Source organism: Mustela nivalis (genome assembly GCF_964662115.1).
Source record: "Mustela nivalis genome assembly, chromosome: 2".
Classification (NCBI taxonomy): domain Eukaryota; kingdom Metazoa; phylum Chordata; class Mammalia; order Carnivora; family Mustelidae; genus Mustela; species Mustela nivalis.
This window is the reverse complement of record NC_139021.1, coordinates 140,247,529-140,391,707: the sequence shown is the minus strand read 5'-3', so window position 1 is coordinate 140,391,707 and position 144,179 is coordinate 140,247,529. Positions and strand designations below refer to the sequence as shown.

The following is a 144,179-nucleotide window of genomic DNA, read 5'->3' as shown; positions in this document are numbered from 1 at the left end:
TCTGAACGTTGCTACAGCAACCGGCATGGGCCTGATAGTCAACATCTTTCCCTCCTCCCTGCGGCCCTCCCTTCCTCCCTCCCGCCTCGGGGGGCCCAGGCTAAGCTGCCCGGACAGCATCAGCACTGGGTCCAGTCCTGCAGCTTCTGTCCAAGGCTTTGGAGGATGGAACTGCCCAGGGGCCAGAGCCAGGCAATCAGGGCACTGCCAAGTGACCCCCAAGCCCGACTTGGCCCCACACAAAGGGAAGTGGAGCAAGGAACCACTTGCTATTAGATCCTCTTGAAAATGCAGGGAGAAAAAAGGAAAGGGACCTAGGACATTTTCTAGAAAAAGTTTTACAACCTGGATGTTCGCCGCTTCCTTCTGGGGTGCTGGGAGAGCCCCCAGCAGCTCTGGCAGAGAAGTCAAAGATCTTTGATCGGGGTGGTCCCTGCTCAAGCTTCTCAGGGACAGAGGGGGGGTCCCCACCTCCGCCCCATCCCCCCAGGGACGTGGCTTCCTGCTCATCCCAGTGCTATCTTTTTCCTTCACTGTTAAGGATTTCAGAAAGAATCAGGTCAAAATATGCATGCTAAGTTATGAGGCATAGATAGGAACATAAAGACCCGGGGGGAGGAAAACATTAAGCTCAGTTCAGGTCCGCTCTGGGGACTGCAGGGACCCAGCGCCTCATGCACCCTGCAGGAATGAGGACAGTGCACACAGACTCCAGCACACCCAGGTACAAGCCCCAGAGCTCACCAAGGCACAGTCAAAACCCACTGGGGTATGAGCACGAGGTGGTTAAACCACAAACCCCGGGCTGCGGCCGGAGTTCATGGTTGATGGTGCAACAAAGGGCATAACTTTATGGGAAATGACTTGCAGGTAATAGGTAGCAAGTTCAGTGCTGTTCTATTACCACCCGGAGCAGCGCAGTCCATAAAACTCTTCACAGGCCAGCGGTGCAGGGAGGAGGCCATGTTTGTTACCGGCGGCTGCTGGGGCCCATCCCCGCAGAGTGCGTTCTGATGGAAAGGCCCGTGCAGTGGCCCGGATCTTGGGGGCACAAAGTAGCCACAGAAGTAGCTGTGCCTATAGAAACACAATTCATGGGAAGGCAGAGCGGTGGGATCCCAGAGGCAGCCTGGTGCTGGCCCACAACCAAGCTCTAACCAACCCTCGGCTTCCCTCCTCGGATCCCTCTTGTCTCAGGGTAAATGAGTCTTCCTGAATGTTTGGTCCAAGACGTTCTCCTTCTCTGCTTCCGGTCTCCCCTCCCCTTAGAGGCTAAGACCTTGGGAAATAAAACCATAAGGACCTCTTTCTGTTCCTGCTTCCAGTCCCCTCTTACCCTTAGAGATGAGAGACCAAGCATCAGCTTGGAGGGCGAACAAGGGAGAAAAGAAACTGGATTACAGTGTCAAAGAATTATACCCATAGAAGACTTGCACAAGTCAAGAGGACTAGATCCTCCCCCCATCCTAGTCACTCATTCTTGGGGCCTGGGTCAACCCTCTCCCTCTCTGGTCCCAGCTTCACCAGCCCATACCCAGGGGTAGAGGACAGACAGAGTTCACAGATCCTTCCCAAATCTGTATGTGTCGTTAAGGCCAGAAACTATGGAGTTTGGGATATGATGCAAACCGTGGCATTTAGGATCGAAGTATTATAAATAATCACAAGTGTCTCAAATGCATTGCATGCATTACTTGGTTAATCCTCACAGCATCTAGTGAGGGGGGCACTATGACTGTTCTCATTTCAGACAGGAGGAAGCTGAGACAGAGGGCAAGTAAATTGCCCAAAGGCTCACAGCTTGGAATTGGTGGAATCATCACGCACTCAGAGAGCAGGATCCCTGGCCCTTCACCACCGGGTTTCACCTCCAGGCTGCTCTGCTCTCCAAGATACACTCCAGAAGCCATGGGAATAAGATAATAAGGCAGAGGTCTGGCAGTGCCTGCCTTCCCAGACTCACCCAGCTGACTGGCGTGTCTTCATCACCTTCAGTGGGACGAGGAGAATCAGAGGGCTACAGGGCTATAGGGCTGGAGAATAGGAGGGCTAGGGCTAGGGTCCAGCAAGGTCACACACACACATACAGGCTGGTTCCTTAAATTTTTGGAACACTTCCAAGCTGACCAAAAGTCAGAGCCCAGCTGCCTCCCTGAGAAGTGTTTCTCCCTCCCAAACCCAGGATCCTGCAATTAAGGGGTAACTCCTGGACCAGTGTGCGGTCTCCAGAAGGTGCTTACTGATCTGGCTGGTGGGGCCCCGATGGGGTGCTACAGTTTATCCCACCAGCCCTGCTGCTCTTCCCAAGTCAGGTGGCAGGAGTAACAAAGGAAGCTATAGAGGCCTCAGTGACCAGAGAGAATAGCTTTGAACCTCTTCCCTGTCCCAGCTATGTAAGGCCTGGCTCCCGGACAGCTCTTGTCTCTGGTTCCTGGTTTCCCAGGCCAGGTTGGTTGGTCACGCTCCTGAGTGGCATGTCTCCTGGAGCAGGACTCTGTTCCTGGTGTGGACCCAGACGAGTGACCCAGGTTGCCATTGGCAACCCAGTTATAGGCTGCACTCAGCCCTCCCCCCACCCATCAACTCTTCAGAGTTACTGAATCTTGAGTCTTGGTGTCCTGAATAGCAGGTCCCTCTTGGAAGAGGACTGGGCACCCCTGTAGGCCATCAGCCATTAGTACGGGCTATCCCACTCCCCCATTTCCTGCCAGAAGCACTTTTCCCCCTACTTAGATCCAATTCTGCATTATTGGGAACCTACCTCATGCCAAGAGTTAGCGCAACATGACCTAGTTGAGAAAATTGTCCTGCGTGCAGCTGATGGTTAATAACAGCTGCTGAGATAGGCTGCCTCAGAGCCTGTCCCTAAGCGCTTTACGTTTATTAATCCTAAGAATAAACTCATTAAATAGGAATTGCTACCACCTCCATTTTGTAGAAGAGGACTCTGAGGCACAGAAAGGTTAAGAATTTCACCCAGGTCACACAACAAGTTTGGGATGTCACTGGATTCCATCCAGCATCTGTACTGACAACCCAAAGCGAGGACGGCCAGCACTAGAAAGCCCTAAGTTCTTCCCAGACTTTAGACATATGAATTCAGTCCAGATGGGCATATTCAGGAAACTGCTTATAATTGATCGGTTTAGCCCAAGACTTCCCACACCTCGAGGACAGCTTTGGAGAAAATGGAATTGGACAGCTGCTGGGAGAAGGGCCAAGGTTTTCAGGGAAAACGTTGCTTTATTGGTTACTGGGGGAGTCTTTTACTTGGTTCCACAGATAGCTCCAGGCTCAGGGTGGGGAGAAAGCCGAGCCCTCTGGTTGGCCCTGGAGGCTGGCCTGCAGGACCTCCCCTGCCAGCAAGCCCAGACTCCACACAGAAGCGTTCCCTCTTCCAGAGAACCCTTGTGTACAGGTCTGACGTTCAGGTGAGGACAAAGAGCCTCGTTCTCACTCCTCAGGAGAGAAGGTTCCAGGCCACACCCTCACGAGGCAGCGGCAATTCCTTCCAACCTGCAGTTTGGGAAGACCTCGGGCAGACATTTTCCCAGCCAGGGCCGGCGCTGCTCCGATAATCTGCTGGATGGTGCCACCTGCTGGAGAAACGGAAAGCCTTCTCTCTGGCCGCAGCATCAGAGAGCCCTGCTTTCTGGGGCCACCTCCGCCTGGTGCCTGCATCTCCTCCACCCTGACACCCTGACCCTGACCCTGGCCCGAGAGAAACCTTCAACAGAAAGCTGGTGCAGTGGGTATCTGGGTCTTCCGTGGGTTCAATCAGCAGGATTGTTTATTTATTTATCTGCACTGTTTTCTTGTTTTTGCTTCTCAGGGCTGAAAGACCGACCTCATCGTCTCCCCTTGGTTAAGGACACTAAATCCTTAAACTTTTTGAGCTTCGGTTCCCCTAACTATTAAAATGCTGGGCTGTTGTGAACAGGATAATGCACCTGTTTCAGGAACTTAGCGAGGTGGGAAAAGAGACTAGTGATCATTGCACACACACCCCAGGGGCCGTGTGCTTGGGAAGGGTATGTCTGTAGGTTCTCAGATATTACTAGAAGATACTGTATCCTCGGTAAAATGTGTATAGAAGAACAAATCCCTTTTGAGATAAGGGTTCATTAACCTAATCACAGATGGGACTTGGAGGGCACAAGACGCAAAGCAAAGCCCTAGTAAAACAATAAATTACTATGTAACATTGACTCTCAGAGTTTTATTGGAACCATGAGGTTATACCTGAGATGCCAAGCTCTTCTCTATTTCACTTAATAAACATTATTTTTCTTCCTTTTCTCTTTTGCTCTGTGCTCCCTAATGAGCCCATTCTTTCCCATCTGTTATGGGTTGAATTGTTTCTCCCCTCCCAAAATTCACATGTCAAAGCCCTAACTCCCAGTATCTCAGAAGATGACTGTATCTGGAAAGAGGGCCTGTACAGAGTTCATTAAGTTAAAATGAGGCCATTAGTATGGAATCTAATCCACCCTGACTCCTGTCCTGTGGGAAATTTTCAAAGCGCAAAGGTAAACCACAAGCTGAAAAGAAATTTTTCAGAACAAAGAGTTTGCAATCAGAATATATAAAGAACTCTCACAACTCAATAAAAAAAGGCCAAAAATTCTAATAAAAAATGGATGAAAGATTAGAATAGACATTACCCAAAAGAAATATACAAGTAGCTATGGGGCATCTGGGAAGCTTAGTCATTAAGCGTCTTCCTTTGGCTCAGGTAATGATTCCAGGGTCCTGGGATTGGGAAACCTGTTTCTCCCTCTCCTACTCCCCCTGCTTGTGTCCCCTCTCTCACTGTCTCTCTCTCTCTCTCTGTCAAATAAATAAATAAAATCTTTTTTAAAAAAAAAAAAGGAAGAAAGAAATACACAAGTGGCTAACTAGCACATGTTCAATATCGCTGGTCCTCAGAGAAATGATAATTAAAACCACAATGAGATAACTACTACACATGCGTTAGAATGACTAACGTTAACTAGATTGTCAATACCAAGTGTTGGTAAGGCTGGTGAGGACTCGGAGCCACTGGACCCCTCTCCTACATTGTTGCCATTGTTAAAGCCATTTTGCAAAACAATATGACATTACCTTGTGATATGAAACATTCATTTACCATACTATCAGGCAATTCCATTCCTAGGTATGTACCCTAGAGAAATAAAGTGTATGTCCCCATGAAACACGGATGCAAATCTTTATTTACTTTTTAAAGCAACTTTATTTTTTTAAGATTTTATTTATGTATTTATTTACTTGAGAAAGAGTGAGCGAGAGAGAGAGAGCATAAGCTGAGGGAATGGGCAGTGGGAGAAGGAGAAGCAGACTGTCTCCTAAGCAAGGAACCCGATGCGGGGCTCGATCTCAGGACCCCTGGGATCATGACCTGAGCTGAAGGCAGATGTCCAACCAACAGAGCCACCCAGGCATCCAAGATGCAAATTATTTATAATAGCATGATTCATAAGGGACAAAAACTGGAAGCAGATATATACATACCGTGGGATACTATGGAGCGATAAAAGGAACAAAATGCTAATAGGTAGAACATGAATGAATCTCAGACACATTGTGCAAAATCAAAGAAGTCAGAAAGAAAAGGCTGTGTACAGAATGATTCTGTTTCCATGAAATTCTAGAAAAGGCAGCCCAGTAATGACAGAAAGCAGATCAAATGTGGGCCTGGTGCTGACAGCAGAGAAATGCGATCCATGGGAAGGAAGAGGCACGAGGAATCTTGTTACTGTAAAGGGGCTGCTCTTCATATGGGGTGGGATGGCGGTGACGTGATTGCATATACTTAGTAAAACTCATGAAATTGTGCTTTGAAAATGGATGAATATTATTATATATAACTATCGCCATAATAAATAAAAAGAAGGCCAAAAAAAGAGAAAAAAAGGAAATTTGACCCACAGAAAGAGACAGCAGGGCTGCATGCAGAGGAAAGATGCAGCCACCGCACAGCCCAGAAGAGAGGCCTCAGGAGAAACCAGACTTGTGGACACCTTGATCTTGAACTAAAACCTCCAGAACTGTGATCCAATCAATTTCTGTTGACAAAGCTCCCCAGGCTGTGCTATTTTGTTATGGCAGCACTAAGGGACTAATACACCATCTTAGTACAACAAAGACAGCTGCTACTCAATGAGACAGGACTTCTGTCCACACGGAGGTCAGACAGGAAGCATGACTCGCTCCGGGCATGGACCCGCACTGCCAGCAGGCCGAAAGGGGCCCACGCATCTGCCTTCCTGCCTCGGATCCAGGCCCAGTGTGGGGCACTGCACTGAGCGGGTGCGCTGGGCTCTGGTCCCTGCAGGATCTGCCGGAGGCCCTGGCAGACGGCTGCCTGAATTTCTGCTTCTCTGCATCTCCACTAGAGAGCCACCAGCCACTAGCGAGCAGAGACGCCTCCCATAAACCACAGGGCCCAGATGCAAGGGTCACGCAAGGACAGGGTTGCCCCTTCACGGGGCTCTGAAAAGAGGCTGAAGTTTATGGCTGTGTGAGATGTTTACAACAGAAACATTTGTTTCTCCAATGGCTCTGGGGTTGCTGAAGTGAATTTCCTCTAAAGCTGAGAAGTACCCATCCATCTGCTTGACGGTCCCTTCCTCAGAGGCACGGGAAGCTGAGGTGGGACACGCTGGCAGGAGGCCAGGGTGGGAAGGAGGTGACAAATCAAGCCACAACTGGAATGGGTGCTTGCTGTGGATGGCCCTCTCCAGGCAAAGGAGCTGTATTTTTGAACCAAATATAGAAAAATAATAATAATAATAATTGACTCTGATTGGTGAATGTATGCAAAAAGTTTTACAAAGATTTACAAAACCAATCATAGTTTCTTACACATTCCGAACATTTGATATTGAAAATAGTAAAATTTTATTCCGACATACCAAAATCATTCCAAAACCTATAGGGTTGACATCAAGAGTGCCCGGTCACAACTGGAACCTCGCTGGATCCAGGTGTGCTCCAGAGAGCCTGGGAAGCAGGGAAGGGACTCGGACAGGAGGGGCTTGATCTAGGGACAGAGGTAGTCATCCAGGGACCTGGAAGCAGTGATCACAACGCAGACAGGCAGACGGCAGAATATGTCTTCAGGCCAGTCCCGGAAACCTGCCAATTCCTGAAGAGAACAAAAAATCAATTCAGATAACAGCCTTTCCCTCAAAACGTTGCTGCTGAAGACCCAGGCGTGGGCAGCACCTACTTGGGTCCTGAGGCAGGTTAGACCAAAGCATTAATGGATTTGTTTTCTGTGCACTTCCCGCTCTTCCTCTGGTTACCCTGGGGGCACCCCCGCTGAAAAAAAAGACTCCAGGAGACAGACTGGAGCTGATCTCGGGGAAAGAGAGCAACTCTCCACCGGGCTTTCATCAAAGCAGGAGATTTTATTTTGCTCCGTGAATGTATTTGAGACTGAGGCTGGAGGCAAGGAAGAGAGTGGCTGAAAGGGACGGTGGAGAGACAGGAGAAGGAAGCAAAGTCCCTGCAGAGCGAAGGAGAAGACCCAGCATGTCCAAGGGTCGGGAGCCGATGGAAAGGACCCAGGCTCGAGCCGTCTTCTAAAGAAGCTCCTCACCCACCCGTCCTGCAGACAGCAATCCGGGACCCGTGCAAATCCCTGTGAACTGAAGGCAGGGCACTTGGCCACTATTGGTGGGGCTGGGAGTGAACAGACAGAACCCTGTCCCTGACTACCATGCAACAGCCCCACCATCCAGGGTCCCAGTGGTCTGGCCCCAGTGTTACAGTATCATGTACTGCCTGGTAGCCAGAAGGAGAAGGAGATGCCCATCCTGTCTTGGCACAAGTACTCCATCGCTGGCTCCCACCCTGAGGCCTTCAGAACACTAAGCATGGTAATCAGCAGAAGGCTATGGCTCCCACCAGGAGATGCTGGTTCATGGGGAGGCCTGGAGGGAGCAGAGGAGCAGTTAAGTCCTGGCAAAGCAGCTCCACAGCAGAAAATGGCCAGGAGCAGAGCCATTGGTGCACATCCTGGAGCTCTAGGAGGGCCTGGAAAAGCCAGGAAGCTCCACACCCTGGGTGAGCAGGTGTGTCAGGGACCCCAGAATGCAGAGAGCTCCTGCTAGCATGACCCCCTGTGTGACCCCAACCACACCAGGGAAGTACCAGGCTCCCCGGGAACGGGGCTGATCCAAGCCATGGGTGAAAACTCACTTGTCCGTTTGGGAAAAGCCATCTATAAGGTTATAGCCTACACTGTGGGAGTGAAAGTAATGACAGGCACATGCCAAACCAGACGAATGAAAAACTAAAGTGTAGTTTTTAATTCTAGGCAAATGATAAGTTGTGCAAAAAAGAAATTGTAATCATAGGACCAACCTGACCTACAGTGAACAATATTTCTCACCAAATTCAGAGGATTTGGGTGGCTGAGGAAACAAAACGTGTAGGGGAGGGTGTGGACAGGCAACATGAGAGCTGACTCCAGTCTATAGAGAATTGTCTAAAACTGGGAAATCAAGAAACAGTAGATTAACCTCATAATTCAAGAAAGTAAAGCCAATCCTGGAAAGAACAGCTAAGAATTGAGAAACTTCTCAATTGAGAAAGATTGTGTCTAGGGAGTGACACTGGGTGGGAAGGGGAAAGGAGCAGGGAGCCTGCTGGGTCCTGTATTCTCTGTGTCATTCTGGGACCCGTGAACTGCCTACTCCAGCTCTCGGCTTCCCCATCTGCACCATGATCGTGCCATCTAAGTGATCTTTAGTGGCTGTCCAGTTCTCTGGGATGGGGTTCTGGGCTTGTGGGTTTCTGTGGATGGATCATATTTAGTGTGATCATGGAAGCCTGAGTGTCCCACACAACCGGGCACGTCTGCCCGCACACCCACCTCAGAATGTGCTCAAACTCCAACAGGCACGTGGTCTATCCGGGGCAGCCTTGGCCTTTCCCAAACTCAGCCAAAGGACACCCTGCCCACCTGCTCCCAGGCCGAGGGCCTGCCCGCAGGAAGGCACCTCTGAACAGATATCATGGCTGCTATTGGAGGCATCCCACCGTACGCAGCAAGGGTGGCCCTTTATTAAAGATGCTGCAGGACCCATGCTCATGTCTGCAACCTCCTCCCTGCATTCTGAGCTCCCTCTTCGACCTCCTCCATCCTGCATCCCACACTCCACCCCTATAAACAGACCACATTAGCCCCTTCTTATGTGAATGGAAGGTACATATCTATGTTGAATGAATGAACACATGAATGAATGAATGAATGAAATCATATACCAATTTGTTCTTTAGGCAATGAATGCCTTTCCTGAGCCCCAGGGTCCGAGGAATTATGGCAATGAAGAGATACAAAGCAGGTGAAAACCGACATTCACACCAACTCAGAAAGAACAAGGAAGTAACACTGAGAAAACACAGACTCCTTTGCATGGGCTTCCTCTGGGGACAAAACATTTGTGGGAAAATAAGAGAAGTAGTCCCTAAAGAAAGGTAACTTTCTACAAACCTTCCAGGACATCTTCCATGCCTGGCACCAAGCACAACCGCATGTAGCCATGTGGCCAAAGAGTCCTTTCTTTCACTCACAAAGCCAGTTGGGTCAGGTCCAATGCCGGCATGTTTCGGCACTCCTGAAGATCCTGATTATCCTTGACAGTGAAGCTCTGAGGACAGGGAAAGAGTCTGTGTTTAGCAGCTAGTATATGTCACCTTTTCATATATTTTCTCATTTAATCCTGAGAATGACCTTGTGATGTAGGGATCATTATCCTAACTTGGATATGGGACCACTAGAAACCCTCCACTGATCTGTCTTCCCTTGGCTCCCATTGCCAGTGAGTGTCAAAGCCGGAGTCATCCCAAAAGCCAGGTCATAGAGAAATGCATTCTTCCTCCTCATCTACCAGTTTGCACAAGACTTGCTTCACACAGTTCTTGGCCTAGCTGAGGAAGGACACGGGGGCCAGACCCCAGAAGGGCATGTGTTTTGTGCCTTGTCTGTTCCCCTGTCCATTTCCTAAGCTGGGGAGTGGATGGAAGACCCCAGTACTTTGTTGGTCAAAGGGGGCCCTGGTTGAGAGGGGAGACTGAGAGGGGGCTCCGCCCAATGACATTCCTTCCAAACAGGAAACTTGATCACCCTGCATTAACTTTGTATCCTTACAAATAGGTCTCCATTTCTTCCTGTTTCTGAATATTTAAAGTGCTCTTAAATGAAGGGATTATTTAACGATTTCTGTGGGTTTTCTGGTATTTGTTTTGAGGGGTTGTGTTTTTTTCTTTTTAATTTTGTTTTTGTTTGACAGTGTTGAATCATCAAAATATTGTAAAGCACTTTTCCGGCTCACTAATTGATACACTCCTGCCTAATTGCCTGCTGTTTCATTTCTTCTTTGTTAAAATGACACAAGGTTTTCAATTTTGTTGCTTCCCCAAAAACAAAGGGTGTTGCTTCACTACCCCTCCATCTGCGCCTCCACCAGGATGACAGCGTGCACACACACATCACTGGTCCTAGGCAGGAGCTGGGGGGGCAGAAGCCTGGAAGGAGGGGGGCAGGGGACAGTGGTTGCCAACAGAGCTCCCTCCCCAGCACCCTTGCCTGACATCACCTAGCAGATCTCCCGACATCTGAAATCTTCGGCGGGTCTTAATTGTCTATGCCCTGAATTGCCAAGGGATTTTTAAAGCTCCCAGGGAGATTTTTAAAGCTCCCAGGAGGCTCCAACCAGAATCTTCCAGAAACCAACTATCCTCAAGCATTCCACAGTACTGTGTTGCACAGGCACCCAGCCCAGATGAGTGCCCCTCCTGATGCTGGCCGACATGTGGGCCCTTCCCAGCAACCTATCTTTCTGATGTCTGGCTTTGATCTCCCCTCTAGTTCCATGAACTCACCCTGAATCACAGGACTGATTGTTCTTCTAGCCCTCCCCCCTATGGTAGAGTGTACATGCTGGCCATAAACTTTGCCCAGGGGTGCCCCTGGCTCTGACCATGGGCTTCTCCATGAGGCCCTGCCTCTTCTAGCTTTACCCAGGTCCCAGAATTAAAAAGCAAACCCCAGTAGTCCTTGGCAACATTAGAACTTCAAAGGGGTATGGTTTTCTGAGCAGACCTCTGCCTTTTCCATGAAACCTTGCCAAAACCAGAGGTTGACTAGGAGACAGTATTATGATCCTGTCCTCCTGTATCTCAGTATTTTCTGAGTCCCAATGAGAGGAAAGTAAAATCCAAGGCCACCATGTGAGTCAGTGACAGACCTGGGACCAGACCAGGGGCCCGACTTCTAACCTGATGCTATGCTAATTCCAGACTCGACTTCTCTCCACCTCTCCCAGAACATCCATACTATTCTCTTTCTGTGGACCACATTATTGCATTCTCCAGAGTCAGAGTGATGACTTTAGAATTTACTCTGTGGTTTTCACAAGTTTCCTTGAGCTTAAGAATTATCTGGAGTGCTTACCAAAGAAATGGATTGCTGGAGCCTAACCTAGACAGACTGGTTTAGAAGTTCTGGGAGAAAGTCCTGATGGTCCAGTCATTCTTGTCATCAAGAAAGTTTAAAAAAAAAAAAAAAAACTGTAGAGGTAATTGGGAGTCATCAAAGGTTTTAGAGTAGGGTCATAACATAAACAGTCATGCTACTGAAAGATTAATTAGGTGGCCCTGTGGAAGCCAGATCGTCAGCATCGAGCTATAAAGAGCTCAGATAAGGGCTACCTGGGAAAGAATTTCCAAGATCAGAGTGGAGGGATGAGAAGTGCAGGCCCTACAGTCATGTGTTCCTGTCATACGCCAACTTCCTGAGCCCATGGAGAGGAACAGCACACACACATGATACAGGCGGGATGGTGGGGTTATCCCTCACAGGGATTCAGAACTGGTGTCTGCCCCACCTTCCCAGTCTAGCCCATATCAGAGCCCACCCCTACACTGCTGTCCTGAGGCAGATGGCATCTCAGCTCCCTTCAAGGACTCATGCCACCTGTCCTTGGCCTCTCTTCCCACCTTAGTTACTTCCTTCCATTCTAAACCAGGCAGCTACTTCATCATTAGATGAGAAATTGAGATTCCAGCTCACTTTCCTTTATTTCTATCCAAGATTCCTTGGACGTAGATGACAACATACACACCCGAGCTTCCAGAAGTGTTTGTCTGACTACAGCTCCACTTGTTCAATGAAATCTCAGAGTCCTCTAAACTTCCTTCCAGCCAATTCTCTAACTGACCAAGAGGTTTCCTATATGAGCTTTGCGAAGAGACCTCTTAGCTACCATGAGACATATGCAATTTACTTCTTGTCCTCTGAGATCTGTTACAATATCTCTTTCCTTTACCTGTTCCAAGAGTGGGGCCGTGGCCCAGGGCCCAGCATGGCCCAGCTGCTGCTTGTTAGGCATGGAGGCTCAATGCCAAGAGCACGAGAAGTCAATGTTGCTGCCATCCCCAATTTCAAATCTCTCTATGCCTTAACTTTTCTATGTCCTACAGAGACACAGTCAACACAGTTATTCATTCAATATAGATTGCTATGGGTCTGCTTGGTACCAGAGCCATTAAAATACAATCCATTCACACTCACTTCCTTTAAGACTCCAACATCTGTTGAAAGAGTCTGGAGTGAAGAACTGTCTTCCTTGGAACCTCACCTCACCCCTCAAAAGGACCCCCTTGGCCTGAAGCCATGCATGTGCACCTTGAGGCTGTCTTCCCCTCTCAAAAGCTTATGTCAAGAGAGACCCAGTGCCTTCCTCTGAATCAATACTAGGGTCAAATCTCACCTCCATTCACTCCTCCAGGCCAGGCTAACTCCTAGAGTAGACATAGCTTAAGCCCACACTAACAAATACCTCTTGAATATTGAATGAATGTCTTTCCCACGCAAATCCTAGACAGACCAAGACATTCCATCCAATCTCCTTCTTGACCCTTCATATACATCCTCCTATAGCACAGCAACTAAGAAGTCTTTGTGGCTCCTACAGGACTTTGAACAATACAGTTGAGGGCCTCATGAGGAAGAAGTAATGAGAGAGCACAATTATATGAATCCTCTTTTACAGATAAGGCAAGAGAGGCTCAGAGAAGTGAAGAGCTTCTCAGAGCTGAGGGGACCAGATGCGGTATTTGAATCCAGGTCCTCCGTTCCTGGTTTCTGTCCAATCCAGCCTCTCTTAGAGGGAGGGCAAGGCGTCTGACCAAGTGCATGCTCTGTTCTAGTGGCCTTACATGCTTCATCTTGTCTAATCCTTGCAGTGGCCCTGTGATGCAGAAGTCATCACCCCCATTTTGTAACTGACGGGACTGAGATATAAGGAGGTCAAATCACTTGCCAAGATGACCCTACAAACAGGTAATGAGGGCAGGATTCCGATTTTGGTCACCGGGATCTGAACCCCATGACTTTGGCCTTCACTGCATTGCCCTGTCATGTAGAAAACTCGATGTCTTAGGACTGTCTCATTAGAAAACCAGTCCTCACGCTACTGCAATCCTCATAAATAAATTACCTCCCCAATCAATTAGATAATGAGCAGCGAAGGGTGCTTTAACTCCCAGACTTCCAGCCCGCTGAGGAGAGCACTCAGTGTAGCTGATCTGTGCCATCCCTGTGTAAGGTCCCACAAATTCCCAGCTGAATAACCACAAAATTTCTAAAAGCTAACAAGTGCCTTAGCCCAATCAGAGACATCTTGAGATAGGACTAATGTCCTTCCACATCAGAGACATACCTGAAATCACCAAACTTGTAGGGGCTTGATTGGAAATTGAAAGGGTCATTGTGAAATCATATTGGGAGAAACTTTATTAAGACACAAATTATGTCCACTACAAAAATTACGTCTGCTACAAATTCAGATTTTTTAGCTCATTTTGCAGACGGGCAGTGGCACGGACTTTCTTCGATCTTCCCTCCTACAGTCTTACTTTCCACTGACAAGAGAAACCGAAGGGAAGTGGCACGCAAGGGCAACTTGAGAGCGGGTTGGGTGCAGAGAATCTGGGCCACAGGCCAGAATGCACCAGGACCGCATCCCAGGGGTCCCTAACAGACACTGCCTTGCCTTTCTCCTCCTGTTTCCACCTCTCACTCTTCACACCCCTGCCTTTGTCCTGTGGGGCAAACTGGGTGCTGAGAGGCCATTGAGGACACAAGCCCACCCAGCTGCTGGAAGGAGAAATGAGCCCTCCTACCCCCCAGGGCCGGCCTCCTCCAGAAGGAAGAGCTCAGGCCAGTGTACTCCCACCATTTCCCAGACCCCTCATGCATGGGTCTGTCTACGCTTCTTCCTTCATCTCTTCCGACTTGCTCTCCATAATTCAGACATTCTTCAGGTTTTGTCTCCTGCAGGTTGACTTACTTTGCCTGCAAAGATTTGGGCACAGACTCACAGCTCCCTGAGTCTGCCTTCTCATCTCCTATGCCATTTCTCCAGCTCTCTCCTGGTGTGCCAAGTACTTTCCCTCAAACACTGCACCCTTGAAACTGGGCTGCTGTTACATGCTAACAACAGAGGCAGGTAAAATGACAGCTGGCTTCAAGAAGCACCCGATAAAAATCAGGACAGGACTTGAGTGGCCATGCTGAAAAGGCACCATCATCTTATCATGCCCCAAATTGAGCTCATTGTCTTCCTCTGTCACCTTCTCCTCGCAGGTGCTCTGTCCCTGTTAATGGACCCAGCAGTCAGTCGCTCACTCAGTCCAGAACTCTTAATTCCAATCAGCAGCCAAGGGCTGTCAATTTTGTCCCCTTGCTACACCTCAAACGTGCCCCCTTCTCTCTATCCCTAGATGACATTACCTGGCTCCAGCCCTTCTCACCCCCCACGTACATGATGGCCTTGGTTTCCTCACTGGGCTGCCCCCTGAAAAGTCTCATCCTCCCCCAACTCTGCTGCCTCAGGTGTCCCCAAGAAATGCAAACTCTAACCTCAGTAGCTTTCTGTCCATACAGCCCCAGAGTGGCACGGACTCGAAGCATTTTCCCGTCCATACTCGACAGGAAAGAGCCACTACCAGACATGCAGGCAGCATGCTAGTTCACACCCATATTCCTCAGTGGGGTCTGTTCTCTTCATCTAAATCTCCCTGTTCGGGTCTTTCTAAAACATTGCCAGTCACCTGCAGAGAAATCCTTACTCCTCTTCAAAGTCCACTTCAGGTAGAGTCTGATGCAAGAACACTTACCTGTGTCCCTCCGATCTTCCCTGAGCACTAATTAGTCCTTCCTCTATAGGCCTTACATCCTTAAGCACATGTATTTACCTCCTGTCTGTCTCCCTGAACCACTCAAGAGCAGAGGTCATGCTTTCTTTGTCACACATCCGGAGGGCCTGTCCCACTGAATGACGGGAACTCTATTCAATCCGCCAACTCACGGCAGAAAACTTGAAGGTCATCACTTCATGTAAAGGGTCCAAGTATGTGCTTCTCTATCATCCCCCGAAATTATATTTAAAAGTAATAGATGGTGACATATTTTAAGTTAAGGTAAAATAACTCACTGACAAATGGTACAAGGTACCCCGAGACGAACGGGGGAAAGCTATAGAGCGGATCAGTGATCATGGAAACAGGACACCCGGTGCCAAAATATAACAATTTTTATGGGAATCACTTTGGAATATTATTCTTTGGAGCAGGATATGATTCCCCAACATGGGGAGAAAAGAGGACAATGACCAAAAAAGACTGCATCAGGTGGCTATTCTAGGATAAGCACTTTGTTAAACATTTTATAAACATTCATTCCCTCCACAGTCATGCAAGATGTATGCTATTAACTATTTGCAAATAAAGAAACCAGGTTACATAGAGAAAATAATCCTAGCTTTAGACTAATATACTACAAAACAGGAATCTAAATTCACATCTGATTAGTTCAAAGACCAGCTTCCCAGATCAAATGTCAAATCAAAATAAAGAACATAGAAGTCATGATATGAAATGATGGGCAATAGAAAATGAACTCTCCAAAGTCCTAACTATAGCAGTTGGGATTAAACTTAGCTTCAGTTAATAGTGACCCAGAGTGACAGTGACTTACTGCAGGTAGATGTTTATGTGTGTCTTGTTTCCAAGTCTGAAAAGAGGCAGGCCAGGGCTGGGTTAGTGTCTGCAGAACCACTGGTCACTCCATTCCTAGGGGACAGCCCCCCTGCTCATGTCCCACCATGAAGCTCCAGCCATCCCATGCATATCCCAAGAAACAGAGAAGGAAGGAGAGAAAGAAGAGGCAAAGCCTTCCAAGCACTCCTATAAAAACAATGCCCTTTAACCCTATTTCCTGGAATCTAATTATGTGACTCACCTAACCACAAAGGAAGAGGGGAAATGGAGCCTTCACTCAAGCAGCTGTGAGTTCCAGTAAAAATCAAGGGTTCTGTGGAATGTGAAATGGGCATTAAGGTAAACATATGGTGCCTCCGCCACAAGCACTTAATATTAAACGTATTAGAAATACTGCTATTGTAGGAATACAAGACTGCTCCCGAAAAAAAAAAAATCTACATTTATATATTAATGTGTGCTCATTCGGAAAGACTCTAACCTTTTTTAACAAGCCTGGCAAGTTAAAAAGTATGAAAGTGAATGACAGTTAAGCTCCTCATGCCTTGGGGTCAAGTCAGGAGGGGGGAAGTGATTTTTACCATTAACTATTATGATGGAGAAAATGTGGTTATTCACAACACACATCACATTTAAAGCGAATTGCTGAAGGTGTTGGTTCTACAGTTGGAAACAAGGCAAGGTCACCCATTTTTATGACTCTTAATACTATGAGACATGATAGTCAATCAATTAGACAGGAAGCGGAAATCACAGTAAAAGTAAAATAGAATGTACAGTTTTCACATCAACAGAGAAAAACTCAACCTACCCAGTGAAAAACATAAAAGCGGAAAAACACACAAAACAAATGGAAAATAGGACATAAGATGGCAGAGATAAGTTCTAATCAAAGAATAACAAAAAAAAAAAAAAAAAAACACAAAAACAAAAAAACAAACCCAAATGGGTTAAACTTACCAGGGGCGCCCAGGTGGTTCAGTGGGTTAAGCCTCTGCCTTTGGCTCAGGTCATGATCTCAGGGTCCTGGAGTTGAGCCCTGCATCTTGCTCTCTGCTCAGTGGGGAGCCTGCTTCCTCCTCTCTCTGCCTGCCTCTCTGCCTACTTGTGATCTCTGTCTGTCAAATGAGTGAATAAAAATCTTAAAAATAGATAAATAAATAAAATACAATGAGACTCCCACATTGTATTAAAGAAAACAAGATCCACCAACATGTTGTCTTAGACACATTTTAAGCCAAGAAATAGAGAAAAGCTAAAAAAAAAAAAATTTAGGGGGAGAGATACACCAGGAATATACAAAGCCAAAGAGAGCTGGGAGAGCAGTCCCAATAGCTCACAAAATAGAATTCAAAGCCCAAAGAATAATGTTACCTATTGATCCAAAGAAATAGTAGAAAAAAATACATAATTATTAATATGTATGTACCTTACGATACAATTGTAATAATAATTTAAAATATATAAAGCAATAACTGATGTGGGAAGAAATAGATAAATCAACAACTACAGTCGAAAATTTAATATCCCTTTCTCAGACGTAATAAATAAAGCCATAAAAATTGAGCAAAAATAGAGACTATCTGAATAATGCAATTATTGAAGACAGAAGACTTCACACCAGATAAATACGGAGTAAGCATTCTTTCTAATTACATATTTAACCTACACCAAGAAATGACCATCTATAAAACAATGGACTGTCAATAAATTCCAAAAGGTATGTTCTACTCTCACAGAGCTATATATGTTCTCTACTCGTACTCTAGTAACATTAGAAATTACCAACAAAAAATTAAATTCAAAATTCTATGTACCAAGAAATAGGATTACACATGACTAATAACTTTTGAGCTAACAAATCATAACTGAAATTAATAAATGCTCTAAAACTCAGCAGCAGTTAAGACACTCTAGTTCAAAATTTGTGGGAATTGCTGAAGCAGAACTTTTCGGATCCTCATAAATTCATCAAAAAAATAAAAACAGAAATTGAAAACATTCAATTCAAGAAATTGCAAAAAATATAACAGAGCAAATAAAATAACTAAAAAGCAACAAATAAATAAATAAATAAATAGAACCCATAAAGGCAAAAATGAGTTAAATTGATAATTAAAAAATAGACATTTTATAAAACAAAAAGGCAGTTCTTTAAGGAATTGACGACATAGAACTCTGGTGACACGGCTAGGAACAAAAAGAGAAAAGTTAAAATAAACCGAAGCCAATGAAATAGAAAACACCTACAGGCACAATATAAATAAGTGATAATAAACAAAATACCTACACATCAATAAACCTCAAAAACTGAAATGAAAGGAACTGATATCTTGACAATGCTTCTGGCAGGAGCAGAACGTGGGTCTGACCCGGTGAGCCGCAGAGCCCACCTCCCCAGACCCCTGCCCCAGAGACTAAGGGTCTGAGCCCAGGTGCCAGAAGTCCACCTGCCATCCTTCATATCCCAAAGCTCATCTCTGAAAGGACACCCACCTTCCACCACCCTAGTCCCAGAATTTTCCAAAGCTCAAATCTGACCAGATAGCACCCTTATTTAAAACCCTTTGGTGGCTCTGAGAAACACACAGCCAGGGAGAGTCTAAGGAGACATGACAACTAAGTGTAACATGATATCTCTGATTAAATAAATCCAGATGCAGAAAAGGGACCTTGTGTAAAAACTCAGGAAGTATGAATAAAGTATGGGTTTTAGTTATTAATACTATATCAATATCGGTTGATAACTCATTGTGATCAATATGCCAATTTAATATAAGATGTTTATGATAGGGGAAACTGAGTATGGGGTCTAGGGGAATACTGTGTGTTATCTTGGCAGTTTTTCTGTAAATCTAAAAACTACTGTGAAACAAAAAGTTATTAAATTAAAAAGAATCTAGTGCAGGGCAGGAGACCCTTCAGTGATTCCCCAACACTTCTAAATTCAAGTCCCTTATCTTGGGAAACGCAGCCCTTCTTTGTACACTGGCATTCCTAGGGAGTGGAGACCAGGGGCCAGGGCACCAAGAATAGAGAGAGATGGGAAGCCTGCTTCTCGTCATTTATTCAGGTTACAGAACAGAATGTGGGTGGGAACAATTTAAGACAGGGCTCGGGAAAGAAATAAAAAAGGAATGGCTTTGGCTTGGGAAGGACCCTCATTTTGATCAACAAAACATTCCCTAAAAGGAGCCTTGGCGTTCCTTGGGAACATGCAGTCACAGCTGTAGGGACATCTGCTGCTCAGCACCCTAAGCTTGAGGCCTACAGACATGCAGCAGCCCAAGCTGGAACCCCAACATTGGCCCAACAGGAGGTCCCTCCACCATCCAAAGCATCAAGATACGGTCAATCATGGTTTAGCCATCTCCAAAGACTGCCTGGATCAGATGCTGCTCTCTGTGGCTGCAGCCCCAGATCACTTTCAGATCACCCTCGAACCTCAGACCGGCCATCCCAAACATAGACAATAGCCATGGGTCTTCGTCCAAGCCTGCCCCTTTCAGGTCATGTTCCCAGGGCTCTGTCCAAACTAACTCAACAATTGCCACAACTGTAAGAGAGAGCACTAGAATAGAATAGATGCTTCTACCAACCCTTACAGCTCTAAAAAATTCTCTGAATTTGGGGGCACCTGGGTCATTCAGTCGGTTAAGTGTCTGCCTTCAGCTCAGGTCATGATCCCAGGATCCTGGCATGGAGCCCCATGTCCGACTCCCTGCTCAGCAGGGAGCCTGCTTCTCCCTTTCCCTCTGCCTATTGCTCCACCTACTTGAGCTCTCACACTCTCTGTCTCTCTCTTTGTCAAATACTAAATAAAATCTTTATTTTTTAATTGTCTAAAATTTCCCCACCAACTCTACAAAGCTGGACTCAGATCTCCTTCTCCCTGTTTCAGACTCATTTTCAAATTCTCTGCAGTTCTGCTGGAAATGAATTAAACCCCCTAAGAGCCTCCAGCTTTCTTTCTATCCAGACCCCACGAAAAGAGAATTCTATGCTGGCAAACCCAGTGTGGGCTACAGGAGAAATGCCAGGCAGCCACACATAGAAGCTACTTTGCAAGTTACATTTCATCCGCATTCCCCTCATTCATCTTTTGGCAAAGAGCAGAGAGAGGATTAAGAATGAGGAGGATTCCATCAAGTCAGGCAAAATTAATTAGCTGCAATTTCACTGCTGAGCTGCCAGGTAAATTTCACAGTGTAATCACTCCAAGCTCCCGCATTAACACGACAATAACACCTTATAAGCATTCAATATCCCATTTCCCTCCATGCATGGTCAAGCCTAAGAATTAAGTACTAGCCCAGCTGCCATGCTTGGTTTGGATCTGGGAAGAGTCAAATTTTGTAGAATGTTTCTCATAAAGAAACACAATAGCTGCTATCTCCACTTTTCCTCCTCCTCACTCACCTATCCGTTCTGGAAGGAGGCTGGACTCCTGTCTCCGGGTCAGTGGGCAAGTCTGGCTCGCAGCGTGATAGAACAGAAAGCAGGTGGGATGGGCCATGAACCCACTAGGTACCTTGGGGCACTTCGCTCTGACTCTCCACGTCTTTGTTTCCTCACCTGTAAAAGGGGAACAATAGGACAGTCTTGGGTGCCTCCAAGCTTGATAAGAGAATCACTTGGGATTGTGGAACATTGTTTACACTCTGCTAACTGAACAGGGCTCCAGTCACAAAGCATCGTAGCAAGAATCATCATGAGTTGGAAGACAGATATTTGAACATGAGCACTCACACACCCACCACTGCACACCCTCCTCCCAGCCTGAGATCTGGCTGAGTGTCAGGCTCAGCATGAATACTGGGTGCTGTAGATGTGGGCAAGGTGTCTCTCCCCCAGTGCCCAGAGTTGATGTTCAAGGAAAACGGGTGTTTGTCCTCAGCTAATGTTCCTTAGCTGTTGTTCTTCAGAAAGAGCTGACATCTCTACTACTATTGGACCTTCACCAAAACATCGATAGCTAACTGTTTTTCTCTAATGGCATAAGGGAAGAAACACAGCAATCCCATAATGAACCAATGGGGTTGACCAGACAGCTTGCATGGGAGTCTGGACAACCACAAAGAATGCAACCCCAGTATCAGGGTACCTATATACAGTGACAAGAATAAGCTTTGGGAGCTTTGGGGCCAGGCCAGCTGGAATTTTAATAGGGCTCTGTGACCTCATCTTTCTGCAGTCTCCTCACCCTTATATGGGAATGATAATACCCACATTATTGAATTATTGAGATGCACCTAACAGCACACACATAATCAGTGCTCAGTGTAGCCTCACACAGCAACAACCACATGGCATCTACCCAGCACCAGCTTATTGATGGGCTGATTTCCATTTAAGTAAACTGAAGATTTAGGAAGAAAAACTCAAGGGAACTGGGGGCATGTAGTATTTGGATTACACTTAATGACCCAGAAAGCATAGAGGGAAATAACGCTTGGGCCCCAGTAGTAGCCTTGCCCATCTGAAAAGAAGCAAAATGAAGTGGAAGGCGGACATCCATCCACCTTGACCGTGGCTCATCAGCCTGAACAGGGGGCTGACTCAGAGAACACTAGAACACTAGCTCCTGGGAAGTCTTCCCTGTAGCCAAGGGAATCTTCTCAGTAGACCAGTATAGACTCTGGGTCTGCCCTCTGTTGCTACACAGCAGCTCTACCTCTGCTTCCAAATGGTGTCTCTACAGAAAGCACCTCTTGCCTCTGCTAAGGATGCCCCATTCCTTCCTCAGTTCCCAGGGACCAGACAAAAACTGTGTGGCCCAGTACTTAATTACATGGTCTCTGAAGTCAGATGGATGTGGACTGAATTCACTTTGACCCTGGTCCAGCTAGTTTACTTTCCTAAGACTTAGTTCCCCTGCTGTAATATGGAGAATTTAATATAGAAGACTCCCCACTGAACAGGGAGCCCATTGTGAGGCTTGATCCTAAGACTCTGGGATCATGACTTGAGTCAAAGGCAGATGCTTAACTGACTGAGCCACCCAGAGGCCCTGACCATGCACTTTCTAACTTCATGGGCAAACTCTTGTGGCTTCTAAATAGCATCTCTAACCTAATGTATCCAAAACAGGAATCATGATCTGTTCATCCAAAATATTAACTAATGATATTTTTAAGAAATCACCAAAACAGGGCTCCTAGTACCTTGGTCATCTCCATCAAACCAACAGAAGGAAATGGGACATGGAAAATAGATATGAGGGTTTTTTACAGGCCAGGACTGGAAGGGGCATCTATCGCCCACACTGCCATGGGCTGAAACTTAATCAGACGGTCACGCGCAACAACAAAGGTGGCTAGGAAATATACAAGACTTGGGTGCCCCGAAGAAGAAAAAGCTCAGTTAGCCCTCCCTGTCATAGTCCCCACCAATTTGGGACTGGCACTCAGTTCCCTATTTCTGTTCTTCAAACATACCGGGTTTATTCTTGCCTCAGGCTGCCCACTGCTCTTTGTTCTCTTTGCCTGGCTCTCTGCATGGCTGGCTCCTTCTGTCATCCAGACCTCAGCACAGATGTCACCTCCTCAAAGAGGGCTTTTCTGGCCACTTAATCCAATGTGGCCTCCATTCACCAGCTACTTTCTGACACAGCCCACAGTTTCAACAATGTCATGCACTTATATCGGCATCTGAATCTGCCTTGTTCTTTTTGCATTAGATTAAAAAATCCATGAGAGCCTGGCACTGGCAGGTACTCAAGAATATTTCTGAATAAGTGAATGAATGAATGAATGAATGAATGCTTTTCTTCCACTCTTCTTCTCTCCAATGAATATCGTTACAATCATTACTTTGAAGTCTTTATCAAGCATGTTGCTTATCTCTGTTTCATTTGCTTCTTTTTCTGAGGGTTTTAACTTGTTCCTTTTATCCGGAGCATATACCTCTGCCTCTTCATTTTGCTTGACTTTCTGGATTTGTTTCTATGAGTTAGGAAGAAGAGCGACTTCTCCTAGACTTTAAAGAGTGGTCTTGTGTGTGGTCATCCCTTGTGTACACTGTGGGTGCCTGGTGACTTGGGCTGGCTGGCTGCGCCTGTGGCTGGCAGGAGCTGGGGATCCCATGTGCTTTATGCTGGGGTTGCCCAGGCGGGATGGTATGGGGGTAAAGTGGGAGTGGGCTGGGGTGTCCCAGGAATCTCTACATAGAGGGCACCCTGCCAGGTAGCTGGATCCCACATGTGCCATGGGCTAGGGGGCTCCAAAAATGTACTGTGCAGGGAGCATCCTGGTCTAGTGGCCAGAACATAAGTAGGTGTGAGAAAGGAAGTTCCACACTGCTCTGTGCTGGGGGTACCCTGGCAAGCTGTTGAGTTGAAGTGGTATGGGCCTGAAGTATTCTGGGTCACCTTGGCATGACAGCCTGAGCTGTAATGAGTGCTGATCAGGGATATGTCCTACTGTGCACTGCACTGAGGTCACTCTGATGGGATGGCTGGAGCTGGTGAGCCTAGGGGCCCGGAGCCTACTGAGGCAGCCCGCAGGCCCCAGAGAGAGTTCCAGCAGTTTCTCCATCACCTGGCAGGGTTCTGGAACTGGATCTTTAATACACTAGTTCCTCTTCTAAACCATAGCTTTCTTCCTACATCTCAGAGCAGACGAATGTGCTCCCTCCCTCAGTGCTATCCTTCTCCACTGCAGTTCCCAATGTCCGAGGTGGGCTGTCCCTTCTCTCTTGCCCTTCTACCGTTTGTTGTGCAGAAGCTGTTCAGTCAGCCCTCAGAACTCCTTCAGGAAGAATTGTTTTTTGGTTTTTGTTTTTTTTTAAGATTTTATTGATTTGGGAAGGAGAGCATGAGCAGAGGGACAGAGGGAGAGGAAGAAGCAGGCTCCCCACTGAGCAGGGAGCTAGATGTGGGTCTTGATCCCAGGACCCCAGGATCATGACCTGAGCTAAAGGCAGATGCTTAAATGACAAAGCCACCCAGGGGTCCTGAAGAATCACTTTATAAAGAGTTTTAGATTTGGTGTGTCCATAGAGGAGATGAGTTCAAGATCTTCCTGTCTCGCCATCTTGGACTAGAATCTGAATAAATGCTTTGAGTGACCAAACAGCACAGGACGAGATCTCCATAGAGCAAAAACACCCATCTTTTCTCCGGTTCTGCTGTATTTCTCCTTGCAGAGCCCATCATCTGATGAGCACGGAAATTAAAATGCTTCAGCCTTTTTTGGGTAGAACCTAAACTCTGCCTCTTCTGACAGACTTGTACCCTGACTAGCTGATGTTGAGGATCGAATAGTGAACTTGAGAGTGACTCATGCTAAAACTCATTTTATTTTATCTATACGACACAATTGGTCTCCGAGCGTCTGTTCAACGATCCGTTGTTTTGATTCTCCCATCCAAACCGGGTCAGGACACGAACTGATGATCCTCACAGAGAGACAAAGCAAACCAGTGCTTTCAGTCCACCAATCAGCCTTGCCCCACATGGCACGCAAACCCTGTCCTTGTACAATTAATTTCGGAAAAAATTGAATACGCCCTTGAGCCCACCTGCCTTTGGTGTTCACTGTGAGTCTCAGATTCTCAGGGATCTGTTCCCCTTGACTCTGTCTGGCAAGGCCAGGCTCTGCCTCTGTGCCCCTCCCCCCACCTTTCTTGCAGGTGCCTCGTGGAGCCTCAGGAACTTCTGCAGAGGCCTCTGGTGTCCACAACTAGGCTTGGCATCAAACAGGCCAAGATTTTAAATATGGCTCCTTCACCTACTTGTTTTGTGGCCTTGCGCTTCTGTGTCCTCTTCTGTAAGATGGAGATGATCATGTTCATTTTCAGGGCTGTTTTAAGGATCAAAGAAGACAAATGTGCAAAGGACAGAGCCTGGCACAGAGAAGGACCCCAACCAGAAACTTCATATTCTCCAAATACTACATGCTTCATGGGTTCACTGAGGCCTTCACTGAGCTAGCATCCAGGACGGTCTGGGTTGAGGGAGGACTGCTGACTGCCCCTCCATAGAGAAGCTCGGTGTTGCCAGACCTCACCGTCATCTCATGCATTCCCTACCTCAGACAGGGCAAAGCACTGACTCCTCCCCAGGGATGGGCTTTTAGTTCATGACAAGGTCTAAAAACAGGGTTCAGTGAGCTCAGTCCCTGCTGAGGCAAGGGTCAGGGTCAGAGATGAGAGCTGATCAGAGTGTAGAACACACCTGCTGACCCAGGGGTTCTTACTGAATAGTTCACCCCTCTGTCCCTAGACCTGACCACCATCAGGTTCTGAAAGCTTCTAGAGGGCAAGCAAGAGATCCTGCCAGTCACCCAAGACGTGCTCCTGCAGACAGGCCTGGGTCCCGTGTCCCTAGCAGAAGGCAGACTGTGCGCAGGACATGGGCTGCTTTGTCCTCACTGAGACACAGGTGAGAAGTCTGCAGGGCTGCACGCTGCTTAGACACGGCTGGAACGAAGCCCCTTGAGCACAGGAGTTAGCAAGAGCCACCTCACCCCTGCCCATCTCCACCCCCCTCCACCAGCCCAGAGGGGTCTCTGCCTTGCGGGATCCCCTCTGCGCAGGTTAAAGAGAGAAGGCCTTCACAATGATGGACTGAAAGGCAGCTCAAAGATTTTTCCTCCAGGAATAAAGGTAGCTGGGAATGAATGAAAGGGAGAAATCTTAGTCTTTTCACTGTAGCATCTTTTTCCTTCTCTGGTAAATCGTATCTAAAAGGTCACTCTTTGAGACTGATGGCTCTCTTAGGAGAGTGCTCTCTGTCCCCTCCTCAGTTGTGGGGCCTGCATATCCCAAGACTCAGTGGATCCTCTTATAAAAACTTAGACCACAACAACATAAATAGCTAGAATAAAACTTTCCAGAACTCGGAGGCTCTGGCCTTTTGAAGAATTGAATTTATAGGTTGCTCTGCTTTCAGATGTCTCTCCCATTCTGACTTTTGGAAAGAACCATAAACCCTGAGGGCAGGCCTGGACCTCCAGAGCTTCTCAGGAGACAGTGATTCTGGTTCTTCAGGCCATAATTCACCACATCCCCACCCACCCAGCTGTCCACCCATTGAGGCCCACCTCTGTTCTTGTCTTTTTTCTTTTTAAGATTTTATTTATTTATTTGACAGACAGAGATCACAAGTAGGCAGAGAGGCAGACAGAGAGAGGGGTGGAAGCAATCTCCCTGCCGAGCAGAGAGCCCGATGTGGGACTCTATCCCAGGACCCTGAGATCATGACCTCAGCCGAAGGCAGTCACCCAACCTACTGAGCCACCAAGGTGCCCTGGCATGCCTCTGTTCTTGCAACAAGCAGCTGAGTGCCTGGTTCTGTCCTATAAAGGAGGGACAAAGCCGCAAACTCCCAGACCTGGTCACCAGTCTCAGGGGAGTGCTGCTGGAGGCAAATACAGACAAGTAAACCGACACAGCAGAAGGCTTTGTCAGCCATATACTACAACCTGGCCTAGAAATAACTTAGTCTTATTCCCCCGAAGAGATAACCAGGGCTTTATGTCTGAAGGCTTGGGCTTCCTTTACCCACCAGATGAGTGCATGAGTAAGCTTTTGTATCCAAAAATCTGGGCAGGTGATCTCACACTGGTCCCTGAGGGCCATCCGGTAGCCGTTGTCTCCAGCCTGCACAAAACTTTAAAAGACACCGGGTCTGGGCAGGTGGGAGACTCGGTGACCTGTGCTAACGTTAACCACTACCTCTCTGCCGCTGGGTTTGTGAACCTTCTCTATGCTCAATGAACTGTGCTGGCAGCAGCTCTCAACCTTGACTACAGGTTAGAATCACCCGGACTATGTCACTATGCCCGGACTACATCTAAGCCAATTAAATCAAGACATCTGGAGGTAAGAGCTGGTCATCAATCGTGTTTCAGGTTCCGCAGGTGAATCCAGATGAGAACAGCTAGTATAAGGTGAGCTACTGGCTCCGTTGAACATTAAGGATTCAAGATTAGATGCCTTAAGGGGAAAGGTTTGGGTCGCTTCTCCTGCTGGGAACTAGAACATCATCACAGCAGACTTCCCAGGGAAGCAGCAATGTCATTAGCAGAGGAAGCAAAGAAGCAGGGGCTCCTGGGTGGCACACTCAGTTAAGCGTCTGCCTTGGCCTCAGGTCGTGATCCTGGGGCACTGCGATCGAGCCCCACATCGGGCTCCTTGCTCAGTGGGGAGCCTGCTTCTCCCTCTCCTCTCTGCTTGTTCTCTCTCTCACTATTTCTCTCTCTCTCTCTCTCAAGTAAGATCTTTAAAAAAGGAAGGAAAACTGGCAACCACCATGGATACGAAAGCTTCAAGGTACTGTCTATGGAAAGCCCAGAAATGACTGGACCTGTTTCTTCATGAGCTGAATCTCAGAACTGGATTTTGTATTAGTTGGAAAAATAAGGAATTGTGTCACTTCAACATGTGTCACCTCAACATCATCTAAGGAATTCATCTCTTTTACGTACTCAATGGTCATACACGGAAGCAAGGGCTAACCAGGAGGGAGACCCCTGCCACAGTAACAGAGGATGGTCACCAAACTGGCTAGTACTCCCCTCCCTTTACTGGCACCCTTCAGCCATCCATAGGTGTCCTGCCCAGCTTCCAGTCATGCCCCACCAGGTCACATCCGCTTGGCAAGTGTTACCAGTGGTACAGAGGGTCATCAGGGCCCCCAGGGAAAGGGACAATTCACCCTGAAGTAGTGGGGAGTGGAAGGGAAGAACCTGGGCCCCAGGCAGCCTCGTCCCCCTCAGCTTATCAGAGCTCTTCCCAAGACCCCAGATCCCAAGGTAGAGTCACTCGCTCAGCTCCCTTGCCTCCTGCCCTCTTGCCCACTGCCCTTCCCACCCCATGCCCCAGCCTCCCTCCCAGAACAAGGAACTTTAAAACACCTGAAATGACCGCTCAGCCCCTTTTCCTTCTGCAAAGAGACTTCCATCCCATTCTTCTGAATTTCTCCTCTTGGCAGCTAAGCTCAGACCCCAATCTCCTCCTGAAGCATATGGCTTTAAGAACCTTCCCTTGTTTACTGTTGGGACTATTGACCGTATTTTATAGAAATAAAAAGCTCTAAGCTTGTTCTCTCTGTTGGCACAGCCAACAAGGAACAGCTGGCAGCTTTGTAAACGACTCCATTAAATCCCAGCTCCGTCGAGGGGCAAAGACTCCCACAGCCCAGCGCACCTCAGCCTCAGCTGCAAATGGAATCACCTGGATGGGTTTTTAAAAATAAGATGCCTGGGTCCCCACCCCCCAGAGATTTTGTTGTAATTAGTCTGCAAGAGGTTAGACGTGCCGTGCGTGGGGATTGCCTTTGAGGACCCCCTCCATGGAATCCCGATCGGGATTGCCTTTGAGGACCCCCTCCATGGAATCCCGATCCGTGATCAGTGGTAGAAACCACTGCTGTGGAGCAGATCAACATCTTCTCTGCCAGGAGTCTTGCCTCTTCGCGGAGGAGCCATCTCTGAAGTGCCATTCCTGGGGGGAGACAGGATAAAATAAAGCCATGTGACTCGTTATCCTGTTATCCTCCAGGGTATCTGCAGGTCCCCACCTGGTGTTTTCATTGTCACCACACCCCCTTGCTCTGGTTACAGCTACATCCATCGCCATGCAAATGCATCTTCCAGGATAAATTGCCTTTGCCTGCTGTGCTTCTCAGCCAGCAAACCTTTTCTAAACATGCACTCGAGGAGGGATGCCTCAAACCCAGCTCCCAGTTGGAGAGGAGCAGGTGGCCAAGGGCTGACCTATATGTCAATGCCCACGAACTTCAGTGGGAACACAACGGGCTTTCAGGGAAGGGGCCGACGATGGAGGCAGCTTTCTGGAGGAGGCGGGCCAAAGGTGGGAAGGGAGGGAATGCAGAGAAGGGTAAAGCCAAAGAAAAGGCTTCTGAGAAGATGTAAAACAGTAAGCAAAGGCTGAGGACAAGAACAGGCATAACCTTCAAGGTGAGGAGATGATGGGCAAAAAGGGAAGACCAAACAGTCCCGTGGATCATCCCTTCCCACTAACCCTGTGGCGACCGCTTGCCGGGGCCATCATGCTCCCCTCTCGGGATCTGTGTGCACCTCTGCCCTCCGTGTAGACCCTCTACTGATGGGGGGATGCGGAGAATAGGAGGTGACCGTTTGCTGACCCACCATTTACACTATCAGCACATCTAGCCTGGTCAACAAAACTTCCTTAGCATCAGCTGGTCTCTGGACCACGTCCAAATGTCCCCTCCATGTGTTTTACAAATACCCTTTTCATAGACAATTTGTTCAGCTCAAGATCAGAACGGTGTCCATGCATTGCATTCGGTTGCTTGGTTTCTTAAGTTTCTACTCCTCTAAAACTTACTTCCCCATCCCAATTTTTTTATGCCATTTCTTTTATGAAGAAGTCAGGTCATTTGTCCTATAACGTTTCCCTCATTCTGAATTCAGTTTATGACGTCTTTATAGGAGTTTTAATTTTTAAAAAGGCAGGGGTCAAAAATCACCAGCAATCATGAGAAGCAGGAAGACCTAACTAAGAACTACTCTCCAGAGGAACAGAATAACCAAAACATTGGCTTCCTTTTATACCAATCCTTCAAGCTGTGGTTTGAAGAGAGAAGGTAAGTGGGATGCAACTATTTCCTCCCAAGCCCACCCACAGTTCTAGACTCTGGGCATGTGGTGAGGAAAAGAGCTAGTGGGAAGAAAGGACACATCTGGTAGAAGGGCGATGACACTGAGGTCTGAACCTGCTTGAAGGAGGTGAATGATGAGAGCCGCACAAAGAAGATTTTCCAGTGGCTCCATCCTCCACTGAAACCTTCCCTGGGGAAGATCAAAGCCTTGCTCAGCCACAGCCAGTGACCCTCACTGCTCCCTCAGTGGACTTTCTTCAGCAGTAATGATGGAATCTCAGCCTGGATTTCACCCAGAGCCTTGGAGAAAGCAAGAGAGCAGGAATGGCTTCCAGAATAGTCTACATGCTGACTCTGGTGACGTCCCTTCATGAAGGTGGAGGACCACCTGTTCCATCACCCTGTGAATATATCCTATGGCACGTGGCTGTGGAATCAATGAAGAACGGAGGAGAAACTGGTCTGAAGGTGCTGAGCTGGAAGCCAACCTGTGAGAAAGTCCTCAAGCCATCACATGTATACCAGTGACACTGGAAGAAGCCAGAATGCTCATGACTATGACATTTCATCAGAATGGAAGTTCTTTCCTTTCAAAAATATACTCAAGAGGGCAAGGTATGGGAGCGCCTGGATGGCTCAGTGAGTTAAAGCCTCTGCCTTTGGCTCAGGTCATGATCTCAGGGTCCTGGGATCAAACCTCCCCATTGGGCTCTCTGCTCAGCAGGGAGCCTGCTTCCCTCTCTCTCTGCCTGCCTCTCTGCCTATTTGTGATCTCTGTCAAATGATTAAATAAAATCTTTTTTTAAAAAAGTGCAGGGTATGGAGTTATACATGCACCATGTATTTTCTCTGTGTTGATGGGAATCGGGTGAAATATCTTTGGATTTCCTGTTTGAAAAGCACAACCCGGTAGCAAATTATGAACAATGAGTATGTGTGCATCTGAGGTCACGTGGTTGACATAAAACACATCTCGAAAATACACCTTAAATTTTGATCAACTCTATTGGCAGAAACTATAGATCATCCTTTTAATTCTTTGTATGAGAAATGACAATTCTATGGAGAGAGGATCAAAGAATATGAAGCCCAAAAAAGTAGGAACATGTGAAATAATGTAAAGGTGTTTATTTGGTAAACATGATGCCATCCTTCTAGATTTGAGGGTGTTTGTGGTATTTGGCCACTTATTCAAATTTGTGTTTTGTAGTAATTTCTTTTCATATTTTTAAATACTTTTGTACCCAGAAAAAAACTTAGGCAAAAAAAAAAAAAAAGTGAAAACTATAAAATAGATGAATTAAGGAGTGATAATTAGCTTTGCACAGTTTCATCTAAAAAAAAAAAAAAAAAAAAAATTCCTTGAAATAGAATGTGTTCTCCTGGAGTTTTTTAATTATGGCTTCATAGAACGTTACAGCTTCCAAAGACCTTGGAGGTAGGTCCTCAGAGAGCTGGGGAACTAAGGTGGGGAAAGGAACCGGGAACCAAAATCACACTTCGAGTTTGTGGCAGAGGTCGAATTAGAACCCAGGCCCCGTGGCCGCGACCACAAGCTCCTGCCTCCTGACGCATGCGTGCTTACAGCCTGCCAAAAAGGTCTGGGCTCCTCCAGGCTTTAATCCCATCGTTTACTCGGAACTACGCACGTACAAAAGCCCCCTCCACCTCTGCGCCACAGAGCTACAGAAGCCAGGACCTCCAGGCTGAGAAAGCAGGGGAGCAAGTCTTTCCACCTCGGCCTGATCTACTCCACAGAAGACCCTCCATGTTGCCAGGATCTGAGCTTCCCCTGTCTTCCCTGCCCCTAGAGAAGCTGGCAGAGGCGGCAGGCGCCCCCTGCTGGCCAAACGGAATAAAACAGGCCAGGCGGCCCTCCCCCTCAATGATTTGACCCCCAGGGCCCTTGGTTTAAAACCTATACATAGCAACATGGACGGGACTGGAAGAGATGATGCTGAGTGAAATAAGTCAAGCAGAGAGAGTCAATTATCATATGGTTTCACTTATTTGTGGAGCATAACAAATAACATGGAGGGCAAGGGGAGATGGAGAGGAGAAGGGAGTTGAAGGAAATTGGAAGGGGAGGTGAACCATGAGAGACTATGGACTCTGAAAAACAACCTGAGGGTCTTGAAGGTGCAGAGGGTGGGAGGTTGGGGTACCAGGTGGTGGGTATTAAGGAGGGCACGTATTGCATGGAGCACTGGGTGTGGTACAAAAACAACAAATACTGTTAAGCTGAAAAGAAATTTATTAATAAATAAATAAATTGTTTTAAAAAGAAAAAAAAAAAACCTATCCATAAGGAATGCCTGGGTGACTCAGTCTGTTAGGCTCCTGTCTTCCACTCAGGACATGATCCCAGGGTCCTGGGATGGAGCCCTGCATTGGACTCGTTGCTCAGTGGGGAGCCTGCTTCTCCTGCCTGTCACTCCCTCTGCTTGTGCGCTCTCTCTCTCTCTCTCTCTGACAAATAAGTAAAAGTTTAAAAAAAAAAAAAAAGTAGTGTAGCCCAGAACAGTGCCTTGAAATTGAACGTAAACAGACCTGTTCACCTGCGGGTCTTCTTGAAATGCAAATTCTGATTAGCTGGGTCTAGTGGTGGAGCCTGGGACCCTGCATTACTAACAAGCCCCCCAGGTGGTACTGTTGCTGGCTCAAGGACCACCCTTGAAATAGCAAGATTGTGGATAGAAGTGCATGAACTTTGGAGTCAGATGCAATGGTCTGAACCTCAATTTTCCCACTTACCAGTTACATGACCTCAGACAAAGGACTTAACGACCTTGAACCTAGAAAATTCCGTATTTGTAAAATGGTCATGTCCCCACCTACCTCAGTGCATTTTGTATGGATTAAATGGACACCATATATGTGAATACCTAGGATCGTATCTGGCATGGAATGGGCAAGCGTTTAGTAGATGATGACGATTACCAGTACTAGCATGTGACTTTTCTCCCAGCAGGTTCATGTCCTCAGCAGCTCACTGCTCATGGACACTAGTCAAAGGCCTCGATTCACACAAACGTGGAAATCATAGCATCTCACTCTTATGGATGATGTCATTGTCATTTATTAGCCTCCTCGCAGCCAAGATTAGATCTATATGTAACCGCAAGCCTTGAGGCTTTGGGCCATTTAGAGCTGGATCCTTAATGGTGTTCTCAGGCGTCCCTGCTGAATGTACACCTTCTCTCACACCCAACCTGGAAAGACACAGAAGAAATAAGATTGATGCCTCATCAGCACACTGGAGGCGAGCCATATTTCACATGTGATCCAGGCAGACACTGGAACGTGACCTGCAGATAAAATCCTCAGTGAGCCCACGGGGAAAGTCTCAGTGCTGTGGAGCTAGAAGGTCTGGGTCCACTTTCTGTCATTGGGCCACTGCAGAAACACCTTTAAGTCCTCTGAGCCCCATTTCCTCATCTGTAAAATGAGATGATGGACACAATGCATCCACATTAGACATAAAATGGGAACTACTTTGAAAATTACTGTCCCCAACTTGATCTTTTAGAAAAGAAAGAAAAAGAGGAAAGAGGAGGAGGAAGAGGAAGAGAAAGGAGGGGAGGAAAGGAAAAAGGAAAGCAAGGGAAAGGAAAGGGAAAAAAGAAAAAAAAAAGGATGAACCCTAAATTAGCAAGACAGGAAACAACATGTGTTGGAGGGGATGTGGAGAAAGGGGAACCTTCTTCCACTGTTGGTGGGAATGCAAGTTGGTGCAGCCACTTTGGAGAACAGTGTGGCGATTCCTCAAGAAATTAAAAATAGAGCTTCCCTATGACCCTGCAATTGCACTCCTGGGTATTTACCCCAAAGATAGAGATGTAGTGAAAAGAAGGGCCCTCTGTACCCCAATGTTTATAGCAGCAATGGCCACGGTTGCCAAACGGTGGAAAGAACTAAGATGCCCTTCAAGGGACGAATGGATAAGGAAGATGTGGTCCATATACTCTATGGAGTATTATGCCTCCATCAGAAAGGATGAATACCCAACTTTTGTAGCAACATGGATGGGACTGGAAGACATTATGCTGAGTGAAAGAAGTCAAGCAGAGAGAGTCAATTATCATATGGTTTCACTTATTTGTGGAGCATAAGAAACAACATGGAGGGCGTGGGGAGATGGAGAGGAGAAAGGAGTTGAGGGAATTGGAAGGGGAGGTGAACCATGAGAGACTATAGACTCTGAAAAACAACCTGAGGGTTTTGAAGGGGCGGGGGTGGGAAGTTGGGGGACCCAGGTGGTGGGTATTAAGGAGGGCACGTACTGCATGGAGCACTGGTTGTGGTGCAAAAAAACAATGAATACCGTTATGCTGAAAAGAAATTAAAAAAAGAAAAGAAAAGGATGAACCACGTTGTGTCACCTTGGCCCCTCTCGTGTCAGAGGGGTTGGAATTCAAGGTAAATCAGGGCCTTTTCTCCACAGTTAGTCCAGGACCTAAGGATCCAGGAAGTTAGGGGTAGCAGGTGCAACAGAATGTTTGTTTGAAAATAAAATATACTATCATTTATTTTATGGCGAAAGAGTTTTGGTCACTGAGCATTGAAGGCCCATCTCCCCATCTGGGTTACATTTAGAAGAAAAAAACAACAGAAACATAAGGCCCATCTCCATGGCAGAGCCCATGAGCTCCTTCTGCACTGGCCTCTACATCCCTGACTCTATTCCCCATAAACATCAAACTTTGGGGGCACCTGGGTGGCTCAGTGGGTTAAGGCCTCTGCCTTCAGCTCTGGTCGTGATTCCAGGGTTCTGGGATCGAGCCCCGCATCGGGCTCTCTGCTTAGCAGGGAGCCTGCTTCCTCCTCTCTCTCTCTGCCTGCCTCTCTGCCTACTTGTAATCTCTGTCTGTCAGGTAAATAAATAAAACCTTAAAAAAAAATCAAACTTTGTAGCTCCCAGTGCCCTTTCTACCTCCAGGGCTCTTTACATGTCCCCTTTGTCATTGTCCTCCATCCTCCTCAAACTTTTGACCCAAGGACCAGTCAGGGCTCTTGCTGCAACCGAATCTGCCTCCAGGTGACTTAAGCAGTAAACAGCCTATCAGAGGAGGTCAGGGAGCTCCTGGTATCACCAAGAAACCTGGGCAGGGGCTTGGGAACAAAGGAAATCACAGTCAGAACCACGGCCAAGATCACGGTGCCAAACAGCACCGGGGTGACCACTCAGGTGCCAACCCCAGCCCCCAGAAGCCATCGGGGTGTGCCCCGCCAATGCCACCACCACCCCCCCACAGGCCTACTCTGCCCCCACACTGTCACCATTACCAGTCCAAGCCATGTGACTCCTTGGCTGCAGTGCCAAGTTTTAGACTAATCTGTCCAACTAGGCACGTCTGAGGGAGTTAAACTGGACTTTTCAACGTCCGTGGTGGGACATGCAGCCTGAATCAGAGATAGACCCACACAGGTAAAGGCTCAGATGCCAGGCAGTCAGAAGACAAAAGACACCACACCTCTTCCTGAACACCATGGCGGCCCCAAAGCTTCCCTGACGTGCTTTTCTCCTTGGATGGGTCCTACACACACTTTCACACACAGTCCGTCATCTGTGCTCCCAGCACCCCTTAAACTTAATCATTTGGTTTTGTCTTTTTCGGACAAATTTTCCATGACTACCTTAAGACAAGCTCCACAGAAGTAGCCCTAAAGAAGAGGAGTGGGCTACCGGCGGTTTACGAAGGAGATTCTCCTGGGAAGATCAGTGTGCAGAGAAGGGAGGAGCAGAACAGGAAGAGGAGGAAGCAAGGAGGAGGATCTCAAGCAAAGGGGAAGCAGAGGGTGGCTTCAAGCTGACCCTCAGGGGAACCCAGGACAGTGTCCTAAGCCACAGAATTGTCCCAACCCAAGACAAGGGGCTGGGCTCCCACATGCCATGCCCCACAGACATTGACTAGTGGCAGCCAAGGTGGGAGAAGGGAAGTGAGAACATAAACTCCAAGGTGCATCCTTGCAAAGTGACTCCCATTACCCAGTGGAGTCCTTCAAGAAGAGCAGCAGGGGGCATGCTGGTGGCTCTGTCTGTTAAGTGTCTGACTTTGGCCCAGGTCATGATCTCAGGGTCCTGGAACCGAGCGCCGCCCCCCCTCACCCAGTCCAGCTCTGCTCTCAGTAAGGAAACAGATTCTCTCTTCCTCTCTGCCCCTCCTCCCAGCTCGTGCACTCTCGCTCACTCTCTCAAATAAATAAAACCTTAAAAAAAATAATAAAAGGCAGCAGGTGTAAGCTTTAAAAGAATGCCATTGAGAGCAGTGATGGTAAAGTGAGGTCCAAGGAGGTAGAAGAGAGTTCTGACGCGGTCTGCTCCAATGACCCCACTAGACTGGGAGTGCCCCTTGAAAGGGCTGCCGGTGGTTGATTTGTCCCTCGGTTCCCAGGACTCCACATAGGGCAGAAAATTAGCAGGCATCCAGGAAATGTCCCAAAAGTGGATAAGGGCTGGCTAGGATGGGCGTGTATGCTTCTGGGGGGCAAAATGAAGCAGCAGAGATGGGCATAGACCCAGACAGGGGGTAAACAAGCACAGGCCAGTGATTCCAATCCGAACCGTCATTTCCTTTATTATCTTGCAGGTCCTGGCCACACTGTCTCTGTCCAAGGAAAGAATTCTTGGAATTTCCAAGGTCAAAGTACTCCTGTCATTAGAAAGGATCCAGTGTGGAATGAACACACTGGAAGGTGTATTCCCTCTAGAAGGTGAACAAGCATATGGAGTTCCCAGACACAGCTAGCCTACAACTACCCGCCCTCTTAGGAGGAGGAAAGAAGCTGGAGCTAATGCAGAGGGCTTCCAGAAGTCCCATAAAATACCCAAAGGACACAGCCAATTTGCTACAGCAGCTCACTTCTCTTTACCTACTAGCAAGTGGAATATAGGACTGGACAGGCTCATAAGCCCCTGACAGATGTGCTTTCATGGGAGAGCCCTGGGAGGAATTCATCCAGGCTGACTCGGGAAAGAGGGCTATTTTTAATCCTATGCCTTTGAATTGGCAACCTCAGAAAAAGAGCAGAGCCCCTGGGGCAATCTCTCTCACCCATTTTAGGATAAAGAACCAGGGTGGGGTGATTTAGCAAAGGCACGATTCCAGATGCTAGAGAGATCTGGGACCTTCCAGGCTGAGGCATGGATGTGGCAGACCACCATGAAAGGGAACCACCAAGTAAGGTACTCGGTAGGGTCACTGTGGCCCAAGTCGTGTCATCAGCAAGTCAATGCTTTTACCACTGCCATTGGTTTCTGGAGTTCATGGCCACAGCAATGGTTATTTTTATATGTCAACTGATGGTGCCACAGTGACAGATATATGGTCAACCACTATTCTGTATCTTTCTGTGAGGGTATTTTTGATGAGACTAACCTTTAAATCAGTGGACTTTGAATGAAGCAGATTCCTTTTCATAATGAGAGTGGGCCTCATCCAATCAGTTGAAGGCCTGGATAGCACAAAAGACTGACCTCTCCTGAGCAAGAGGGAATTCTGCAAGCAGGTAGTCTTTCAACTGAACTGAAGCTTCAGATTCCTTCCAGGTCCTCCAGCCCAATGACAAATCCTGCAAATTTATATATAGAGAGAGAGGCCACATGAATGTACCTAGAAGGATGGACCCAGGAGGTTGCACAGAGTCTCCATACATCTGGATATAGAAAGCTCAGAAAGCAGATAGATTTTTTTTTTCCTTGGGTGACTTTGAGAGAAGGTGGACCTGCTGGGGCTCTGAAGCCAGAACCAGACTATCAGTAGAGGCAGTGTGAATTTCACGTCTGGAAACAAGATGGGAACATCCACCGGGGTCTGGCAGGAAAGCAGGACAGACCCCATCATCGGATAGGGCTACATCTGGTGGATGTTGACTGGGAAGGAACATCTCCAGCCAGCCCCAGCCCACACCAGGAGGAGTCACCAATCCCTGATGCTGTTAATCCATCCAACGAAGAAGATGGGATTGTGAATTGACTGATTTTTAACCTGAGATAACCAAGTTTACTTCTGCAGATTGGGAACTTGACATAACCTAGTTTTAAATACATAAAATTAAGGTTTCATTGCTTGCTCGGAAACCTGAAGTCGTGAAGACTGTAAATGGCATCATCCCCAACAATACAGCATGTCCACACTATCCTGTGCCCCAGAGAGGGGACACTTAACCTCTAACACATAGAGTTCGTTCCCATTTCCTTAATATATATTGATACGGAGGCCCCAGGCCAGACCAACAGTATCAACATCTCTAGAGCAGGAACACTGCCTGTCTGTCTGTCTGTTTGGTTGCTTTTAAGATCCCTGGAATATTGTCATGTGAGTACATCTCAGACTCTGGATACTGGTCTCCAGACACTGGAGACCATCTCAGACCTTCTTCTTCGTCCTGCCATGGAATCCTGCATAGAGACAATTCGCTGGCTGGACAGACATAAGCAGACCACTGAGGCTCTTTCCCCTCGTTCCTTGTATGTTTTCTGTCCTCCTGTGCTGTCTGAATTTCACACACAGCGGTATCAGGCTCAGCCAGAAGTCCAAACTATAGTTAAATTTCACTTCTTTCTAATTTTCCAGAAATCACGCTAATGATTCAGCCCATGCTCAGACGCACCAATGAAGAAATGACAACCACCATTTTGCATGGTCATCCCCTGGTCTTGCCTAAACTGGAAAGCAACTGCACGGAGAAGGTAGGCAGAGCTGCCCAGGAGGTGGGCCCCAGTCTTCCCGTTCCTCCAACAGCAGGGTCTGGAGGGACCTGCGCGGGAACCTTTGGCCACACGCTCAGCTGAAAAGCCTCTAGAGATGCTCAGAGTGTACTGTCCACATGTGTACTTCTGATGAGCCTTCCAAATCTCCTATTGCTACTCTATCTTTGGAGACCCCGAGAGGGGTCAAATGGCCACAGCCAGGACAGAAACATACTAAGAACGGGTTCATTACTAAACAGGAAATTCACCACAAATTCCATCAAAATGGGCATGTCAGAGTCTAGAGGATGAAGTAGCCTGCCATCCCGGAGCCCAGGGACACCTGCCCCGCTGCCTGTCTCCTCAGGTATGGAGGGAAAGGTGAGGGTCACCTGCACGGAAACACCACAGCCAAGTTTAAAAGCTGGAAGTTAAATAATGAGATGATGGTGTCAGCCTTCAAAGCAAGATGAAGAGGCCCATTAACAGACTCGGTATGAGGTGCTGCAAAGTTGACAGAGGCAGATGGAACAGGAGAGCAGGCAGAGATATGATCTCTGAGTACATGAGCAGACCGAGGTTGGTAAGGGAAGCTGAGACAATGTTGGACTAACATTGCCGCCCAGGTGGACCTTTGGTCTCCTCTACCTTGGGAGGCCCGCCTGGGTAGACTTCACCAAGAACTTCAGACCCTCTGGCATTAGGCCAGTTCAGTCACTGGTCATGCTGCAGAAATTAGAGGGAGGAAGGAGGGTGAAGTCAGGGTATTTATTTATGGCCCTGGCAGCCTATCCTCAAGGTCACCGAGGCTGGCTCTGTCCCTGGACACAGTCCTGACTCTCAAAATGGCCAGCTGCATGTGTATCTCTCCCTCCTCATACATAGTGCAACTGCTTCCTCCCCATCCTGGGGGACGAGGGGTGGAGGGGCGCGACAGCTACTAAGCCACACATCACTGTTTCCAGTACAGCTCCTCTGCACCCTCACCTTTGCAAATGAACCTCATCAAATGACCCTGTGTTGGGGCTCCTCCCTATTAGGACTCTGACTAACAGAGACACCAACGTCCGCTAGATCTTTTCCCGGCCACTCTCAGGGTCTCTGGACAAAGACAGATGACATACCCAATAGCATCGAAAAATGATTCCATGAAGAAGTAAAAAACAAGAGACAAGAGAAAACGCCCATGAAATGTGTCTCTAACTTTTTCTCCTTTCTTGGGTCCCCACCGTACTTCTGAGTACAATTGGCTAAAAAATTAGTGTTCGGGGCTTTTTTAAATTGCTGGGACAAATGGTCCCTCCCTCAAGCCAATAATTGAATTGCTTAATTGAGAACATAAATCTCTATTGTGAATAGTGACATTCCTCTTTAAGGGCTCTGTGTGCTACATCTTCCTGCCTGGACTCCATTGCTTCAGAGACGTGTCAGGTAAGTGCTTTTAACGCAAAGTATTCCTCCCCTGGTATGCACTAAGTAATAAAAGTTAAGTTGTTCCTAAAATGATTTTGCGTTTCTGTTTCAGCTATGAGTTAGTGTCTGCTTTTTAAGGTTAAGAATGTGTCTAATGCAGAGTGTCATTAATTAGTTTCCCGATGGCCCATTTGTTCAGGGATTCCATGCCTCTTGAACAAATTGCTACACTGTTAATGGAAAACGGTATTTTGTTAGGCAGACTTGGGGAGGTGTTGGATTTGTTCCTAAAATAGTATGCTAGAGTCAGACTCTGGGCGACTAGCTCACAGATGGGTTTTGGGGTGGTGTGCTTTTATTTATTTATTTTTTTTTACTTATTTATTAGAATACTAATTTTTGTAATGTTTTGACCATTCTGTTTGTTGTGCTGGCTTAGCAATATGTCCTACTTTTCATAAATCCTTAGAAACTGGAAATGAGGGGAGAGGCTTGATGACCCCAGAGAACTTTCTGTAGTTGTGTTCAACAACCCACAACCAGTAGAAATATGAGGCTGTGATGAATACCCACACCACATATAAGGGGGTGGGTCCCTCCTCTCATCAAATTGACCAGCAGCTTCCCTGGGAGAAAAAGAACCATCACGGAGGACAGTCATCTCAGCCAATCAGAAGAAGTCCAATGGAAAAACCCACCGAAACTCCAGGAAGACATGAGAATAAATGAGAAATTACCCAGAGACATGCTCAGAGGACATGAAAGGTAGTCAACAATATAAAATTTGATGAAAAGATTCAGAAAGAAAGATATAAGGAGGGTGTATGCTAAATTTTTGGTCAACACCCAAGTTATAGGCATGAACTGCTGTTGCCCCATAGGCTTGCAGAAGTGTCCAAGGCGCTTGGCTAGTGGCTGAGAATCTGAGCAGAATGTGTCTCTTGTGATGAATTTGGTTGTGCAAATGTTTAGTTTGTATGATAAAGGTGGGGTGCAGGATAGTATGCTGAAGGGCACCTATCAGGACTTCATACACACACACACACACACACACACACAGTACATGTCTGGGTGTGAACGACCCCTGTGGATCATATTTAAGGCTTTTAGCCTCACATGCATATGCACAGACACTTACACACCTTCATGGCTCTCTTCCTTTGCTGATACCCCTTGTTTCCTGTTTGTGGCAGCCTCTTCTGTCCTTCTTCTGTCACTGGTAACCCCAAAGAATTACTTTTCCCAGTCTGCTGCGGTCTCCTCCTGCCAGCAGGGCAGGGGAGGGGGGGCAGGTGGTAGAGGTGTCCAGGGAGGAAAAAAGACCCTTAGCAAATGGGCCAAGGGTCCACCAGAGATGAGCTCTGCTGGTCTCCCTGTTCTCTAGGGCATGGGGGCTCCTCAGGGCTCCTCTCCTCCAGCTTCCCTGGAGGGGCTCCCTTTCATTGCTGGGTCTCTGGTATTGGGTGCCCCTGGGGCAAGAAATTTCACTTCAGAAGAGCGCCTGGCACACCATTTCTGAGTCGGCTTGTGACCCTGCAAGCTCACCATGTCCCGCTTTACACAGCCTCCAAGGGGGCGAGCTCAGAGCTCTGCCAGGCGTGAGCTGATTCTCTGAGATGAGGCCGTAAATGCACATACTATTATTCACGGGAGGGCCTTACGCTGCAGCTCTCAGCGCCGTCAAGGGGGAGAAGGCATTCAGCGTTTATCAAGTGCTTATCACAGATCCCATGCTTTCCAGAGATCATCCTTTTAAAGCCCACCCACTAAAGGCCACCCGAACACACCCACAACCAAAGTTAGGTTTATTACCTTGTTGCAGAAGGAGAGCCCGTACCAGAGGAATCATGGAACATCTCCTAAGGTGGGAATTAGGCAAATTACTTATTGAGATAGGGAATGGCTTTGGTGGTCTGAATCTGTAAACTTGGGACTTGTAGAGCACATGGACCCTACGATACAGACTCATGTTCATAGCGGGATTATACCCAAGAGTCAAAAGGCAGAAGCAACGCCAGTGCCCACTGATGGACCCATGGATAAAGAAAATGTGGTGTATTCCCACAAGGGGCTATTTATTCGGCCTTAAAAAGAAAGACAATTCTTACACATGCTACAACTTTGGTGAACCTTGAAGAAACACGCTAAGTGACAAAAAGCTGAATAGGGAAATTATTTCACTGAAATAAGCAACGTGGAGTTATCAAATTAATACAGACAGAAAGCTGAATGCAGATTTCTGGGAGCCAGAGGGATGGGAGAATGGGGAGCTATTGTTTAACGGGTATGGAGGGTCAGTTCTGCAAGTGTTCCATGGATGAGTGGTGGTGATGATTGCATTAAAATGGTCCATTTTATATTATATAGATTCTCCCACAATAAATACCAGTCCTTCAGAGTTACTGCCACAATAGCTCATCCGATGTCCTCCGAGAACCCATGGGTCTGTGCAAACTGGCCAGGAGAGTTCAAGCTCAGTGTCTGTTGCCTGCTATGGCTTCGCTATCTGTTTTGCGAGTCATAGAACAGCTTTGCCAAGACGTGATTTCTGTTTCAATTCTCAGCACGCCCATCTCAGGCTTGCTGGGAGCCGAGTTACCTCGGGCGTCTTCAGTCTCCTTGGCTTGTTTGTTTTTCTGTTCTGCTTGAGGACGGAAAGGGGTGGATTCGAGATTTCAACCCAAAGCAGCCATAATGCTCAGCCTGGGCTTTTCAGCTACAGGGCTCCTGTAAAGGGTAAATCACGTCTTTGAAACCTGCAAAGTCCATTTGTCTCTAATCCTTAACAAACACAACTCGAAACATCCACTGCTCCATGCGTAATAAAACACACCAGTAAACCGGGCATCGTCAGACCTCCGGGACCTTGTAGATTGAAATGGCAAAACAGATACATACACAGTTAAGTGCAGGATGCATGGTAAATTCTAGAAAGCAAATGACTCTATGCCCATATAAAGTATCTGTATAACTGTGATAGGACCAGCTTGCATTGGGTTAAAATCCTCTGACCAAAAAAAAAAAAAGGAGCCTCCTATTTGGTTACTTGAGAGGGGATGAGATGTATCATATTTAAAATGGGAACACTACCGGAACTGTAACACATTCACTTCGGCTTCTCTGAAGTATAAATATGGTGTTAGAATCTCTCCTAAGAGTAGATTTAGATCAAGCAGAGCAAGACGGCAAAATAATTCCTAACATATGCACATAATTTAAAACCAGGGTCAGCAAGCTTTTTCTGTAAAGGGCCAGATAGTAAATATTTTAGGCTTTTGCAGGCCCTACACAGCCAACGACTTGGTGTCAACAAATGAGTGTGGCTATATTCCAATAAAACTTTCTTTATGAGTGCTGAAATTTGAATGTAATATAATTTTCACAGGTCATAAAATATTATTCTTTTTAATTCTTTCCAGCCAGCTGAAAATGGAAAAACCACTCTTGGCCCTCAGACTGTAGAAGACAGGGCAGCCAGCCGAATTTGGCCGGTGGCTGGAGTTTGCCTCACCCAGCTTTTGAAGCTTGCTTTTCAGAGGGTGGCAGACAGGCCAGCAGCATCAGCAGCACCTGGGAGCTTGTTAGAAACCCAGCACCTCTGGGGCGCCTGGGTGGCTCAGATGGTTAAGCCTCTACCTTGGGTTCAAGTCATGATCCCAGGGTCCTGAGATTGAACCCCACCTTGGGATCCCACCTCAGTAGGAAGCCTGCTCTTCCCTCTTCCTCTGCTGCTCCCCTGTTTGTGCTCTCTTTCTCTGTCAAATAAACAAACAAAATCTAAAATAAAAAAGAAAGAAAAGAAAAGAAATACAGAACCGTCAGCTCCACCCCAGAGCCACTAAAGGAGAATCTGCATTTTAAGTTCTAAACTTCCTTATGCCTCAGTTTCCCCATGCACAAGATGGAGAGGATAGTCTGTCTCCCTTGGCATGACTGTAAGAATGACTATCCACACCCACATACACACCCACATACACACAGCTTAAATAGTATTCGACACTACTATTACAAAATCTTACATTATGTGACAGTTGACCCTTGAAAAACGTGGGTTTGAACTGTGCAGGTCCACTTAGATGTGGACTTTTTCCCAATAAATACGGTACAGTACTGTAGATGCATTTTCTCTTCAGTATGATTTTCTTAATAACATTTTCTCTTCTCTAAATTACCTTATTGTAAGAATACAGTGTGTAGTATATATGACATACAAAGTAGGTATTAATTGACTGTTCATGTTATGAGTAAGGCTCTGTCAACAGTAGGCTATCAGCAGTTAAGTTTTGGGGGGAGTCAAAAGTTTTATGTGGATTTTCTAGTGCACCCCCACATGGTTCCATTTTTTCAGCCACCGTCTGAGACAGGCATGGTTTACGGCATTTCACAGAAGAAAGTGTGGCCCAGAGAACTGAAAACACTTGCCTAGGGTCACAGAACAAAGTTCCTTCTGGCTTCAAATTGAGTCCTGAGGTTAATGAAGGGTTCAAGGGTACGGAAGGGGCCTGCACTCCCCAGGAACCGGGGTCTTCCTGTCCAGGGCTCCATTCTAACCCTGAGGAGCCGCTTTGCGACCCATGCCCCTGAGACTCTCGCACCGCAGGTGTCCAGCTCTCCAGCTCTGCCACTCCCTACCCGGGACCCCAAGTTACCCTTCCATTCAGTGACATTTATCTTCCATTAACTTGCATAGTATTTTTTACAACTTCTCTTTCTAGTTCTAGACTGTAAATTTTCTCTCTGCTGAGTCTTGTAGCTGACTGACTATTTTTCATTATATTTGTAGGGCTCAGGGAAAAAAAAAAAAGGCAATCCCTTTATTTGAGAATCCTGACATTTATTAGCATAATAAAACTCTCAAGATGAAATTGCAGTTTTCCAGACAGTAATTTCATTTGCAGGACAACTTACAAGGAATTTATTTTAAGGCCAGGTAAAACCTAAAATATATGAGACACTCAGAAAAGTGCAGGCCCCAAATAAAATGAAATAAATGTGTTAGGCATAGAAAACTCAGCTGTTGTCTCTCACATATTAATTAGGGGTGACAGGAACAACAGCTCAGGGGTTCAGTTTCTCGGCCGGGGTTGCTCGGCTCTGTGAGCGGCTGCTAGTGCTTGGAATAAGAAGTTTCTTCCAACACCTTGAAAATCATCACACCATATTCCCCTGCCACGTCACTGCTAAGCCCAAAATAATTGTTGCTGTTTCTGTGGTTCTTATCAGCCATCCCTCCCATTTAGACGGAGCTTTCATTACTGCTCATTTCACTGACCCACAAAAAAAAAAAAAAAAAAAACTAGTGGCAGCCACACAGAAAATCCTATTCTCCGGGAGACCGAGCCTTCATGAAGCTGAATGTCTTGCACAGTCACATAGCTTGTAAGCAGCAAGACTAAAACTAAAACTCGTTTCCTTGGGAGATACTAGAATAGAAGTATCTATTAGAAGAAAATCTAACCATAATCGGTTATGGTTTTAAAGTACTTTGGCATTCAAGAAGGAGACTCCCCCCTTCACTTTGTTTTATTCATTCGGGGGCCCTGGGAGAGAGCAAGAGAGAAGTCAGGCTGGGAGACTGACATTATTGGACACATTTGGATGATGGGTCCTTACCTTGGCTTCCCTCAAAGGCAGAGCCTGCAGCAAATGCCTATATTCAATTCAGGGGTGGCCAGCCCAGAGGAGGAGGAGAGGGAAGCAGAGGAGGAGGAGGGGCAGATGGGAAGGGGGTGGACCTCATCTGGTCACTCTTCGATTTCATCATCATGAGTTGCTCTGTCTTGCAAGTCGATCTTCCCAGAGGTCATCAGAAGAACTGCTTGTCCAAACAGCCCCCCAGCCGGAAGAAAGGGAAAGAAGAAGCCTACCGTCTGCTGTCCCCCATTGATCCAAGGTTCACCATATGCAGAGTTCATGGCCCTGCTCTTGAAGGTTGCACGATGTCTTCAGCATCTGCAGCAATAGGAGATGAGGGGCCCAAAACACCCCGTGGGCAAGGTGGCTTTGGCTCAGCTCACATGAAGCTGATGTACCCCATAAGGGAGAACAACATCTATGCAGAACGACTTGCAGTGGTAGTGACCAGGGTGAAGCAAGTGGCCAAGAACGTGAAGAGTAGGGAAGGCAGCAGGTGAAGGAGAGCATACGAGATGTGGTACACGACTATCGTGTAAGGTACACCTGTCCACTGACAAAGCACAGAGCTCATCCACCCTTTCACTCCCACCAAATATGGTGCTGCCAACATTAAAATACTAGTAAGTTCAGGGTGGGGAGTTGAACACAAATCTGCTTGATTCCACTATAATATTCCACCCATAACATGCTGTCTCTGTGTCTATAAACATGAAAACCTGAATATGCATGAAGACGCTTCCCTGAAAGTTACAGAAGAGTCACTGGGAGAATCTCATTGAAATGAAAACCATACTCAGATTAAGTGAACGCAGGATCAGACTCAAAAGGACCATGAAGGCAGAAGTAATCATACGGGTAACCTGTATCAAGAGGGCCAAATCCTAGAGAGAAAGGCTTTCTTGGATTTATAATTCATCCTAGGTTTGGGGCACATCTATGGGAATACACAAAACCACTGCCTCAATATCACAAAATCTGGGTCAAAATATGCTTCCAAGACGAAGGATGGGTGGCCGAAGAAGAGGCAAATAAAGAAGGCAGGGCAGTATCAGCTACCTATTCTGGAAGCTGCGTCTCAGAAGCCTTAGGTGATAAAAATCAATGAGGACAATAATGTACATCATAAAAGACGCAGCATCTATATTTTCCATATAAATCCTTTGCAATATTTCGTCTATACTCTCCATGACTTTATAGACAGAACAGGTAGGAAATAACTTACTAGAAAAAACTGGTTAGTGTTGGAAGACTTTCAGAAGAGCTGTATTCATTCCACAAACATTTATTGAATGTCTACCACAGGTTACATTCAGAGTTCGGCACTGGAATTATTTGGGATTATTAAAACATGACCCATGTGCTCTGGGGGCTCAGCTTAGGGTGGCCATGGCAAATAGGCTTCATTCTCTGAAGTCATAACTAAACTCTTCTTGAAAGAGCTGCATCAGCTAAGAGCAATTTCTGTCCTCGGCACAGGGATGGGGACCAATAGCACGTATATTTCATATCCTTTGAGACATACTAATCTACTTAATCCTCTGGCTGGTGGTGGTGGATCTTCCGGAAGGCCATAAGGATTTGAGCCAGGAAGTTCTTAAGTTGAGTTCAAAAAATGGATACCCAAAGAAATCCAATTGGTAAGGGGGGGAAAAAATCACTCAAACAACAGATGGTAGTCTGGTGGGCTGTCCCTCTGTCCACAGGGTTCCTGCAGCAGCTCTCCCCCTGAAACAGTGATAATTTCCTCCTAAAAGGAAAAACAAAAGGGAAGAATTACTTGTAATCAAGCAAGGGAAATAAACATCCACCAGAGAGAGGCCAGTTCAAGATAGAAAGTCTATGAATATGTATCTGCCTCCTCCTCACTCAAATTTATAAAAATGACAGAAAAAAAATCTGCTTTTTAAAAAAGAAATAGAGCCATATTGGGAAAATGGAAATAAATCCAATATGGGAAAATAAGAAGGAAGGACATCAACAAAGATAGGTGTTGAAGAGTACTTGAAACCCAGAAGACCTACAGGATGAGATTATCAGAGGAGGGAAGGTGAGGCAGGGGTTGGAGCAAGTTATCAGAGGGACAGGCTGAGGAGCCCCAGGCTGCAGATGTCTTTGCCTCCACAGACCGGAAGTGAGGAGGGGCAGACCGGAAGTGAGGAGAGGCACTGCCCTCCATTGGAAGGCCAAAGAGTCCACAAAAGCTCAGACTTTCCATGTCGGAAAGATAAGTTACTCGCTGTCAGCAGCAGCCCTTACAGCATAGAGAGAATGGATTCGGGAAACAGGGACTATATCCATTGATGGATAAGCAGGAAATTCAAAGTTCAGACACCAACTCATAACTCAAAATGTGTACATACTTATGGAACATTATACCCATACAAGAAAGATGCCAAACTCAACAACAGAACTGACCTCCCAAGAAAACATCAAGTTTATAAAAACAAACGGTAAGAGCCTTTGAGGGATGGGTATTCATCTCCTCAGTGGAATAAGAAGATAAATCATCTGTGAAATAAGAATGGGCCATTATTTATGGGGCACCAGGGCGGGACAGCCCATTAAGCGTGAGACTCTTGGTTTCGGCTCAGGTCATTATCTCAGGGTCATGAGATCGAGCCCTGTGTCAGACTTCACACTCCATGCCCCCTTCCCCTCTGCCCCAACATGTGCTCACTCTCTCCCTCTCTGTGTCCCTCAAAATAAATGAATAAATCTTTAAAAAAAAATGGGCTATTATTTTTTTAAAGAACCTATAAATGAAAAGAGTACCCACTTAAATAAAAATAAAAATCTCAGTAGAAAACCTGAGGAGCAGAAAAGACATAACTGAAGCTCAATTTAGTTGCCGGAAGAATTGACACGTCGGTAAGAAAGGAGACATCTAAGCAGAAAATGGACAATGGACAGGAACGGACAATCCACAGAAGAAATTCAAAGGACCATTAAACATATGAAAAGATCCTCTGTGTCAGGAGTAATTGGAGAAATGCAAGCTAAACAACGGTGAGATAGAGCATCTGCCGATCTGATGGGAAAAAATTAAAATGACTGATAATCCCCAGGGCTGGCAGCCGTGTGGGGAAACAGCCTCATCTAGTTTTGGCAGAAGCATAAGTTGGCACTCCATTTTTGGAGGGCTATCTGGCAGATCTTTTCAAATGAAAACGTGCATCATCCTCCATCCAGCAATTCCAATATGACAGATCCATCCTAGAGAAATACTTGCGCCTGTGCCCAAAGGGACAGGGACAAGCAAAGCTCTGCAGCCCTGTTTGTGATGATGGAAACCTGGAAGCTATGTAAGTGGCCATCATGGAAAACCACAGGGCACGTGTGTGGATGTGGTTGGTACGTGTACTCAGCACACGCAATTCCATAACAGCCAACATCCTGATGACTCACAAATGTCAGCTGTAGTGCCGTAGCACTTTACACAGTGATATCTCAATGAAACCTCCCAGGGACCCTAAGGAGGTGCGTGCTGTTTGGAAACCCATCTTACCGGGGAGAAATCTAAAGCACAAAAACTTTAGTAGTTGCCCAAAGTCACACATAGCAATGAAGTTGGGATGTAAAATTTAGCAGCCTACTTCCAGTGACCATGCTTTGAAAAAACACACATAGGATATATTGACCCTGCTAAAAAATCAAATTGCTGAGCAATTGGTAACGAATTATCCAGTTTAATCTCACCCCACTATCCTTATTTTTTAGAATTCTCCTGTCTAAACAAGTACATTTCTGTTTTGTCTGGAAAATCCTGTCATTTTTTTTAAAAATCTCCATCCTATTTGGTGTATTTTTGGGGTGGAGAATTGCATTAAATGTATAGTTTAATTAGAAAAAAAAAGAATTGCCAGTTTATGTAGAAAATAACAAAACTGTTTTCCTTATGTAAATTTGTGTTAATGCCCAGGAAATACTTGAATAGTGACATGGCAAACTAATACTTCAAGGTGGAGAATGGAAATGGAGATTTGAAATGGACAAGGCATTCACCTTGTATTGTCCTTGATTATTCTTAGAATGTAATCATGAATTAATTGTGTAATTAAATCTTTAACATATACACACTGACCAACAGATCTCCACATGGGCATAGATGAATCCCCTCTATAGTGTAAGAAACTACATCAGAAGTCTCCAACCCTATATTTGAAAGAGGATAAAGACCTTCAAAGTCTTCTGTTCTAACCTTCGGAGAGATGGACTTTTCCCTGTGCCTGAATACTTCCAAGGACAAGAAGCTCATCACTGCTCGCAGCAGCTTATAGTGGGCAGGGAAACCAAACATCATGGTACAGAGGAAAAGGCACAATCTTTAGAGGCAGATGGCCTGAGGATTAACTCTTGGGCCATGTGGTGTCAGCCATGAACACTTAGGGAAGCTACTCAAGCTCCTCGGCTTTGGTTTCCTGATCTATGAAATGGGACTAGTCTGCCTCCCTCATAAGTTTGTCATGAAGAGGAAGCAAGAACATGGATGGACAGCACCGGACATGATGCCTGACACAGAGAAAGTGTCAATATCCACACACACCTGTAGAGACAGGGAGGGTGTGTATGGATAATAACTCCCTAGAGTTGTTAGAAAAACTCTTCCCAACATGGGTAGAAATCTGCCCTAACCCTGATTAGTCAGTTTTCCAGGAGTCCTGTCCACCCAACATCTAGACATTTGTAAATGGGTCATTTTCTCTGTGCTTTACTTAGAAGGTCAAGTCAAGAGCTGTCCATAGATCCCTGGGGACATCCATGTAGAAAAAGCAAAACCAATCCAAGAGTCCCTATCACAGCAGAAACCCAGTGAGACGGTTCAGGAATTCTGTGACCCTTGCTACAGATGCAAATCTCAGGAAGATGGAGAGCGACCAAGGCTCTGTTTCTAGGCATCTCTCTCTCTCACCCTTGTGACTCACTGAGTTCCACCTTTGGCTTTCTCCCAGTTACTACCATGCTGACAGTCACAAAAGAAGTAACAAAACTAAAGAAACACAAAACAGCAACAAAAGTTGCTTCTGTCTACGTACATAGTTTGGAAGGCACCATCTTTCCTCATGAGATGTCTACAGTAGGGGGACAAATGACAAAGAGAGTTCTGGAAAACAAGAACTTCCACACCACTTCACAGTTACAGAGTGCTGTTACCGACATTGCCTCATTTATCAGTCATGTGATTTGACTATTATTTACATCCATTTGCCGGGTTAGGATGGTAAAGTTCAGTGAGACTAAGGAACCTGCCCAAAGTCACACACGTACCACACATTTACATATCCTTGTAGTTGGAACAAGAGACGTGGTAACTCTATTAGAAAAGCTTCTCGAGCCACAGGGTGGACGGCTAAGTTTCAGCTAATTCTACAAAGCTGCCAGAGGCCTGTCTAGAATGTCCTCAAGCAGGACATCCTGGGGATGAGTTGCAGGTGGGCTGTGGGCTTGGGCAGAAGATGGGTCAGCTAGTCCCTAAATGTTAGCAGTAGGGAGCACTCAGAGACTTGAGGTGAGGAGAAGCTTAGGGACCAGGGCTGGAGGTGCTTGCCTTAGTCAGAGGGCAAGCCAGAGAAAAGAACAGCAGGCCCCAGAGCCTATCTGGACAATCTCTGCCCTCTTCCACCCTTCCACACATCCCTGTGATCCTGTGGACCTGCTGGGCTGCCTGCTCCCTCTCCACCCCATCTCTTGGAACACCTGCAGCCTGGCGCTCCTTAACCTCACATTTCTACCAGTTCTAGCTCCTGACCAGCACCCCTCTGAAGGATACCTTGTGGAAATCAATGAGATCCGTGAGCGTTGCATGGCGATTGGGGTCCACTCCCAGGAAGCTGTAAAAGTCCGCAGAGGCATCCACAAGAAAGTGCTTGAACCCTTTCTGCAGGCGATAGGAGAGGGTGTAACCCCAGATTTTCTCACTGACCCGGACCAAAAATGCTCCCTCTGTCATGTTCTCAAGGAGATCTTCTGCATCTTCTCGACTAATAATTCCTGATTTAAAAAAGAAAAAAGAAAAAGTCAGTAGGTTCAGCAAACTTTTCCTCTGCCACTCTCCCAGACTCATCCCTACCCCTCATCCTGTTTCCCTGATATCAGGAAAGAGAGGGCTTCGGGAGCTGTCCAGCACTCGTCTCATTCCACCCAGGACTCATCTTGGCCTAGAGCAACCAGCTGTGAGCCTGCAGGCAGAGTTTCTTTTAGGACCTGAGTTTAGCACGCTTTCCTCCAAATTAAGCCTCACTGATTTGGATTAATTGGGTAAGCAAAGAATTAGTAATGAGCAGGAATTAGAGCATCTATCGATTACAAATACAAGTCAGCAAGCACTGCCCTGTGGAGAGCATTGAGCCCTGCTTTAATGACAACAGCAGAGTGACTTACAGTTATGACCCGGGTTATCTTGCCAGGACCCATAAGTGAGCACCTGGAAACAGTAGGTCCTCTTAAGTAAAAAGACCTCCTCCGCCCACCTGTGGGCATTAGGAAAACAGCTCAAAATTTTCTCGGGTTCTGCATTCTTTCATGATGATGATGTGGGTACAGACCTGGAGTTGATTATTTATCAGTGGCAATCCCCAAAAAGGATTTTCGGGAGATGCTGTTATCTGGGTAGAGCATAGGAAGCCATATGTGGAGGGAAGAGCCTGAGCCTCACAGGGCAGGGCAGCGGGAAGAGGGCAGAAGCCAGAAAGCCTAGGTGACCTGCTCAACCTGCGTTCATCTGGGCGACCCGAGGCTCAGCCAACACTTTGACTTCTCCAATGCCCTCTGACGTTTAAGTGATTCATCATCTTACTCATCTACATCAAGGACACCTTATGACTTTCAAGTCGGATAAAGAATTCGAACACATTAACTGAGAGACACTGTGGAAGTGTTGGCTACTGTTAATCATATTTGAGGGAGAGGAGAAACGCACGGTCCTTTTTATACACCCGCTTGGTTACCCTCTGCATACATGCAATGGGGTCATTTACCGACAGTCACGTAGCAAAGGGCTAGAAGGTAGCTGAGTTATTGGTCCCTGTGACCGTGAGAGGGACTACACACTTGTGACTTCTCTCCCCCACACCCTCGTGCCACTCTCAAGCTTTCCTGTGGGTACTCCCTGCTCCCCCCACACCCCTTCCATTGCTCTCCTATTTATGGGAGGTGTGGCAGAACTTTCCCTGTGCCCAAAGCAGAGGACATAGAGGCCACCACGCTGTCACATATCCCCCTTTTAAAGACAACCAACACATTTGGGGCTCACCTCCATCCTCCTTACCTAGAACTTATCAAGAGGCAATCGAGTGAGCCACCCTTTCCCCAGCCAGGCACTATTAGTAGGAAACTAGGGAGAAGGGAGTGGGAAGGAAGTGGGGAGCTCTTCTACCACAGGACACCTGAAGAATCACGTGCAATTTCCCCATAGGCAGGAGGATGCACGCTGGGGTTGCTCGGGGGAGGATGTCCGTGCCTTCTGCCAGGGAAGCAGTGACAGCCAAAAGAGGACCAAGATGGTCACCTGGAATCTGTCGGAAGACTCAGCACCATCCCTCACCCAACTCCCTGCCCCAATGCCAGAAAACCTAGACCGTAAAGGAGACCGCTGTCAGGAGAAAAGCAAGAGGAGACAGAATAGAGCCATGGGCCGGGAGGAAGAAGGACCAGAAAATGTCACCCCCTTCTCCACTCCACCTACCTCCAGCTGAAGCCCAGACCAGACTGAAAACTGGGGAGGAGAGAATTGTTCCACTGGGCAGGAGACTGAATAGTCACAGCTGAATAGTACCTGACATTTTAATATCTGAAAGCTAACAGTAACACCAAAAGGACAATATCACGTGTCTGTGATCTAAAACCTGTGAATGGCCTCCCTGGTCTCTGGCAGAGTCCAGACTTGGGAATGAGAGACACTGGGCTCTGGGACCACCCACCACCACCCACCTCTCCAGGCTCCTTGCCTCACTCACCCCATGCACCATTGCTCACTGCTTACCACAAGACCCCCAAGTGCAGAAGCTTCCTGCCGGTCCCCAGCCCCCTTTGTCCCAGCGGACCCTGACTCCTCTTCTTCTCTCCTGGGAAGCCCAGGCTGCTAGTCACCTACTCTCTACCTTTGTGCAAGTGAGAAGTGGAGGTCCCTCTGAGTGGTAGAATTTGAAAAGAATGCCTCTCTAGGCCAAAATGGCCAAGCTCACATTTCCGCATTTTGACTCCTCCTCCCTGCAACCAACCCCCTTGGCAGGGACCCTTTATTCAGTGCGCAACCTGCCCCACCCTGCCATGAAGCCATCCCTATCCCCGGAGGCCGCACCGCACCGAGAGAGCCACCTTTGAGCTTTAATCACACCTGCCTAGAGGCTCCAGTGTATTAGTAAACAGGCTGTGAAGGACTCAAGGATAAAGCCTGTGGCAACTGTGGGAGCCGCTGCTCAGTCTTCCCTCAAGAGAGACTCTGCTGCCAGAAGTGTCCAGAGCCAAGAGCCCCCAGCGGCTGCTCAGGATCCACCACCGAAGCCTGCTCTGCCCCGGGGGGCACGAGGGGGTACAGAACCCAGTGCCCTTGACTCAGAGCACTCCTTTGTATCCTTCATGGTGCTTTTTTCAGGAAATGGCTTGCACTTCTGCTTCCTAGAAGACCCAGACTGACACTGAATGCTGACTTTTGTGCCTCAAGCACCTGGAATGCTGGGGAAGGAGAGGCTTGTTTGGAGCAGTAATCAAGAGCATGGACTAAAATCACAGCTTACTCGGGGTGCCTGGGTGGCTCAGTTAATTAAGTGCCTGCCTTCAGCTCAGGTCATGATCTCAGGGTCCTAGGATCGAGTCCTGTTTCAAGCTTCCTGCTCAGTGGGGAGCCTGCTTCTCCCTCTGCCTCTGCAGCTCCCCCCTGCTCATGCTCTTTCTTGCATACTCTCTCTGTAATAAACAAAATCTTTTTAAAAATAAAAATAAAATCACAGCTCAGGGACCTGTTCAACAGGTGGTCTTGGGCAGGTTATTCTGCTAACTGGTACCATTAATTCTTCTACGGTGTAAGGTTGTTTGAGCCGATGTTAAATTAATGTGTGAGCAAGCTCCCCACAGTGCCGGAGAGCATAACTAGTTTGCCTCGGCTACCCCAAGAGTACCACTCCTGTGCCACACTGGGATGTCACTTCGTCCTGGAAGCAGCCATGGTCAGGGCACTGCCAGGCTGTGCTGCCCACACCTGTGAACCCAGTCCCTCCAGAGGCTGTAGAGGGTGACTTCTGATGGGGACTGCTTGAGTCCCTGGGCCCCAGCTACACCATCCCTAGCAGACTCTCCAGCTGTCTGGGATAATAAACATCTGTGAACTCTGCCCCCCACACTTTGTAATTCGGCCCAAGACCAAAAGAAGTGAATCCTCATAGTTCAGGATGGCATAGACCCTTCCACAGAAAACGTGAGCCCCAGGAGAATCAGTCAATGGTGGGAAGGCCTGTAGGTCACTTACAAGGAGAAGCTGTTACACTTTCCTGCCCATCCACGCTCTGCCCTCCTCATCTCTCTCTCTCCCTGGATCGCCTCTAAGCCAAGTGCCCTGGGAACTAAGCAATAATCACACCCCACCCCATCCCACCTCTGTCCCTTCTAAACACTCTATGGCCTCTTGGCTAAGGAAAGGAGGAAGGGCTTCCCCCAACCTCTTCTGACTGGGGAGCAAGCACACTGCTCCCTAGGGATCATGGGAACTTTCTGCCTCTGCCAATGACCAGGCCTGGCAGCCTTCGTACACAATGTTCCATGGTAGCTGTTCTGGAATGATGACTAGAGAATGCAACTATTGGTCCCTTCTGAGCCAGTTCCTACCTGTCAACAATGGGAAATGTGGTTTTTCCTATAATTTCTCTACTTCCGCCCTTCAACAGCTGTGTAGGAGCCAAGCCCCATGCTGGGTGCCTGGGAATCAGCACTGAATGAAAAACAGTTCCTGCCTTCCAGAAGCCTTGACTCTGGACAGAAATAAAGATCAACTGATTTTTTTTTTTTTTTTTTAAGAAAAGACTCACTGTAACCAGTGGTGCTCACGGCCCTAGGAGCTGAGGGAGTCCCTGGGGGACCACCCTACACAGCTCTGGTGCCAAGCGTGGGAGGGACAGCTGTACTGAGACCAGAAAGGTGAAAACAGAGGTGCAAGGCAAGGATTCGTTGGCAGAGGGGATTAGCGACTGGTTCCCTGTGTCTGGAGGGAGGGCCAAAGTAGGAGCCACGTGGCACCAATGGTGAGATACGTAGAGGTTGGCAGGGGCCAAGCCCCCAAGAGCTCTCCATACCGTTAGAAGGATTCTGGCCTTAATTTCGAGGGCAATGAGAAATGACTCATGATTCCAAACAGAGAATGTGAGTGTGTTCGAGGATGGATAGATGGCCCCTGGGGGTACGAACTGGAGGCACACAAGCCAGGGACCTCAGTCCCTTCATGCGGGGATGGCTTCATAGCCACAGTTCCACAGTCATAGGGCTGGACTCCAGCTCCCGGACTGTGAGTCTGACAGAGACGGCTTCTATGCTGAGGCAGGGGGGCAAAAGGACACATCGGGGGTTACATAAGAAGCCCCCATCACAGCCAGTCCTGGGCACCATCCGGGGACTCATCCGCCTCCATCCTCTTAACATCCCGATCACCGTGAGTTCATAACTGAGGACACCGAGGGTCAGCGAGAAAAGTGACTTACCCAGGTCCCAGAGCTAGTAAGTGGTAGAGCCAGAATTTGAACTCAGGTCCTCGGACTCCAAGTCCGGGGCTCTTTGCTCTACAGCATGTTACCTCATCACAGGACAGTAAGTGCTGCTGTGAAAGACAGAGCAGGAGGAGATTAATGCGACCTGGAGAAGTCAGGACAGGCCTGAGAGCGGCAGTGAAGGGGGAGGTGAAGTGGGCTTCTGGGGCTGGGTAGATTCTGGGAGCAAGCAGTGAGCACAGCTGATGGCGTGGGAGGGGAGAGGGAGGGACGTGATGAGTGAAGAGAAGGACACCCCCATGGCACATTTATATAAATGGAACCTACGAGAAGCTTCACTGAAGTCGCAGGACAGGAAAAGAAAGGGGAATGGGCTGAAAGCTGTAGCACGTGTACAATCCAGACCCCAGAGAATACGGGCGAGAAGGAGAGGAGGCCATAGTTAAAGACTGAATGATTGGGGATTCATCAAAGTCGCGTCGCGGTGAACCCACACAAAGCCACTTAGTGTCTCATTCTGTCAGCCAGAGAGAAAAGGCAGATTATCTCCAAAGAATGAACCATTAGACTGATGGTTAACTTCTCATTGCTCTCATAGAAGCCAGAGGACAACGGGATAATATTTTCCGGGTGCTGAGAAAAAAAATAACAGTGTTTCATGAAACCATCTTTCAAGGAAAAGGATAAAATAAAGACATCTTCAGGAAAAAAAAAATTGAGAAAATGGACCATCAAAGATAATCTAAAGGACATACTTCAGGTGGAAGAAATTTGATCCTTGACAGAGAGTCTGAGGGGCTAGAAGGAATGGTGAGCATAGATCCTGCAGGTGAATCTAAAAAGAGATGCTGATTTACAAAACAATACTAATAATGGATAATTTGAGGATTTAAAAGAAAGAACTGTCATACAGACAACATCTGATCCATTGAGAGTGGAATCATTGGACTTTAAAAGTACTGCATGTGGAGGGGGAGGCTGGCTGGCTCCATTGTAAGACCATACACTTCTTGCTCTCGGGGTTGTGAGTAGGAGCCCCACCCCACGTTGGCTGTAGAGGTTATTTAAATATATAAAACTTTTGAAAAATTAAAAAAATATATATTCTGTGTGTTTCAGAAGAGGATAAAGATATGTATCAACTTGAGAATATATGAAATATGCATGTTACACCCTCTCCATTAACCACAGAGAGATAGGCCTTGAGAGTGGTCTAAGCTCCAAACAGCAGAGGTAAAAAAAAAAAAAAAAAAAAAAAAAGCCACGAGGAAAGGTTTTTTTTTTTTTTTTTCAATGAAGCATGAAACAAGCTAATAACTAAAAAATAACTACACTGTATTCCCTTGGTATGAAAGTGGAAAGCTCACAAAGCTAAAGGCAACAGTGTTTGGAGATTTATATATAAACAATAATGAAGTGAAGATCTGATAGAGCATATGGCCGGAAGGGGGATCCTGTCTGGTGGAAGGACCAGCGCGACCCAAGGTCAGGAGCACACGGGTGCTTCCAGGATGGGTCACGCCTCCACTTCTGAAGCTCCCTTCACGCCCTTCACATCTGTATGTGCACACATTGTATATATTCAATGTTTAATATTTTAAGGATTTAAATATCATGGCTCTTCACCTCCCCACACATCATGCCATGACATTCATTCCAAGTCAGTCAATGTCCTTTGAGGGTTGGGGAGGTTATCAACCAGGAAAAAAAAAAAAAAAAAAAAGAAAGGATCATTAATGAGCTTTAAATGTCAGTGTTGGCTGTTTGGAGTCCCTAGAGCATGGTTCTCAGGCCCGGCCCACTCTGACAGAGTCTTCTTTAATTCATTTTGGGTACCACAAGCATCACTAATGTTTACAATCTTCTCAGGTAATTCCAATATGCAGCCAGGTTTGAGACTGACTGAGCTAGAATGTAATCTCTCTTGCAAGCCAGGGCTGGCAAAGAGGTAAAAAGTGGATTTTTACATTCTACAAAGTCCCTCTATATTTCGAAGAGTACTTGGAGGTCTGAACAGTTTTATAGACCTACTCTAGAAGGCACATAGGGAGGTCCTGTGAGAAATCCCTGCCCAACGGGAAAGAGTTTTCCTCAGTTAGGGTGGGACAGAGGGGAAGAGGGACTGAAGGGAGGGCCCCCACTCATGTTCCTGCACCCCACAGAGGAACTAGAACTGTCCTATGTCCTAGTTTTGTGGAGAATTTAGCAGGTGCCATGCACTCGCATAAGGCAGCCACAATTAGGCAGAATGATGTATGTCAAGATGGAACAACCTGAAGATGATGGCTGCCAGCCTCCCTGAGCTCCTGTGAGCCCTGGAAGGGAGCCGGGACTTCCACCATGTTCTGGTGTGGGATTTGGAACATGGAAGGAGCGTGACCATCATGGAAAGCTGCTGGGAATCAGGACTGGATCAGCCTTCCAGAGAGCCACGGGCACCCCTAATCGGATTAACTGCACATTTACCCTCTAATCCAACAATTCCATTCCTGAGATATATTATAAAGAAATCCTCACACAGGTCCATAAGGGTCCCTGGCAAGAAATGTAAATGACCCTTGGGTTAATTGTGGTGCTGATCAGTTGAGGGCAAGGTGGATGTCCAGGACTTGAGGAGAGGATGAGCCAAATTTGGTAGATGCACCCGGTGGAACACTGTGCAGCAATTAGAAATAACAGGCCAGAGGTAGAAACAGCATGGCTCTTGTAACCTAGGCTCCATGAGATAAAGTGATAAATACAAATGATATTTAAAGCACCTTACTTTTCATGTCAATATACCTAAGTGCAGAGTAGGAGAAGAAGTGGCAGCAGCAGCATTTTCCAATCTCTCCAAATCCCCAAAGAAAAACAAGCAGAACAAGTCAAGAACAAAACCCAAAGTCGGTGGACTACATTTCCCACAAAACTAGGGGGCAAGGTAGTCCCATGAACCCCAGATACAAATGGAGTGGGAACGATCAACCCAAGACCTTCGTGATACAGTGTTTTGCAGGAAGAAGAGGAAAGAAACCAGGGTGACTGATGGACCTGAGAGCAGTCAACAGGAATTCACTGGAAAGAAGGAGGCCAACTTAAGAACAGCAGCTGAAACTTGGGGAAGATGTGCCTTCCCCAATCCTGGGGAAGGGCAAGAGGCCCCTGGAGACAGCTTGGGGACCACCTTTGATCACTGGGAGTAGCATCAAAATGGAGCAAGTTAAGAGAAAAGAAAGGGAAGAAGGAGAATGTCCAGACCCATGTGGGAGAGGGGAACAGAGCCTGGTTACCCCAGGAAGCAAGCTGCCCTTGTAAGGGCCGGGTTGGCCAGAGGGAGCCATTTTGTTGTGGGCTTGGGTTGACCCTTCCCCTCCTGGAGGAACTTGCTTGCAGGTCCAGGATATGGGGGCGGGGCCAGGCCAGATGGAGACATCCAATCAGTGGGGCGCACATATATTTGCTATGGTGAGTTGGAATTCAACTGGCCACCTGTATTGCTGACCAAGCATGACTGTGCAGTTTTCCCTGTGTGTTGCAATCTCATTGGCCACCTGTGTGTGGGCCGGGCTCAACCACCTCTATAAAGGTTAGTCTGTGAGGCAGGGGAATAGTAGGGGTAGTTGGTGGGAGCAGGGAGCAGCGAGCAGCATCGTGGGGAGCATCGTGGTTGTCAGGAGTGTCGCTGGGGAGCGGCATCGCCGGTTAAGGGAAGTCATCAGGTAAGGGAAGTCATCGGGGTTGGCGTCCTGGTCGGCATTGCCTCTTTGTTAAGAGACAGCCCTGACTGGTCGGTTTGATTTTCAATGCTTGGTGCAAAATAAAGCTTTGCTTGACTTTTGCTTTGTGTCGGTCTTGTTCCTTTGATCACGGACCCTAACACCCTCTTTGTAGACACATCACAAAAACAGCAGAAGTGGGCACCTGGGTGGCTCAGTTGGTCAATCCTCTGCCTCCGGCTCAGGTCATGATCTCAGGGTCCTGGGATGGAGTCCCACAATGGGCTCCCTGCTCAGTGGGGAGTCTGCTTCTCCCTCTACCTTTGCCCCTCCCCACTCATTCTCTCTCTCTCAAATAAATAATTTTTTTTAAAAAGATAGCCATAAGGGACACCCGGGTAGCTCAGTGGGTTAAGCATCTGTCTTGGTTCGGCTCAGGTCATGATTTCAGGGTCCTGGAATGGAGTCCCTCATCAGGCTCCCTGCTAAACAGGGAGTCTGCTTCTTCCTCTGTTTCTGCCCCTAGATTTGGCTCTCTCGTGCACTCACTCTTTCTCTCAAAATAAATAAAATCATAATATAAATAGCCACAGAAAAGCATCAAGGTCAAATCACATGTAACATTACCATGAGAAAAAAAGAAAATAAGGAGCAGAATAACTTCCCTTGGGTGATACATACATAATATATATACAAGAACCCTTTGAACAGACACTCATTATTATCAGGACGGCTCCTTATTGAGGAGGAAGGGGATGTCAGCGGAGCATAAAGGAGAGTAAGAAAATAAACAAATTAGGAACAATCCTGGCTTCCTTCCATTATTATAATACAATAGGAGGACCAGGGAGGGAAGAGATGGCCATTGAACTGAACCTTTCGGACCTGGGGTTTATTTAGAAAATAAACATCATTAAAAGCATAGCCCAGAAAAGAGGCAAGGTGACTCCAGAACCTAGGCCTTGAGGTGGATGGTCTTCTCTAACAGTTAATTGATGGAAGCTGTTGAAATTCAGGAGGCCAAGCAAGAGCCAGGATAGGGCCAAGTCAAGTTTGAGGAACAATCAGTGTGGAGAAGGGGAGCCCCCAGACCCCAGCTATATTCAGTGTCCAACACTCACAAATGATTCCAGAAGCAGCAGACCATTGGATTCGTAAAAACAGAGAAGAAAGCCTAGCGATGAGGGATCAACCAGGACCTATCTTTGGCTTCTTCCCAAGCTATGAGCTCCCCCTACACCCAAATGCCATTGGGGAAGGGGAGTGGTGTTGGAAAAATTGGATGTTTGCTAGAATATAACTGAGTTAAACTGAAAGAGACTCTTAAAACCAAAGGAATTGAAAATTTTGAGGGTTCTTTTTAAGGCATTAGCAGGAGGACACAAAAGTCCATACAAGGTAAGATCACCTATAAAAACAGGTAAGCAAAAAATTATACTTGTATAACTATCTTTCTAGCAACAATTCAAAAGTTTGATGGAGATGTAAAGACAACCAAATATGCCTCCAGACACTGTGAACTGCCCCACGGAGCACAATCATCCCTGGCAAGTTGAGAACCGCTGACATGCAGACAGACCTGAAAAATCTCTAACTCAGTAAGAAAGACAAAAGTTGTAACAAAATAGTCCAAGGTTCCTCTGAGTGCTGAACCACAGAGGCAAGGCAACTTACTACAGTGCCCTCTGCTGGGCCTCTGCATAAAAATTTGTGCACAAAATTGGGGGACAGAAGCCTTCCGGTGCATCTGCCCCCCTTCCCCCTATCCCATCCCAATTGCACAGCAGGAGGGTAAGAAGCAGGGAGTCAGAAGCAGAGATGGCCAGCATAGCCAAGAAGTCCAGGCTTGCTCTCCCTGGTCCAATACCCGCACATTAATATCGCAAGCAACCAGCACCCTCGCGAGGTGAGGCTAGCAACTCCTGACTCCCTTCTTCTCGTGCCACCTTCACTAAGCCTCACCTAATCATCTCCCTGCATCCCATGTAGATGCTCTCAAACACCAACAATTTCAAGTTGCTACCAAAATATTGATTCCACCGGTGCTAACTGGTGGCAGCCCCAGGACAGGAAAGGCACTTTCTAGCACACCTCCAAAAGATGCTCAGCTGTATGGGACCGATAAATCCCTACGTTAACAAATCCTGGATTCGGTTCCCAGCCTCTCTTCCACCACCAGACCAATCCCTTAAATCAATGGCTCGGAAATTAACCTGAGTAACCAAACGAGCTCCTTTTATTTCTCTGTTAGGGTTTCTCTCTGAAAAGAACGAAACGCAGGAGGGCCAGACACGACGTTTTACTTTTTATGAGTCTCAATTCATCTGATGGGCATATTTCCTGCAGCTCTCACGGTAGCTACGCCTCACCGGCCAACAACTCCCCCATCAACCGGTTAGCTATTTCTCATTCATTTTTGTGACTTTCCTTTCTTACTGCCATACTTTCCAGACGATATCATTAAAGAGGCTGGAATTATTAAGCTCTTCATTCTCAACGGTTTCTTAAAGCAACCTAAAGCCACAGAGATTGTGATGAATAAGTCCACATGCCTTCATTTTTTATAACTCCAAATGAAATTTAACCATGGCTAACTGCTGAGACAAGGGCTTCACTGGACAAGATTCTAGATTCCAGATCTAGCCATGCACCAGGGGCAATATCCCATGCCCACGACCGCCTGCTCCAAGCTGACATGCCTGGTTCAAATCACTAGCACCACAGTTGGTACAGAAGATTGCAACCATGTAGCAGAACGACTTCTGAAACTGGCTACCCAAGGATCCTGCATAGCCCTAGTTTCAACTTAAAGTATAAGCTGATTGTTCGTTTCAGGCCTACCTTGCTGACTGGACTGACAGTTTCACTAGGACAAAGGACGGGTCTTGTCCTCTCTGTGGTAGACATCCCTTGGTCTTGCCCTCTCCAGACCAGTTGCCCTCCTCCTGCCAAGGGAATGCCGACTTTCTTTTGGAAAGCCACACCTTTCACGTCTATGCTGATACAATGGGACGGATTCTGTTCTGCCCCATGGATGGTCATGTGACTCACGCCTGGCCAATCAGAGAGGTCTTATGGTTCTGGCCAGAGTGACTGGTTCAGAAGTGAGCACATGACCCAAACAGACCCAGCAAACAACTAGTAGGGACTAGTAGGATTGGGAGTGTTGAGAAAAAAGCATGTCCTCTGTCTGCTGGACTTCAACCTAAGCAAAAAGGGACATGGCAACCACAAGCTGATACATCGCTTAGGCATGAAATCAACATGTAGAGCAACAGAGCTGAGAGACGGAGAAAACCCAGATGCTAAAACCTTAAGTTCCCTGGATCAAGCAAAGCCTGAAGGCAGCCCGACCTTTGGATTTTTCAGTCATATGAAAAAATAAATTCTCTTCTTGATTATAGCAGGGGTTTTTTTTTTTCTGTTATTTGTAAATGAATATGAGTTCCATGAGGGCAGGGAAGCTGTCATTTGAACTCACCACCAAATGTCCTGTACTTAGCCCAGTGTCTAACACAACAGAAGCTTAAAATTAATCATCAATAAGTTAATTACAGAAATGCCTTACATGGGGAGCCTGCCTCCTCATGCCCCTGCCCAAGTAATTCGACAATTCCCAACACTGACAATTCCCAGTTTTACGCCCCTGAGTCCCAGATGCCCCTGAGAGCAGTTACATAACATAGACCCTCACCTGTGAGATGGCGACAAAGCTATTCTGCATTACAGATGGGAGTGTGGACTCTAGAGTCCACTGGACTGCCAGAGTTTAAGCCCCACAGCCCCCAATTATTAACAGTGAGCCTCAGGAAAGTGGCCTCAATTCTCTGTACCTCAGCTTACTTGTCTGTGAAATGGGGCTAATGGTAACAGGAAGCACACAGCAATGATGTAAGGATTAAATAAGTCACTAAATGTGAGCAAGTGTCTGGCCTACTATAAACACTGTGTCCCACCCTAACTACCCGTATTTCTACCTCTTCCAGACAGTAGGAGGAGGAGTCATGGAAATGTTTCCTTGGCATAGCCAGCACCAAGTAAAAATTTCATAAATTATCTGTTAAAACAAAAGTCAGCATGACCCCACAGGGGAGGTCGACCAGCCACATCCCATGGAGAGCAAACACTGCACCCCTGAGGGCCAGTACAAGGTTAAGTGCCCCCTTTCCAGGGATGTCAGTGATCCAGGCGGTGCTTCCGTGAACCTCCAGATGGACGCAGCCCCATACACGGTACAGGGCTTGGCAGCAGAGACCCAGGGATAGCCTCTCTTTTCCCTCAGCCACCTAATCTCATGCAAGACAAAGGCTGAACATCTGCATGGCAGCCCTGTCCCCAACAGCCTCCTCACCCTGGAGAGAAGCCCCAAATTCTTCAATGCCCTCTTGGAGAGAAGCAGAAAGGGGAGAAAATCCTAAAGACCCAGTTTCCCGAAAAAGACGACTCCACTGAATAGGACGAAGTTAAAGAAAATGGTCTAGAGTTTATTTTTTCCCCTACTACCAGAAAGGAAAAAGGGGAGTGGAGGTGGTAACTTCGTGACAGGGAGAAATATAGAAAAGTAAAGGAATTCCACTTTCTTTGTAGGCAGAAGCTTGCAACTTGACTGCACCAGTGTTGGTAACGCCCCACTGCCTGCAGGGGGCGGTGTATTGGGGCCAATTACAGGAGGACACTACATTAATTACATATGAAAGCCATGTTGTTCCCCTCTGGGAAGCATTTCTAGACTGTCCCATGGGGAGCCGACACCCACCTGCCCTGTGCACCTCTGAGGGCTGGTGAGACGCAGCGTGAATCACAACACCCAACAGTGGCATCACTGTTTGAAATGAAACCTGTAAGCAAATGCTCTGGCAAGTAAATCTATAAAGAACTTAATTACGGAGCAGAAGGTAATTTGAGTCTGATAAACTGTTAATAATTACGCATAAATATTAATGAGTCTTCATTTCCAGAAAGGCTTCTCAACTACTATAGTGACTAGACTTTATTCTCTAGCAAATGTCGAAGCCACCATATTGGTTTCTCAGATAAGCCGAGAGAGAACAGCCCACGTGGGGAAGGTGAGGGGAGAAGAGTCACACAGTCTGACCTAATCGCCATCAAATGGGACCATGCGCGCTCTCACTGTTTTGACTGAAGGGCTGTCTGGCTTCTGTTTACAAACCCCAGCAGTAGCTCAGGACTCCTGGAGGTAACTTATTCCATCTCAGGACAAATGACCGCGGAAAAGTTCATCAGACTGTGCCAAAGACAGCCCTTATGATTTTTACCTTGTGCTCCATGTCCTGACCTTGAGGCCTCTCACAGGTTGGGGGATGTTAGTAGTCTGAGCACAGCAGCTGTGCCCCGCCCGACCCCCCACCATATGTTCCCGCTCAGCCCTGTGCCTGCCCTCAGGAAACTGGAAGGCCAATGGCTCTGGCAGGAGCTGGGGCACTTGGGTACCAGGGCTGGGATGGGCTTGGGGCTGGGAACAGGTGGGAAACTAGACTACAGAGCCTGGAGCAAAGAAAACCCCAAAATAGCTTGCTGGATTTGAAGAAGGCTCGAACCTATGATAGAAACCTCCCAGAGTTAGGAAGATAGGAAGGATATCTTGTCACCACCAGAAATACAATGGGGATGTCAGAAGAGTATTAAATCAATTACATCAGTAGACATCACGGTTTGCGGTTACTCTGTTTTTCTTTTTAATCCAACAGGAAAGGAAATTTCACTTCTCTCAAATTCAGCTAGAAGGCCCAAGCCCTTCTCATGCCTCCATGTGTGTGGATCAGAAGACAAAGATCTCAGCAAACAACTGAAACAAAAGTGCTAGGTGGATAAGGCACAACAGACTGAAATCAGAAGCATAGAGCTACAGACAGCCGAAAGGAAAGAGTTAAGATCTTGAAAACACCATTACGATCTATGCTTTCCTGAAGCAAAAAATAATGTTGCTGTTCTTTTGTAATCCTTTTTTGAGACTTTAGAGCCAGTGCACAACTTTTTTTTTTAAGGAGAGAAAAGATTCCTTTATTTCTTAGCTGGAACAGCTTAAGCAAGAACTTAAGAGGAAAGTAGGTCAACTGACCTACTTTTTCTTCTCTTTAGAAATTTTTGCATTTGGGATCTGAGTTGGTGGAAAATTTCCACTCCACACTGTGCTCGGGAGAGGGAACTCGGCAATCTGACGTGTCATGATGGGTCTGAAACATGCCAGTCATCCTTCCCAATGACCCTGTATCACCCTCAAAGCTTTCAAAACACATTTCAAGATGGGGATCGTAGGCATGATGTAAGAAAATTCAGACTTGTGCTTTTTAAATAAGGTTAAATAAGTATCATCTTTCTTTTATGCAATCATTTGATGTCACCTTTTCCTTTACTTCCAAGTGACAGCAGTGGCCTAGCCTCCGGGTGGGAGGCCACCATGTACATATTCAAATCCTGACATGCATCTCCAAAGGCTACCATGTTTATTTATTCCATATGACAAATGGAAGCATTTATTGTATGTCTGGAATGCTCTGACCACTTTATAGATATTATGCACTTAATCCTCACAACCCAACTGCAAAGTGGGTATGACTACTTTCTCCGCAGCTCTTCCTTGCTTAGCATGGATTTAGTGCCTGGGTCCTTGTTGCACGGGGTCCTCCATGCTGGCTGCCACCTTGCAACAGTTTCCAAAGCCTGACCATGGTTCCCTGTCCTCCTGCTGATCTTGGACACCAAGGATGGGGCCCAAGCTGGCTCACTCTCTCCATCTAGGTCCCAGAAATGCTAGCTTCTGAGAGTAATCCCAAAGGCCAAACTGGGTATTCCCAGATTTCCCCTCTAGCTGGGCCATGAGACCAGTGGCAGCTCCACTCCACAAGGTCACAGAATGAGCAAGGGTGAGATTTAAAATGAAGAATTCCGACTGCATCTAAAAGAGGTTCAACTGAGGGGCACCTGGGTGGCTCAGTCGGTTAAGCATCCGACTCCTGGTTTGATCTCACAGTTGTGGGGGTCAAGCTCTGCTTCAGGCTGTGCTCAGTGCAGAGTCTGCTTTAGATTCTCTCTCTCCCTCTCCCTCTCATTCGCTCCATCTCTCAAATAAATAATATCTTTTTTTTTTAAGATTTTATTTATTTATTTGACAGAGAGAGATCACAAGTAGGCAGAGAGGCAGGCAGAGAGAGGGGGAAGCAGGCTCCCTGCTGAGCAGAGAACCCAATGCAGGGCTTGATCTCAGGACCCCGAGACCATGACCTGAGCTGAAGGCAGAGGCTTAACCCACTGAGCCACCGAGGTGCCCTTCAAATAAATAATATCTTTAAAAAAAAAAAAAAGAAGAAGAAGAAGAACAGTTTCAAATGAATATACAGTAAGGGACAGTGAATCCAGAGGGAAGACGTCTGTCCCCCATTCTCCCTCCCTGGGTAGGAGTATATTCAAGGAACCACCAAATGAAGTAGGAAAGGCCAGGATCCAGAAGTCCTGCATCTCGTTCCTGCTGCTATGCTTACGGCTGGGTGACAGGGTTTGGTTTCTCAAGCCCTCTGGGCCTCAGGATGGTCGCCTGTAAAAAGCGAACCATGACTGGGTCAGGAGCAGTTGAGACTTCCCGTGAGGGGATGCCCATCAAGCCAGCCTGTACATCTACACCACCACACAAACACACAAGACTACACAGCAATGTCATGCCAGGACGACTGCCTACGATCAGCACCAGTCAGCCAATCCAAGCCCCTTGCTCTGTGCAGCTCAGAGAAGGGGCCCTCCCAGAGCACTCAGCTGGAGGAGCTGAGTCTAGACTCCAGTCCCACCCAGCCTCTACTTCTGGACACCATCCTTCCCACTCCACAAGGAGCTGCCTCCCTGCAGGACAGCCCGGTGAGTCTGCCTTTCACCTGCAGGACTCCCAGAAGGGCCATCCACAGGGGGTCCCCACTGCCGGTACCTCAGCTTCTACAGCAGAAACACCACCAACAACAGAGAAATGAGCAAGGTGAAGAAGACCACAGTCATCAGGAAAGAACACCTTTCCTTCTCAGCCCGTAGACTCCCAGGCACCCCCTCATGGCCAGCCCCGTGCCCTGGACATAGTTTTCAATGCACTAGAGCACCAGAGAAGACTCTAGAGGTTCTGCAGGAGCAGAGACCGTGGTCCTGGAGTGATGTCAGCAGAATATACACTCAGAATCACACTGTATCCTGGGCGCCAAGAAAAGAAAGCTTAAAGGTCCCCATTCCCCCCCAATACAGTGAGCCCTCTAGACATCCACACTGCCCAATAATTAGCTGTAGCCACCAAAAAGCTTTCTTCTCTTGAAGTGAAATGTCTCTCTTTGTAAGTCCTAGCCCCCAGCTCTGGTTCTGTCCTCTCCAGTAATCTCCTCTTCTCAAGACAGAACCTCAGAGATGGAGAAGTGGTGGCTCTGCTTTCCTATCCATCCCACACCAAGACTTTTCCAAGACAAACATTCCCCGGGTAGTCACTAAAAATGACCACAATGACCCCTGCTTCCTTCCCTTCCCTCAAACATGTTGAGATGTGCTGTGATCAAGAGCAAGGTGAACAAGAAGGCTGAAGGTTGGGGCCCATTCTTGAACCTCGAAGCACTAGGACCTTCAACATTCCTGTCTTCTAACTATGCTCTGAAGTCACAGTGTGGAAAGGTAAGAAGCAGTGACCATTACGACTGGGAGCTCAAGCTTTGCATGGAAAGCTTTGCATGCACCCCCTACTGTTGAGCTCCCTGCAGACTACGCTGTCTAGATTGGTGGGGAGTACCTCCTCCCCAGGGATGCCCCCACTTTGTCCTTATACGATAAAACCCCACCTGAATGCAGGTGAGGCCATCTTCAAGATCCACTCCCAGGACCTGAACAGGGACCTGTGGGAAGAGCTTATCAACACCAGCTTCATCAGCCACTGCCTAGCACCATTCCCCACCAAGCCTCAAGGGCAAGCTGTGAGTCAGCCAGTGGGTCATTGCCAAAACAATAAACCATGGATCACATTGTGACTGTTTTTCTACAAGCAAAGCACAGGAAGAGAAATGGGGTCTGACTGAGCCAATGTTCAGACAGAGGATGCTCTTAATAATTTTAGATACATGTTGAAGTCCAAAAATAGATTTTTCCCCCCAAAGCCAAGCTCCTATGTACTAGCTTTTCTCAGGAGTATTTTTGCAGCACAAGAAGGCTCTCTTATAACCCCTAGAACATGACAATGAACAAAGACAAAAGGAGGAATAACTTTACCACTTCCTCTTTTTAACAGAGGAGACTAGAGAACTCCTTGGTCCCAGCAGGAAACAAGTTCTCCTTCCCCTCCTCTCCATCCTGGCACTCTGCTTCCCAGAGTGGGCAGGGTCTCTGGTGGCCCACCTCAGACTCCAAGAGACATCAGCCCTCACACCAACATGGCTCATTAGGGTGGACAAAGCACACTTGCTGGCTTGATCTTCCTAAGTCCTATGAAATTGATGTTAAAATCCCAATTTCATAGATGTGGATTTAAAGGACACACCAAGGTCACAGAGCTGCTAGGTTCTAGAGTGGGTCCCATATCTTCAGATCCCTCATCCACATTACCCTTTGGAGCATACAACGCATCCAAATGTGTTTGAGGGAAGAGAAGGAACTAGGTAGGAGTCACAGTGGTCATTTTTTTAAAGATGTATTTATTTATTTATTTGGCAGAGAGAGGGAGAGAGAGCAAGAAAGAGAGAGAGAGCTAACAAGCAGGCCAGTAAAGGGAGAGGGAGAAGCAGTCTCCCCACTGAGTAGGAAACCCCATGCTGGTATCGATCTCAGGACCCTAGGATCACGACCTGACGAAGGCAGATGCTTAATGACTGAGCCACCCAGGTGCCCCCACAGTGGTCACTTTTAACCTCCACCTAAAACCCAGCTATAATGGGGTGCTTGGGTGACTCAGCTGGTTAATCACACAACTCTTGATGTCGGCTCAGGTCATGATCTCAGCTTCATGAGATCGAGCCCCACATCGGGCTCCATTCTCTGTGTGGGGTCTGCTTGAGATTCTCTCCCTCTCCCCTTGCCCCTCCCCTCCCCTCTCTCGTGTGTGCTGTCTCTCTCTCTCTCTCTCTCAAATAAATAAATAAAATATATTTTTTAAATGTTTAAAATCCAGCCAAAATAATAAGGAATGTTTTACCCAGGAAAGAAAAGATGTATATTGAGGTTGTAATCGATTACATTATCAGCTCAAATTCTCCTTCCCTCCTTGTCTTCACACCCTTCAACATACAGCTTCACAGTTCCTCACAGAAAAGGAGCAGAATATTCTTTCCCACCCTCAAACTCTGTGACTTATTGTGGCCAATATTCTGAGGTGAAAGTTGACAGTGTCCTGCTTCAAAGACTATATTCAAAAGCCTAGGATGTCATTGGCTCTCTGATCCCTGGGAAGAGCATGCCTGGGCTAGCCTGCTGGTCCTGGGGGCCGGCGGGGGTGGGTGGTGGTGGCAAGGGAGATTTGGGGAACACAGCCACCCCTGCTGACAGGTCCAACCAAGAGCTGTTGAGAACAGAGCCCCCAGCCAACCTTGGCAAAGACACCCTCACAGTTAAAAGGGTGCAGGCTGCCTGTGGGCAGTATGGGCAGTAGCTCTGTCTCTGGAAAGACTTGGCGGGGTGGGGTTGGAGGGGCATTCAAGGATGCCATCAGGGAATGCCCCCACAGGGGGAGAGGCTGCACTGTACCAGTACTTCCAGAATTTGGGGTTTTCGGTATGAAGCAAAGTTACTCTCAAGAGTTTAGAAACCAACACGGGGCTGCTAGCTTTTTGCTTTTCCGAGCCAAGGCAATACATAAAAATAACTACCGCTTACTATCACCACCAATTCATAAAAGATAGAACATTTTCACACTACAGTTGAGGAAAGGATATCATCTTAGAATACAACAGTCCTTTCCAAGCGAAGAAGGTTGTCCACCCACCGTCCATGAGCCTTTTTGCTTTCATTCTGTCACAGATCAATAAAAACTTTGTAACTAAATAGCTCCAGTCTGTGTATTAGCAGCTTTCCCGCATGTTTTATGATAGAACTGTCAAGAGAACATGAAATCAGTTACATAAATTATGAGACTTAAATCATGGTTCTGTTTGTTCTGTGACAATATAAAAATTACATTTTTTTTTTTCATCAGGATAGAAAAGAAAGCTAGAGATGAATTTGAGCAGCTCTGTCGTGCCTTCGCCGCTGGTGCCGCAAGCACCTCGGAGCCCCCGGGGCTTCCACCCCACAGAGCTTCAGAGCCTCAGTGCGCAGGCGCCTGAGACGCCACTAATGTTTTTCCCTGCTTCTAATGGATGAATGAAAAGGAAAGCAGCAATTCAAAGGAAGCCATGTAACTGGGACAGAAGTGAGAAGCAAGGAATCCCCCAGGGTCGGTTTTGTGGTTGTGTGGCTCAGTAACCCATGAACGTTGACTCTTTTCTTTCTGGCCTTAAGGAACCTCTCCATCCTGTAGGATATGTGGAGGCCTGGAGAAGGTGGGGCAAGGGAGGAGGAAGGTAATAAGCGGACAGCTCCCCCTTAACCTCATTCATCAGCCCCTCAGGAGACCCACACACCTACCAGACCTACCAGGGTCCAGTGTGGAGAAGCGATGGCTATTCTTTGGGACTGGGAAGACTGGATCTAACCCAGTACTTCCTTCCCACCGTCATCCATTCTTTAGGCATTCAGAGAAAATGAACAATGTCCTTAGTTTCACAGGCTTACATTCAGGTAGGAGAACAAACAAAAGCAAATAACAAGATAAATATCAACTGGGTGAACACTTTTAAAGAGATGAACATAGTGAGTTGAGAGAAACTGGCAAAGAAAGGCTGCTTCAGGTAAGGATTCAGGAAAGGGCTCTCTGGGAAGGGATATTTGAGGAGAAATAAGAATGCATCGTCCATGCAAAAAGCTAGGAAAAGAGCAATACCAAGCAGATCAAAAGCAAGTGCAAAGGGCCCAGGGTAGAAAAGAAAATGGCTTGTTTGAGGAAGAGGAAAAAAGCCAGAGCTGTGGAAGCAAGAGGAGAATTGTGGTATGAGGGTGGAACAGGAAGCAGGACCCATCATCTAGGGCCTTACAGGTCCCAGCGTAGAGTTTGAAATTCATCGTAAATATAAAGGTATTAAGCAAGGGACTGGCAGGATCTGGTTTATATTTAAAATAGTCTCAGGATGCTGTGTGAAGGATATACTGTAGAGGAGCCAGAGTGAAACAGGCAGACCAGTGAAGACATACCTGCATGAGCTGGGTAGTGTCTCTGTGACCTTTATGACCTTGAACAGTCCCTGAACAATGCTACATTTCAGTCCTCCCACCTATAGTACAGCTACCACCTACACTCCATAGCTCACAAACGCTTCAGGCTCCTGCAGATGGGGATGAAGGTGCATGTGGCCTTGCTTACCCCTGTATGATGTCTGCATGCCTTTTCTGGAGCTGGAGCCATGCCCACAACTTGCCTGTGAGGGCCTCCCCATTAGCCTGTAAGAAAGGCACAGTCTAGAGGGCCCGTCATGACACGGAGGGCAGCTCTCCATCCGGATGGAATTGAGAACACATGGAGGCTGGCCAGGAAGCAAGGAGCTAGTTCACAATGCAAAGGGAGACACAGGCCAAGGTGGAGGCTGGCCGAGCTCCCAGGAGGCAGGCAGAAGTGAAGCAAAGGCAGGTCAGGGTCTGATGACGTTCATTACAACAGAAAAGATCCATTCTGCCCAGGGGAGTCCTCAGACAAACCTGGGCTCGGCTCATATAGGGAGGGAAGACTCTAGGAGCAAGGCCAGCACGCAACTTATCCAGAGAAACCCAGCAGTCTGGCCAGGCTGCTGGAGAACAAGAGACCTTCTGAGCAGAGAGGAAATGTCTCAGGCAAGTCTACTGTGGATAAGCCAGCACCCAGGAGACCAACCCACTGTGCGGGGACACATGAGAAAGCTCAGCTCATATGAGCCTGGTTCATACCAGAACAACTCCCTAGTTGACTCAAAAAATTATGAATAAACAATAAATGCTTATTTGTTTTCAGCTCTTGTGTTTTGGGGTAACTTGTTATGTCTCAACAGCTACCTGGTACAGAAGAGGCTGACGGCCAATAACGACTCCTATCTCACTGTAGCAAGTCTCTGCTGAAATCACAATCCTGTTGCCTGGTTCGAGACCTCTCTAGGTTCAGATCACTGGACTGGGATCATGAGCTTGAGATACATTCTTGAACTTGACTTTATAAGGCTATTGGTGATATGATGAAAACTTTCTCCCAATCCGGACCTGTTTCCTTATCTGGAAAATGAGGAGTTAGACATTTCCAGGGAGCCTCCCAACTCCCTGTTCTATGCTTGGGTGACTCCGACCACTTCATTCAGCTCTTCTGTCATCGAATCCACAAGTGTTTGTGCTGAGCCTGCTGTGTGCAGGATCTGGGATGCAGGCTCAGACCACAGGATGTGGGTCCTGCCCACCAGGAGCTCCTGGTGCAGGGAAAGCTCCCCATCTGGTGAGTATAGAGAAGACGCCTCTGAGGAGCCCTTGATGGCCAAGGAGGCTGTGAGAGGGAGCAGTGGGCAAGATCGTGGTCATCCTTCCCCAGCACAGAGAAGGGAATGAACGCACATTCAGAATCATCCCCAGCCATATCCAGTCTCCCCCGGGCTCCTGCTCCGAGATGTCTGCCTTTTTCCCTAAGGCCTTGATGGATGCCACTCGGCATTTTGGCTCATGCCCTGCGGAAATCAAAATCTGTACCTTGAATTCAGTACACTCAACGAGCAAACAGAGGATAGCCTATGACCAACCTCCATGTCACTCTCTCCCAGGTGACCAGGAGAGCTGATCCTTAACTCTGGGAGGCTGGCCAGTCTTTGTGGGGGCAGCGCGAAAGTGGCAAAATCCTAAGTTCTCCACTCACCCCGATGACAGTGGTCCCTCAGGACCTCCTCCCAACCCCAGAAGGAGGCAGACGGGTGGTGTCTGCCCCAGGGGCCCGAAAAGCTATCCTACCGTGGAACCAGGGGGCGATGGATTTGGTGTTCCTCTCAAAGCCGGCTCGGCGAGGCAGCTGCTCCTCCTTAAACCAGCGGACTATGACTTCTCTGGAGACAGGTCTCAGTGGGCGCTCCCAGGTCCTGCTGAGAAAAGAGATGAAGTGTGGAGAGTTAAGGAGGGAGTTGGGGGGGAGGATGAGAAAGGGGGAGGGGAGGAGAGGGGAGGGAGAGCCACTATGAGAACGAATCAGCACGATAACCACACTCATGCCTGTGGAGAGAATTCAATGAGTCAAGGTGCATGAAGGCACTTTGCCGATACTAATGCACCAGCTATTATTACTTTCCCCAAAAGAACATTGTTATTGTTTGCTTCCAAAAAAGCCACACAGGTTGGAAATAAAAGAGGATAGGAGGAGGTGTTTGAGGGAGAGAAAAGGCACTTTTTCCCTCTAGCATTTGCAGGGCACAAACACCAGCATCCATGAATTACTTCATGCCCTGGTGACCCTCGTATATCAGGAGCAGCAGACCCAGACACCCAGAGAGGCTGGCCCGTCCACCTCCCTCCCGGGGCAGCCCATGTGTAAAATGAACATCTACAACATTATTCATTAAGGGCACTGTGGTCATAACCAAAGATTTCAAACAACTCCAATGTCCGTTATCAGAGTTGTTAGTAAATGACTTCTAGCACATCTGTGGAGTGGAATACAATGCAACTGTCAAAAAAAAAAAAAAAAAAAAAGAAAAGAAAGGAAGGAAGGAAGGAAAAAAGAAAGAAAGAAAGAAAATAACCAGGGTGACTGGCTGGCTCAGTCAGTGGAGCATGGGACGCCTGATCTCTAGACTGTGAGTTCGAGCCCCACATCGGGTGTAGACATTACTTAAAAAGAAAATCTTAAAAAAAAAAATGGAAAATAACAATAAATGAAAGCTAAGCACTGACATGAAAAGACCTCCAAAATACAGTTAAATGGAAATAAAAGTCAAGACACTGAGCCATGTGTAAAACATGCAGACTTCTCTGGGAAAAACAGAGGGAGCTAGGACTTTTCATGTCACCAACTACACAAAGGAACTGGGGTTGGGGGGCACACATACACCGAGGACAGGGCTCCCCTATGGGGCCAGGGAGATCCAAGAAGGGGGAGGCAGGAATGGGAGGCAGCTATTTTCCATATTTCTTTTTAAACTTCCTGGTTTGTGAATCGAATAAATGATAAGGAAGGAAGGACTGGGCAGGGTGGGGGAGAAGAAAGGAAGGAAGAAATGCAGGCATGATCAGCCCTCCCTAGCCCTGAGGGAGAGGGCGAAGGGGGGGTTATTAATATCCTAAATCCCAATTAAAGCAGAACTCAGAACAGACCCTCATGCGGATTAACCGTGGTCTGGGACCCAGCAGGCACTACCACCCACCCTCATGCGGCAGTAGTTGCTCGGCAAGGACGGACGTGTGGGGGACCAGCCTCGGGGCTGGCCTAAGGTAGGCACAAGTGGAAACTGGAGAGGCCACAGGCAACCTCTTGACCCTGGGGTTCCGGAATGATGGGCAGTCACCTACGTGTCCTTGCCAAACCATTCTGGAGGCCCCAGTGTGTGTGAGGCCCACGCTCATCTACAAGCCTGTGACCAGAACCAGACATGCACCAGCACTACCTGTGGTTGGAAAGAGCAGCCAGCCCTGGTTTTCAAGCAGGTGAGCCATATTTAACCCATTTGAGGTCTTATATTACAAGTTCTTGGGGTTTATGGACCTTTAAGAGCTTGAGATGATGTGCAAAGATTTCTGGGTATTTTCATATGCACAGCTTGGAGGGAAGAGGGTACACAGCTTTCTTTAGGTTCTCAAAGGAATCCTAGGCCCCAAAATGTTAAGATTCCCAGAACTCTGGGCCTATTAGAAATCTCCAACCAGACTCCTCGCTACCTCCCTCTGGCCTCATTACACAGATTTGAACACTGAGACCCACAGAGGGGAAATGACTAGCTCCAACATTCACAGCTGTTGGAGCAGAACAGGGACTGGAGCCCCCAGCCACGCTCTATTTGTCAAGACCCACCTGACAGGTATGGCAAGGGGAGGCGGAGGCCCGGGGCCTGGCAGGTGGTGGTAGAGTCTGGCCTCCTGCTCCTGGCTCTGGCCGAGCTCTCGGAACATGGAGCTGAGGCCAGCGACCATGCCCTTCTGGATGGCGCGGAGTGAGTGGCGCCGGTACTCATCCCTGGCGCGCTGAGCTCCGCGGCTCCTCTCCTCATCCGCAGCCTTGGACCTGCGCACTGGAAAGGGGTGGAGAGCATGTTCACCTGGACCCACAGCCCAGGCCATACATCCAGCAAGCCAGGACAGGGCCCAGAGCCCCAGGACTCACCCAGAGTCCCACGATTCACCTGGATTCACCCCCCATGGGCTACATGGAGGCTCAGAGCCCAGGAATGGCCAGACAGGCCCAGCTCTGGCCAACAGCCCTGGGTTTGTCTGTTGCCGTGGAGGCAGGACCCTCGTGACAGGTTAGGTTCACCGGCCTGTTCCTGCAGCCCCGGTCCAGAATGAGCGAGAAATCTTTGGATGGAAATATACAGCTCTATATGGGTTTCTTTCTGGGGGCGCCCTGCTTAGAGCAGCTGCTCAGACCACGTGGCCACCGGCCGGCCTCAAGGACACCTGTCAAGGTGGTCAGCATCTCCAAATACTACTGCCATCCCCCACATTGACTGTCGGCTTTCTCCGCGCTAAGCCCTTTATTCCATGCTTTCCCTGCAATAGCTCATTACAGGTGATTCCCCCCACCACCCAGGGTGGAGGACCCATCACTATTTCTACATCAGAAACCCAGCATCCAGAAGGTGACATAACTTGCCCCCAAATAAACAGCTAACAAGGGGCAGGGCCAGGGTAGGAACCCCGGTTGGTTCTAAAACCCCGGCAGCCCCTCCCCCCATCTGCACCCTACCTCTCATGCTCCCTTCCTTTGAAAACCTGGTGCGCCTAACACCAGAGCCCCTTCTCCTTCCTACAAAAAGCATTAGACCCTCCAGTCCTGCCTCCTCATGTTGCTTACATTGAATCTGAGGCCCGAGGAAGGACAGTAACCAGCCCAGCTGGGTCAGTGGCCAAGCCAAGCCAGGAGCCCCCCTTCCTGCTCTCACAGGCTGAGGTGTTGGAAACCCTGGTGCCCTGGTTCTGGTGCCCTTTCTCGGGTTTGCGGTGACCTTGACCGCTGTTGGGTGAGCGTGCTGGAGAGAGAGGCTCCTCTGGTAGCTTGGTCATTTGCAGACCACGAACTCCAGATGCCCCTCTCTCCAACGTTGCAGTGTTCTGTGTTTCCCAAGGCAGGGCCTGGTCTCAGCCAAGTGGCCTTGGAAAGCCATCTGTGTGCTGCTTCTGAAACTCAAACAGGGGAAATGCCAAGAGAAGGAACACAACCTGTTGGAGGCGAAGGCTAGCAATTAAAACCGATTCTTTTGTAGTCTGATTGCATCTCATCAGGCTCCTATCTGCCTCTGATATCTAATTCTTTTTGTAGAGAACTCTGGGAGCTGGACGTGTGCTAACTGTGCATGACTAGTGACCGCGTGGGCCCAGGCAGGTCCCCCCCTTCCTCCTGGAGTCAGCTCTTAGCCGGAGTCCATTCGTGTTCCAACAACTCCATTCTACCCGTGTAACAAACACCTACAACCAACCAACATCAGAGAACTGTGTTTGGAGGATACAAGGCAAACAGCCCTTGTTCTGAAAGAGAGCACTTCTGCCTCTCAAGCTGTCAAAGGCCTTTTCTTGAAACATAATAGAACATATCCCCAGCTCTGAAGAAGGCAGCTAGCTTGAAGTCTGTCCCTCGGAAAGATTCATGGAAATGGAGGTCATATGCAAGGGGTCCAGTAGGGTGAGACCCCCAAGGGCAGGTTCGTTGCTATAACCCAGTGCCGACATACACAGGAGTCAGTCAAAAGGCAATCCCTAGTCTTGGAGGGCTGTGCCCCGTGAAGTACTGAACTCAGCTGGGGGCAGATGTAACCAAGACCAGACCCTTCCCTCGAGGTGCTCAGAGCCTGCCTGGGAAAACAAGACAAATCTCTCTTAACACAATGAAATCTAGGGTAGATAAAGTATTGTCAGGGTTTAGGGGCAGCGGCTCTCATATTCTGTGAGGGAGCCAACAGCCACCCAAAGAGAGGAAGCATCTAGAAAGGTCAGTAAGAGTTTTCCAGAGAAAAGAAGCCATCCAGGGAGAAATCTATGTTTGGGGGGTGCCTGGGTGGCTCAGTGGGTTAAGCCACTGCCTTCCGCTCAGGTCATGATCTCAGAGTCCTGGGATCGAGCCCCGCATCGGGCTCTCTGCTCAGCAGGGAGCCTGCTTCCTCCTCTCTCTGTGCCTGCCTCTCTGCCTGCTTGTCATCTCTCTCTGTCAAATAAATAAATAAAATCTTTAAAAAAAAAAAAAAAAGAAATCTATGTTTGGTGCCCAGCTGGTTCGTCTGTACATTCCAGACACTACGAACACCATGATGCCTGCCTCGCATTGCCAGGGGAGGGTCAAAGAAGGCCAGGACGCCTGGGCCTGAGCTTTGCAGACACAAGCCAGCAAATTAAACACGGGAGCCAGTGCCCTACAAAAGCCAGTGACCTTTGAGAGCTTATAGCCCCCGAGAGACAGTGACACTCAGTGACAGGCTGCAGAAGGAAGCCACAGGCCAACTAGGAAGACAAGCTGTTGGAACTCAGCCAGGTGAGGCCCTGGGCCATCAGACACGCGGAGACGAAACCCAGCTCCTAAAGGCCCACTCCAATCCAGCCATCCTCTTCCTCAAGGCCTTCGGGGGCCCCGGTGCACACAGGATAAAGGACAAACCCCTCTCCTCCAGTCCTTAAGAGGTGTCCTGCCTGCCCCCTTCCTCCCCAACTCGGCGGCTTCTGATCACCTCTCCACTCTGTGCTCTGGCTCTACCATGCTCCCCACGCTCTACAGACCCTTCCTGTGCAGCTGTGCTCAGCCACTCAGAGCAGCTGTGCGGAATGGGCAGGCAGGGCAGCCAGAAGGGCCCGGCGCTGACGGCTCTAGGGGCTGAGAGAGCGGCCGAGGCGGAGAGCAGGAAGCAAGCCTTGGCCTTGGCGAAACCAAGCTGCTGACCAGCCCTGATTATAGAAAAGGGACCCACACAGAGGCACACAGAGTCAAGGGCGGCTCCAAGACAGCTTTCCTGGGCTGTTTCCTCCCATGGCGTTTTTCTGTTTTGTTTTTGAGATTGAGTTGACCTCTAACATTCTGTAAGCTTAAGGTATACAGCATGTTGACTTGGCAAATTCATATATTGTGAGGCCTGCCCCCACAGCCTTAGCTAACACCTCCATCACCCTCTATAATTCTTTCTTGTGGTAAGAACATTTAAGATCTAGCTTCGTAGCAATCTTGAAGTATATAATACAGCATTCTTGACTACTGTTGACCATAATCGCAACGGGCTTACTCTCTCCAGAACCTACTCATCTTCCAGCTACAAGTTTGTGCCCTTGGACCAACACCTCCCCCGTTTCACGCCACCCTCCCAACCAGCCTCTGGTAACCACCATTCTAGTCAGCTTCCGTGAGTCTGGCTTTTTGAGGTTCAACATACAAGTGCTGTCAAGTAGTATTTGTCCTTCCCTGTCTGACTAATCTCACTTAGCCTAATGTCCACAAGGTCCATTCACGCTGTTGCAGATGGCAAGATTTCTTCCTTTCTCATGGTTTAATAATATTTCATTGTGTGCCTGTGTGTGTGCACATACACACACGTGCGCTCGCGCGCGCGCACACACACACACACGTTCTTTATCACTTATCCAGTGACAGGCCCTGAGGTTGTTTCCATATCTTGGTTGCTGTGAATGATGCCGCCTTGCCCGCAGGAGGGCAGCTATCTCTCCAATGGCCTCCTTTCATTTCCTTCCACTAGCTACTCAGAAGTGGGTTTGCTGGATCATGGGGGAGGGTTCTATTTTTTTAATTTTTTGAGGAAGCTTCCTACTGTTTTCCACAGTGGCTGCACCGACTTATTCCCACCAACGGAGCAGGCCAGGTCCCTTTTTGGCATGTACCTGCCACACGCCATCCTAGGGAAGTCCCCGGACACCTCGAGGCCTCAGTTTCTTTCTCTGGCAAAATGAGAAGGACACGAATGTCTGCCTCACAGAGTTGTCATGGTGAGTAAATGAAGCAGAAAAACACCATAAACCGTGAAGTGTTCTGGAAAGGCAGTGTCTTATTAGATCGGGCCCCTGACGTGGATCCTTCCTTCAGATGTCCCAAAGCCCGAGTCTGGAGCCGGGCTGCCTCGGTTCACATCCCAGCTCCACGTTCCCGCTGTGGACAAGTTATTCCATCAGCCTGGCCTTCGTCCCCTCCTAGGTAAAATGGAGCTAACCGCAGTCCCTACCTCATAAAGCTGTCATGACGATGGAGGGAGCTAATAAGGTAAGCCACTTAAAACCAGGTCAGGGACATATTAAGCACCATGGTTAAGGGTTAGTTAAAATGTTTCTTTTCATTAGCCCTGGTATTACTAGGTCCAAACCAGAGTTCATGGCCAGTTTAGGAAGAGACACCCTTGTTGATCAATCACAGGGAACCTGCTTGGGGTCAAGCTGCTTACCTTATATTGCACTTTAAAATCTTCAAAGGTTGCTTTAGTTCCTACTCGGAATCAGGAACGGATTCAGACCGTATCCCATGAATCTGCCACAAAAACCCGCAGCCGAAACTCATGGGGTTTCTTCCTGCTAACGCAGTGAAAATAACCCATACTCATAGGAAGAGCCACGAGCATCTTTTTGTCCTGAGCCAGCAAGTGTGAGACTCTCCGCATGGCCCAGTGGACCTGCTGTGGAGGTGAAGACCCACCCCGGGTCACCTGCTTCCTCCCCCAACTGCACTTTGGCCCAAGATGATGCCCCAAGGGCCTGTCCAGCAGGCACCAGAAGGGCCCACACGGAGCACAGGACAAAGGGAGAGTACGGCCAACCCCACTCCTGAGGTAGAATCCAGAGCCGCCTCCCTCCTTCCTGCGGGAGACTGAGGCTCATCTCCCAGTAACACCATAAAGACAACTGGGACTGTGGGAAAACCCTGAAGACTTCAGAAGCAAGGCTGACTTGAGAGATCCAACATTGGACCAAGCACAGTAAGACACCACTTCATGAGAGTAGCTATTTTTTTTAACTTGTTTAATGAGGAAAAACAGAAAACAAGTGTCGGCAAGGGTACAGGAAACGTGGAATCCTGGTGCATTATTGGTGGGCATGGAGCGTGGGGCAGCTGCTGTGGAAAACAGGATGGCAGTTCCAGAAAAATTAAACATGTGATCACCGTGCGAGCCAGGAACTCCTCTTCTGGAGATACACCCAGAAGAATTGAAAGAAGAGCTTCGGACACATTTTTGTACAGCGATATTCACAGAAGCATGATTCACAGTAACCAAAAGGTGGAAACAACCCAAATATTCATCAAAGGACAAAGGGGTAAACAAAGTCTGATATACACATACAGTGGAAAATTACCCAGCCCTAAACAGGAAGGAGAGTCTGGGCCGCCTGGGTGTCTCCGTCATTGAACATCTGCCTTCAGCTCAAGTCATGATTTCGGGGTCTTGGGATGGAGTCCCTCCTCCAGCTCCCTGCTCAGCAGGGAGTCTGCTTCTCCCTCTCCCTCCACTGCTCTTGTGCTCTTGCTCATGCTCTCTCTTTCTCAATTATGTAAACAAATTCTTTAAAAAAAACAACAACAAGAAGAAGGGATTCTGATCCCTGCTCCAATGTAGATGAATCCTTAAGACAGTCTGCAAAATGAATAAGCCAGACACAAAAGGACACCCTAGGAGTTCACTGCTGCCCCACATACTGTACTTAACGATAGTTAAATACACAGCAAAAAGCAGAAGGGTGGTTCCAAGTAGCTGGGAGCAGGGTGGATCGGGGACTTACTGTTCAATGGAGGCAGAGTTCCAGTTCAGAAAGATGAAAAAGTTCTGGAAACGGGGAGGGGGAGGAGAAGGGAACGCTGGGGGTTGACGGTATTCCGACAATATGAAAGTACTGAATCCACTGAACTGTACACTTAAAAATGCGTAAAGTGGTAAATTTTAAGTTGTATGTCTTACCACAGTTTTTTTTAAATGGACATTCTATAACATTCTGGTTGGTGAGCACTGGGCTGAGAATTAAGAAGCCAGAGCAGAGGGACACCTGGGTGGCCCAGTTACTTGGGTGTCCGACTCTTGATTTCAGCTCAGGTCATGATCTCAGAATCGTGGCATCGAGCCCCGGGTCAAGCCCAATGTTAAGCCCCACGTGGAGCTCTGCACTCAATGGGGAGTCTGCTTGATATTTCCTCCCTCTGTCCCTTCTCCTGTTCATGCTCACTCTCTCTCTCAAATAAATAAAGAAGAAGCAGCAGCCAGAGCATAGCTAAGTGTCTCCATCACAAGATGTGTACCCAGCTATGTCCCTGCCTTGGCCCTCAGTTCTCTCCCATGCAGATAAGGGGAACGTCCCTTCCAGCTCTGACCCCCTCTTTCAGGGAGGCACCCACACCTGCCTGGTCTGGGGCCACCTCCCCAGAACTGAGACACCACCCTCCAGGATGGCCCAGCCTGGAACCCTCCTGCTCAGGAAGAAACCAGGAGTCCCACAGGCTTTGGAATCCAAACTCTCCCCTATCAGACCTGGAAACTTCAGCTGCCGCAGGCTCAGGAGAGTAGAGAGAGCTGGCATTTGCTTGGCTTTACTCCTAACTGTCTAGACCGGGACAACTTTTCATCTCTCTGGGTCTTAGTTTTCCCTCCATGGAGACAGTACCATCCCCTATCCAATGGCTGCCAAAACTGCCAGACTGGTCTGAAATCATGTCCTTATCTGTGCTCGAGATAACACTGCTCAGTTCTCTAACACCGAAGAGCAAAAACAGAAGTTGGTTTTCCTCCTGGCAGAGTCTGTAAGCAGTTACAGAGCTGCAGACATTGTGCCAGGCCAGTCACTGTAAGAGGCAGGGTTATTAACACAGTCGGGCAGGACGTACACATCTATTCAGCACCTGCATCCTTAGGACCCACTCTATGCCCACTCTGTGCTGTGCAGGACCAAAGCTGCTCATTGAACACCTCCAGGGGGCACAGTCTCTGCGTGATCATCATAGATTTGGACACATGGGACAATTTCTGGCAGATGATATAGCACAGCATCTTCTTCTAATTTTCACAAGGTCAGCATAACAGCTGGCTGCCAAGCTGATACTGGGAGACATGGGTACAGCAATGAACAAGACACAGTCCGTGCTCTCAGAGAGCTTACCGTCTAGCAAGAGAACCACACCAGCAAACTGTGGAGCCGTGTTGGAGAAGGACATCTAAACTTATGCCTGGTGGACACATGAGATTCAACCAATAGAGGCCAAAGAAAGGGTCTTCTGGGCAGAGCAGGCTGAGGGGCAGAGGCCCAGGGGCAAGAGGGAGCTCAGGCACCCCTCCTGGGGTGAGTGGGCATGGCTGCAGGGCAGCTCCCTTACAGACCCCACAAGAGGTGAGGATGAGAAACAGGGAAGCCCATTTAGGAAACCAGTAAATACTGGCTAATTAATTCTGATGCTTTACCAAAGGGTGATCGAAAGCCCCTGACATGTTTTCAGCAGGAGAGCAGGAGGCTCTTTCCACTTCTCGAAGATTGGCTTGGTTGCAGTGCTGGGAAAGAATTTCGACAGCAACAAGAACGTAGGCTTAGAAAACAGAGATGGAGGTGAAGAGCCACGGGGTCAACGTTCAGATGGTACCAGGGCAATGGGGTGGAAGGGGGTAAATTCAAAGAACGGGAAATAAGTAGAATTCTTACCTCTTGGTAAGTTTGGGGATTGATTATGAGCAAAAAGGAGAGATCAGAATGACAGCCAAGTTTCTGCCCTTGGCAGCCAGGTAATAAAGCCTGTTGGGGGAAGGGAGGGTTGAGGTTCGGAAGTGTTGAGGTGGAGGTGACTGTGGGATCCCAGGAGGACATGGGGTTCTAGAAGATCATTAGCTGCTGCTCGTCATGAGACCCCTCTCTAGAGAATTTGCGCATGGTTCCTTGGTTCCTTTCTCCCTCTGCCTGGGTAAAAAAGACACCTTGCTTTATAGAATTCCGATAATCCAGTTACATCCACAGAGAAACCTAATGATTCAAAGCAGTATCACTGTGGAGTCCTGCCTTGGATGAATAATATAATGTTTCTGAAAATTAGTGAATCATATGTATCATACAAATATATATTTATTTCTATATGTTATATATATTATTTATATATAAATCTATAATATACATTATTATATATTATTACATGTATATACTTATGTAATAAATAATATATATATACACAAATATATATATACAAATATATATGTGAATATATAAAGTGAAAAAGCCCCCATAAAGATTTAAATTGTTTCTGTGGGCAGTTGCGTTTAACTTCTCCATTTTCCACTCCATGTGACACTGAACAACTCCAATTACCGTATCTATATTTTATCTCCGCATCTGTAAAATGGGGACTTCATAGGGTTGCTCTGTAAATGAGGTAAATGAAATATTACATGGAAGGGTCCTGGACAGCTCTGGCACATAGTACAAGTTCATTAAATATCATATATTTAGAAAGGGTCCGTGCCACTTAAGACAGAAAGGAGTGCAGGTGAGGAACCGGCATAGGGGGAGGGGCTGGGTAGTGTCCGGAGCGCTGGTCAGGCAAATGGGGAAAATGAAAATTTTGTGAAACGGGGAAGCTTCCTGACCCCAAGGGGAGGACAACAGGCCATCCAGATACTGAAAGGTATGCACACAGACCCCTAGGGACCCAACCCACGGGTGGGTTTGGCACCAAGACAATGGACCCTGCGAGATGAGCCTCAAGGAAAGAAAGTGAGGCTCACCCACAGCTAAATGTAGGCCAAGGGAAGGAATGTTCTCTGCTCCCTGACTCCAAGGCCTCTGAGGTCACCGTCACACAAGTCCCTCTAGCAATTCCTGATGGCTGCCAACAGTGACCCCCTGTGGCCAGCAGGCGCAACATCAGAGGTTCCTTAAGACCAGAGTGCTCCCTGGACTCTGCTTTGGAACAACAGAAAACCCCCAGAGATTGTTGAGCAATTCAAGAGGAGAGAGAGAAGCCCAAGCAGGATACAAATGGAGCACATGGGGACTCCGGCTGGCATTATTTTCAGTTGTAAAACCAACCCTACGTGACACTAGGAGCTGGAGGAATGGCCAGTACTGGTTCTGTCCAAAGAGACGCTGCTCCATTTCCCAGGCCATCCGTGCACCGAACAGACCCCGCTTGGTGTCATCTTTCCCTCCGGCCCCCCATTCGGCTCTGCCCCACCCCCTCTCCCCACCACACGGCATCCCCCTTTCTGGGTCTGCCTGTCTCCAGCGCACGGCATTGTAGAATCACCCAGGTTAAACCCAGACTCCAGAGCACTCTCTTTTCTATGAACAAAGAGAACAGAACCAACACAGCTGGACTCCATCCTGGGCCCGAGCACACATTTTTCTCCCCTGGGCTCCGAGCACACAGCAAAGGGTGAGACAAGCAGAGTACGATGGTGGGGTAGGAGCCACACCAGAGTGACACAGTCAAGGAGGGAGGGGAAGGGTTCACGAGAACAAGTTCCAATATTTGGAAATAGTATCATTTATCAAGTCATGCTGGCTCTTCTCCAAATCTCTGGGCAACTAGACAGCACCTAACTCCACACTCCTACAAGTTTGCAGTCGAGAAATAATTAAATGAATTTTTGCCTGAGATTTTCAGAGCTTCTCAGAGGCCAGAGCCTGCTCTGCTGTTCGAACTGAATAACGAACCCTGAATTCAAGTGATACTAAAGGAAACAATGCCCTTTTTTTTTTCTGACTCTGAAAATTTAATTTAGGTGTTTTATCAAAAACTGCTGCTCCCCGTAGATTAATGGCCCGCTATAATCTTTCATATTAAATTAATTGAGTGCAGAATGGCTTTGCTGGTTTTGAATGACAGCCTCCAGAGTTTAGCTCATCATTCTTTAAGGAAGCATAAAATAAGGAACCAGCATTGTAGGGCCCGCATTATCACCTTTCCTCTGTCTTTTGGAGGTTTTTCCACTTTCCGTTGCCACACGGCGCATTAATTAGCAGTTAAACAACTCCAGGGCCCCACGATCTCAGGTCTGCATCCTTAATGAAACACCCGCCCTGCCCCTAACAGTCCACTACAACCTGTCGCTATAAAAAGACTCTTACTCTATCCTTACTCTACCCTCCCAACAAGCCTCAACTCAACATGATTACCTCCACTTTCCAAATGAAGAAACCGTGCAGCTGGGCACGAACTAGCTCACAGTCACACAAGTCAGTGACAGAGCAAGGGCAGGACTCCCAGTCCAGTGCTCCTTCTCCCACACGAGAGCAGCCTCAAGTGACTTCACTTTTTAACTGCTCACTGTTTTTGCAGGATAAAGCTTTGTCCTGCCTTTTTTTTCTCCTATGTCTTCTTCCATCCCGAATTTAAATGAATGAATTCTTCTTTAGCTCTTTCCCATCTTACCTCTGTCACTTTCACCGTAGTGCACTGTGAACCTCAGGCTGCAGCCACATGGGGACATGTACCACGTCCTACACACATGATGACCTTGCTTTTGCTCAGTGCTGCTTCCTCAGCCGGAGGCCCTGCCCTGCTTCTGGGTTTCCCCACTTTTCCCAAACCAAATGCCATTTCCTCCACGGGGCCTTTGCAAAGGCTCTGTACACCACAATCACGTGCGATTAATCCCTGGATTGCCAGGCTGGCTCAGCGCCCGCAAATCTGTACCTATGATACGCCACATTCCCAAAAAGCATAAAAATCGTCTGATTATCTCAAGAGATGCAAAAAAGCATTTGACAAAATTCAGCACCTTTTCATGATAAACACTCTCAACAAATCGGGTATAGAAAGAATGAATCTCATAATAAAAACCATACATGACAAGCCCACAGTTAATGTCATACAAGACAGTGTAAGGTTGAAAACTTTTGCTCTATGATCAGGAGCAAGACAAGAATGCCCACTGTCACCACTTCTCTCCCCATGATACTGGAAGTCTTAACCAGAACACTTAGGCAAGCAAAAAATAGTAAAAGGCATCCAAATCAGAAAGGAAGAAGTAAAAATTGTCCCTGTTTGCAGGTGGCATGACCTTACATAGAGAAAACCCTAGATATTTCGCCCAAAAATTGTTAGAACTAATAAACAAATTTGGTAAAGTTGCAGGATACAAAATCAACACACAAACCTCAGTTGTGTTTCTATCCAGTAACAATGACTATCCAAAAAAGAAATTAGTAAAACAACCTCACTCATAACAGCATCAGGATGGGTGAAATTGATGATGGGTGTTGAGGAGGGCACTTGTGATGAGCATTGGGTGTTACATGTAAATGATGAGACACTAAATTCCACAAGTGAAACTAGTATTACACTAAATGTTAACTAATGGGAATTTATTTTTCAAGACTTTATTTATTTATTTGAAAGAGAGAAAGAGAGAAACAGCATGAAGGGGAGCGGCAGAGGAGAGAAAAAATCTCAAGAGAGTATACACTGAGCATGCCGGGCTCAAGCCCAGGACCCATGACCTGAGCAAAAAACAAGAGCTAGATGCTTAACCAACTGTGCCGCCCAGGCATCCCACTAACTGGAGTTTAATTAAAAACTTGGAAAGGGAAAAAAAAAAAAAGGATAAAATACTTAGCAATAACTTAGCAATAAATTTAACCAAGGAGACAAAAGACCAGGACACTAAAGACTATAAGACATTGATGAAAGAAGTTAAAGAAGTCACAAATAAATGGAAAGATATCCTATGTTCATATATTGGAAGAATTGATATTGTTAAAATATACATACTACTCAAAGCAATGTACAAATTCAATGCAATCCCTATTAAATTTCCAATGGAATTTTTCAGAGATAATAAAAAAAATAATCCTAAAATCTGTTGGGAATCACAAAATATTCTAAACAGCCAAAGCAATCTTGAACAAGAAGAACAAAGCTAGTAGCATCTCACCTCCTAATTTCAAATTATATTACAAAGCTATAGTAACCAAAACAGTACAGTGCTCTCGCATAAAAACAGAAACATAGACCAATGGAAAAAAATACAGGGCTCAGAAATAAACTTACGCATACATAGTCAAATAATTTTCAACGAAGGCATCAAGAATACACAATGAGGAAAGACGGTCTCATCAAAAAAATGGTGGCACTGGGAAAACTGGATATCTATATGTGAAAGAATGAAATTGGACACTTACTTCCTAGCAAACACAAAAATCAACTCAAAATGGATTAAAGACTTAAATATAAGACCTGAAACTGTAAAATACCTGGAAGAAAACATAGGAAAAAAGCTCCTTGACATTGGTCTTGGTGATGTTTTTTTTGGATCTGACACCAAAGCAAAAATATCAACAGGTGAGATTATGTCAAATTAAAAACCTTCTGCACAGTAAAGGAAATCATCAACAAAACAAAAGGGTAACTTGCAGACTAGGAGAAAAGATTTGTGAACCACATACCTGATAAGTGGTTAATATCCAAAATATATAGGAGTCCATACAACTCAATAGCCAAAATCAAATAACCCATTATAAAAAATGGGCAAAGGACCTGAATAGACATTTTTCCAAAAGGACCACAGACAACCAGCAGGTACATGAAAAAGTGCTCAACATTATTAATCACCAGGGAAATGCAAATCAAAGCCACAAAGAGACATCAGCTCACACCTGTTAGGACATCTATTATCAAAAAGACAAAAGATACCAAGCATTGGCAAGGATGGGAAGAACTTGGAACCCTCATACATTGCTTGTGGAGATGTAACCATTGTCAATGGCACAGAACGTAGCTAACTTCCTTCCACTGCTGTTTTTTTGAGATTTGCACTTATGTTCTAAAAGGTGCTGGGGGTACATTTTGCACTGAAATCTAATGATGTTTTAAAAACACTTAAAAGAAAACATTTTTCACAAAAATAGTCCTTTGAAAAAAAGAAAAAAATAGTCCTTTGTCATTAACCCTTGTATTTGTACATTTCTGTCTGCTAATTTAGGAATTTGTTTTTTTCAGTAAAAAACACATACTCAAGAACCACCAAAAAAAAAAAAAGAAAACAATGTTCAGATCAACATTATTCATTATTCATAATAGCCCCAAAGTGGAAACAACTCAAAGGTCCATCAACTAATGAATGGGTAAACAAAATGGTGGTCCATGCCTACACCAGAGCCTTACTCAGTCATAAAAGGAAAACTGTCCACTTTACAAGGATGAATTTTATGTTATGTGAATTGTATTTCAATTTTTTTTTTTTTTTCAAGTCTGCTGAGTGAATCTGGGCTGTGGTTGAGAAAGGCTGAGGACCAGAGAGGGCTGGCGAGTGGAAATCATGCAGCCTCTGGGCTCCCCTGGCCCTGGTTCCAGTCGTCTCTCAGGGACACCACTGCCACAGCCTCATCCTCTCTCTCACCCCCAAACCCACCTTTACAAGTGTCCCACTGTCCACCTGCATAAACTATGCCTTTTTATTTTCTCCATGTTTTGACCTCCAGGACCTTGCTCAGCCAAGAGAGACACTCGCCCTCCCAGGATGGGCCAATTCCTAAAGATGCTAAAGGACTCACCCACAAGTGTGCCTTTCACTTGCGAACCAGCCAATCCAAAAATCTTCGAATCACTTCCTCTATCTAGTTCTCACTGTCTGTGGCACTGCCCATCTGCCCCCAGAGCCAGGCGTCAGACAACTCAAGAGCCCATGTGCCCCGGAGCCTACAGACATTATTTAAACCAGCCAATCCTACACCTGCTGACCCTGCCTGGCCTCACCTGCCCCAAGCAAACCATAAGAAAGACTCCTGCCCACACTGTCCCTGGCGCCCTCCTCCTGGTGGTTCCCAGCATAGCCCTGCTGGGTGTGCCCTGCCCCCATGCGTAAAAACTTCTTAGGGCAAGGTCGTCATTTCCACACTATCCCCATGATCCAGGTGTCACCGGACCTGATTCAAACGAAGCCCAGCACATACTGAAACACATCCTTCAAATCTGCTTCTGCCTTCCCTCTTCCCCCATCCCTAACTTTTCTCCACCGGACACCCTCCAAGCTTTGTAGCCTTTGTAGCCGCCCCCCCATACATCTCCGCCCCCCCCCATACATCTCCGCCTTCCTAAGCACATCCCATGCCCATCACCATGCCCTCACCTAGGGTGGGCTGAGGCCTCTGTCTTGAGCACCCTCTCCCTCTCCCACCTCTTCGCCTGTTTTTCCTGTGCCCCCCATAAAGCTTCACTTCCTCTAACGCTGCCTTTGGAAGCCCACCGGGATAGCCACTCTGTTCTCCAACGGTACTGGCACTTTCTCCCTCAAAGCCAGGAGCCTGCGTGTCTGTCTCCTCCAAGATAAGCACTGTGATCCCTCCTATCTGGGAGCCCAGGGCTCAGCACAGAACCAGTGAAGGACTGGTAACGCAGTCAAGGCAGGGTTTTCTTTTTTAGTGTAAGAAATCTCCTCTACGGGCACGTAAGAAAGCTCCGGGCCGGTGGAGCCCTTACCTTAACTCTGGGTTTTCGGCAGGGCCCGGAGCACTGCTGGTCCTGGGGGAAGGCCTCGGGCCCGAACGCGTGAACCGGAAGGATGAAGGGCACGCACACGTGGGAGGAGGGTGGGCTGGGAGGCAGACTGCGCTACTCACGCTGTTCTTCCCACTCGCGCTCCTCGTTCTCGCTGGCGTGGCTCTGCAGCTGGGCCTGCTTCAGGGTCCAGTAGAGCTCCTTCGCCCTCTGCTCTTCCTGGAGGCGAATCTGCTCCTCTCCTCGCTTCCTCTCCTCTTCCTCTTTCCTCTAAGATATCATGGGACAGAACGACGTCAGGTCACAAGAGAGAAGTGCCCCCGTGGCCCTGGGGCAGGGATGTGCTTTCTAGGGGTGCGGTGGGCCAGTGCTGGCTCAGGTGTGGTCTCTGACGCAGGAGATGGCCGTGGACAGGCCTGATCGGGGCTGCGGTAAGGATCAGACAGGTTAAAATGGGGGGAACGGGGGTGCTTGGGTGGCTCAGCTGGTTAAACTACCAGCTCTTGGTTTCAGCTCAGGTCATGCCATCAGCCCTGTGTTGGGCTCCACACTCAGTGGTTTGCTTGAGATTCTCTCCCCCCCCCCAAACTAAATAAATGCATCTTTAAAAAAAAAATACACAAGAAGTAACTTGTGGACTCCGAAGCTTTCTGCAAAGAGGACACTGGGCCATCCTTGGCCACACTTGCCTTCTGGGGGAGAGGGAGGGCAGGTACCATTCCTTCTGGAAACCGGTTAAGCAGGCTATGATCATATCTTAACCTTCTGTCTGGATAAGATATTTCCAAGACAAATAAATAAAATCTTTTAAAAAGGGGGGGGGGGGGGTACCTGGGTGGCTCAGTGGGTTAAGCCTCTGCCTTCAGCTCAGGTCATGATCTCAGGGTCCTGGGATTAAGCCCCGCAGTGGGCTCTCTGCTCAGCAGGAAGCCTGATCCCCCCTCTCTCTCTCTGCCTGCCTCTCTGCCTACTTGTGATCTCTGTCAAATAAATAAATAAAATCTTATAAAAAAAAATATTTTCAAGACAAGCAGGTTTGGGGGCCCATCTCCAATTGTCTCACTTTGAAGTTCCAAAAAGGCTGTGTGTGTGTGTGTGTGTGTGTGTGTGTGTATTTCCCTCTACTTTTGTTCACATCAAAGTAACCCCACAGGTGTCAGATGTGCATTATATGCCAAAGGCTTGTTTTCAACACCAACAATTCTCCAGACCACTTCACTCCAAACCACTCCAAACTCACCCATGCCCAGAGGCCATCACTCTCAATTATTTTAGCTGTCCCTCATGTGGTGACATCTCTGAATCACACACGAAATGTTTTACCCATTCTAAACATTATTGCTTTTCTTTTTTGGTACATGAGTATGTGGCAATTATGTTTGGCTCATGGGTACACACCCAGACTTTTCCTCTCCTCACCCTTACCCTGTCAACATCACAATTTGTGGTGAAATCAATAATTGGTATAAATGTTGTTCACTGCACCAATTATAAGAAGTACATTTTGTAACTTCCTAATGTATCTCTGAAACATGGGTATGTCTCATGACTTGCAAGTTGCCTTTTTAATAGGCAACGGTTTCTTCTTTCTTCTTAAAATAATGATTAATAAATCAATACTTAATGAGGCATCTTATATTCAGTAAAATATGGTAGTATGATGGTTTTTTCTTTCTTGACTTTATAATTGTTTTATCCTGAAGTTGCATATTGAATTCTCCCAACTTCTCTAAGATCTCCTGTAAATCTTTCCCTGTGTTTAGTATTATAACAGGTAAGCAGCAGTTAGCTTTTGTCAAAGGTCCCCACTGTCCCCAATGGCAAACTTCTATCTTCTGCCATCTCGGTTGTTACCTGGGCCTCCTGCCCATCCATCCACCAGGGGACTCATTTCTTAGCCCTGCCCGAGTTGAAGCTCTTGTTTCTTTGTTCCGGGGTTTTGTTTTGTTTTTTTGGTTTTTGTGTGTGTGGTTTTTGGGGGTTTTGTTGTTGTTGTTGTTTTGGTTTTTTTGGTTTTGGGGGTTTTTTTGGCCATTTCATCATTTTGCAAAAGCATAGCTAGCAGGACTTCTCAGGTAGGGACGCACAGAAAGACACTCTCTGAGTCTTGTCTAAAAACATCTATATGATTCCTTCAGATAGAACCACTAATTTGGGGGCACCTCGTTGGCTCAGTGGGTTAAGCTTCTGCCTTCAGCTCAGGTCATGACCTCAGGGTCCTGGGAAAGAGCCCCACCTTGAGCTCTCTGCTCAGCAGGAAGCCTGCTTCCCCCCCCCTCCCCTTCTCTGTCTGCCTCTCTGCCTACTTGTGATCTCTCTGTATCAAATAAATAAATAAAATCTTTAAAACAAACAAACACTAATTTGGCTGAGCATAGAATTTAATTAAAAATCACTTTCCTAAAGCAGAATTTGGAAGACTTTGCTTCCTAGCATCCAATACTACCCCTCGGATTTTCAATCTTCTGCATGAGCTATTAAGTTTTCTTTTTATCGCTGATATTCTGAACATTGTTAAATGATGTGCCTTGGCAGGGATTTTCCTTCATCGATTGTGCTAGGCGCTCAAGGATCTTTCTGCCTGAAGTCTCGGATCTTTCCAGTCTAATACACCTTGGCTTAGAATTTCTTAGGTAATTTCTTCTCCTCTCATTGTTTTTCTTTCTAGAACTCCTGTTTGTCAAATGCTGGACTCCTTGACTTGATCCTCTAGGGGGCCTAGCACTTCTCTCTTACTTTCTCTCTCCTGCCTTTGCTCTTCTACTTCCTGGCTGATTCACTGATTTTATTGTCTAAACCTACGATTACATTTTTCATTGCAGCATCGTATTAATGATTCCCAAGCCTTCCTTCTTCTTCTTTGCTTGCTCCTTTTTGCTTCATTGCCCCCTGTCCTGCTTTCAAGAGTGTCATGTTCCATCTCTGAGGATTTTAGAGCTTTCTCCCCCCACCCCTTATTCTGATTTACATCTATTTCCTCTGTTTTGGGCTTTTCCCTTCCCTTTAAAGCATGTTATATGTGTTGCCTGTCATTGGTGTTGGAGGCCTTCTTCCAATGTCTGATGTTTTCTGGAGGTCCATATTCAAGCAGAAAATAACTATCTGAATGAGAGACTCAGAGTGTGTAGACAGGACTTCCATGGGAGGTGAGCTTCACTCCAGGATGACTAGATGAGGAATCAGCCATTTCACTGAGGCAAATACTCAGTACTCCGGTCCTTTGTCTGAGATAATTCCATCTCTTCTCCTCTCTCCTCCTTCAGTGGAGTCTGAGCACCAGCATTCCGAAGTCTGTAGGGAAGGCAGGCAGCAGGCAGGAACCCCTAGCTTGTGCCCCACATTACATAGGAACACCATGCTTTCTTTGTAAGCATCCCCCATAGGTGTCTCCCAGGAGGGGGCCCCAGAAAGTCCCCCTGGGATTGGCAGGAATGGCAGTGGTCACCAGGTAAGCTACCCGAAGGCCAGACCACTTCCCGCATGAGTCCTAGACTCTTGTTTCTCCTCCTTGGGTGCTCTCTGACCCTCTCCTTCATGAAAGGGATTAACCACATGCCCCCGGGAGCTCCAGGATTCCTATTTAAGGAATCATCCTGGAGTCCAGTGGCCTATCCACAGTTCCAGGGGCGTGGCGTAGCAAGCCAATAAACCCCGCCAGCCGTACCATATTTTTATCTCAGCATTGCATGAGATTGAGTGACCAGAAAAGACCTAACATCCTGATTTCATGTGGCTCAAATGGCTAGTTCGTGCTAAACAAGGACACCATGCAAAAATACTTGCTGGCCCTGTGCATCCCAGAGACAACCGAAGCTGCAGATCCCACTGCTCTGGCTACTCACTGCTAAAACAAAGATCTTTGCTTAATCCTCCTGTTTTCCATCTACCCCTTGCCTGCTCTCTCCACTTGGCCTGACACACTGAGCTCTGAGCCTCTGCCCACTCCCCATCTCTTTCCGTTCAGAGAGAAGGATCCTGTAGCCTGGGAGAAATGGGTAAAAGTGGCAACATGACGGTCCAGCCATTCCACGGAGAAACTGGTCGCCAACCTGAGCTCTCTGCTTCACAGTCCCTGGTGCCCCCAGGTAGGTCCCAAACCCATGGGGACCCAGACTAAGCCAGCTCCCCTCTGCCCCCTTCCTGCAGGCACCGCACTTGGACCCCTCACCATTCTGTCTTCCAGCCTCCAAACCTCGGCAAACATTTTCTCATCTGTTCCTGCTTCTCGTTTTCTCTCTCCTGGTGCTTGGAACTTTTTCAGTCCTTTGCTACTATTTAAATGGATCAACAAGAATCCGGTGGGGTGGAGGTAACTGAGTTTTTAATCCTTCATTTAGCAAAAAAGACAACGTGTTTTTTGTTGTTGTTGTTTCTTCCAAAACAGTATAGATTAAGGATTTTCTTCTAATTCAACAATCAATTTTTTAGTCCAAAAGAATAGGCAAAATTCCCACTTCCTAATGAGTCGCTCTCAAGAGCTGGGCATGAGGACAAGAGAAGGTGAATGGCTTCACGTGGTCAGTCACTAAATACTTCCAGGATCAGGCCTGTGTTGGGCTCTGGGGACACAGCAGTGGCCAAGACACACGCAGGCCACACCTGGTGCTTGCCTTTCCAGGGGTGAAACACACCAGACAAATAATCATCAGGAAATACCAGAAAATAATAACCAGTGTGCACAGAATTAAAACAGGGAAAGGACAGAGAGGACTTAGAAGGCCACTTTAGGCTGGGTGACCAGAAGTCTTTTCAGAAGGGACAATGTGATCTGACCACTGACCAGTAAGGAAGAACGCCAATAAGTGAGTATCGGGGAGAAGAAATTTCCACACAGAGAAAACCACAAGCAAGATGGACCCGGCGTTGTAAATGGGCTTGGCATGTTTGAGTACAGAATCACCCACTGTGGTTGGAAAAAGAAAAGTCAAAGCTCTATATTGGATGAGTTCGAGATGCCATCTGACATCCCTGAGGCCTGCCATTAGCACCAGGATGCGTGAGCTTGGGGCTGAAGGGCAAGTTCAGCTGAAGATACGGCTCAGAAGTCATCTGTGTGGGGATGATGTTTCTCAGCCACGGGACCTAATGCTATCACTGAGAGAAGGAATGCAGAGCCAGAGAAAACCACCAGAAATAAGGTACGGGAATATAGTCAATAGAACCATAATAATGTTGTAGGGGGACAGATGGTGGGTGACTGCACTCACCATGGTGAGCGTGGCATAGTACAGAGAATCGTCGAGCCACTACATTGCACACCTGAAATGCATATAAGGCCATATGTCAGTTACACTTCAACAATAACAACAAAAGAGCGAGAGAACAACCCGAGTGTCTTAGGCCACTCCATCATTTAAAAGTTGAGAGGAAGAGCCGGAGCCAGGAAAGGAGGTTGAGAAGGAAGGTCAACAGATAAGCTAAAAACCCAGAAGGGGTGGTGTCCACTGGGGAAGCCAAGAAAGAGGCTGTTTCAAGTAAAAGGGAGTGGTAAACTGAGCTGCAGGCCCCAAGACATCACAGAAGATAAGGACAGAGAAGCAACAAGGGACAAGGTCGTGGCCTCAGGATGTGAAGAGAGACTCCCAGAAGGGTGGAGGGGCAGCCAACCAGGAGGGGTGGGGGAGGGAGTGGAAATGACCGCAGACAGGCCTCTGGGGACATCTTCTGAAGATAGGAGCAGAGATAGGGAGCAGCAGGTGGAGGGGAATGTGGGATCAAGAGGGACACGGGCTCAGATGGAAAATGCTAGAGCTGAGAGTTGGTGACACATGCAAAATTGGAACCAAAGTCCCTGTGACTCCAAAGTAGAAGTTTTAGCTTGAAGCCCTGAAAAAAAGCTCACCTTCAGCAATCACCAGCATCTCGGCAGAGCAAAAACTCGCCCCATCCTGGCACAGCACCGCAGTGTATGCAGCGGGTTTCCCATGCCCGCTGCCTCCCCCTCAGCTCCCTCATCTCTGACCCAGGTTGTCACATCACCCAATACATGGGGCACCAACCAAGACAGTGTCTACCCTGACTCCAGATCTCGCACCTGCCCAGGGCGGGTCTTCCGGGAAGGAGCAGGTCTCAGGGAAAATACCATCAGCCAAGGCCTGTCAGAGTCAGAGGGACTTCAACCCCCGGTCCTGCTTTCTGGTACAGAGGAGGAGTATACTGGCTTGCTCAGGCTGCCACAGACCAGGAGGCTGAAACCACACACATGTATGAGCTACAGAGGCCCTAACTATAGAGGCAGGGTGGGTTTCTTCTGAGGCTTCTCTCTTTGCTTTGTAGATGGACCTTCCTCTCCCCGTGTCTCACATATCCCGTCCTCTGTGTGTATACACGTCTGTGTCTGAATTTCCTTTTCTTCTAAGGACACCAGTCATGCTGAGTCAGGGCCCACCCTGAAGACCTCTTCTTAACTTATGACATTTCTAAAGCCCTTACTTCCACCTACACTTAGATTCTGAGGTGGTGGAGGTTAGGTCTTTAACATAGAAATTTGTGGGTGACACGGTTCAGCTCGTCACAGGATGGGAGACGCCACCCCAGAGAAGGGTCATGACTAACATGACTAACACTTGGCATAATGCTCTCCAAGTTCATCCGTGTTGTCAAAAATGGCATGGTGTCCTTCTTTATTAAGACTGAATAACATTCATTTTATTCATATATATATGTATACATATATATGTATATATTATGCATAATATATATACATACATCATAATTTATACATTACAATATGTATGTGTATACACACACACACATGTAATGTACACACACCACAGTGTATTTACCCATTCACTGGTCAGCAGACACTTGGGTTGTGTTTGGCAAACAGATACAAAGTTACAGTTATGCAGGATGAATACATTCGGATTTTCTTTTTTTTTAAGATTTTATTTATTTATTTGATAGATAGAGATCACAAGTAGGCAGAGAGGCAGGCAGAGAGAGAGGAGGAAGCAGGTTCCCCGTGGAGCAGAGAACCCGATGCGGGGCTCGATCCCAGGACCTTCGGATCATGACCTGAGCCGAAGGCAGAAGCTTTAACCCACTGAGCCACCCAGGCACCCCCATTCTGGATTTTCTGCATGGTGCCTGTAGTTAAAATTGTACTGTGTACTCGAAATTTGCTAAAAGAATGGATCTTTAGTGTTCCTGCCACACACAAATAAGGTCACTAGGTAAGGTGCCAGATGTGTTCATTATCTTGATTATGGTCAACATTTAGCCATGTCTACATATACTAAAACATTGTACATCTTCAATATTTACAATTTTCATTTGGAAATTGTAGCTCAGTAAAGTTGGGTGGGGGGCAGACTACCTACAAATAAATAAATCAATAAATGGCAGAATCACACTGTTCACTCAATCCTCTTTGCTCAAGAGTGAACAGCACACTGGGAGCCAGAAGCCTGCCACTTCCTCCATCTCTGAGGAAAATAACCAGCCACTTACTGTGACAAAAACAAGCTGCTCACAGGGCTGGGGACAACAAAAGAAAACATTTTGCAGCTACAGATAAAGAGCATTGCATCTTTCCCTCCGGGGCTTGCTGAAATGCCTCACCCCTCACAGCTGAAATTGCCTGGAAAAACTTGTGCTGTGGTCCTCTCAGAATCTTCTGGCTCCTCTGTGAGCCCTGATGAAAAGTCCGTCTTTAAGTGTGGTCACCACAGGCCAACGAGGCCATGCGGCAGATCGGCAAACACTCCCTTCTCCTACCTCAGGAATCGATGCCCTTTTCCGGCAGGCCCAAAGCCCTGGGAGCCGGCCGCCTTATTCAATCCACCTTCTCCTGATAAGCTGATGAGGGAGCAGGAGGCTGGCTGAGGACAAAGCAGGAGCTGGCGCCTTGCACCCCCTCTTCACCCTTTCCCCTCAGTCCTATGTGTAGCACCCCTCAGGCAGCCCTGACTGCCATGAACAATAAGCAAATAGTTAACTTGCAGAGCTCACAATCCTGCTAGACAGGAGTCTCCCTTGGCTTACAAATGTCCTAAATCTCACTAACAAAGACGATTGATAGCAGGATTGTGACATCCCACCAAAAAGTCTCCCAACTATCTTAATGTTAATGGCTGGTCTAAAAACAACATTGATCCAGCAGCAAGGGCAAGGCCTCCGGCAGGCCTGGAACATCCTGGCATCTTGTAGGCCCTCTTTAGCATATGAAAACTCCACTGAAACCTCCCTTCCCCTCACCTTCCCCCAACAGCAGGGTATATAACATGCCTACCCTCACAACCCGGGACAGCCGCATCTCTGCCTGCCCATGGGTCCTGTCCCCGTGCTCTAATAAACCACCTTTTTGCACCAGAGACGTCTTTATCAAAGCCATTGGTAATGCCGCACTGTGGGAGCCCATGCCTCATCCCTGCGGAAACTGTCACGGAGACAGATGCTTTCCTGGAAGGCACAGTCATTTGTGTTGTGCTAGGGAGCAAGAATCCCTGTCCCCTTCAAGGGTCCTTCTAGCTGGACCAAGAATCAGATGCACGGGAGTCAGATTCACAGGAAGAAATCAGACGTCATAGGGTACATACGAGGAAGACCTATGGAAGACCGTCAGGCAAAAGGGAGGCTATGTGTCATCCTGAGCTTCGGAGATGGGGGGTAGGGGTCTGGGATTTCAAAAGAAAGGAACGCAATTCACAGGGCACCAAGGAGAAGAGCAGGTGTTTGGGAATTAGATATTGTCGGGCCATATAGCTGGGTAACTCGGATCAAATGTATCACTCTTAATAACCCCCATTCTGGAAAAGATCCCCCATTTAGATTCTTCTATATAGTTAGAGGGTGGAGCAATAGTGTCCTTGATCTCTCGGGGTCTCAACTGCCTTCAGCTCGAATTAGCCCGCCGGGCTAAGTGGCACATTCTGGAGGCAGAAGGGCTGTCCCGAGCCCCTTCACTTGCTCCTCTGGCCCAAATAATACCATCTCGCTTTTCGAGATGATGTACCCAAGAAGGCAGGGTCAAGCCTGTGTCTGTCATTCTCCGACCGACAGCCCCCCGCACGGGATCCAGCAGAGAGGAGGAACTCCGTAACACTGACTGGAGGAGTGAACGACCTAAAAACAAAAAGAGGGTAACAAGGGTTTCTGGTGACCGTTGAGAGTGGAAGGGTAAGTTGTCTTGCTGATGCCAGCCTCATCCAGGAGAAACCGAGATCAAGCCTCCCATTCAAGAGAAAACTGAAAAGTGCAACATGTCCCCACCACTGATAATCCTGTTGGAAACTAGGTGGGGATTGTTTCTAATGTTGTACAAAATGTCATGAAGGGCTAAGAGGAACTCCAGCCTCAACGGAGGAAAAAACAAAAAGAGAACGAGTGGCCTTGAATAGGAAATGGTGCAAAATCAGAGGACAACATCATTGCATCAACTGTGTGTGTTCTTTATCAGCCGCCCCGGGGAAGGGCAGGAGACTAAGGCAAAAGGAGAGAGCTGGAGTCTTAACATCAGTGTTCTGTGGTCTGAAGGGAAGGCAGAAGCAGTCAAAAGCAGTCTGAAGAGTTAAGAAAGCAGAGAAAATATGCAAATTCTATCTGGCCTCAGGATCCCCTTTCTTTCGACAGGAACACTTTAAACGCATGTAAATTGCATTCAAAAGGCACCAGACACAACAGAATGGTTTTTAAAAACAGGTTTCCAACTGTCTGTATCTTCTATTTTGAAGTTCCCTCTTTAACCTTATAAAGCGTTCTGGAATCCCCACCCCCCCACCCCCCCCACCCCGTTTCCTCAAAGGAATTCTCACTCTTATCTTTCCTATGACCGGGAGAATTCACAGAACCTGCCTGCATCCTGGACACAAGCAGCCCATGCCCCCTCCACCAGCCGCCCTCCCCTCCAGCTTCCCCATCTCCTCCAGCCTCCACCCCAATATCTGCTTCTAGTGGCACAAAACACAAACCCCCTGGACCCAGCTAGCACATTCTCTGCCCCCCAAGCCTACCCCCTCTTCCCAGCTCACCTCTGCACCAGGGTGGCCCCCCCGTCCCTACTCCTCAGCCTGAGTTCAGGTGCCTTTGCTCTTCTGCCCCCTCATCCCAGCATCTAATTGATGCAAGCCCTACTGATTTCGCCTCCCCCATTTCTCTGTGTCCATCCCCCTGAATCTCGCCATTGTCAGACTCCTCGGTGACCAGTGTGATGACTGCAACAGTCCCCTCACTCGCCCCTACCTCCCCCCACGCCTTCCTCACCGGTATCACACTGGGGCCACCAGACAGTCATTCTCATAGAGGTGGCTTGAACCATGTCCCTCTGTATCGAGAGCCTCACAGTACTGCTCTGCCCACAGACAACCATCTGCCCCTTGATCGTAGCATCCAAGGGCCCCACAGCCTACCTTGCCAGGTTCCTGTCTGGCTTCCCCCATCACGTGCTCTTTTCCCTCGTCCCACCAGACCAGTCACCATTCCACGGATCTCCTGTCTATTTCCAGCTCTGCTCACACCCAGCCTCCTTCAGGGGGACCCTGCTGTAGTCCCCCAGGTGTGCTGGGGGCTCAGGGGACTCACAGAGTTGTCTCTCTCTCTCTCTCCCCCCAGCACCCTGTAAGCTTGTAGAGAGTAAGGAGTTCATGACTATTCCACCACCACCACCCCCCAACAACCTGCACTTAGGTTTTCAGGGAAAGGGGGGAAAAATGTATGAAATTAAATGAACTTTGTTCGTGCATCCCCGCATGCAAGACTCACATCTGGCTAGAATCTTGATGTTGAAAGACACAATGAAAATTATCTGAGCCAATCTCTAGTTCAATGCATAAATACCTTTGACAGAGATGTTCCCATTATCTACTACCGTTATCTATTACCAGGCAACAAACTCCCGGAAAGCATTAAGTCTTAAAACAACAACCATTATGTTTGCTTGTGGTTCTGTAGGTTAATAATTCGGCCAGAGCTTGGGGGCCCTTCTGCTCCACATGGTTACATCTGAGGTCAATCAGTTAATTAGGGTCATTCACCAGAAGAACCAAGATTTCACTCATGTGTCTGGTGCCTCGGTGTCCCCCACACAGCCCCCTTCTCTCTGCCTGGCTTGCCCGGGTTTTCTTACAGAGCAGTAGTCGAAGGCTGTAGGGTTTCTCAGGGGGCACCTTCCAAAAGGGAGCATTGCAAGAAGGCCAGAAGCTGCCAATCTCCTAAAGCCTGTCCTCAAAAGCTACACTGAGTCATTCCGGTTGTAACCTACAGATCAAAGCTAGTCACAAGGCCAGAGCAGACTCAAGGGAAGGGAAATAAACACGTCTCAAAGAGAGAAGCAACAAAGAATTTGCCACCAGCTGTATTTAGTCCACCACAGAAACTTCTCAGGTTTCAGCCCATGCTAAGACAGCGCCTGGGATGAAGAGTTCATGACACTACAAGGGCAGCCCATTTACAGAGAATATCCCAGCCCATAAACCTGGACCTGCCCACCCCAAGTCCATGAGCTGACGTTCCTAGCAGACACTGCCCTAAGGAGCCCCACCCGGACCTCACAGATGCTACTCACATGTCTGAGGTTCCTCAAAATACAGGCACACCAAATCAGGATCACTATGAGTACTCAAGTTTGAACATTCACAGGTAGCAAATTAATTTTTAAAACAAAACAAACGTATCATTACCATAGCCCTCCTTATAAATAACACCCAAAGCCTGCATTTGGGTCCCTTGGTAAACCTCATAGCTTTTCTGAGCTCTCCATGAACCCTGACATGGAGTACCCCAGAATTTATCATCTCTCTCACTGAGGTTCTCAAGGAGATCATCAATCAGAAAAGCTCTGGGAATTCAACCGTTCTGTAATCTCCTTGTGCACTGAGCCCCAGAACACCAGCTCCACAAAGCCACCTTCCCAGCCTCTGGGACTCAGTTCATCTCTGGGGCAGAGGGAGGCCAGAGATTAGGAGAGGGGATGCTTGCTCTTAGAGGTACATAGAAAGTATTGCTTGCCTTCTCCAGCAGGCTTAAATAATTGGATGCAAAATCCAACCCTATAAACTAAACATCTCTCCACTATGGATTGAGTGGATTTTTATACTATTATGGAATTACCGTTCATTTCAGTAGGTGGGACAATGATTGTTGTGGCTCTACAGGGAAAGGTTCTCGGTCATGGGAGATGCACAATGAAGTACATACAGTTTGACCAGGAGTCAGCAAACTCCAGATCTACCCTCTGTCTATTGTTTACAATAAAGTCTTATGCAGGCTTCTGGGTGACTCGGTAAAGCATCTGCCTTTGGCTCAGGTCAAGATCCCAGGCTCCTGGGATCCAGCCTCTGCTTCTCCCTCTCCCCCTGCCCTTCTCCACCGCACTCATGTGCACTCTCAGTCTCTCTCTTTCTCTGTCTCTGTGTCAAATAAATTTTAAAATAAAAAAAAAAATAAATTCTTATTAAAAGACAGCCACACCCATTTGCTCACATATTGTCTGCAGCTGCTTTTTGTGCTATGATGGTCTGATTGAGTAGTTGTGACAGAGAAAGTGTGGCTGACAAAACCTAGAATATTAACTATCTGGATCTTTACAAAAAAGAGTTTGGTAAGCCCTGGGCTAGAGTCTACAGTATCTACAGCTTCCTTTCAAATTGCTTAACGAAACAATGTAGCAGTCACGACAGAAATATATCTGTGTGTATGTGTATGTATATATCCGTGTGTGTACAGATAGATGCAGATTTAGAGGAGGGGAGAAAAGAGTCAACACAAATGTGACAAGATGTTAATGACTGGTGAATTTCAGTGGAAATTCTACTGTTGGGCTGGCAGGAAGGGCTACCAAAGATGGCGAAAGTTCCCGCCACAAGACCTGAGCTCGGACAGGAGAACAAAGGCCCAAGCAGGAACCTGAGACCCCCGCCCCGGGCTCCTGTGGATCAATGGGATCCCGATGAGCAGGCAGGATATCCAAATAAGGGAAACTTGCCAAAAGACCCCTGAGCTTTCCCCAAGACCCCTTAAAAGCCCCCTCCTCCCTGCCTTGGGCGTGACTTCCGCCACTCTGCTTTCCAGAGTCGCAGAACCTCACCCGAGGGTGCCCACCTCCTCCTGGCGCAACTTTCCTGGCTCCCCTTTTCCTGAGCCCTGAAACTTCGCCGGAGAGTGTTTTTAATAAATCTTGCCTTGCACCCACTTTGCCTGGTGTTGTGTTTATCTCGCCGGAAAAAACCTTACATCTACGAATACTTTTTTTCCAGTTTTGCTGCAAATTTGAAATTACTTTTAAAAAAAAGGTTTGGAGAGTAACTATTGCTTCCCTTAAAAACTCAAGAGAATCCTGTGTGTGTGTGTGTGTGTGTGTGTGTATAAAATCCTCAAGGGAAAATTAAATAAGATCAGTAACAATATAAATATGTAACCAGCAATTACACTAGGTTTTAAGAACAATCTTATTCACAATCACAGTAACAAATATTAAACCTACAGTTTAACAAGAAAAGAGATGTGGGACATTTAAGTAAAACAATAAATTTTACCAAAGCCCAAAAGATGAAAGCACAACATTACATATAAGTTATCGTGAATGTTTGGGATTGGGTGGCCCATGCATTTACAGATGTTTAAAAAACAAACAAACAAAAACGATAGCAAAATCACTTTATCAAAGACAAAAAGAGGTTTTAAGTAACTGGGAGACCATACCATATCCTGAACAAGACTGAATGATTTAGTATTGGAAAAAATGTGCGTCCTCCACAAATACATCTGTAAGGCTAATGTAATTCCAGTTAAAAATCATTGTGTGGTGTGGTGTGTGTGTGTGTGTGTGTGTGTGTGTGTGCGCGCGCGCATGTGTTTGTGGGAGGAAGATAGTGATGCAAAGATTCAAATTTATCTTGAGCAGAAAAAAAAAAAAATGGGTAGAATCAGCCAAGGACATCTTGAAAATGAAGAGCAATGATAGGTTCTTACCTTAGCAGTTGTTAAAACTCATTTTATTTACTTTTTTAAAAGATGTTATTTATTTATTTATTTATTTATTTATTTGACAGAGACACAGCGAGAGAGGGAACACAAGCAAGGGGAGGCGGAGAGGGAGAAGCAGGCTTCCCACAGAGCAGGGAGCCGGATGCAGGGCTCAGTCCCAGGACCCTGGGATCAGGACCTGAGCAGAAGGCAGACACTTAACGACTGAGCCACCCAGGAGCCCCAAAACTCATTTTAAATGCTACAGTCATTAAATAAGCAAATCTGGCTCAGGAAAAAAATCAAAGAAGAAAAATCCATGAAGAGATCCAAAGGTCTGTAAGAAGAATCGAGGCAGCAAGTGCTATGAGAGAGGAGAGGAGAGATTATATAGTAAACGACGATGGCACAATCTGCCGACCATGTGGAAGGAAAAGAAGTGAGAAATAAAATCACGAACGATAAATAGAACAATGTCGATTAATAGGAGTACAAGCTTATAGTAGCACAGGTCTTTCTTAGCATGAAACAAATCTTTTTTTAAACCTTGATGTAGTTGGCTAATAAAAATTTTAATCTTCTGTACACCTGAAAGCACTACAACCAAAATTAAGAAAAAAACAATCCTGAGAGGCCCCTGGGTGGCTCAGTCTGTTGAGGATCTGACTCGTGATTTCAGTTCAGGTCATGATCTCAGGGTTGTGAGACGGAGTCCCGCCCGGGGGCTCTGCCCTGGGTGTGGAGCCTGCTGAAGATTCTTTCTCTCTCTCTCTGCCCTTCCCCCTGCTTGCTCTCTCTCTTTCAAAGAAAAAAAATCCTCTGAGAAAAATAATTTGCAACATAAATGATCTTGAGGGGCCACTGTCCTCATTGTCTAATCATTATAGGAAAAAGTATTATTAAAATGTTTAAATGTTTGGGGCGCCTGGGTGGCTCAGTGGGTTAAGCCTTAGCCTTCAGCTCAGGTCATGATCTCAGGGTCCTGGGATCGAGCCTCACACCAGGCTCTCTGCCCAGCAGGGAGCCTGCTTGCCCCTCTCTCTCCGCCTGCCTGCCATGAATATACATTTCATAAAATAATATGATTGTTGGGATTTGACATGATTCTTATTTTCTTCTTTTCACTTATATGAATTTTCTCAGTTTTCTCCCCCTCTCAATTTATTATTCCTACAGAAAAAAAGTAAATTGTAAAATGGGAACCAGAAAAACAGTTTTTTCTCAGTTAACCTACGTTTCTTACCAGAGGACAATGTAAATAAAGCTCTTTTACTAAGTCCTAACATTCCCAGAAGGAGTACAGATGCAAGGTTCCCAACAACTCCCTCTCCAAGGCCGGAAAATGTCCATTTTTCATCTCCTTGAATCCTCCAAAAATCTTAAGATGGGGCTGTTGTTACTCTAATATTATAAACAAGAAAGTGAAGGCTAAGAGAAGTTCAGCAAGCTTTCCAAGGTCACACAGGACTAACCAGGAGAATTAGAACTGGATCCCAGTTTGGTCTGACTACAAACTTAGCACTTTCTGGGTCCCTTTCCAAGCCCCTTGGGTTATGAGACAGAAGGTCTGAGTTCTGGTCCTGTTTCCAGCCCCTCCTACACGATGTCGTTGGCAAGACTCTTCCTCTGTCTAACACTTAGTTTCCTCATCTATCCAATGAGAAGTGGATTGACTCAAATGGGGAGTTACGTTCCTCCCTGCTCAGACATGTAAGATTTCTGTTCCCATAAAGCACTCAGTACTGATCAAGAGATGGGCACCAGTAGCCTGGGAGCTGGCGTTGGTGGCCGCACGCAGATGCTCCACCTGTTGACTCACCTTGAACTCCTCACGGATGCGTTCTTCCAGAACTTTGGCAGCCTTCCGGTCCTCCATCTCCACTTTCCACTTCTCCGCCAGGATCCGGGCTTTCTCATTGGCCAGAGCATCCCGAAACTTCTTGGTGATTTCTGCCTCTTTCTGTCTCCTTGCAAGAGAACACCAGCAGGTATGAGCTCAGGTAGGAAATTGAAGGACCACATAACCACAGGACTTCAAATGAAAACCAGGAGCAATATGTCTTGGTCTATCAGAATGCCAAAACTCAATGCTGGCAAAGTTGTGGGAAAATAGTCACTGTCCTGTTGGGTAGTGTAAATCACCCAAATTGTTCTGGAAGCCGAGAGGGGGGTACTCAAAATCCTTTTTCTCACTTAAGATCACAAAGGTGTAACTAGAAGAGGTTCATCGGAGGATGAACATAACAATTGGAGGACAACCTAAATGTCCATCCACAAGATCAAGTTGGGTTTCTCATGTAATAGGATACCATATAGTAATCTTAAATAACATTGTGAATCTATATTAATCAATTTATCAAGGTGTTGCCTAAATGCTCACCATAGTTATCTTAGGCGGTGGGTGTTTGAGTTGTTGTTACAATTTTACAATTAAAATACTGTCATTAAAAGTTGTGGGGTGAAATGTTGGAGTCAACTTCATATGGCTCTCCAACTTGGACAAAAAAAAAAGTTAAAAGTTGTTTATGAAAGAAGTCTGACTCCAAATCTCACCAGGGACTCAACTATCCACATTGGGTGCAAAATGCAGCTAAAAGGAAGAGGAACAAGCTGATGACAATGGTGAATCCAGTTTCTCTACTGTCCCATCTGTATTATCTCAGTGAACCCAAACTACGTCCAGATGGAAAGGGTGTTAGGCCCACAACACAGATGTGAAAACCGAGACCCCAGATCAGCTCACTACTCCCTGGGGGAGCCAGGATCTGAGCTTACAAGATCTACTTGATGAAGACTCTGATCCTTGGTTCCCTAATCTTAGCTGAGCTCAACAGGGTCAGCCTGCTGCCTGGGACCTGCTCCCTTCCACCCACAGCCTACGGTCCTTCAGCTTGGACCCAGCCTGGGCTCCATGTGCAGACCCCACCCAACACCCATCTGCACCTCTCACCAGAGCTCCTCCGCCTCCCTCTGGGCCTGCAGCCGCGCCCTCTCTGCAATCAGCTCCTCAGAGATCTCTTCATAGGGCTTGTCCCCGGGACCTTCTCCCATGATCCAGACCCAGACGTCACCATCCGCCCCCAGGAGCCACTGGATATGCTTGTCGCTTGCTGCCTCACAGCGGAAGGAGGAACAAGGAAGGAAGAAGAAACAGGTCTCAGTTATAATCAGTCCAGGAGGAGCTAGGTTGGCCAATGGTGCACAATGTTGTCTCTACACAACATTGTCATCTACAAAAAGCCTCCCAGAGAGAGATCAGCCTGAGTGCAGGTCCACTTCCACCTTTCCTTCCCACTCTCTCCAGGGAGCAACACAGCTGCCAAGTCAGCCCGCTGAAGCAGGTGCCCGAGGCTGGAACTGGGGTCGGCGGCTGAGCGCCTCGGAGATCTTCAGCACACAGAACAGCAGGAGAGAGTGTGTCCATCAGTCTGTCCACACCTTCTCTCTCTCTCCCTCCCTCCTGTCCACTGGCTGGAAATAAGGAATTGGAGACAGTGTTGCAAGATACAGAGCCTAGGCCTCTGACCCACAGTAACCTGTAATATGAGCAAGAAATAAACTGGTGCCCTATTAAGCCACTGAGATTGCTTCGTTCACCTGTTGCAACAGATTCCATTGATCACCGTGATTAAAATGGAAATTGATCCCCAAAACCTGACAGTGCAGGAACAGAAATATCAACTATTTGTCATTGCCTTAGCAAGGAGGTGAAATTCCGCAGCAGACAGAAGGAATGCCTAGGGGTCCGTGTTAACACAAGAGCAAAACATCTGACAAAATCAGCAGTTGGGGTAACTGGAAAGGCAGACCCTCACACCTTCTAAACCTGCCACTCTGAGGCAAGAGATGGGCGAACAGGACATTAGTGGTGCATGTTGCTGGCCAGCAGCTGTGTTCAGCAAGGTGTTAAGAGAAAGAAGTGAGTTCCAGAAAGAACTGAGTGCTTTGCAAGTAAAAATGAAAGGGAATAGAGAGAACACAGCAATCTGGGACTTTGTAGGATTGGAAAGAACCACCTGCTTCTAGGGCCCAAAGTACAAGAGAGGGGATTTTCTTAAAGTTTGCATGACAGAGCCCAATAGAACTTCTAAGGTAAAGAAAATGACCAAGGGCATAGAACACTGCGGTGGCCAGAATGTGCTCCACGGTCATCCAACTGCAGGGGAGCTGAAGGGAGCAAGCTCTTCAGTTCCTACGTGCCTGTGTTTGCCCGCCACCATGCTTCCCAGAGGCGGCTCCCAGGCTTTGACTGACCATGGTGGGCCCATTCCTGGAGAACAGCAGACTTCGGATGGGCAATGTCAATGACCCTTGACAAACCTCCCTTGGGCTGCATGAGTGTCTAATAACCCTCCCCTCCTACCACCCTTCCTCCTGCCTAGAACACCTCTGCCTTCCACACCTCTTTCACTCAATGTCAAGCTTGTGTTGCTACACAATGGCTCTCCCACACTCCTCCAGGACTCTGTCACTTCTCTCCCACGAGGACAGTTGTATTTCCTGAATAAAGTTCTTGTGTGTGTAACCCCATCCCTGTCTCTGCTTGTCAGAGGAGTCAGGCTAACACAAGTGCCTTAAGAGTACAATCTCTTGTGATATTTTTCAAAAATCCTGGGATAGATAGATGCCCTTTGGTTCAAAGGAGAGATACAGGGGATTAGAGGCAGAGAATGGCTGTCAACTTGCAAAAAATGTCTAGAAAAGCTGTGGTTACATGGAACATGGAACCGAACAGATCAGAAGCCTCCTAAGTTTTTTGAGTCTGGGCTGAAAAAAGCCTTTGATTGTTCAAGACGTCAACCACTCTTAGGTACCCAACCTCAATGAATGGACAGGAAGAAGGTTTCAAAGACAGTAGTGGTCCAAGGAGGGCGTGGTCCTCAACACTCACCTCAGATGAGGCCACGGGGAGCAAAGAACAGGGAGGCGGCTCCTCGAGGGCACAGTCCTGCCCTTATTGAAGTCTGTCCCTTCAGTGCTGGGGCAGAAAACTGGTACAGCCTGACCTGTGGGGACTGCAGGAATGCTATCAGCTAGTGACCAAGTAGGGCTCACATTCTCCCCTTTTCCATGGTGTACATTCTCACTCCGCTCTACCGCCGCACACTGTGTTGTAAAGGAGGAGGGTGTTTAGATGACATGACTTTTCAGCCACCCCCAGACATTAGAGAGATTAATGCAGAACCCATGCAGACGGTGGACTTCGGGCAGGATGCAGTGACTGCCTGGGACTTGAGAGTATCCCCTTAAGGTGGTGATGAGTGTATTTATATGGAAGAGGAGAATGCAATGTGGGCGGGACCAGAATGACAATCTGGGACCACCACCATACTGTCTGGCACGTTTCTCCTCCCTGAGCCCACCACATGACTACTTTCCTCAGCTCCCCTTCAATCCAATGTGGCCATGTTGAATGAATTTTAGACTGTGGATGTCAGAGGAGGTGATCTGTACCCTTTCAGGCTGCGACTGTTGCGGTTGGTGTGACTTTTCCAAATACCGTCTCTCATCCCCCCATGTCATCCAAGATGGCACTACTGCGAGGAAAAAAGCAGCCTGATCCATGAGTGTTTGAAAGCCAGTGACCCAGAAGAGCTACCCAATCCACATCAAGAAATAAACCTTCTTTATACTAATCCACTGAAATTTCAGGGATTATCCATTGCCTAAAGCAGCATTAACTCCCTGACTAATATAAGGAGGCTACTGTTACTCTTTTGCATGGTAAAAGCAACATTGTCATAGAGAACCACAGGCTGAGTTATGACTGATAAAACACTATTAACATTCTAAAACTTCCAGATTAATAGTGGGGGGGGAATAAATGATAATAGATTTATCAATCTTGCAAAGATCTATGAAGGGCAAGAGGAAACATACACTATGTAGCATTAGAGCAGACAGTGTCACTGCCCAGCCACCGCCCCTCCAACCGCGCCATCCTCCCTTATCAGAAAATCCACATCTGCTCAGGGTGTGTAGGAATCTTGCAGCTTCAAGAGAGGCAAGTTTCTATGCCAGCCTCAAAGGGCAAGTAGAATTAGCGAGGGATCAGTCTAGGAGAACTGTATGTCCCCGGTTTCTGACAAAGCAGATGTAAACAGAATTCCTAGTAAAGGGCTTTCCCCTCTGAACCAAAAGGGAAATCTCCTTAGGAAAAATCCCTTCACTCCTCCTCTTTTATTTCCTCCTTCCTCCTCCCTGGACTGAAGACATGAAGCCAGGAATTGCCCGAAGACTTTTGCCACCATGAGGAAGAAAGCCACAGCTAAAGGCCAGGAAGTGCAAAGAGAGAAGGAGGCAGGGCCTTGATGATTTTCCTGAGCAGCTATGCTCCTACTAGCCATGCAGGGACTTCCAGAGGCCTCACCATCTGAGACAAATAACAAACTTTGAAGAATGCAGTTGAACCATTATCAAATGAAATGTGATAATATAAACATGAAATGTTGATTTAATTAAGCAACTATTTGCCAGATATTCCAGTATGTCAGGTCAAGCACATCCCAAATGGATATAGATAACACAAAATAACACCAAAGCCCTAAACCCTAAGTACATTCACTAACACAAAAACATGAACAGAATTAATTCTTCCGTTAAAATTCTGAGACTGTCAGATAGGATTAAAAAATAAAATCTAGGGGCACCTGGATGACATAGTTGTTTAAGCATCTGACCCGTGGTTGTAATCTCAGGCTCATGAGATCGAGCTCTGCATTGGGCTCTATGCTCAGCAGGGAGTTTGCTTAGGATTCTCTCTCCCTCTCCCTCTACTCCCCTTCTCAAATGAATAAATAGATCTTTAAAATAAATAAATAAAATAAAATCTAACAGTTTTATTTAAATAAAACATACAATTTTGGGGGCATCTGGGTGGTTCAGTGGTTGAGCATCTGACTCTTAATTTCAGTTCGGGTCATGATCTCAGGATCCTGGGATCGAGTCCCACATCAGACTCCAGGCTCAGCAGGAAGTCTGCTTCTCTCTCTGCCTCTCCGCCTGCCCCCTTCATGCTCTCGAACGTACATTTTCGCTCTCTCTTTAAAATAAATAAGTAAGGGGCGCCTGGGTGGCTCAGTTGGTTATAAAGCCTCTGCCTTCGGCTCAGGTCATGATCCCAGGCTTCTGGGATCGAGCCCCACCCACATCAGGCTCTCTGCTCAGCAGGGAGCCTGCTTCCTCCTCTCTCTGCCTGCCTCTCTGCCTACTTGTGATCTCTCTGTCTGCCAAATAAATAAATAAAATCTTTAAAAATAAATAAATAAAAATTTAAAAAAAATAAAATAAATGAGTAAATATTTTTTAAAACACTCTTTTTTACAAGAAAACATTAAAAGTAAAGAGCTAGGCAACAGTAGACCATGCAAAGTTGAGCAAAAAGAAAGTAGGAGTGGCAATATTGGGCAAAGCAAATGCAAGGACAAATGTGTTAAAAAAAGACAAAGAAGAATATTGCGTGACAACAAAAATACACTCCACAAAGAAAATATAAGTCATAAAACTGGATACAACATAGCAGAAAATTGCATCAAACAGAAACTCCTAGCAATTCAAGGAGAATTTGAAAATGTATATATGGTGGGGAATTTTACTGTGTTTATTCAGAGGTTGGTGGATCACACAGATTTTAAAAATTAATAATATTGAAGATTTGAATAATATTGTGAAAAAAATTTTATTTAACAATTACAGAACCTTATTCCTTAAGCTTTGAGACTATACTTGTTTTTCCTCTTGAGCTTGCAATCATGATAAAAAAAAAATTATAGGCCATAATCTCTAATAATAACAGGAAAAATTGGGAATTTATAGAAAAATAGCCATTTTTAAAAGCCATTAATAAATTAGTAATTAAGAAAATATCTTCTAGTGGGCTTTTGGGTGGCTCAGTCGATTAAGTATCTTTAGCTCAAGTCACAATCCCAGGGTTCTGGGATGGAGCCCCCCATAGGGCTCCCTGCTTAGTGAAGAGCCTGCTTCCCCCTCTCTTCCTGGCTCATGCTCTCTCTCACTATCTCTTTATCTCTTCCTTCTCTCTCAAATAAATAAATAAAATCGTTAAAAAAAAAAAAAAAAAGGACCAACTCTTGGTTTCGGCTCAGGTCAGGATCTCAGGGTGATGGGACCAGGCCCTGCATCAGGCTCTGTGCTGAACCTAGAGCCTGCTAAAGATTCTCTTAAGAGTCTCTCTTCCCTCCCTCACCCTGATCATACTTTCTCACTCTCTCTCTCTTAGACATAAAAAAGAAAAGAAAGTATCTCCTAGATAACCTATGAACCTCAGAAAAAATCAAAATTGCAATTACATATTACATAAAGGGGAAATGTAGCCAAAAAATATAAGCGCACATAATAGTGAGCTCACAAGAAAAATTACAGGCATAAAAGCTTTTCTTTCGGATGTCCCAGTAAAGATGTACTTCTCTTCTCCGAACACATAACAATAATAGATACAAAATGGCAAGACAAAATGCATAGGAATACAAGAAATTGTATTGGGAATCTATACGAAACAGGAAAGTGAAGAAGAGAGCAGCGCTGAAGCCTTAGACTCCACCTGGTCCTGAAGCAAACAGGGGACACTAGGAATCTGACTCCTAGAGGGTGAGCAGGAACGAAGGCTCTATGGGCAAGGCAGGAGCCTGAACAGGATCATTCCTGAGGGAGGGGCTGGTGATGTGCTTGGTGAGCTCAAAGGACAGCAGAGGCCACTGTGGCTGCAAAGGGGGGCAGGAAGGAGAGTGGGAAGGAAGGTGGAGAAGCCGCAGCCCCAACCATGGTGGGAGGAGGCGCAACGTGGTTAAGGTTTAGGACATACGCTGAAGGAAAAAGCAAAATTTGCCTAAAATCTGGTTGTGAATTGTGAAAGAAAGACAACGAGAAAAGTCCAACATTCCAAGCTGAAACAACAGAAGGCATGGGTTTGGCACCATGGAAGAAACAACTTGGAGAAATCAGTGATTCTGTTTGGGTCAAATGAAGTTTGAGATGCTTATTAGATATCCAAGAGGGAGTTGAATGAAACAGAGTTGAGAGGAGAGGCTAGAATGAAGGTGTACATTTTTGGAATCATCAGTGTTTAGACATTTAAAGCCACAAAACAAGATGAGAACGAAGAGAACGTGAAGACAGATAGAAGAGAGAAGAGGTGCAAAGTTGGAGGTCCAGGTTATTTCAACACTTAGGAGGAAGACCGCCGAAGAAGCCAAGGACAAAGAAGATTATGAGCAGGAGAATAACCCCCCAAAAGCTATATCCCTGAAGCCAAAGGGAGAAAGAATTTCAGGAATTAAGGAAACATCGACTGAGGCAAAGGCTGCTCATGGGTCAACAGATTAAAGACAGAGGACCAGCCACTGACTTTGGCACCATGAAGGCATGCTTATCTTAACAAGAGTGGTTTCATGAGTTGGTGAAAAGGAATGCTTGGAAACTTGGAAATTTTTAGAGGGAAGTATAAAAGCACATCATTATAACTTTGGGGAAGGGAAGAATTTCTTCTATGAGATGTAAAAAGAATGAACTATGAGAAACAGTGTCGATAAATTTGAACACAGATTAAAACTTAAAGTTTCTACACAAAAAGGCACACCATAAAGACAATTAAAAATCAGGCCACCAGCAGAGAGAAGATATTTGAGTACACATAACTGTCAAATGATTGCAGGAATTAATTAAAGCAATAATAACAGCTCACGTCTACAGAGGGCTTATCTGCTAATCACGGTTCAACATATTTTACATCTATTAACTTATTAATGTCTACAACAAGCTTTCCCTACTGGGCTCCTGTGAGACCCGATAAGCTCTATAAAACGTAATTTGAATGACAATTTTTCTCAGTTCTCCCAAAGATGGTACATATAGATAGTACTAGCCTCAGTGCATTGTAGAAAAGTTAACCCATTACATACAATGGATCCTTATGGAAGCTGTTCTCAGGTAATTTGCTCTCAGGACCCCTTTACATTCTTTAAAAATATCAAGTGACTCAAATGATTTTATTTATTTGAGCCATGTCTACTAATATCTACCATATTCAAAACTAAAACCAGAAAAAAATTAATGCTTATTTAAAATAACAGCAAATTCATTATTTATTACCATAAATGACATTTTTATGAAAAATAGCTATATATTCTAGAACAAAAATATTTAATCAGAAGAGTGGCCTTGTTCCATATATTTGCAAATCTATCCTGATGTTCAGCTTAAGAGAAAGTAGCTGGATTCTCATATGGCTTTTACATTCACTCTGTTGCAATATGTAATTTTAGTTGAAGTATATAAAATTTTTTTTACTTCTCACAGATATATAGTTAGAAAAGAGAAGAAAAGAAAAACATGGATAGTTTTTCAGATATTTATTGATAATCTTCTTTGATACTACAGTGAAACTCAAACAAATGGTAGTTCTTAGAAGCTAGTTGTGATATAACCTGAAAAAAATGTCACTGAATTTATTGTAGTTTGTTATATTAGAACTCATTGGTCATGTTAATTTCTTAGTTTTGATCAGTGGACCAAGGTAACACAAGATGTTACCATTCAGGGAAACAGGGTGAAGGCAATGTGGGAATTCTCTGAGCCACTTCGCAACTCTTCCCCAAGTCTAAAGTTGTTTCAAAATAAAAAATTTTAAATTTTAAAATGCAAAATAAAATAAAAATTCATTGGTTTATTCTGTGCTTCAAATGAATTATGCACTAATGCCTGATCTTCCAAAGTCATCCATTGGTCCTTTGGAAAATGTTGGTTCACAGAGTCAAGCAAATATTCCAAATGTGCACATATTTTATTTTTATAATATCAGAAAATCATGTTTGTTAATATCACAATGAATCTCATAAGAAAAGCCTCTACGTGTTGGGAATTTAATAAACTGTTGGTGACAGAAGTCTTCCCAAAATTCTAATTTTTTTCTTAAAAGCTGGGATTTTATCATTGGCATAAATTCCATCGGTTGTTTTTCTTGAAGTGACAGATTCACTTCCAAATACCCAAGTCTTACAAAAGACCTAGCTTGTCTGTCAGTCTTCCTTCAAGTAAAAATGGCATTCTAGGAATAAAGAGGCTAGCGCAGCACGTGACTTAAGAAATCCCACAGTGGGGGTGCCTGGGTAGCTCAGAGAGTTAAGCCTCTGCCTTCGGATCAGGTCATGATCCCAGGGTCCTGGGATCGAGCCCTGTATCGGGCTCTCTGCTCAGCAGGGAGCCTGCTTCCTCCTCTCTCTCTGCCTGCCTCTCTGCCTACTTGTGATCTCTGTCTGTCAAATAAATAAATAAAATCTTAAAAAAAAAAAAAAAGGAAATCCCACAGAGCTTTTCCTGCAGATGCCCATCCTCCTCAAATATGCAGCAGAAATGCTCTATACATACTTCCCATTTTGTCATACAATCAAATGAACAGGCTTACTGTTTCATCCAGGAGTGATGTGTGACTGAAAAAATACAATGACTACTGCTCCTAAGGTACTAGCAGATTCACCTGCTCTTGGTTTCGCATCATTAGTACGAGTGTAAACATGGTGAGTAGATCAGAGAACACCTCAGTATTATTGTGAGAACAGTTTTAACCTTGTTGATGTGGAGAGTCTCACGCCTCCAGGAATCCAGAGACCACAATTCAAGAATCACTGCTCGAATATCGGGGCTTAATTTTTTTACAGAATCTTGACTGGGAAAAAAAAAAAAGCCAACAACTATTGATCTGGAATAGGGACTCCTGGGTGGCTCCGCCAGTTAGGTGTGTCTGACTTGGTTTCCGCTCTGGGCTCAGCAGGGAGTCTGCTTGAGATTCTTTCTCACCCTCTGTCCCACCCCCTACTTGTGCTCGCTCACGCTCTCACTCTGTCAGATATATAAATAAAATATTTAAAAATAATAATATTTATCTGGAATATACAAGGAATTCTTATAAACTAATAAGAAAATAATAAACAACCCCACAGAAGAAAAGGCAACATATAGTGTCCCAAATGTCCTCCATTACCTACCGGTTAGCCCTCTAGCCTCCTTCTGTTGCTTCCTTGTTTTAGTACACAGAGTTTAATCAAAACAGCAATATCCTTGGTTGAAGTTCTCATCTTCTGTCTCCCTTACAGGAAAGGGTGGCCATGTGACAAGGTTCTGGCCAATTATTATACGTAGGAGGTAGTGAGGGGACTGTGAGAAAGGTTTGCTGTCTAGATACAGTTAACACCTAGTCTTTCCTCCCTCTGTTCTTCACATGATGCTAAAAAAAAAAAAAAAAAAAACACACAAGAACTACCTGAAGACCCAATATACTAAGCTACCGTTTAAGATCATGAAAGAAGAACCAGCAACATTAATGACATCACAGAGCCAATAACCCAGTTCCTGTCTGCCTATTTCTAGTTTTTTTTTTTTTTTTTTTTTTTTTTTTGCTTAGGTGGAAAACAAACCCCACCTAGGAAAATCCCTGCAGATTGGATTTTCTGTTCTTTGAGCTTAACACCTTGCTGTCGGGTTATTGATATGAACAGACATTTCACGGGAGAGGAAACATAAACAGTAAACTAACATATTAAAGAGACCTAACTTTATCACTAATTAGACAGAAGCATATAAAAACAAGAATGAACAATCCTACAAGATTTCACTCCTACAAGATTGGAAAGAATCTTGTAAAAAGTCTGATGAGGCAAGTGTTGGAAAGAATATGGAGCAACAATAATTGTTACAAATTGCTGATGATACAAGGTACTGATACAACCATTTGGAAGATCTTTGGTAACATTCAGTTAAGCAGAAAATGCTATTCATCATTACTAAGGAATAGTACTTCAGGTACATAACTTACAGAATCTCCTTCAAATGTGCTCAGAGAAAACCGAATGAGAAAATATTATTCAAATTTAACACTTCAAAATATGAAAAATTGGAAACAACATAAATACCCAATAAAGAAAAATGGACAAATAAATCATGATATGTTTTTTATCATGTAATACTCTATAGCAAGAAAAATAAATACATTTGAACAATATAAATATATGTCTTTTAAAAATGCAGAACCACAAAATTAAATTCAGGTTGCATATAGCATAATGTCATTCATATAATGATTAAGCAACATAGTGAATACAAAATATATATCACAGAATGGCAAGGATATAAACATGATGTGCACTGAATTTAATAAGGGTTGTATATTGGGAGAGAGATGGGGGAATAAAATTTTAGGAAGGCATTAATGTAGGTCTCCACTGTGTATGTAGTGTTTAAATAAAAATAAAGGGGGCACTAATGTCAACATTTAATCAAGATATTATCGGTCCAAATGCAAGAAACAAGTGTTAGAGAGACTAGGGAGAAATAGGAGCCCTCGTGCCTTGTTGGTGGGAACACAAGCTGGTGCACCACTGTGGGAAACAGTATGGAGGTTCCTCAAGAAGTTGAAAAGAAGGGTCATCTGTACCCCCATTGTTTATAGAAGCAATGGCCACAATCGCCCAACTGTGGAAAGAACCAAGATACCCTTCAATGGACAAATGGATAAAGAAGATATGGTCCCTACATACAATGGAATATTACGCTTCCATCAAAAAGGATACCGAACTTTTGCATCAACATGGACAGGACTGGAAGAGATTATGATAGTGAAATAACTCAAGCAGAGAGAGTCAATTATCATATGGTTTCACTTACTTGTGGAGCATAAGGAATAACACAGAGTACTTTAGGACAAGGAAAGGAAAAGTGAACTGGGAGAAATCAGAGGGGGAGACAAACCATGACAGTCTGTGGACTCTGAGAAATAAACTGAGGGTTTTGGAGGGGAGAGGGGTGAGGGATGGGGTGAACCTAGTGGTGGGTACTAAGGAGGGTATGTATTGCATGGAGCCCTGGGTGTGGTGCATAAACAATGAATCTTGGAACACTTAAAAAATAAAATAAAATTTTGAAAAATGTAAAAGAAAAATAAATTGTAAAAAAAAGAAGAAGAAGAAGAAATAGAACTACTCTTGTGAATGTAAAATGGCTTTTCATCTGACTCCCCAAGCTCCATGCCACACCCTCTTAGAAGGCTTGTCTCTCCTGGGAGAAAAAGAAACAAATCCAAGATCTGCCACCAATACCATAATGCCCCATGTATGTTGGGGCACCCCCACGATCAACCCCACCGCCCCTCAGTTCAGACACAGCCCAGTCAATGTGCCAGTGAAGTCTCTGGACCCCAGTCTCACTTGTGTTCATTATCAACCCAGCATATTTATGTGGAACAACACGTAAGGCACAAAATAACTTAAACTGTAAAATGAAGGGGTACACACATACCAGGGGCACAGACCAGCTTCCTAAATCCTTAGCATCTCACAGAGTCTGGCTGCGAGAACCCAACTGCGGTGGCCAGAAAATGAACATATGAGTGAAATGATAAGATAAAAGTAAATAACCCCAGGGGCACCTGGGTGGCTCAGTCGGTTAAGTGGTTAAGCGTCCAGCACTTGGTTTCGGCTCAGGTTGTGATCTCATGCTCAGTGTGGAGTCTGTTTGAGATTTTCTTTCCCTCTCCCTCTGCCCCTCTCCACAAAATAAATAAATATTTAAAAATAAATTAATTAAATGAAATAAATGCCCCGGAAGCCTAAAGTCATGTAATTTTGCAAGATCCTCAGAAAAATTGGTGTGAAAATGCCCCCCCCAAAGAATTTAGACCCCAAAGTCAAATGCAAAATCTGGTTCCGAATTGGAAAACCCTAAGAAGCTATGCTAATTTTCACGTGAGAAAACCCTGGAAAGCAGTAATGCCAGCCGCTCGGAAAGATGCACTGAGGAACAGGCAACTGTCTGCAACCTGTTACTTATACACAACTACCCTGAGCCAGCTGAGACCGGTGGTCAGGTTACAGGGAGCCAGGAGATACCAGCTGCTGGCCTTTCTCAGAAACTGCCCCCTGTTGACTTCCCACCTGGAACAGGAAGTAGGGAGGTGGAGAGGGAGGGAAGCAGGGGGGTGGCAGGCATGGTTACCCCCGCGGCAAGGGGAGAGAAATTAAACCTGAGCACAGCTCACCAGGTATCCCCCTTGCAACATGGATGAGAAGGGCTGCCTTGCATCCAGAGCTGAGCAAGACTCATCCGCTCAAAGTCCTTGAGCTTCGGCAGCAGCCAGGAGAGGACAAGGAACTACTCGGAAAGTCAAGTTTTCTGCTGGGCCACTGACCCTTGGCCCACCTCTTACCTGCCCAATCCCAGAGGGCCCTGGCTCTTTGGGAACCTGCAAACTTCTTTGATATTTGCCTATCTTCCTGTTCTAATGTGCACTGGTATGGTTTACCAGTGACATTGGACTTTTCACTTTCTGAAAGTAGTACACAGGACATTGGGAGCCATGGACCCTGGCGTCCTTGGCCAGGTGGTGCTGCCTCAATCAGCACCATACCGCTGGGCTTGGGAGAGGCGGAAAGGAAAAGGGGCCAAGGTGGTGGGCTGCAAAGGAACCAGAGGCCCCTGCAGCCAGCACTGTGCGTGCAACATTGGCTCAGAATGTGGCACAGTGGCTCCTACCTCCTCAGAGCCACTTGGAAACCCCTCCCCCACTGCAGATGACATTACCCCCAGGAGCTCACTCACCAGTGCAGCCGTCCCACCCTGCTGTCTGCCCTGCAGAGGCAGAACACAGAGGCTAGCAAACCAGAAAGTAGGGCCCCATTAGTGAAGTCCACAAAGCTGGTGGAAGGCTCACCAGTCCTGTTTGTGACCGTGCAGCAGGTAGAACAGAAGCGTCTGGCCCCAGCCCCCATCTCCATGCCCCAAAGTACCAGCAAAACGCATACCATTCACACACACACGTGCACACACACAAGGTTGTCAGAGCACCCTAACCTTTGTTCCAACACCTTGCCCTGGACAAGGCCCCACGCCCAGCCACAGGGTCACAAACAGGGTGGTCCCAGGCTACACATGCCATGCCTCCACCTATCCACAGACCACCGCAATTCCACACAGACCAGTCCTGCATCCCCCATATCACATCTTGGTCCGATCCACAGGAAAGGTGTTTATCAGCATCCCAAGAACCAAGAGTAGCCTCTAGTGACATAACTGAGTTTCCTCCAACTTATCCTAAAAAATAAACCACATAAGGAGGGTTGATTTGGCCGACACAGGCAAGGCTCCACTGGCCCAAGGCGGGGACTCTAGAATAAAGTGGAGGTTGGCCAGGCCATGAGGCAGCTGGTCCCACAGCCACCACGGACGGGTCCAGTGGCGGAGCTCCCAGGAAGAGGCTGAGCCAGTCCCTAGAGGATCTGCCACCAGCGTTGGGAGGGAAGAGGGAGGAAAGGAAGGAGAGAAATAGGACTGGGCTCTTAAGCACCCCACATGTGGCAGGAGCTCTTCCCACTTGCTGAAAAAGCTTTATGAATCCTCCCAGTGGAGAAAAGGTGGTTATTCCCATCACACAGGTGACTTTCAAAGGTCAAAATGGAACCAAGAAGAAAATCCAGGTGACCCGGTTCCATTCCACCATGCTAGAGGCATTTTGAAAATAACATCGACCCAACCCAAGAGTGAAGAATTGATCGGTGACTGTTATTTCTAACTCCTAGAGCCCCTCAGAAAATGACTTCATAGAGCATCCCTTCGGGTGTGAGAATCCAGAAGAGTGAACACGGTCTGTCGGCCCCCAAATACAGCCCGCGAGCAGCAGGTGCCGATCGGCAAGTCACGGGAGCTAGGACAGCTCTCTGCGCTCAGGTGGACAGCCCTGTCACCACACACACACGTCTCATGACATTCTTCTTGCCTGACTTCTCGGTGCCCAGAAGCTGGTTCCACCTGCACTGCTCATCCGCCACCATGACTGACCCCTCAGACCCACAGTCAGCCCCCATTCACCAGTTACCGTGCCACGAGGGACTTTTTACCTCCTGTTTACCCAGAGGTAAACTAATTAAACTAATCCGTGTCCTAAGTAAACTAATTAAACTAATTAGTGTCCCCCCACAAGAGTCTGGACACCGAGCCTCAACCCCAGACTCCTCTTCTCTCTTCATCACATATATTCTCTGAAACAAAACTAAATATTCCCCTCCCCAGAATTGTTCCTTGAATATTTGCATATTGACAAGAAACATTTTCTTTTCTTTTTTTTTTAAGATTTTATTTATTTATTTGACAAAGATCACAAGTAGGCAGAGAGGCAGGCAGAGAGAAGTGGGGGAAAGCAGGCCCCCTGCTGAGGAGAGAGCCCAATGTGGGGCTCCATCCCAGGACCCCAGAATCATGACCTGAACCAAAGGCAGAGGCTTTCACCCACTGAGCCACCCAGGAATATTTCCACCCGGAAATATTTTCTTAACAAAAGGAATGGGGCACTAATGGCAGGCCCTGTGAGAAACCAAGGGGGAGATTCCAGCAATAGTCTTTCCAGCCCCTCCCCCACTGCAATGTCCTAGACGCTCTGTCCCTGGTAACCAGGAGAGGGGCTGTGAACAACAGCTCCAACTCTCGTCCAGAAATCCGGGGCAACCTCTCCTCTTACCAGCCATGATCCTATGAAGTCATGGCCTCCGACATCACCCCAGCGCATCAACTGAAAAACTGTTGGAATTCAAGAAGGTTGAAGAAGTCAACATGGCAAGGTCAACCGTGTCCCACCACATTATGTCAGCAAGAGCATGGATGCAGCGGAAGACAGTGTCAAGTACAGGTTTCCCTTGACGTTTAAGTGTGACATGCTGAGGCCCACAGTGAGGGGTATGCAGCTGGGTTGGCCAAACTATTTGTGCAAAGGGACAAAGGGGGAATAAAACATTGATCACTTTCCCCTCAGAGGAAAAAGAAAACGTAGGGAATAATGACACTGGTACAATGTGGAGTTAATGTCCTAAGAAATCCCTACTATAAGCAGAAGATGTATATCTTGAAAGGTCAAATAAGGTAAATAAAATCAATCTAAAATTTCTTGATTATACCAAGAAAATCATGAAGAAAAATATTTTTAAATCCTTATATTTCTAATCCTCAGCATATAATGTTTTATTCCTGATAAAGATAGATTAAAAAGTATTCCAGTACATTCTTAAAACTAAATTTTTAAAATATTTATGTATTTAAATAATCTCTGCACCCAAAATGGGGCTTGAACTCACAGCCTTGAGATCTAGAGTCACAATTTCTTCTGACTGAGCCAGCCAGGCACCCCCTAAAATAAATTTTAAAACAGCATATGCTCTTTAATATGGTACCAAGAAGCTAGAAAAAACAAAAAACAAAACAAACAAACAAAAAAAGATAGACGCAAATATACACTAAGAATTGGTGCCTGGGTGGCTCAGTCGGTTAAGTATCTGCCTTTGGCTCAGGTCATGATCCCAGAGTCCTGGGATTGAGCCCCACATCGGGCTCCTTGCTCAGAGGGAAGTCTGCTTCTCCCTATTCCTTTTCCCTTCTCCCCACTCATGCGTTCTCTCTCCTTCTTTCAAATAAATAAATTTAAAAAAAATTTTTTTTAAATGCGTGGGGGATGCGCCTGAGTGGCTCAGTGGGTTAAGCGTCTGCCTTCAGCTCAGGTCATGATCCCAGGGTCCTGGAAACGAGCCCCACATCGGGCTCTCTGCTCAGCAGGGAGCCTCCTTCCTCCTTTCTCTGCCTGCTTGTGAACTCTCTTTGCCAAATAAATAAATAAAATCTTTAAAAAAAAAAAAAAAGATGCATGGGGAAAAAGTCTTATTGGTCAAGCTCACATCCAAGTCAAAATCCTAAAACAAGGAAGGAAACTGAAATGAGGTATAAGTCTGAGTGAAAAGGTGACAGAATCATCAGGACTTCATGTTGTTAGACGATGTAGTTCAGCTTCTATAACCCATCCCCCAACACAAGTGTACTGTGACTTTGATACTTTGGATGCAGATTTTGAAGGTCTAGAGGAGGAGTCACGGTGCACAGTGCACAGCCGTTCACTCAACGCTTTACTATTCGCCCCTTCGGTCCAGCTCCTATGACACAGCAGGTGTGGGCAAATTGCACATCCACGCCCACCCCCCACCCCCCCACCCCCGCATCCAGACATCCAGATGCTGGCACAGAAGCCAGCGATGCAGCAATGGCCTCACAGCACCTTCGGGCTAATGGAAGAGACAGACCACAAACAGGCAAATAGATACATTTAAAAAAAAAAAAAAAAAGGCAGCAAATCCATGGAGAGAGAAAACAGACCAGCCCTGTTGTCAAGGGCCAAGGGGGTGTGGGGGGGGGGGGATGGGAGATGGGGTGTGAGTGCTTACAGGGTAAAGGGTTTCTTTCCCAAGCTGAAAATGTTCTGGAACTAGATGGTGGTGGGGGTTACACAATATTTTTTTTTTTAGACTTTAATTTATTTATTTATTTATTTATTTGAGAGAAAGAGAGAGTACACACAGGAGCCAGGGGAGGGGCAGAGGGAGAAGAGAATCTCAAGCAAACTCCAGCTGACTGCAAGCTGGAGGCGTGGCTGGGTCTCAGGACCCTGAGATCATGACCTGAGCAGACATCAAGAGTCAGACACCTTGGGACACCTGGGTGGCTCAGTCGTTAGGTGTCTATGCCTTCGGCTCAGGTCATGATCCCAGGGTCCTGGGATCAAGCCACACATCTGGCTCCCTGCTCAGTGGAGAGTCTGCTTCTTCCTCTCTCACTCCCCCTGCTGGTGTTCCCTCTCTCGCTGTGTCTCTTTCTGTCAAATAAATAAAATCTTAGGGAAAAAAAAAAAAAAGAATCAGACACTTTATGGACTGAGCCACCCAGGTGCCCCCTACACGACACTTTGAATGTGCTGTCACTGAAATGAACACTTTAATGTACCTAAAATGGTAAAATTCATGTTGTGTGTATCTCACCACAATTTTGTTAAAAAGACACTTGTCGTTCTGGAAGGTTCTGTAAAGAAAGTCCTCTAGGGTGTGGTAAGAGAGAGATGGAAATGGGACCCTTGGAGGGTGGGTGGTCAGGGGAGGACTCAGCCCCGTGAGGATCTGGGGAGAGTGCATTCCCCGCAGAGGGACACAAACCAGTGGAGTGTAGGCTGGAGAGGGGACACGTCCAGCTGGCCAACCGGAAGGGTCCTGTTTCCTCTGAATACAATGGAAGCCACTGAGGCAGCGAGATGAATGAGCTGATCCATGTGTTACAGAGTTTCTTGGGCTGCTGTGTGAAGAGAGGGTTGCAGAGAGTGAGCGAGTGAGCATGAAGCAAGGGGACATGGCCACACTAGGAACATGTGCAGGCAAGTACAGGAGGAGGGAGGAGGACACGGAGGCTAGGAGGGACCCTGGCCCAGGAGGCAAGGTTGCTATGGTTACTGACTGACTCCCAGGAAAGAGAAAGAAGGCAGAGGTAGGGGATGGAGGTGGAGAGGGCCGGAGCCCACGGGACTTAGAACACTCCCCAGGCTGGAGTAAGGCGCAGGCCAGAGAGCCAACACAGGAAGACGCAGGCCCAGAACTGGCCGTGTGGGTGAGAGGAGGCACCCTGTGAGTGTGCAGCCTTGGTTCACTGGCGTGAGCCACGAAGGAGGGTGGGGAAAGATGTCTGGCTCCCAGGGAAAGTATCTGCAGATGGGTACAGAGGTGGTCATGGAGGAATCACTTTAACACTGACAGAAACTGTGCGTCATGGCAGAACAGATGGGTCCGAGTGGGGAAGCTCCCTGGGTCTGGTGGCCATGGGAACATGTCTCCTGAGTCCTCATCCCAGACAACACCTAGGTCCACACTCAAGAAACAGGGATGACTGAGCAAGCACAGAAGGGCCAAAGGTTGTGAGGCTCTACAACTCCTGACCTGTGGCATGGGTTTTTGTGGAGAAAGGGCTCTTAACAGGGGAAGAGAGTGTGAAGGTCATGGTCATGTTGGAGGAGCTTGGCTTCGATCTAACAGGAACACAGTGTTAGAGCATGCCTTCCCAGAGCCTCAGCATAACAGCACTAATTCCTGTCAGACATGGGACAACACAGCAAGCATGAGGGTAGATAGGAAATCAAAGCTGAGGGTCTGTGTTCTCCACGGCAAGGTAGAAGAACATCAGAAGATTCTCACCAAAGTATAAGGTGCCAACAAGGAAAGACGTGCCCCCATGGTCAGGGGAGTGATGTGTGCCCAGCCATGACTGTCATCTTTAACCCAGCCCATTTCTGCATGGACCCCAAGGGTGTGTTCAAGGATCCACAAAGCCCTCGAGTTGCTGTAAACCAGAATGATCTGTATCACCAGTGTTTACTACTATCCTCTCCAGGAATGACTGGATAGCAGGAAAGTTCTCAAAGACGGGGCACACCTTGCCCTGCCCTGCCTTCTGGGGCCCCTGGGACAGCAAGGTCAGGTCTGCTAGGAGTTGGGAAATGTCCTTAGAAAAGAGCCAGTGGGAAGGAGGATTTAGGGGACAAGACAGGACTGGGGCAGGGCAGGAGGAGGCAAAGTATCATTCCAGGCTCACCAGGACTGAGTAAAGTGTGCTCGGGGATCCCAAGGGGATCCACACCTCGGCAAAGCACAGCAGATGCTTCCTCCCAGACATACCGGGAATGGGATGGGGACGGCGAGAGCAAGGAAGAGGGAGGATCCAGCCAGTAGGGCATGTCTCCACTTACTCCGGCACTGAGCCACCATGCCCCGCTCCCAACATTCCAGTCGGCTGTGTCCCACAGTCTCAACGGTCACAGTCCTGTCCCATTCACCAAAGTCAGCACTTGGCAATGTTGCACAAGGGAAGGAATAAATGAAGGAATGAACAAGTGAATGCATGCACAGATCATTTGTGGAATCAAAGCCTGAGTTCAGAAGCAAATGCATGGAAAACCGTCAGTCACCAGACCCAAGGTCAAAGTCACGGGATGAGCTTCCCTTCTCCACTTCTTAGCATTCAGGTGACTTTAGGCAGATCGAGTCACTTTGTGGGCCACGGCTTCCCCATCAGGAACAGGGGCACGACACACAGTGCATCCCGGACCCCGCAGCAAGAGCTCTGCCAAGCAAGCCCCCCAGGCTTCCCCATGGTCCACCCAGTTACTTCCATGGGCAGGACTGAAGCCAAGAGCCGAGATCTGGACAAAATCCTGACCTGGAATACACACATTTCTCACTGTGTTTCCTCCTCTTTTCCATTCTTTATAAATCAGAAAATTAATTACCCGGAAAAGAGTCTTCTGCACCAGAAATCCAAATGAGTTTAATGTATAATTTACACATGAAAATGTAGACGTCAGTGTGTGACAAATTGCCATAAAAATGTTTTTGCAGTTAAATTTTTGGGCATCTGTCTTCCTCCCAGAAGAGCTGCCATACGGACGGTGTGAGGCCCCAGGGCCGAGGCCGGGTGGGCTGGAGAGGCAGCTGGTCATGTCCACCAGCTAGGGAAGCAGCCGCCAGCATGGCCCAGCTCGGGAGGCCCCAGCCTAAAAACTGGCCACGCACAACCAAGTTGGAGCCCTCCCGCTTGGGGTCCTATTGTAGGTCTCATTCAAAACAGAGATTTAACTGTCTGCCAGCTCTGTGCTAGACCAAAGGATGGAAGGTAGGAAGACAGGATGGTCTCAGGCTCCAGTGGCTTTGAGACCACTGGGAGAGGCAGGCGAAGAGATGATAAATGATGGGGGGAGGGGCGGCAGGGGGGGCCTGCCAAGCACCTGCAAAGAAGCAAGTTCTTCCTTGCACCAAGGGCATCCCCCAGAGACTCCAGGGGCTAGGGACTAGTCCTGGGGAATTTGTTAGGAGGAGGAGGCAGGGGGACATTCCCAATAGGAAGAACCGTTCGTGCTAAGGGAGAGGCTAGGTCCAGCCAGCATGTCCCGATGGGTGTGAGTGTGGTCTGTGGCACATGGCCAAGATGGTCCAGTGGGGAGCCTGGAGTGGAGAGAGGAGCTAGGTCACCAAGGAGACTGCATGCCCAGACCAGATCTAGGACTTTGTCCTGGATTGAAAACTAAACAGATCAAGTCTACACTGCACTCTGCTCAATCATATGGAGGCCAAGAGAAGGGTTGTTAGGGGGACTGTCGAGTGCAGCAGCCACAGGAAGGGCCGTCCCTCGCAGGACCCGGGCTCCTCCACCAGGTCCTGACTATGTCATCTTTATCCTAAGTGTACCAGCCCGCAGGCAGACGACCGCATAAAAACCATCCGAAACGCACGTCAGGCCTGTTTCTTCCCTGCACCTGCTACTGCCATTCAGGCCTGGTCATTCTCAGTGCAGGACATTCCCTGACACCCTCTCTCCAAGCCAAGCTTCCTCTCACCTGCAAATAGTGAGGCGCGGCCGGGTGCTCTGCGCGGGCCCTAGCTGAGAACACTGTGCTGGCATGCACAAGGGAAGGACAAGCATGTCCTCATTGCACGCTGGTCCTCCATCCTAGAACCACTGGTGAAGGTCAAGAGTATGCCCTCTCCTTCACCAAGCGATCATCACCGGTGTCTGGGCCCAGCTGGAGATCCCAACAATGTCTTCCCAGAATTTGGGCCTCCCACAACAAGACCAAGCAAGTCCCCATTCCCCCACCCCATCAGGACTCCCCCTCTGCAGTCTTGGAGCCTCACAGACCTGGTTGAAATCTAAAGGCTGGACTAGTGGGGACAGATCCTCACAGGACAAGGATTTCGAGTCCCTAGCTCTCATCACACTCATGCTTGGTGGCTCCGTCGTTAAGTGTCTGCCTTTGGCTCAGGTCATGTCCCGGAGCCCTGGGATTGAGCCCTGAAAGCCCTGCATTGGGCTCCCTGCTTGGTGGGAAGCCTGCTTCTCCCTCTCCCACTCCCCCTGCTTGTGTTCCCTCTCTCACTGTGTCTCTGTCAAATAAATAAATAAAATCTTTTAAGAAGAAGAAGGAGGAGGAGGAGAAGGAGAAGAAGAAGAAGAAAGCTTGGCAGCAATCAATTTTCCACCTCCTGGGAGGCCAGAGGTTGACCTCTTGGTGGCTCCCAGCCACATACCTCGCTTGACTTTCGGGGGCCTGAGGCCCTCTGCCTGGGCCAGGGCCTCCCAAGCCTCACGCTCCCTCCAGCGCCTCAGCTGCTCCTCCCGCATTTTGTAGAAGAGAATGTGCTTCTGCACGTCACTGAGCTCGGCAAGGAGTTCGGGGTCGATGTACATGTCATGCAGGATCTGCTGCAGCATGATGTCCGGGGGTGCGCCCACCAGAAGGGCAGCCGGCCCGGGAAGCCCTGCCAGGGAGGACACCCTGGGCTCCTCCTCACCCCCGGCTCCTCACTGCAGGGTCACTCAGGGTGTCTCTCGTCTGCGTAGCATCATCACGCTGCCTCCGCTTGGGAGCAAACGCATCTCCTCTGTCCAGGACAGCAACAGGGGCCAGGAAGCAGAAAGCAAAGAGGCAGCCAGGCCCTGGCGAGGGGTGGGGGGCAGGCATCAGGAGCAATCTAGTCCTTCTGTCGGGTCACCAGTTGCCACATCCCAGCAGCGCCTGTGTCTGGGCCTCCCCTGGGGTTCAGGGACAATGGGGAGGGTCAAAGCTTCCAGCTCTGCAGGGCGGTGCGCAGACCCGGCCCTGCTTGGGCCGACAGGTGTCGAGTGATCTGTTAATGGAAGGTAACGACGACACCAGTCGTATCAATGACACTGGCCGGGCCAGCCAGGAACCGATCTCTCCTCCGCGGGTAAGAGGAGGAGGAGGCAGTTCTGCCCACTCCTTCCATGACTTCTGAGCCAACTTCAAACAGGCCAGAGGAGCCAGCCAGGAATCTCTAGGCTCCTCTCCCTCTACCTGCTGCCACCTTGTCCACCTTCTTCTTTTCCAGGACATTTGGCATCCTGAGGTAATGCTTTTAAAACTCTGCCCTCTCCCTGTTAGCTCCCAGAAAGGAAACAAAACAGAATCAGTGGAGACCAAGAAGGGGCTTTACCATGGATAGAGTTCAAGGACAGAAAGGCGATCGACTTCCTCTCTCCTTTCCCTCTCCGGAGCGCCTAAAGCCAAGCATGTCCCGACAGGTTAACCCTCCAGGGCTCAGTGTTGGTTGTTGCTGTGAATCTTTTGGGTGTTGATTGCAGGTGTCTGGAGATCACCAAACAGAATGATATGGGGTTTCTGTGTCCTGAATCAGAAGCAGCTCGGACAGAGTGAGATGCTGCTTTCAGACAGGTAGGACCGGGTCTAAGAGGTGCTCACAGCTACTCACTGCTGCCCCTGCAGGCCGACAGGGCAACTGGGCTCCCGAAGGTAAGTAACCTGCCTACGGCTACCCAGTCCCTAAGCAGCCGTCTTGGGACTCTACCCAACTTTCAAATTTGACCTCCACTGGCAACTGTGAATCTTTTGATGGGGCAAAGATGTAATCTGACCAGGAGAAAACAACGGAAGGAGGTCTGGCACTGCGGGCTGGTAGGATTGGTGATCTTCGTGTCCCTTCCCTCCGTGAGGGCCAAAGGTGGATCAGGCTTCTAAGGGTGACCCACTGCGGGTGTGATTGAGGCCTCTTCTCCTGCTGTTAGGTTAGCCCAGGACAGAATAATGAAGCTATTGGGAGGATGACCAAAAACAAGTGTGGAGGGCCAAGCTGCTGCTCCCCCAGGTCTAGCTGGCTTGCTGCAGTGTGACTGAGACCTTGCAGCCTCCAAGCAGAGGCTCAAGCCACCGGAGCGGTGACCCTGGACTCCCCCCACTCCACCCTCTCCTCTGTCCTCCCAGCTCAGGCATTCTGGAGAGCCCCCACCCCGACTTGTACGCTGGTTCCCTGTTTCTTATAGCCAGGCCTTCTCTTGCCTCGGGCACAGCTCTCTGCGCCCAAACTTGGCTGGCTGGGAGAACGGAGTCCAGAGCAGAGATTAGGGCAACGGGGGCACGAAGGGAGCCCAGTGTCCTGCTGCCAGCCTCCTTCCTCTTTGGGCGGGAAGGCGGGTGGGAGAGACGCCTGCGGGAGGAAGGCCCGAGAATACGGACAGCAGGACCGCGCAGGCTGCAAGTGCGCCTCTGGCGGGGTGGTGCCCATGATACCCTGCGGTGGCCACTCTGCCAGGAGAGGGTGGGTGGCGGCAGGAAGGAACGCGCCCCGATAGCGCCCCGTTTCGTGCCGCAGAGGGCACGGTGCTCCCGGGCAATCCCAGGTCGCTGGGCGGGAGGCCGAGCGCAGCCGGGGCGCCACTGGGTCCGCTTTCCGGAAAGACGAGCTGCCCCGGCGAGGGTGGGAGCCCCTCTGCGGGCTGGGCACCACGTCCCGCCCGCCGGAGGCTGCTCGGCCCGGCCTTGGGCGCTCCCTGGCGGCGGGTGTAGGCACCTCGAGGAGCCCGGGAGCCCGCCTGCCAGGAGCCCAGGGGACCAGGCAAGAAGAGGTGGCGCTGGGATGGAAGGGGGGGTCAGCCCTCTCCCACCCCAGGCGCCGGGCGGCGGGGACACAGTGGCCCACAGTGGCCCTCAGTGGCTGCGACCCCAGGGGCAGAGGCCTCGCAGACGAAAGGGGTACCGGCAACAAAAAACAAAGGCGAGGGGCACCTGGGTGGCTCAGTGGGTTAAGCCTCTGCCTTCAGGTCATGATCTCAGGGTCCTGGGATCGAGCCCTACATCAGGCTCTCTGCTCAGTGGGGAGCCTGCTTCTCCCTCTCTCTCTGCCTGCTTGTGATCTCTGTCAAATAAATAAATAAAATCTTAAAAAAAAAAAAAAAAAAAAGGTGAGGGGGCCCCTGGGTCTGCAGATGGTTGCCTGCACCTTTTCAGCTGCCCTTGTTTTGTTTCCATTTGTCACTGGCCTTGTGATTTGTTTAATTCTGCATGCTAATGCAGCTGCTTCTGGGGCGGGAATACGTGCCCCCCCCCCAGAGGTTCTGGGACTGGAGACCGCTGGGGGGCGCTGCTCAATACCAAGCTCTACACCAGTCACAAAGGATGCGTGAACTGTCTGCTTTGACAAGGGAAGAAATTCACAGCAGATAAAAGGAAAAGATAAACGGAAAGGTGACCCACAGAACACCACGCGCCGTGTAAGCCATTATTTGAATTTGTCTGTGATTACTTTGGTATAGACAAAGGACAAACACGGAACACACATGGCTTCTTGCTTTCTTCTCAGAAGGGGAAGGGAGACCATTATAGGCAACTCTGCATCGTTTTATACAGTAAGATGTAGAATACATATGGCTGAAGCATGCTGTGTCAGGTGTCGGCCTGAGAACCACATTATCTTGGCCTCGGGAAAGCCTCGGTGCGGCCACCGTGTCAGGATCAGCGACTTCCAAGAGCACACCTAGGATCTCCCCTGGTCTCAGTTTTGCAGTCCGAGGGCTCAGTGAAAGTTTAGAGTTGATTCTGCCTTGTCACCACTTAAGACACACTGAAAGATCATGGCCACGAAAACCAATAGTGTCCCTAATGAGTACAACAACTACATAGAAAATATGGGAAAAAGGTCCCACTTACAGTAAGAACCAGATACGAAATACTGGGAATCTATTTGGCAAATCACGTGGGGGCCTGTATGAAGAAAAGTAAAACTCACACTGTGAGCCTGCCTGGGATTTCAGGCTGCGTAGGAACATAGCACGTGCACAATCAGAAAGATCTAATGTCGGAAAATGTCTAATCCATCTGTGTTCGTTGGTGTCCAACATGGCTCCCCGTGATTCCCCACTTCCTGTATTTGTGACACCCCCGACCCCCGGTGTATCGGTGTTGCTCTGTGCCATCAATAGAAAATGCTAGGTGGTGATCTGTCACTTTTGCAGTTAGAACATAATAGGCATTCTCGGGGTGACTGGGTGGCTCAGTCATTAAGTGTCTGCCTTGGGGTCAGATCATGATCCCAGGGTTTTGGGATCGAGCCCTGCATCCTGCTCCCTGCTCGGTGGGAAGCCTGCTTCTCCCTCTCCCACTTCCTCTGCTTGTGTTCCCTCTCTTGCTGTGTCTCTCTCTGTCAAGTAAATAAATAAAATCTTTTTAAAAAAATACATTGAGGGTCGCCTGGGTGGCTCAGTGGGTTAAAGCCTCAGCCTTCAGCCCAGGTCATGATCTCAGGGTCCTAGGATTGAGTCCCACATCGGGCTCTCTGCTCCACGGGGAGCCTGCTTCCTCCTCTCTCTCTTCCTGCCACTCTGCCTACTTGGGATCTCTGTCTGTCAAATAAATAAATAAAATCTTTAAAAAAAATACTTTGATTAAATAAATAAATAAATAAATAAAAGGCATTCTGCTTTCCCTTTGAGTTTCTCTTTCTCTCATGACTTTGGGGAAGCCATGTGAGCCCCACGGGGTAAGGAACTGACATCTCCTGCCAGTGAGGAGAACAGAGATCTGGTCAGGTGAGGCCACAGACCTGGATCAGCAGTTGTACTGTGACCTCCCTAGAATCATCCAGCTAAACCATTCCTAGATTCCTGACCCTCAGAAAAGGTAGGAGCTATACATGTGTTGTTTTAAGCTATCAGACTTTCAGGGTAATTTGTTATGCAGCAATATATAACTAATACAATATCAAATTAATGTATATGTTTAATATAATTTCAGACCAGACCTGAAAATTAATTGGGAAGTAGGGGAGAAGCTTGATAAAATGCTCCCCAAGCTCAACAACAACAACAACAACAAAAATGAATAGATGAGAACAGCCTAGAAAACCCTGAGGAGTACTGAACTCTGTACTGCCCAGTTCAAACTTCATAAAGCAAACATTTCAGTTCCAACACAAGAGCAGCCCGATGGAAGTGAGAAACCCCAGACAAAGATCCAGACATATACCTAATTATTTAGTACGTGGTTAAAATGGTAGTTACAATTAGGCGGGAAGGGATGAATGAATTTGTTCAATAAACAGACCAGAATAGTTAGCTGGATCCTTGTCTGTCAGCTGTGATCCTACCAGGATAGCCCTCAGTGGCCGTGAACTCTGGGGTCTCTGTAGTATTAGGAGAGTGAACATCAAAGTAACTGATGGGTTCAATATATGAGGTTTAGATCAGTAAACCATGACAGGTCCATAGGATAAAATGCTCTACAGCCATTAGAGTTTCTGTTGAGAAGAATATTTGTTGACATAAAAGGGTGCTCATTATGTATTGCTAAGACAGAAAGCAGGTTGCAAAATATTATGTGTAGAAAGGTCTCAGCGGTATGAATAAGGAAAAGAATATTTTTAACCCCTAATGCCTTTGAAGGAGACTAAGCAGGTCCACTTAAATGGAAAGCCTGGGGTGCCTGGGTGGCTCAGTTGATTAAGCATCTGCCTTCAGCTGGGGTCATGATCCCGGGGTCCTGGGATGGAGCCCTGCATCAGGCTCCCTGCTCAGTGGGGAGTCTGATTCTCTCTCTCCTCCCCATTCCTGCCCTCTCTCTCAAACAAATAAAGTCTTTTTTTTTTTTTTTAAATAAATAAATAAATAAATAAATAAAAGGAAAGGCCTATGATCTGGAAACCTTGCTAGTTCTAGATATGCCCATTTGGGAGGCCCCACTGGGGTGAACTGAGCAGCTTCATGTAACCCAGGCTGGACATGAAGTTCCAGAGGGGCAGAGACAGCAGAGGAAGGAGAGAGAAATGACAGATGGCCGGCCATAAAACCCAAGGCTGAGGACCTCCTCATTCCAAATCTTCCCCAAAATGATTTAATTCTCAAAAGGCTTGCTATGAGATTTCTTAGTTATGGGAAAAACAAAAACAACCCCCACCCCAAAAATCCTTAACCTCTATCCAATTCTGCCAGGACAGAGGGGGGACAAAACAGAGACTACTAAGGGGCCCAGGAGTTGGAGGCACATGGAAGTATGGGTCCCTGGAATGAGCAGGAATCACAGGAAGGGCTTGGGGCTCTCCCCGCTATGGAAATGGCAGGGGCTGAGTACCTCTGAAGGGCAAGGACACCCATGTTGACATCCGTGAATAAAAAGACAATGGTACAGACACAACTACACATTCGTGATAACAGCAGCAGAGCCCAGGGCTGCAGTCAGCCCCACACGGCCCTGCCGCGACTCACCTTCCTCTTCTGTATACACAGAAGTAATCGGGGCATACACAGGGCTCCCATCAGCAGTAAACCGGTAAGGTAAGTGATGTCGGAGTGGGCCACGCCCATAGCAGGTACCAATGTGAGCTGTTTCCCTGCGCCTCAATCCAGGACCTGGTCCCTCACTAACCTGGTGAATCAGAATGTTAGGTGGGGATGGTGGGCTGCGCAGCTAATTCTCTCTGCCCAGAGAGCTTTCCCAGACACAGCGTGACTCAGGCCTGCAATGGACACGCCCGCACTGGGAGAAACGGGCTGATGTTCCCCCACAGCTCTAACTGCCCCCACAGGGGAGAAGGTCTGCATGCAGCAGGAGAGAACAGGGCCAACATGCCGAGAAAAGCAGAGACACTGTGGTGGGAATACCCCGCTGGCGTGAGGTCCCATCCCTGCCCCCAAGGCCCTGTTCCCTCTCTGTCTCGGAATGTCCCACTGTCCGTCCCCGCCCTAGAATCCGATAACCTTGCTTGAGTGAAGGTCACCACCACCCATGTGTCCTGACCACCCCAGTGGCTTGGTTCTCCCTCCATTTGTCTTGCCAAGGATGCTTCAGAAGCGGACAGGACAGGACACCAGGAAGACGAGGCACCTGGGGCAGAGTATCTTGATCTTCTTGAGAGTCATTTCTCACAGGAAGTCCTCCCAGACCCCAGGTCTCTCTCTAAAGGCAGCTGCCCTACCTCCTTGCTGCCTTAGTCCCACTCTGTCTCCCTCCAGAAAGCCAGGGACACAGCAAAGGAAGAGGCGGTTTCTGGAGGCGGTGAGCCCTTTGTGCCTCCATACAACAGTGGACGATGAACCTCCGGGTCCTCGGGTGGGGGCAAGTATGAGCCCACTGCCACCTCCCTGCCCTCCATCTGACATAGACAGACCACCAACACTGCCAGCACTCCTGCCCCGAGATGTCTCCTAGAGCCGTAGTCCTGTTAATTAGAAAACACTCTGCTCCATCCAAATTCCCCTGGAACAAGGCCACTCAGGACAGATTGGCTAAGTCTCAGCCCTGGATTGACACTTATTAACTCAAAGGGCAGGAGGCGACTCTAGAGACTGAGACGGCCAACAGGCTTACACCATGGGCAGCTGCCCACGAAGCCCCCTCAAGGTCCCCTGCTCCCTGCTGAGGACCACACAGCCTGTGAGCACTGCCTATCATGCCTCGCAGCTGTGAACACGGTCATGTCCACACGGCAGGCCCAGCCCCACCAGGCCCCTGAGACCACCCTGACCCGTAAAGAGAAGTAGTGCCCCCACCTAGCAAGCAGCTCAGAACTCAAGTGAGCCCAGCCCCCCAGGTCGGGTTCTCGGGCACCAGGGGAACCCGAGACCCCAACCCCCTGCCCTCCTTAGAGGACCAACCAGGAAAGAGCTGTTAATACTGTGGCAGCAGGCACTGTGCCGAGGGCTTTCTTCTTCCATCTCATTTAATTCTCAGAACAAGACTATGAAGCAAGAGATTCTATTATCCCAAGGTCAGCTTTATCGTCAAGGCCAAATGGCTGCTCAGGGATCCAGGACTTAAACCCATCATGCTGAGAGGGAACGCATCCCTCCCCACCCCAGCCTACTCCAGCCCAATCTCCAGCCCCCAACTCTTGTTCTGAGTTGGACAATCCTTCCAGAGCCAGGGAGCTGGGCCAACACCTCCCCACTGGCCAACCTGGAGGGCACTGAGAGAGATTCAGTATGCCATGTGACCCTGATCTGCTCGCAGACCACACCCCTGGCCCTGTGGGATCCACACCCCTGCCCTGCACAGTGAGGTGCCCAGCGCCTCCAGCCACTCTGTGGGGCCATGAGGGGGCTGAGCAGGGACCGTAGGCTAGGCAAGACAGCCCCACGCAGACTAGACCCGCGGTTCCTTGCAGAGGGAGATTCTGGAAGACAGTAAATCCCGTTCCAATCTTCATCTCCTTAAACTCTGGGACGTGGGGCACAGAGCACTTGTGTCCTCCAAGACCAACCCCTCCTCTTCTCCTGGGCATGCACCCAGACCTTTGCCAGCCCCTGTGATTCAGTGTAGCCTCTGCGCTCGGACCAACAGAATGGGAGCATGAATGGTGTGTCTGCCACCCTGGCTTCCTTCCTAAGACTTGCCCTCCCCTCCTTCCCCAAAGACCTGTAATTATTTTTTTGAAGCCTCCCAAGTTTAGGGGCTACTTTGCTCGAGCAGCTAGTCTATTCTGATTCTGCCCTCGTGCAGTGGCCCTCACACTTGAGTGTGCATATTAGAATCTCGTAAGGACCAGTTAGAAAGAGATGACAGGGCTCCATGCCAGAGTTCCTGACTCCAGAGACCTGGAGTGGGACCACAGAATTTGCACTTCTGACAAGTTCCCCAGTGATGCTGCCGCTGCAGGTCTAGGGACCACACCTTGAGAACCTCAGCATGACTCCCCAAGCTGTGGGCTGGAAGAACCATGTCCATCTTACAGAGGCAACGGCACCTGGTTCCTGGCTCGCTCTGGAGTGCTGTGTTGCCAGGGTGGGTCCCGACAAAGCCCGTCCACCCCCCGGCAGCTTCCAGGAATCCCAGAGAGATGCACTGGGAGGGGTGGGAAACTCATTTCAAAATGCAATTATGCTTGAAAAGAGACTCAAATGCATGCATTACAAATAAGGGGAGTCCCAGGAATCGTACAGAAGAATGAAAGGGAGGACACCGACATCTGTCACATTGGTGGTCCCAGGGAGCGCATCGGGAAGGATCTCCCAACGGATGAGTTGATTCTTTGAGGACAGATGACTTGGCATTCTGTTGACAGCGGAGGAGGTGATGGCATGCATGGAACCCAGATGATGCCCACCCTCCTGGATTTGGCTGCTGCGTGGATGGCAGGACCCTCAACCGAGATGGGAGAAAATAGGAAAAGTTTGGGGTGTAGGCAGGAGTTGGTACTGGGGGTCAAAAAAGACAAGGTCAGCTTTGAATGTGGCTCCTGGTGGGTCTGCAGGGGTGGCCACAGGACTAAAGCACCTTTACTGATACCCCGGCTCGGCTCTCGTGGGGCAGCAGACATGTCCTGAGGACCTGAGCCATCCATTCATTGCTAAGAGGGCAGCCAGTGCCCCCAGGACGCCTCCCGCGGGGGCTGGCCTTTTCTCAGGGCACTTGGGAGATACCCTAACCCGCAGACTCCACCCTTTGCCATAAGAGATTGGCTCCTTTGGATTCCTTGCCTGAGTCCTATTTCTTTTTTTCTTTTTCTTTTTTTTTAAAGATTTTATTTATTTATTTGACAGACAGAGATCATAAGTAGGCAGAGAGGCAAGCAGAGAGAGAGAGAGAGAGAGAGAGAGGGAAGCAGGCTTCCTGCGGAGCAGAGAGCCCGATGCGGGGCTCGATCCCAGGACCCTGAGATCATGACCCGAGCCCAAGGCAGCAGCCCAAACCACTGAGCCACCCAGGCGCCCCGAGTCCTATTTCTTAAAAGTAAGCTGTGCCAGAAGGATGAGAAGTGAAAGGAAATCTTTTTTGGAATAAGCGAAAAAGATTCTGGGTGTCTCACGTGGAAAACAATGCATTGTTTAGAGCACGTTCTTCCAATGATGTGATTCTGGACTTTCATTACCTTTGAGCAGTTTTACAACTAAGTTGTAGTGTTAAGGCCAAATACTTTTTGTCTATGGACATGCCTAACTGTATGTATGTGAATAGAGCCCAACTACCTCCTCCCCCTGGAAAAAAGCCAGTCTGCACATTCCTTTACTTCATATAGATATATGTGATTCCTCCTCCAAACTGACTGGTAATCTTACCAGCTCCCTCACTTGATTAATGAATTAAATAAAATTTTTGGCACATGCATATGTAATATCAAGTAAGTAATACTCTTTTAGGGAGAGATTATCTCTAACAAAAGGCACACTAAAGATCACTGCCTCTCGGAGATGGGAAGGAAGACTGGCCATGGTCCACGAAACACAAAATCCACTTCCAGCCACATCACCCCTGACCCCGGGAGATGGTGAGCCTGGGCTTGCACACCTCCAGAGACAGGGTGCTCAGTCCCTCCCAGAGGCCACTCCAGCTCTGTCCAGATAGGCCCACAGCTGTGCTCACTTTAAAAAACAGGGGGAAAAAATAGATCTAAAACTAAAAGAAAACACCAGGCCTGGGTCCAGTCCCTGCAGTCAGGTGAATGACTACATCCAAACAATCACCTTCAAACAGGGCCAGCAGTCCTAGGCCCTTTCAAAGGCACTGAGAGGATGACTGGGCTGGGCAAGGAGGGTAAGAGGAGGACCACCGGCCAGACAGGGGCAATGAGTGCAGAGCTGAGACCACCGGATTCATGCTGCCTTAGAACAGAACCTGACCCTGGCTCCCACAGGTTTTTACACACAAGGATTTTCTCCTGGGAGCAAGTGAGGGCCCATACACCTGTCTTACACACACACACACACACACACACACACACACATACACGCAAGTGAGGGCCCATACACCTGTCTTACACACACACACACACACACACACACACAGGTCTCCCTGACTCCTGGCTTCCTTCCCGTTGAGGCTGCCCCATTGCCTGGAGGGACACCCTCGCCCATCAGAGGTGGAAAGGACCCAGACAGCCTCCTGGACTTGGACCCTCATGCTGCGGCCTTGGCCAGTCCCAGCACTTCCCTGCATGTCTGTTCTCCTGACCAGAATGGTACCAGCTGGGGTCCACCTGGTCCAAATATGATGTCTTGCCGGGTCTGGGGTTTTGTCTCCCGCAGCACCTGGTTCAGAGCTCTCTTCTTTCCCATCCCAAGCTCCTTGAGCCCCTTACTCCCCATGTCATCTCTCTGAGCCCCTTGAAGGCAGGCTGTACGGCTATGCGGGCTCCCATGGGCTGGCCTTTGTGGACACCCTTCATTCCCTAGGAGGGCGAGGGGCCCCTCTGCTTCCTCTGGGGGCTTCCAGAGACTTCTGGGGTTGTGCTGGTTTCCAGCAGGACCTGCGCTCCCGACGAGAAGTGACACCCTCTCCTGCCTCCCCACCTCTAAGGCACAGAAAGCAAACAGATCTTGAATTCCAGATACCTGCTGAGTCTCCCTGCAGACCTCCAAGCCTTGATCCTGAGAGCACAGAGAAGTGGGGCGTTTTGTGTCAGCCCACCTGAACTGTGACTTGGAACCCAGGCTGCTCAGGCTGGTGGGGACTGGCCTGGTGGGGATCTGCTGCTCCTCATTCATCTCCCCAGCAGTAATTGGGGGTGCCCAATAGTGCCCTGGGCCCATGTCAAACACTTCACCCACCTCGGCTCATGTCAGCCTCAAGACAAGGCCACGTGGGGCCATTACTATCCCTACTCTACAAAGAGGGTTCAAGGAGACTAAGTAACTTGCCAGAAGCTCCACGGCTGGTGAGTAGGTGGCTGGGCAGTCAGGGCTCCCACGCTCTGTCATCTCCAATAATGAATGGAATATTCCTGGGCCCCCTGTGGGGGAGGGGGGAGAGCATTTAAATGAAGAAACCGAGGTACTAAGTTTTACTTTTTTTTTTTGAGCCCAAACTCCAGCTCAGGCTCAGGCCTCTTCCCACCACAGCAGAGGTCCTAAGCCAAACAAATCTGGGTCTGGGCTTTGCAGCCTGGCAGGTGCAGGGGAAGCGGAAGAGGCTGGCACAGCCCATCCCTGTCTCCACTGGGGCTGCACCCCCACAGAGCCAAGACCTCCTCCTCTCCCTTCCCCTTTTGTCTCTCTTTTGCCTCCAAAACGAGTACCTACCCCTCTGGGGAAAGGGCCCTGCAGACAGGCAGAGGCCCAGCAGGGGTGCCCCCCTTCTCCAGCAGTGGGATCAACCCAACCACCAGGGGGCAGCAGTCAGGCAGTGAGCTGTCTGGAGCCCAGAGACCCAGGGCAAGAAACCAGGGCATGCTGGGAGACCGGGTGGTCCTTGACTTTCCAACTGCCACATCCTAGAGCTTCCTCTGGGCTGACAGGGGCCAGGCTTGTGTCTGCCCAGACTCTTTAGCTCCCTCCCTATGCAACCTCAGGGGCAGCCCTGGGTCTTGAGGGCTGATTCTCACTGATAAACAAGGTTGCCTCCCAACAACACTGTTCCCACAGGACCAGCCATCTTCCAGGGCAAAGGCAGATGGCTAGGGCTCTCCTGCCCATCTTGTTCAGCCTGTCTGTGGAACCTCTGCTGTTGGAGGGCCACAGGCTACTGGGAGGAGTCCTTGGAGAGACATCGCCCCCCTCCCATCTACCCCCTTGGCCCAGAGCCAGCCCATACCTCCATCACGGATGTTCATGCCACGGCACCCTCAACATATCAGCTGTGGGCTGGCAGCAGTAGACATGCCCCAGCCCCGAGAACCCAATCGTCACGATGTCAGTCCACCTCCTTGGGGAACTCCTTTAAAAACATGTTTTTCTTGCAAACAAAACAAAACAAATGTTTTTCTTGCATTTCTAACAACAAAATGCCATGGAGTTTTTATAAGCCCTTGTAACAACAAAACACCACACCAACTAAAACATCCACCCACAGAAGCATCATGAAGGCTGTTGGCGGCCTCCACAACGTTCACCCCCTTCCACAGGGGTCTGTTGCCCTGACACGTGGTTTGAATGGGAAGGATGAGTGCAGGGGCTTCTGGGAGGGGGGCTTCCGTCAGTGGCTTCACTACCATCCCATTCCCGTCACAGTGGGGACCCAGGTTGCCTGTGATGGGTCCGCCCTCCCTCTGCCTCGGCCAATGGGGGCACTGTTGAAGGCAGAGCAGAGAGAATAAAAGAAACCAGATCCTGTTGGCGTTGCTGAGCCACTTGGATCAAACCAACCCCGAAACTCACCCCACCTCTGGACTTTCCAGTTTCAGGAGCCAAAAACCTCCCCTCATTGTGTAAACCGGTTTGAACTGGGTTTTCTCTTACCTGCGACTGTAAACATACTCCCCTGGGCAGAGCAAGGTTCGTTCACTGGCTGGGGGGCCCTGCCTTGGGTGGTGGGACAGTGAAGGTGCACTGTGGACCGACATTCACTCATGGAGAAAGATTTCGGGGAAATATCAAGTAAAATTAATTGTTGACTACCACGTAAAATAGGATTCTCATTTGTATGAGAAAGATTTGGGAATATGGATCCACACTTTTTAGAAGGTTACCTGGGAGGGAGCAGTTGCCTCTGGGGAACAGGAAGCGTACTTCTTCCCATTACACGGAGCCGCGCTTAGACTACTTATACATATAAAATAACTAGCTTTAAAGTTGTTTGAGGTGATAGAATTATAGTCCGAGGTGCTCATTTATTTCTATGGTTATTAAACCCTGCTTCCAAAGCCCCCACTGAAGTAGGAGAGCAGAGCACGGAAAAAAGGTGGAGGGAAGAAAGAATGCTCTCGGCCTTCCTGAGGAAAGGTTCATTCCCTCCTCCAAAGCCGGGTTCTCTGAAATCGGTCACTTTGCAGGAAGAGTGCCCACTTGAACGTAGCCTTGACTTTTTCTTCCTCTCAGAGCCATTCCCTGGTCCTTATTCCACAGTGCCCACGGCAGGTTTTCCAGAGGCATCCTGGAGACCCCAACAGCATTCTGAGAATGAACATACCTCTCTTCACTGCCATCTGGAGGAGGAAAAGACTGGTCTTGCTGATTTGGCAGAGCTAAAATGGCACTAAAGGTATAGGGTCCCCTGGATGTTCAGAGGGCCCCGTCGGCCCTGGAAGGTCAGGCAACAAGCTCTTGAGTAACAGACACAAGCTTGTGGAAGCACCTTTACCAAGATCCATCACTGGCGACAAGTTACCACAGTTTGGGGGCAGACAACCTAAAAACCCTGTGGCCCCATGGAGAGACATGATGCATGACCCTAGAGCTAGAAATACCCCTCTGTGAAAGTCATACAGTCATTCCACTCACCTCATACACCTAAAGGCATTGACCCCCTGGGTGGCAGGGCTGAGAACTTGACACATGGGCAGGACCTTCCTAGGATGCTGGGTCCTTCCTTGGGTGCTGGGACCCACTGCAACAGCCCCTCACCTTTCTCTGGGCCTCTGCAGTCCATGCTCTGAGGCTGCAGACCAAGAACGGTCAGATGGCCCTGCTACCAAGACTGAGGCCTTCCTTTCTCTGCTGGCCTCCTCTTCAGGGGAGCTCCTCCTTGAGGTCCCTAAGATTGCAGAGGCCCATACTCATATGCGTGCCCATTACCACCTCAGTGGCAGACCCACCAGGTGCATAGAGACCTCGGCGGGCTTGTTGCGTGGAGAGCAGCTCTGGCCTTGCAGGGAAGTGGGCCTGTGGCCCAAAACCAGGGTCTCAGGGGCAAGGCTGAGCACCATGATGATCCCAGTGCCAAGAAAAAGGCTGAGCACCATATTGTCCCAAATCTAGGCACACAGGCAGGAGTGAACATTCCCCTCCCTTCTCCAAACATCTGTCAACCTGCCACAGAGTCCGGGAGCTGGGAAATCTTCGGGAAACCGCTTCTCCCTGGGCATGCCCTTGGTGTGGTTTCACTCAGCAGGAGCCAGGCCTACTCGAACAGGTACAGGTTCTGGGGCAGGTTTCTAGAGTTTGAATCTAGATCTTCCAAATCCTCCACAGGAGCTCCCCTTTCTCCGAGCTGCACATTTTGGGCACGAAACTGGCTTCCTCCGAGCTGTTCTGGTCACTGAATTTAACTGTTAAGTGCCTGTTGCACACCCTATATTCCGGAAGGCTCTGTAGCCAAGTCATTTTTATTGTTATTTACATGGAGAAACTACAGGCTTCCTGGGCACTAGGAGACTGTTTTCCTGTCCTAGGAGACGATTTTCCTGCCCAGCTCACAGCCTAGCCCTCCAGGCAGGGCGCACCCCTGGAGACAAATGAGCCCGGCAGTGGCAGGAGTTGCTGGAGGGCGTGACAAGGATGGGCAGCGTGGGCCAGAGGCTGGGCGAGCCTGGGCCCAGGGGGTGGTCCAGAGTGCTGGGGGCTGCAGAGGCCGACAGGGCTTGGTGAGGGGGTGAGCAGCTTTCAGTCAGGGAGGAGTGCTGGGCTGTGGAGGGCGGGGTACAGAGACCCAGACAACGAGCCCCCCCAGGGAAGGGAAGGCAGGCAGGCGAGGGGGGGCAGAGGCAAGCCTTCGGACATGGGGAAACATGTATTGTGAGAGGGAGAGGATGTGGGAAAACACCGATGCAGCTGAGGCCTACAAGGAGCAGAGCGGGAGGGGCACGGGAAGGATAAAGGAAGAGCCAGAAACGTTGCAGCGAGAGTATGTGGGGGCGACGGAGGGGGGTGCACAGGTCACAGTGGCCTCCTCCCGGTCTGGGAGGGCAGGGAGTGCAGGGGTTGCGCGGGACCGGGACGCCTGCACTGTGGCTCCGAGAGGAGGCGGGTTCACTGGAGAGAGCCACGCATGCACCCCTTCCGCCAGGCTTCCTCTTGTTCTCTCATCCAACCACTCAGAGGCAGAGGGGACGGCTCAAATGGCCAGACCTTTGTAAACTAATTGAAAAACACACTGAACTTGAAAAAGTCCTAATTAGTCTTCATCTGGAGCTGGACTAGGAGCTGTCAGGAGACTCACAAGGGGTCCAGCCACAAGGGCGACCCGGATAGATGAGCCAGAAGGAGCCACCCAGGAGGCTAAGCTGTTGGGCACCCACGCACCAGCAGCGTGGGTCCAGAGCCACCATCTCCCCGGGGCCGGACAGATCAGAGGCACATGGCAAGGTGGCCAATGCTACTTACCCTTCAGATGGGCCTGCGGGCGTCCAGACTCATGTAGCAGCAGGGTCCGGCTCCCCCCCAAGTGTCCCCAAGCTCTCCCACCTGGATCACACCACCCGAGGCTGGTCAGAGGTCACCTAATGCTTTTCCTGCCCACCTGCAGAGTCAGAGTTCTGCCTCGTGCTTCCAGCTGGGCGTAAGCAAGCCACAAGTCCGCGTGATCTGGGTGTAACCTCCACACAAAGGA

At 47.8% G+C, this 144,179-nt stretch overlaps 1 protein-coding gene across 3 annotated transcripts; it reads right to left on the bottom strand.

The window, feature by feature from the left end:
* Positions 1-46,676: 46,676 nt before the first annotated feature.
* Positions 46,677-140,608, bottom strand: SH2D4B (SH2 domain containing 4B; the record flags this gene model as incomplete). Of its 3 annotated transcripts, none has more annotated exons than XM_082720140.1 (8): positions 46,677-47,157; positions 51,178-51,398; positions 73,804-73,928; positions 75,851-76,067; positions 90,553-90,700; positions 106,152-106,299; positions 107,283-107,442; positions 140,508-140,608. In XM_082720140.1, 8 exons carry the CDS (start codon positions 140,524-140,526, stop codon positions 47,065-47,067), a joined length of 1,131 nt encoding a protein of 376 aa, XP_082576266.1. In that variant the 3' UTR covers positions 46,677-47,064. The 3 variants fall into 3 exon arrangements, with proteins under 3 accessions (XP_082576266.1, XP_082576267.1, XP_082576268.1); XM_082720141.1 differs by lacking the exon at positions 140,508-140,608 and adding an exon at positions 128,266-128,449 and having other exon boundaries at positions 73,804-73,931; XM_082720142.1 differs by lacking the exon at positions 140,508-140,608 and adding an exon at positions 128,266-128,449.
* Positions 140,609-144,179: the final 3,571 nt, after the last annotated feature.